The 127,897-nt window shown below is 37.8% G+C and overlaps 2 protein-coding genes across 11 annotated transcripts; both read right to left on the minus strand.

Annotated features, from left to right (window-relative positions):
- Positions 1 to 1,499: 1,499 nt before the first annotated feature.
- On the minus strand, positions 1,500 to 60,958 carry tjp2a (tight junction protein 2a (zona occludens 2)). Of its 7 annotated transcripts, none has more exons than XM_051938512.1 (26): positions 60,941 to 60,958; positions 43,916 to 44,045; positions 29,468 to 29,521; positions 25,111 to 25,235; positions 24,882 to 24,984; positions 22,256 to 22,997; positions 20,708 to 20,811; positions 20,469 to 20,622; positions 19,281 to 19,392; positions 16,294 to 16,436; positions 16,108 to 16,186; positions 15,834 to 15,984; positions 12,947 to 13,055; positions 12,486 to 12,705; positions 11,281 to 11,468; positions 11,100 to 11,195; positions 10,937 to 11,016; positions 10,646 to 10,856; positions 9,694 to 9,794; positions 9,313 to 9,537; positions 8,161 to 8,265; positions 6,314 to 6,520; positions 5,614 to 5,628; positions 5,338 to 5,415; positions 4,124 to 4,209; positions 1,500 to 3,755 (listed from the first exon to the last, which is right to left on the minus strand). In XM_051938512.1, the coding sequence occupies exons 2-26, from the start codon at positions 43,919 to 43,921 to the stop codon at positions 3,599 to 3,601; spliced, it is 3,651 nt and encodes a 1,216-aa protein (XP_051794472.1). In that variant the 5' UTR covers positions 43,922 to 44,045; positions 60,941 to 60,958; the 3' UTR covers positions 1,500 to 3,598. The 7 variants fall into 7 exon arrangements, with proteins under 7 accessions (XP_051794472.1, XP_022072781.2, XP_022072784.2 ...); XM_022217089.2 differs by lacking the exon at positions 60,941 to 60,958 and adding an exon at positions 51,173 to 51,824; XM_022217092.2 differs by lacking the exons at positions 5,614 to 5,628; positions 60,941 to 60,958 and adding an exon at positions 51,173 to 51,824.
- Positions 60,959 to 64,844: 3,886 nt separating this feature from the next.
- On the minus strand, positions 64,845 to 97,267 carry pip5k1ba (phosphatidylinositol-4-phosphate 5-kinase, type I, beta a). 4 transcript variants are annotated; one of them, XM_022217087.2, is made up of 15 exons: positions 96,674 to 97,264; positions 81,583 to 81,810; positions 80,415 to 80,545; positions 78,377 to 78,494; positions 78,121 to 78,273; positions 76,695 to 76,991; positions 72,343 to 72,527; positions 71,749 to 71,829; positions 71,121 to 71,169; positions 70,940 to 71,024; positions 70,706 to 70,843; positions 70,539 to 70,629; positions 69,184 to 69,280; positions 68,071 to 68,131; positions 64,845 to 66,533 (listed from the first exon to the last, which is right to left on the minus strand). In XM_022217087.2, the coding sequence occupies exons 2-14, from the start codon at positions 81,652 to 81,654 to the stop codon at positions 68,093 to 68,095; spliced, it is 1,536 nt and encodes a 511-aa protein (XP_022072779.1). In that variant the 5' UTR covers positions 81,655 to 81,810; positions 96,674 to 97,264; the 3' UTR covers positions 64,845 to 66,533; positions 68,071 to 68,092. The 4 variants fall into 4 exon arrangements, with proteins under 4 accessions (XP_022072779.1, XP_022072777.1, XP_051794648.1 ...); XM_022217085.2 differs by having other exon boundaries at positions 70,539 to 70,632; positions 96,674 to 97,262; XM_051938688.1 differs by having other exon boundaries at positions 70,539 to 70,632; positions 70,940 to 71,169; positions 96,674 to 97,267.
- Positions 97,268 to 127,897: the final 30,630 nt, after the last annotated feature.

Here is a 127,897-nt window from a genome sequence, read left to right on the forward strand (position 1 = left end):
TCTAAACACGTCATAAGCATGTCGCTCTAAACACGTCATAAGCATGTCACTCTAAACACGTCATAGTATAGCATGTCGCTCTAAACACGTCATAAGCATGTCACTCTAAACACGTCATAGTATAGCATGTCGCTCTAAACACGTCATAAGCATGTCGCTCTAAACACGTCATAGTATAGCATGTCGCTCTAAACACGTCATAAGCATGTCACTCTAAACACGTCATAGTATAGCATGTCGCTCTAAACACGTCATAGTATAGCATGTCGGTGGCCCCCCAATATATCTGTTGTACCCCCCTCTGTCCCCCCTAAAATTAATCTGGATCCGCCCCTGGTCAATAGGTTGTTTTAAGTTGGAAAGTTTGACAAAAAACTTCAGAAAAATTGAAATTGCACTTTCCAGACTCGCTGTCAGACATCAAAACGGCATTTTTTAAAAACTTTAAGGCGTCTGTTTACTTAAAAAGTAGTAGTGGATGTTAAAACAGGATCCATAACTGATCAACCTTCATCGTTCTGTTTTTAGAATTCACATGGCTTTTTTCCAGTAGTTTTTGCCCAAATTCACTGCAAGACGTAGGAATTATTTGGGCAAACTCACACTCAAAATGACTCCCACTTCAGAATGTATTGGTCAGATGTGTTGAGGTGAATATAAAGTGAATTTCAAGCTCACCATGAGCTCAATAACCAAAGTCCTCAAGGCATAATTACAAAGAATTTGAAAAATAATTAGTCTGAGCATTTAAATTAGCACCATAAAGCTCTGTATGATGAGTCACATCTGATCGGCATCTAAGAAACATGCTATTTGAGAGGACTTTGCTGGAGTTAAACCATATAAGAAAGGTTCCAAACTGATTTTTAAAAATGATTTTTTTATTTCTCGGCAAAAAGACTCCCCTGAAAAAGTCACTCCAGTCATTCTGGACCATTTCTTTAGAGTTATTCGAGCCATCTAGTGAAAGTTTGATACTTTTTCTGGCTGCAGAAACACAAAATATCCCATCAGATTATCGTTCAGCCTGGACTGAGTTCATGAGGAGTAAAATTATATAAAATTCGGGTTGGGACTCACCAGTAAAATGAAAAAAAGTCAATGTGACTCCATTTGACATGAAAGTGTTTCTGAATTTTATCAAACCACCAAAAGACAAATAACTCCATCAGTAAATTCTACAATTCACTAAAAATATAAACAACTCTACAAAACTGCAATAAAACCCTGACAGGTAAACTTCTAGTGGGTTTATTTCCTGCAACATCCAGGCTCGTTTTTGTGCTTTTTGTTTGGCAGGACAACCATGTTTATCCGTCAATTTCTTGAACAAATAACTCTTGAAAGTCTGCAGATGTGTGAATTAAGAAAGGAGATATTTAGTGTTTCTATCGCACCTCAAAGTTTGTCCAGTAACTCCCCTGTGGGAGCAGCTTTTTCCCCTGAAACACAACCATCATTTTTTACCTGAGAACACAAACGCAGCCTGACGCTTTGACCACAGTGTAAAAAAGAGATTTATTTCTTAGTTTTTTCCCAAGAGGCTGTGTAACACTCAGGAGAAGACAAACAAACAAAAAGAGAGAGACTCACAGCTAAAACAGATCTTCACACTGATAAGATGATTGTCACCACATTTCCCAGGACTCGTGTACAAAGACGTGAAGGAGTCGGGCGGAAGTTCGATATAAAAACAATAAAAAGGTGATCGTCTCCGTTAGCGAGCTGCTGCTGAACAAGACAAAAACATTTCACCGCTTCTGGATAAACTTTCTTTTACAGGTCGCTTTGTTCCAGCATTCACCAAAAACATGAAAAGAACTTTTTTGTGATCTTTTAACTTTTAAATATCAGATAAAGATGTTCTCGTCGTCGTGTTTCTTTCTAGTGAAGGCGAGGCTCGTCTGCATCAACAAAGAGACCAAAAAAAGGGAAAAAAAACAACAGCACAGTAGGAGGTTTCCAGTTTAAATCCACGGCTTGTATTCTTTAACTTTAGTCACAAAGTTCTCCTGTTTGGTCGATTTTACAAAAACACACCACGTTTTGCACTCGACTTCTAATGTTTTAACAGCTTCAGAAGGTTTTTATATTTATAGAAGCTACAAGGCACTTAAAGATCTGCTGCTGCTTCCCAGAATGCACCTGTCTGAAACACACAGACATGCTGTTCTACGTCATTCTGGACGCACAAAAAGCGACTTTTATAAAAACCTGTCAGTGCAGGTACTGTACAGAGGCTACAGTAGTGACTGGATTCAGTTTCTGCCTCATTTATTAAACATTACAGTCTGGAAACAGAGGAGAAAATCTGTTTTTTAGAAAATTGAAGACCTCCGGAGCTTTGAGAATCCGTGACGTTGAACCTGCACTGATTGCAGATAACAGCTGGACAGGATTTAGAGATTTCCTCCTTGATTATTATTGATTATGATTCTTTCAGACATGCACTGTTCTCTGTTAATCTGACTGCATCTAAACGTCTCAGCTTCGTATCTTAATGAGCTCCTCGGTTACTTTACTGCTAAAGTCACGAGTGCATCTCATTAAACTGGACCAAATGAATCAATCTTACAAATATAGCACCACAATAGACGTAAATCGGGCTGCATGAAGTGTTTTCACCACATTTTAGCTCCAATATTGGTCCAAAAACATCGCTCAAAGCAGAAGAAACTCACAAAACATCTTCTTCATTCACTTTCCCTACAATTTAACATCTATTATGAGCAGAAAAATATCGAGATTTTCAGTGTTTACGACAGAATCTGTAGCAGGTCTGATTAAATGAGACTCACCAATGATGAATTTTTGATAAAACGTTAACAGGAAGTGAAGGTTAAGACTAAATTATCCCTAAAATGGAGACGGCACTGATCAGGTTCTAACAGCAGGTCAGACGGTGCAGCTTTCTTTACATCATGCTGGTGAGCTTTATATTTGTGTTTAAGTAGTATTTAGATTAACGTCACATATAAAGTGAAGTTTCAGTGTTTATAAAATCACTATTGAACTGCTTTGTTACTGAACTGACAGTCTGAGAAGCTGCTATTAGTTCAGATTTAGTATTTTAGGTCATTTGTGCACTTAAGCATGAAGCTACGAGGATCAGTAACATAAATATGATCTTTGTCAGACTGTTAGAACACAGCTACACGTCTGAAAAATGCTTTAGATTTGTTTATATACAGAATTCTTCACATTTATTCTGTCTACAACCTCATTAAGTAAACATCCTGAGCTACCTGGAGAGGAAACAAACGACGTAAAACTAGTTATTTTTTATCCAAATGGTTAGAAAAGTCTGGAAATATCTCCAAAAATAAGTATTTCTCTTTACAAAAAAGGCTCTTTGACCGACTGTAATGTTGATATAAGAGGCAGAAGCTAAAGTCTGGTGGAACGGAGGAAAATCAAACTGAATATTTACAGTGAAACATCAGCTGTGTGAAGAAGAAGTTTTTTGTTCAGGACAGGTGGTTTTTGTGGCCCGGATCCACGGATGGGAACAGATAAGAGTTCTGAGAGTCAAGGTGAAGCTGCTGAAGCCGTTACCATGGCAACAGGTGGCGACAACGCTGCTTCCTGTTTCCCCGGCCTACAGCTCGGTGTCTTTGTACTTCTGGGGGTTGTAGTATCCTCTCTTGGTCTGGTCGGCCAGCTGCCTCCGGTACTCGGCCTCGTCGTCCTCGTGGCTCCTCGACTCCGAGTATGAAGGTCTGGACGGAGTCTGAGGCTCCGGGTTGGAGCTGGAACTGATGACAAAGAAACAAACAGCAGCTTAGAGACTTCCAGACATCCATCACCTATAGAAACACCACTTAATCCTCGTTACAGTCATGGGGGGCTGGAGTCTATCTGAGGTGACTTAAGGTGACAACAATCACTCAGTCACACCTACACACAGTTTAGAGTCACCACTGTAGGAGGAAGCAGGAGAACCAGGAGAAAACCCACACATGAAAGGACATGCAAACTCTATGCAGAAAGATCTCAGGACTGATGGGACATGAACCAGGGGTCTTCTAGCTGAGAGGCAACAGAGCAAACCACCGATCCACTGCCTGATGACAGACTTATCTCAATGAAAAGCAGCACATTTTCCTGAGTGATTCTCTCTCACCCTATTGGCTGAGGACGGTTCAGGTTGGGCTTTGGCATCTTCACTGGGACGGCGTAAATGTCAGGATGCTTCTGGGCGATTTCCAGCTGTGGAGAGAAAAGAAACACCCAGATCTGTCACAACTAATCCAAGAAGAACAAAACTCTACATGAATCCAAGAGGACAGAAGTGTTTTAGCAGCTTCTCTGCCTTTGTTTAATTAACCCTCCTGTTGTCCTCATTTACAGACACCAAAAAATATTCTTACTGGAAAAAATCCAAAAATTCAGCAAAGAAATGTCCCCAAATTTCTGAAAATTTATAAAACCTTCAAGAGGAAAATTCCAATAATTCCGTTTAGTTTTATTATAGTTTTATACACATACACACACACACACACACATATATAGATAGGTAGATATATGTGTGTGTGTGTATATATATATATATATATATATATATATATATACACACACACAAACTATATTTGGCAAAAAAGTCTTGTAAATATTTTTCAAAGAATGAGCAAAAATCTTCCAAAAAATTCTAAAAATATCTAAAGTGATTACAGACATATCAGAAAACCTTCTGATATTTTCTTTAAGAACATATGTTCTGGACGACATACTAAACTATGACATTTTGGCCAATATACTAAACAAGAAAAGCACTCAGAGCGCAGTGCTCCACCAAGGCTGCTCAGGTGACGGATCGTTTCAATAAAAAGACCTTGTGCTGAGTACAGGCATGTGTTATGCATGTGCACGTCATTTATTTATACCAGATTGTGTGTAAATTATTCTTTTAAAGGTCTGTTGATCAGTTCATCAATTTTGGCAAGCCTTCGTTTTGCTTCTTCCACGCTTTTATTTTGAAGGCGTATTTTGAATGCTACGAGCTTTTATTTTGTAACCATCTCAGCGGCACAGGACGCGTTTCTCTAAGATGAGGTTTCTTGACATGACGAAGACGCTGCCGAGAAGACGCTGTGCCAGCAGCTACATCTGACAATGGGAAACCCCAAACAAATCAGTGGATCCAGACTAGAAGCTGCATCACTGCCAAAGTCTAATCACTTGGTCCTTGTGTCATTTCTGACCTTCCCTCAAAGTTTCATCCAAACCCGTTTGTCCGTTTTTGAGTAATGTGTCGCACAGACAGACAGATTCACAGACAAACGTATGCTGGTCGTCACATAGCGGAGTAAAAACAATAATAATGACAGTAAGACTGACTCGAGCGTTTTCAGCCTCCTGCAGCTCCAGCAGCCTCTGAGCTCGGGCCAGATGGTCCATCTTCTCAAACGCTTTAATCTGGGGAAAAAAACAAGTTAATTAATGCTCTATTATTAATAAACAGAAAGAATAGATGCTGCACATCCACAGGGCAGGATTTTCATGAAAGTGACGATCAAATGAAACATTCATTGTGACGTTTATGAAGGACAACGAGCTGTTATGATTGGAGAGGAGGGCTGCAAACACACGGGGGGGATTCATGTCTGCAGTTACCTGGTCACCCGTTTTCTGTTTCATTTAAGAAGCAGAGGAAGTAAAAGAGGAAGAAGAAGTATTTAAAGATTCTAAACATAGGAAAGGAATCTAAAAAATACCAGATAATGTTTCTTAACCCTCCTGTTGTCCTCATTTACGGGCATCAAAAAATATTGTTTCCTTGTGTGAAAAAATCCCCAAAATCTGCAAAAAAATTCCCCACATTTCTGAAAATTGGCAAAATCTTCAGGAAGAAAATTCTAAGAATTCTTTAAAAGTTTCCCTTAAAAGTTTTATTTTAAAAAATCCCCCAAATTTGGCAAGAAAATTCTTGAAATATTTTCAAAAAATGAGCAAAAATCTTCCAAAAAAATCCTAAAAATATCTAAAGTGATTCTATATCAGTAAAACTTCAGATATTTTCTTAAGAACATTCACATAAAATCATCAAATTTCACTGGATTTTGGTTGATTTTTTGTGAATGTGCTTAAGAAACATTTTTAACTTTTCTTTTTTTTTACACCAAAAAATGTTCAAAAATTTCCCAAAAAGTTGAAAAATGTGGACATCAGAAGTTTCGCTGTGAACATGTTTTTTTTTTCTTTCACATTTTCAAACTTTAAAACGAGTCAATTTTGACCTTCAGGACGACACGAGGGTTAAAGAGTAGAAGTGAGCAGTAACATAAGAAGTGACGATACAGAAGAAGAGTCGGACCTTTCCCAGGAAGGACTTGTTGGACGGATCCTCCTCCTCCCTCCCTGGACTCTGCTCCTCTGACGACTGGTTCAGCCGGGCGATGTTTGGCTTCATGGCCACCGGTGGAGGTGGAGGTTTGTTTCCGGCTGCGTCGCTGCTGCTGATGGTGCTGCTGGAGTGCGACTCGTAGCTTCGTGTCGAGTCGGTCCGAGTCTGAGCGCGAACCTGGAACATGGAGGGACGGTTTAGCATAACCTGGAATATTTTAAACCTTTATTTAACATTTATTTAGCATTTTGTGAAGTTTCAGGAGCTTTAAAGGAAGTGGTTTATGAAGCTGAACGTTGCTGTCGAGTCAAAAACGTTTTAAAACCACAACTGTAAACACGTTTTATTTTTATTTCTGCTTTGACGCAACAACTTGGAGCTACAGAAAAACAGACGGACAAAAAATTCTAGCAACAATTTGGGATAAAAAATTAGGTCTATTTTATAATTTCTGCATTTTTACAAACAAATTTACGATAAAAATGTAAAAATCTAATGAAATTTATGATAAATTTCATGCTATAAAGGTTTTATATCCAGTAACATTGATAATTATTGATAGTTTTTAATTACAACCAGCAGAAAAAGGGTTTATAATTGAATTTAAACACATTACATTGAATTTATGATGCTATTGTCAAGACACACAGGTTTTAATTCCAACGGTAACTCAACACACAAATAAATTTATGACGTCACCTTGATCCATTGTTAAAGCAAATAAAAATCAGTTTTTAGGTAAACTGACAGAGGTTTCAAACTTTTGATTTCTTACCTCCATTTTTGAGGAACATAAATGGTTGTTCTGAGCCTTGGGTTTGTTTATGAAGCCAAACTTTGCATTTTCATGACATTCTTTCACTGCAGTTTGCTTCTCATGCTTTTCTATTAAACTGTCAAACTAATTTCTTGTTATATTAATCTGGTGTCAATTATTTCCTCATTGTTTTATCGCCTCAGCTTAAATTAAAGAACATCATTTGGCCATTTTTCTTTTTTCTTTGCATGTTTTTACATCACAATGAAAACGCACATAACAAACCTGAAGGAACCTTTAGCTTCGTGGAAAATTACCCAACATTCGTCCTCAAAATTAAAAGTTTCAGGGACTTTTGGGATATGTTCCAACATCCATACTTTACAGTACGCCAGAAAAAGAAGTCTCAGAATCCAGTATGGAGCCAATCGGGAGGGCAGAAATGTAGGACGGAACACTGACCAGTTGCGGTGCCTTTTTTGGCTGCCTGTAGAGCTACAGTAGTCAGATCTTTCTTTTCTCCTGATTCCCAAACAAATAAAACCAGCCATCCATTCAGGATTCCAGTTAGGAAAATCAGGATATCGTGCTTGGAAGATGGGGATGCTATTCCAAACAGTGTGGAGCTGGAACAGATCAGCTTAAACTGTGGAAAAGGACGCGACTTGTGGGGCGCAAAGGGGAATATTCTGTAAAGTCATGTGCAGTACGCTTGAAACACTCAGATGTCCTACGACATACGGTTGGATTTTGACGTATGCAGGTCAGCGTGTTTCTCAGGTCATTCTGACCCAAAATCCTCTGAAAAGTTCAAAACAAGCTGAGCTGCCGATAGCAAACAAACAGCTCATTTAACACAAAAGACTGAACGTTTAAAGCTTAATCTGCAATATTATGATAAAGTAATATGGATTAAATGGTCGTAGCTATACTTGAAGCAAAAAGTAAGAAGTTTGAAACCACCGATTGCCTTGGTTCCAGTGCTGCTTTAGAGGAACTATTATTGATTAGAGGTGAGTAAAGGTGGACTGATGTTAAGGTGGAGGTGGGAGATTCTCACCTTTGGGGGTTCAGGGACAAAGGAAGGGGGGGGACTGGGTTCTCTGTGCAGCATCTCTCTGCTGCCTGACCTCCTCATACGACCCCGAGGTTCAGGCTGAGGCCTCTACACAAACACAGGGTCAGAATCACAAACACACACACAGTGACAACAACAACAAAGGGTAAACAGTGGTGGCAATTAGTACATCAGAGCTCCAGACTGACTTTTCTCTCAGCTGGTCACACCAGCACATTAACTGGTCCCAGCTCAAATACTGAACGTAAAAATGTATTAATTCTGTCACCAGTCTTTCTCTGACATCATTCCTATAAACTGGACACAGACTGAACTCATCAATAGACGCAATAATTGTGTTTTATCTTGTAGCTCCTCCATTGTTTTCTCTTTGGCCCCTTCAAGAATAAATGTTTATCCATTTAGATCATCAATTCGTCGATTTTTATTTTCATTTTTATTATTAAGCACATTGTGTCATTATGGGGTATTTTTTCTGAGCAATATCTGGCACAGGAATTTCCTAAGTTTTATCTCATCTTATCTGAATTTACTGATGTTCTCTAAACGCCTCCTGTGCAGGCTAAGGTACATGCTAGCACCTGAAGTACAGCAGCTCAGACAGGTGAGGCCAAAAATGACTAGAAAAATAGAAAAATAGTAAAATAAGGTCTTCTGATGTTAAGCAAATTAAAGCAGAGTAATTTTCTACTGTTTACTATGAATAGAGCGCATTCTAAATGTCATGTATATTTAATGCTAGGAAGCCAAAATTGTGTCCTCTGTTAATATTCCAGTTTTTCTAGCATTGTGTTAGCCATCATGACTGAATGTAGTGGACGACTTTTTCCTTCTTAACAGACTCGGTCGTCCCTCTGCACCAGCCTTATCCTCTCTGTTCTTATTTTATTATTTAAAAAAACAAGTCGTAGATAATTTCATCATTGAATAAAACCAAAACGGATGGCTGCACTTGTCAGACTGAACCAGTTCAGAAGAAGAAGTACTATTTTTTAACCACGACAGCTAACACCTGCTAGCTGGAGAGCCAAATGTGACCGTTTTAGTTACAGTCTGGAGCCCTTGGGGTTGTTAAAAGGAAACACCTTCTATTCTAAACACATAAAGAGTATTAAATAAAAGTGTTCTGCTCACGTCGTCTGGTAGAACCGGCTCTGATGATCGGCTGATGGCTGAAACAGGCTGAGGTTCGTCCAGCGCCTCGTCCAGCTCGTTGTCGGTGTAAGCTCCGCCCTCGTCCGCCGTGTCGTCGTAGTCGCTGGTCAGACGGCTGTCCATGCTCAGGTAGTCAGCGCTCATCGCTGACAGGTAGGACATGCGGTCGTCATGGAGATCCAGGTCTTCCTCCGAACCATCCAACTGAAGACAGGAAGTGACAGAAAAACACCAAAATGTCCATTTAACTGATCTGAAAACAGCTTTTAAAGATGTTTGGCTGATAATAAACCTCCAGAATCCAGAGGAGTAAAATAACAAAAACTAAGAAGTGGGTTAAGGAGTGGATTTAAGCCTCACCTTGCCCTCACAGACCCACACAGCTCGGTCCTGCTGCTCCTGAATCGAATCTTTCACGCTGCCGTACCAGGCGTCATTGGCTGAGTTCAGGTCGATGGTCGCTAAAAAACAGACAACGCATCCTGAGGTCAACAATTCACACATTCCTGCATGCTGTTAATATTTCTACTGCTTTTTAATCGCTGTACTTGCTGTTTATTCACTTTGAAACCTTAAATCTTTTGATTCCTCCACTTAAAAGCATTTACTACTACTAAACACCATGTTGTCTGTTACAAAACCTAAAACATCCAGTGATGATATTGTCATGTTTCTGTACCATCTCAGCATAAAAAAATGTAGGCTATATACTGTAGTTAGTGCTGCAGAAAAACATGAAAAATACAATTTCTACCTCTTAGGTGACCTAGATTAAGAAACGGTGATTTTTTAAAAAAAAAAAAAGGTGACAAATTTGTGTCTCTAAAAAGGCATTTGATTGATTGACTTGACTTTCTGACATCTACTTTATTTTATGCATTTGTCTTCCTTGTAAAAACCTGTGAAGCCTAACAACATAGTAAAAGATTTATAATCTTAAATAACGTAAATGAGGTAAAATCCACAACTAAAAAAGCAAAAGTACAGTCATTAGATGCATGAATCAAACAGAAGGAGAAGTTTTCAGCCCATACTTCTTGTTGTTGATGAGTTGAGGCTCATCCAGCATAAACCGGGAGGTTAGTTCATGTCTGTGCTGCAGGAAAACAAAACACTACTCCTCCATGTTTAGTTCTAACTCTTGGGATGCAGCAGTAGTAGTAGTACTAATAGAAGTAAGATTTTGAATCAGTTGTTTATCAGAAGCAGCAGGAGTCAGGTCCAGTAAGTTCACTAAAGTCAGATTATTTCCAGTTTCTAACCTTCAGACCAGTTCCACCTCTACTCTGACTTCCTGCTGAGTGAAACCTACCAGTGAACAGATGTGAGCAGGTCTTCCTCAGCTTCACCGCCTGCTCGTACAGCTTCCTGGCGCTGCGGTTGGATCCCGGCATCAGGCGGCTCCTCATGGTCTTGACGCCCTGCTTGCTGTCAGGGTTGAGGAAGATGACGATGGGGTACCACTGGGTGTAGTTCAGGGTGTCCACGGCTTTAGGAGTCACGTCCAGCAGAGCGTGACGGTCCTGAGAAACATCAGGAGGTTAAATATCTGCAAACATAACAGCTTTTTCATACAGAGGCGTTATTTTGTACCGTAACCTACCTGTTCTATGATCTGCCGGATGGTGTTTAGTCTCACCACTCCAGAGGATTTCTCACTTCCTGCATCTTTGGGTTCAGTTTCTGGAAGAGGAAGGAGGTGAATCACAATCTAGAAGATCTGTTCTAGTTGCTAATGTTTCATTTTAAGTCTTGACGACACTTACTGGCGACGACGAAATCGTTGGGAATGTCGTTGGCCAGTTTGTCGTTCACTGCATCAGAAATGGGCCCAAATATCACCACAGGCCTCTTAAAACCAGCTGCAAAACAACAATAAACAGTGAATTCACTCAGATTTTCAACACAAACTACTCGATCTAGGTAGGTAACTTGTTTTTCAGCTACCTTCTCGTAACACCACCCTCTCGTAGGCGGGGAACCGAGTGGTGACCGGAGCGGCGCTCAGGTCCTCTCGGCTCTTTCGAAGGTCTTTTTTCTTTGCTGCTCTTTGACCTCGAAGCCTCCAGAAGTCTCCTCGGTCGTTGCCCGATGCGGCCCGAGCAGCGTTCTGGACGTTCGCCATTTGTTCTGCTCTGTAAGATAAAAATTAGAAAACAAATCAGTGGTTTCAAGAAGTTCTAAGTCCGGTTTGTGCATGTTTCTGATGATTATTGGTGTCTAGATTTGGACTGGAGGATTGCAAGCTATTATTATGCCACTAAATGAAGTAGAAACACACCAGAAAGACATTTTTGTCTGTTTTTAGCTTCATAAATTCCCAGAGGAGGCCTGTGTCCCAACTTCCTATTTTCAGTTTTCTCACATACATGGACATAGTTGGTTTTGCAGGATTCATGTCAAAAATACCATCAATTTCTTTTTATTTTTTGCATATTTCCTGTAAGAGCAGCCCAAACACAGACTATGCAAACTGATAGTGAGTACTGTAGATTAAATTTTGCAGCATTTAGATGACAAAAGTTGCAGGAAAACGACATTAAAAAGAAACTTTAAAAAAAAAAGATACATTTGAAAAAAATTAACTTTTTAAAGTGCAGCGTACGTTGTGTAAGAGTGCAGTTGTGTGTGTGCACATATACACAGACCGCATGTTATTGTTTACATATTTACATTAATCCAGTGTGCTGTAGTACACATGAAGATGCTATAAAACTAATAGTAAGCCAATTATATATACAGATATACTTTAGGTGGGCATAAATCTTTATTTTTTTACCAACTTTAAAGGCTAACTGCTCTGTTTCTGAATCATTTCCAGATTTTTAAGAGGTTTTCTTCCTGACAAAACTTAATTTATTCACCTAGTTAGAGACTTTGAGAAGCTACAGACATTTTAATTTGTCATTTTGGTGGTTTTTGCTCCAAATAAACCGGTAGACAAAAGTAGATAAGGTTGAGTCACTGTGGAGGATGTTTTTAAGCACTCGGAAACCTTAGCATCTGGAATTCCATCACAACTAGGTCACTGGATGTTGTGAAAAGCATCCGAATTATTAAATGTCACTGCTAAATGTTTTCTATTTCTTTGTTACAGATGCAGATAAACACACTTACGATCCGTTTGTTTGACTAGTCTTTAGCCCACATACCTGCTCTTGTTGGGGATGATTCCTTTCTCCAGCAGCTGGTTGTCTTTGTCGGTGCGGATCGCCAGCCAGTTGCCCAGTTTGCCGTCATAAAGTGTGTCGGTCACTTTGAAGATCTCCCCTCTGGCGAAAGGAAGACTCTGCGGAGCCTCTTTCTCAAACTCAAAGTGAGTTCTGATGAAGAAGGAGTCGCCTCGGCCGGACGCTAAAATGTCCTTGTACACTGAAATACATAAAATTAAGTGTTATTTTGGGTCCATCCAGTCAGAAAACATCACTAGTCCTGCTGCAAAATTACAAAAAAAGCTAAAAACTACAAACATGACTCATTCCAATCAGAGTTTTTATTGCATGAACGTTGTTTTTACGCTTTTATTCGCTTCTATATTTGTCATTAGTTTATTTATCTTTGGTTTTATCACTAACATTTGTAGTAGTTTTTTGTTATTTATCCAGTCCGGTACCTTCAGGTTTGCTTTGGGCCAGAATGGTCACATCTTCTCCTTTGGGGATCTCCAGCAGGTAGAGGACGGCATCTTCACGCACCATCCCTCTGAAGTCCATGTTGTTTACCTGAAACACACAATAACAGGTTTACACATTAAATACAACATTTTTTACAGGCAAAATCAGACACTATGCAACTGGAACTGCAGCAAATATAATTCTGATCACTTCTTGGTTTATCTCACACACATAGGAGCCAAAATGAAGTTAAGCTGATGTTTAAATGATTACAATAATTCAAATTATTAGTAAAACAACAATAATTTACATTGATTTGAGAGGATGAAAAGCAATATTTGCAGTATAGACAGTTGAATATGAACATACATTCATTTTACGGTGCTACAGTCAGCTAATAATTTGATTTATTGAACTTTAAAGTGTGTGGATGATTGAAAACATTAAAAAATATAATTTATATGACTTTTTAATACATAAATAGCAGTGTAAATTGCTTTCTTGTAACAATACCGTAAAGTCTGATTAAAATAGATAGTGGGTGAGCTACTAAGCAAATACACACGTGGACAAAATTGTTGGTACCCCTCAGTTAAAGAAGGAAAAACCCACAATTCTCACTGAAATCACTTGAAACTCACAAAAGTAACAATAAATAAAATTTATTGAAACTTAAATAATCAAAATCAGCCATCACTTTTGAATTGTTGATTAACATAATTATTTAAAAAACAAACTAATGAAATAGGGCTGGACAAAAATGATGGTACCCATAACTTAATATTTTGTTGCACAACCTTTTGAGGCAATCACTGCAATTAAACGATTTCTGTATGTGTCAATGAGCGTTCTGCAGCTGTCAACAGGTATTTTGGCCCACTCCTCATGAGCAAACAGCTCCAGTTGTCTCAGGTTTGATGGGTGTCTTCTCCAAATGGCATGTTTCAGCTCCTTCCACATATGTTCAATGGGATTCAGATCTGGGCTCATAGAAGGCCACTTTAGAATAGTCCAACGCTTTTCTCTCAGCCATTCTTGGGTGTTTTTGGCTGTGTGTTTTGGATGGTTGTCCTGTTGGAAGACCCATGACCTGCGACTGAGACCAAGCTTTCTGACACTAGGCAGCACATTTCTCTCCAGAATGCCTTGATAGTCTTCAGATTTCATCGTACCTTGCACACTTTCAAGACACCCTGTGCCAGATGCAGCAAAGCAGCCCCAAAACATTACTGAGCCTCCTCCATGTTTCACCGTAGGGACAGTGTTCTTTTCTTCGTATGCTTGGTTTTTGAGTCTATGAACATAGAGTTGATGTGCCTTACCAAAAAGCTCCAGTTTGGTCTCATCTGTCCAAAGGACATTCTCCCAGAAGCTTTGTGGCTTGTCAACATGCATTTTTGCAAATTCCAGTCTCGCTTTTTTATGAGTTTTTTTCAGCAGTGGTGTCCTCCTTGGTCGTCTCCCATGAAGTCCACTTTGGCTCAAACAACGACGAATGGTGCGATCTGACACTGATGTACCTTGGCCTTGGAGTTCACCTTTAATTTCTTTGGAGGTTGCTCTGGGCTCTTTAAATACAATTCCAACGATCCGTCTCTTCAATTTGTCATCAATTTTCCTCTTGCGGCCTCGTCCAGGGAGGTTGGCTACTGTCCCGTGGGTCTTGAACTTCTGAATAATATGAGCCACTGTTGTCACAGGAACTTCAAGCTGTTTAGAGATGGTCTTATAGCCTTTACCTTTAAGATGTTTGTCTATCATTTTTTTTCGGATGTCCTGGGACAATTCTCTCCTTCGCTTTCTGTTGTCCATGTTCAGTGTGGTACACACCTTTTCACCAAACAGCAGGGTGACTACTTGTCTCCCTTTAAATAGGCAGACTGACTGATTATGAGTTTGGAAACACCTGTGATGTCAATTAAATGACACACCTGAGTTAATCATGTCACTCTGGTCAAATAGTTTTCAATCTTTTATAGAGGTACCATCATTTTTGTCCAGGCCTGTTTCATTAGTTTGTTTTTTTAAATAATTATGTTAATCAACAATTCAAAAGTAATGGCTGTTTTTGATTATTTAATTTTCAATACATTTTTATTTATTGTTACTTTTGTGAGTTTCAAGTGATTTCAGTGAGAATTGTGGGTTTTTCCTTCTTTAACTGAGGGGTACCAACAATTTTGTCCACGTGTGTAGAACATGAAGCCACACAGTTGTTAGACTGCTGTTTTCGACTTATTATTGAAAATATGGAATGAGTTAAATGAGTTATTAAAGTCCTGTGAATTTTATTTGATGTGGATTACTAAGATAATGTGTCAGAGCGTCAATTAATGGGAATCTACACTGCTAAACCTTGGAAAAGAACTGTTTAAACCAGCTGATTTCAGGTTCTAATCCGACTTTTGATATGAATTAACATCATGGTCAGCACCTTTATTGGTTTTACAGGGTTTTGATTAAACTTTCATAATTTAATTTCATTTAAATGAAGCTCAGTTAAGCTAAATTAAGTTAAGCTAAGACAAACTATGTCAAATTAGTTAAAAACAAATTAATTCAAGTCAAGGTAAACTAAACTGAGTGTATTTAAATGAACTTTAGTTAAACTTTATTAATCCTGAAGCAAATTTTTGTGTGAGATATTACTCAGAAAACAAAATTACACGAGAAAATACAGTAACAAATAGAAAAGCTGTTAAAATATAGGGCCAAAAAAGTAAGACTAGAACAGAAAAATTGATACTGGCAAAGATTCTGATGAACTAAAGCAATATCTCACATGACAATAAAATATTACACATCATGTCTTTTGTGTCCATGTTGTGTTCTTCCATCATGTTGTCTGAATCTGCAGGCTTTAAGGTGGAATTACAATCGCCTCACCTTCATGATCTGGTCTCCGGTGTGCAGACCCTCCTGCTCAGCTGCACTGTCCTCCTGAACTCCGGCGATGAAGATGCCGACGTCGTTTCCTCCGGCCAGCCTCAGACCGACGCTGTCGCCTTTCTGGAAGCGAACCATCATCGTGTTCGGCCTGAAACACGCAAACATCCGTAAAGTACCAGAAAAGGAAGTACAAAAAGAAGAAGAACATCACGTATAAGCCTCATCAACGTCGTATCAATGAGTATAGCGTCACTGTTTCTTAAATACTGACCCGTATACTTCCTGGTCTTCTATGCTCGGCTTTAGAGGTACCTTCGGAGGAGCGTGAACCTTCGGCGCTACGGTGACGGCTGGTAAAGAACAGAAACTTTTATTTTACTCATTCACATTTCAATTTATTCACATAATCTGTTGTTTTAACACGGTTTTGGACTTTCAGAAGCAGAAATGTGTTCACCTGGTGGCGTCTCTGATCGTGGCTCCTCCCTCTCTGCCTGTGAAGGGGGCGTGTCCTCAACGCCTCTGTCAGCGCCTCTGTCAGCGCCTCTAAACGGTGTCGGCATGGCGCCCATTTTTGCCATTCTATTCGGCGGGTCCTCTCTGATAAGAACACAAATTTATGTTTTAGAACAATCCAGTCACAAATACGTGTATTATATTTGAATTCAAAGCAGGGGTGTCAAACTCTTTGTAGCTCAGAAGCCACATTCAAATCAATTTGATATCAAGTGACCAGTAAAATCACAGCATAATAATCTATAACTTATGACAACTCAAATTTTTCCTTTGTTTTAGTGCAAAAAAGGTACGTTCTGAAAATATTCACATTTAATGAACTATCTTTTAACAAAACATCACGAACTACCTAAATTTCTTATGAAAATAAGTTCAACTTCAACAATAAAATGCCTCAGTTTATCATTTACACATTTAAACTTCCAGATCATAGAGGTCTACAAAGGAACAAAACATTTAGTCACAGGTACCTGGAACTGAATGATATAGTATATTACTCTATGAGCAAAATGACAAGAGTCTGACAAAAAACACAAAAAAAATACAAAAACAAGACAAAATATTACAAAAACGAGACAAAAAAATGGAGCAACAACACAAGCGAGACAAAAAAAACAAAACGACAAAAATTAGAAAAAAACAATGAACAAAGTGAAACACAAAATGATAAAAACAAGACAAAAGAAACACAAAACGACAAAAACAAGAAACAAAATGGCAAAAACATGAGACAAACAAAAGTCAGACAAAAAACTGAACAAAATATTACAAAAACGAGACACAAAACAACAGAAGAACAATGAGCAATCTAGTATTTTACTTTTTGATCAAAACAATTTGTCATGGTCCAGAAATTATTACAAATTTATAGATTTATAATCTGCAGTTAATGTCTCCTCTGTAATTTTTACACTTTATAAAGGTGCCTCTCGGGCCAGATCGGACCCTCTGGAGGGCCGGTTTTGGCCCGCGGGCCGCATGTTTGACACCCCTGCTTTAAAGCATTCAGTTCTCTCATATCAAAATCCAACATGGTGGAAAATAATGCCTCATTACCGATGTTGGTAATTTTAATATTTAATGTGATGGAGCAGCTAAGCTTCATGAAGCATGAGTCAACATAATCCTGCATTATCCTGATTTATTTTTCTGCTGTATTTAACAACACAAATAACAAAACGCCGGGGATATTTTAATAAGTCTGGGCTCATGAAAATCAAATATGACAGCAACTTTGTTTAATGAGTTTACTTTTCCCTTTAAAAATCTGATTTCCACTAACGCATACAAACAGATGGAGTGTAATGACTTTAGGAAGCTCTAAATTAAGAAACTAAATCTTTAGTTGTGGGAAATAATTCTGTCCTGTGACAGAAGATGGAAGCCTGCAGTGAGTCTAAACGGCATTTTAGTTTTGGTTTAAATCATCACATTTACAGTGTTTTTTTAAGGCAACAAGCTGTAAAAACAGGAAAAATTCTCTTTCTGAGCGTCCTCTATCCGAGCTAAAAATGTAATATTCTTTGAAATTGGTTTATTCCGCATGTCTTACTTTAGATTGACCAAAACAAAACCATTTGCTTTATCCAGTACAGGTACATAAACTAAAAATTCTGTACTCCTCAGTGCAAATAAGAAATCATTAGTGACTCAGGTACCATCAACAGTCAAATTATAAAAATGTAGAGACTTTTTGGCTGAACTGCAGGCAGTGTTTATACAGAGTAAATAGGAGACAAGCGTAGAAATAAATCAAAAATGTAAATGGAAAAATATCTATAATATGTGGTGTCCGTATTTTTTTTCCAGCGTGAGAAACACCGGTGAGAAAAAGGAAAATTATGTACATGTTGATTCCAGATTTTGTCAATTTTTTATAATGAATCAAAGAAAATTCTACTTTTGCTTTATCCTGTATGACTTATGACATTCTAACGGTGCCATACTTCACTAGAGATTTGTTTAAATTCTCTTTACTTCTAGCCAGGGCTGTGCCGTTTCCATAAAGGTGCAGGACTTTTTATTGCAATGAAAGTTAATTATTCTACTCAAGTCACATCTAATACATGCATTTGTATACAATTTGTATTTTTTTATCAGCTGCTGAGGTTGTGCCTTGCAAATCTCAGAACACAAAAAAATAGAGAAAAATTCTGTCTCTCTTTCCAATCGGACTCAGGGAAACATTTGCATTAAAAATCAAGACTATTTTGAAAGCTGTAGGAAGTTAATACACAATGTGAATATAATGAACAATATTTCATTTTTTGGGTGTAAAATTTCAATTTTATGTGGATCAGTTCAACTTAATTTGCAGTATTTGTTTTCCAGGAGTGATGTTGCTTTACTACCGTATTATAACAGCCAGTATTACCAATTACCTTTTCATTTCTACTCTTATTTTATTTATTCTTATTCAATGATGTATTTATATCTTTTTTTATGAGGCAATGCTAATGTTATGTAGTTTTGTTTTCCTGAGTAGTATCTGGCAAAAGAATTTTCTTTGGGATTAATAAACTTTTAGCTTATCTCACAAATCCTCCTAAAATCTAGTATAAACGCCCCATTGAGCCACATCTATGTTAACTGTGCCGGTTTGAAATAAGCCTGAAAAGTCCTTCAACGACTACGAACTAAGAGTCAATTTAAATTCTAAGAAGCCATTTGCTTGAGTGAATGTTTATCAGTTTGTGAAGTAAATGAGTACAATTTAAGAAAAACCAAAACATTTTTGAAAAGTGTAATAACGTTTAACAGTAAACATGTTTTGGGTTTTTCGTATAAGGTTTAAAGCTAACAGGAACAAGCTAAAGGTCATTATACTTATTTTTGGGTTTTTTTGTTTTTTGAGATTTAGTTTTTCAATTTTTTTGGCTTTTATGGTAATGTGGCATGTCTCAAATAAATCAAATAACTCAAAAATACCTGGGTTTGTCTCTGAGCCTTTCATTGGAGGAGTGTGAGGAGAGGTCGGAGTGGTGTCCTCGTCTGTCGTCCTGTGGAGAGTAGGATCGATACGACTCGATCTCTGAGATATCTGCAAAAAAATACGACAAACATGTTGAAGCAACGCAACACTGAAGTCTCTTCTGTCTGCTAGATTTTTGTGTAAAGGCTAAAAACCTGTGAAATGCTAAACTTCTCCTTGATGCTCCTGCGTTTTGTTAATTACGTAAGGTGGCTTTTATGTAACTCAAATGGCCCACAGGTGATTAAAACAGAAAAACAGACAAACGAAGGTCATAAATCTACTCATAGCTGAGCACTAATTATATCCTAAGATCTTAAATGTGGCAAAGAAGCTCTGAAACTTTGACTTTTCTGTGTTGTTCACACGGCAGCAGTGATGAACTACAGAAATACCGTTATAGAGGATATTAGAAGTGGTGATTTGGAGTTTGCGGAGCTAAAAATCCACATTTTCTCACCATATTTTCACACACACCACATGCAGTGAAGCCACTATTGTTGTTAGGGCTGGACAGCAGAAAGCAGACGGCTGCTGCGGTGAGAAACCTTAACATAATGAAATTCTGTCATATCCGATAGCAGGATTATGATTGGGGATTAGATCACCCCGCTCGAGGCGAGTGAGGACGTTCACTCACACTCACACACACACACACAAACACACACACACACAGTCCCAAAAGCAGACAAACTGGGTCACGGGTCTTTGGGCGATTCCCCCTCCTCCCCGCTAACATTTGGTCAGTGAACAATCCACTCACACCACTTATCTAGATTGGTTCTGACCAATCGCAGCGTGCCGTCTGGTCATGTGACACCAAAAGCAGGTATAAAAGAGTGAGTAATCATGAGGGTGGAAGGATAATAATGATGATTGTTTGGGTGAGTGTCTGGTTAGCACATAGCGCTAGCACCGCTTCGTGTGTTTTCAAATAAAACTAAAAACTGATGTGAGTAAAACCTTTATTGTATATGAAGGGAAAACAGGTTTAGATCGACAGATACAGCAACAGCAACGTGAACAATGTTTTACACAGTTGATCAATGTGAAGTTCGTAGTGATTATATGATGGTGGTGGAGGTGGTGGTGATTCCTTTAAGCTGGATAGGAGCTGCTGCTTTTCATTTTCGAGATTCTCTCACCATCGAGCTCCGAGTCGCTGTCGACCATCGGCGGGACTCGTATCAGAACCTGCCGCCGGTCTCTCTGCACCACCAGCTGCAGCTTCCCGCGAGACTTCTCGATCAGCTTCCCGGCATCGGTCAGGGACAGGTTTTCTGTCGCCGTGCCGTTAATCTGATGGAGGGAGAGGACGGAGAGGTCAGACAAACTGCACAGAAACAGTCCAGCATGTCGTGTAAATGATAATTTGCAGCTCTACCTTCAGTATGATGTCTCCTTCCTGCAGGTTTCCATCTCTGCTGGCCAGTCCAGTGCTGGTCATCTCTTTGATGAAGAGCTGGCTGCCCAGACGAAGACCATACTCTGGAATAAAACATATTTTTATGTAGTTTGTGTAGCTTAACAATAGCAAAAACAGTTCACACAGATTACCTTTATTTTACTCTCTTTAGTTCCTCGTTAAATCAAGTCAAGATTTTATATTCCAGAGGTAATTTTCAAAACAGTGTGTACAATTTTGAGAAAATATCTGCCTGAAATCCCCACTCCAAATTCTCAATTTAGCTAAATGTCACCCAGCTACAGCTTGTTTTATTGGCCGTTTGTCCTTGCTTGAATCAGTATTTTGAATGTCAGCTGTGGAAGAATGTTTTCAAAGTGTTAACATGTGGGATGTGTTTTAAAAAGTCCTTGAACATCTGATCAGATTTTCAATGTTTATTTTCCACTGCAGGAACTTTTGAATCAACATATAAAGGAATGGCTTCTGCTTGAAGCACTTTAACCAAACTAGGCAAACTAGTAACTGGATATAAGTCTAATTCTACGACCACAGAAAAAGACAGGAAAAGAAAAATGTAGCGTATATTAGCAGGTATGATGACCTTGAACACGTCACATCTGTTTTAGCTCCTTACACTGACTCCCAGTAAGTTTTAAAATAGATTCTAAGGTTTTACTGAAAGCTCTAAAGGCCCTTCTAGTTATATTTCTGATCTTTTAGTAATCTATACAGCAGGATGCTCTTTAAGATCCTCAGGTAGAGGCTTGGCTCAAAGCTAAAGTTGACTGAGTGTCCCGAGGAAATCAACACTTTAAAACATGCTTTTATTGGAGAGCCTTTCATGATTATATCTGATTTTTATTTCCTTTGCACTGTATTTTATTTCTTCCAATAATACTTTTACTTTATACTGCAGCTTTTGATTTCATTTTATCTCATAAATCCCCTAGATTTTATTTTCTGTTATATGTTGCTGCTCTGGAAAGTTTTCTGTAACTTGGATTTTGAAAGGCGCTCTCAGAAAATAAAAGATTATTATGTTAGAGACGGCTGTTCAATATGGGCATCGAGAGGAGAGAAAAATTATTATGCTTCTTGTTGTCTCAGAGTTTAATCAGCATTGAGACCAATATAGCAGATTTTAAGGACTTTTTTCTCGCCGTAAAGAGGGTCTGTAGGGAAGTTCTTGTAGTAAAAACATTCACAAAAGGTTCAATTTGCCCTAAATTGGCTCAGGAGTTCCTGCTGGAAAATGGATTACTGTTTGAGCATACAGCTTATTAACTGAAAATGATAGGAACAAAATTGACATTTAAACATTTTTTTCTTACTGCTACTTCATACCAGCCCCATCCGGACGCCTGTTTACGTTAACTGTCTAAATGTGTTTGGCTACATGTTTTCTTCTTGTGTTTTCAGTCTTTTTTTTGTTTGTCACTAAACGTAACTTCACAGTACCTTTGCAGTTTATCAGAATAAAGTCTATTAGTGTAACACTGCTGTTAATGTCTGTCAGCTTCTCACCTTCGTTGGGTCGGTTCTTCAGCAGCAGCACATTCAGAGGTTTCTCCAGCGGCTCCAGGTCTCTGGCGGGTCGAGGAAGAGGAATCGGTGCGGCAGCAGGTGACGGCGTTCGGTCCAGTCGGTCCCTGCTGCCGCTTCTCTTCATCGGCTCCTCGTACTTCCTCGGGTCACTGTGGACTCGACCCCGTTCGAAGCTGTGGTCTCTACCGTAGCGCAGGTCGGGGCTGTTGGTCCGGTCCAGCATTCGCTCGCTGCGGTAGCGTCTGTCAGGGCTGTAGTCCCGGTCCAGGGCTCGCTCGCTGCGGTAGCGCCGATCCGGACTGTGGTCTCGGTCCAAGGCGCGCTCGCTGCGGTACCTCCTGTCCGGGCTATAGGCATGGGCCGGCATCTTGTAGTGGCGGTCAGGGCTTCGCTCTCGGTCCAGAGCGCGACCTCGGCTGTCGTCCCTGCGGTACTGCCGTTCCGGGCTCAGGTCTCGCTCCGTGCTCCGGCCACGTTCCCGCCGGTCATAGTCCCTATCATATTCGCGCTCACGTGTGTGGTAGCCAGAGTCCATGTAGCCGCCGCCGCCGCCGCCTCGCTCCAGGCTGTGGTCCCGGCCGCCACTCCGGCCGCTGTAGACGCTGCGGCGGTCCTGATCGTAGTTGTAGTCATCGTTGTAGTCGTTGTTGAAGACTCTGTCGTCGGGCGAAGCTGGGCGGTTCAGGAGATTGACTGGAACCTTCCTGGGCCTCTTCACTGTCTGTTGATGAACAGAGACACAGAATTCATCCATAAAAAAGGAAAAAGTCGGAGATTAAACTAAGAACAATCTAAATCCTGATGTTGTGCAGATTATTCTTTGGAGTTTGTAGCCTTTTTAGGAGCTCAACTCAGAGACATCCATGTGATTAAATTTCCTGCGCCGCTTTCAAATCAACAACGAATGGACTTTTCAGAACCAGAATCAGCTTTATTGGCCACATATGTGAGGATATTCAAAGATATTTACTTAGCTGTCAAACACTTTAACAAGATGTAACACGTGCATATAAAAAAATGGTTACGGAAGAAAAATGAGAGTTCAACTGCATAGATGTGTGAAATAACATGTTTAAAGTGAACCGAGTTTACAGATGGGATTTCTGGGATGAAATATTAACAGGTATGTGATATAGATAGTATGTACAGTGGGTCAGTGAACATGTTTTCACAACATAAAACACACATGCATTTAAACAAGGGGTAACGGAAAGAAAATGAATGTTTTACTGCTATGTACAGCTGCAGAAATGTGCAAAATATCCTGTTTAAAGTGAATCACAGTTACTGCAAATACACTCAGCAAAAAATAAATGAGTTTACATCTTAAATACAAGAAACAGGTTGATTAAAGTGCAATAGAACAGTGACTTTTTGGGTTAAAATATAAATAGATATTAGATATACAGTATGTAATGAGTCAGCACACGTGTGCTCACAAAATAAAACATGCATTTAAATAAGAGGGTACGGAAGGAAAATGAGTGTTTTACTACTTTGTACAGCTGCAGAAATGTGTGAAATAGTATGTTTAAAGTGAACCAGATGCTGCAAATACACTTCATAAAACATGAATGTTATTTACACCTTACACAAATCAGGTAGATTGATGGAAGTGCAAAGGAACAGAGATTTCTGGGATGAAATATAAACAGCTATGAGATATACAGTGTGTACAGTGGGTCTGTGCACATGTGAGTGTTTTACTTCTATGTAAACAACGGCAGAAATGTGTGAAACAGAATGTTGAAAGTGAAACAGAGTTACTGCAAATGCACTGATTCAACAATAAATGTTATTTAGACCTTATATAAGTGAGGTCTGTTGATTTTCTGTGATGAAATGCAAACAGGTATGAGATATTAAGTGTGTACAGTGGGTTTGTGCACGTGGTCACAAAATAAAACATACATGCATTAGAAAAAAGGGGTTATGGAAGGAAAATGAGTGGTCAACAACTATGCATAACTGGAAAAATGTGCAAAAGAGCATGTTTAAAGTAAACCACAGTTAGTGAAAATACATGTGAAAAACAATATATGGTATTTAGACCTTATGCACATGAGGTAGGTTGATTATAGTGCAATGGAAAAGAGTCTTCTGGGATGAAATACAAACAGATATGAGATACACAGCGTGCAGAGTGGGTCAGTTCACAAAATAATGTGCAATTATACACAGGACTATGGAAGGAAATTGAGTGTTTAACTAGTATGTATATCTGCAGAAATGCATAAATTAGGATGTTTAAAGTGAGCCAGAGTTACTGCTAATACACTTATTGTAACATAAATGTTATTTACACCTTAAATACATGAAGTAGGTTGACAAAATACAACGGAATAAAGTTTTCTGGGATGAAATATAATCACATATGAGATATATTTTGGGTCAGGGTTGGGATTAAGAGTGAGTTCAGTGGATAACCAAAGAAATGCAAAGTTTAAACAAAAAAATAACTCTTTTTGCCACAAGTATGCGATCTAAACTATATAGCGTGGGTCAGGGTTGGGTTTCAGAGTGGGCTGTTCCTGACTGATGAGGAAACTGTTTTTGCTTCTGCATTTTACAGCAGATAAACAAAAAAATCAAAACCTTTACTTACAATTTTTGCGACTTTGCCACATTTTCTGAGTGTGGAGACGGCGAAGGAGTGCATGGCTCCCTCCATGGGGATGGCGTTCACCTGGATCACTCGGTCATTCTCACTAAACACAAATTGATATAGACATTGATTAAACTAAAAAAAAAGTGTATTTTGATAGGTCAGTAAGTGCATTTTCTGATCTTTCTGAGGGATTAAGACCATAAATAATAATAAAAATGGTACCCACAACAACAACCCGTCAGCTGGACCTCCCTGCAGGACGTCGGACACCACGATGGACGTCTCTCCGCTGTCCTCGTTGGGGTTGTCCCGCCCTCCTGACACTGCAATGCCAAAGCCCATCTTTGGATCCTGAACGCAACAAGATCATATAAATCAATGTATTCCATGCGTGTGAGAGACGTCCTGTAATCCGTGTGGCGTGTGTCGGCCCACACTGTATAATCATGGCTGTATTGTACGTGTTGATCGAAGGGATTTTGATTTGTGATTACTGCAGAAACATGTATGACCGATCTGCACCTTCCTCTGCAGCTCTTCTGGCAAATAATCTCATAAAACTCTGAATCAAATGTGTGAGCATGTGAACATTTTTTCTGATTTTAATTCATATTTTAAAGGCTCCTTGCTTCCTGTCTTGGGGATGGTTTTTTTTCCTTCTTTTCTTTGGACTCTGATTCTACCTGCCACTGCTCTAGTTTGCCCAGATGAGATTAGGTCGGAGATTTGTTGACAACGTCTCTTTATCCCCTCCCTTCCATCTGTACTTAAAAAAAAAAGAAAAAAACCCCTACACACACAATTCACCACTTCCCCCTGTCTCTAGCAGATGGCCGTGGAGGCAAAGGGAGGGTGAAAGTGGGAGCAGGGAGACAAATGCTGGAGAAGATGACAAGAACAGTCTCTTTTTGCTCTGATCTTCAAAACAAATGGTTAAAAAAAAACGATTATTTCCTGTTTTTAAAATAGTGAACAAAGGCTTAAACAATTAGAAAAGCAATGAAAAACTAATTTTTTCTCTCAGATGATGCCAAAATGTCAATTTTTAAAACAAAAATAATAAGAAACAGGCAGCAAATGTGACAACAAGCTATTTCTACACTCTGCTATTAAAGAAACGACACTGCGTTGGTATTTTTAAGTGCACTGCTAAGCTGATGTCTGACATGTTTAGTGAAATTTATAAAAATATACTTCTTCCTGATTAATCAGATCAACCCTGTCCAGTGTTTGCTCCAAGTTAAAGCAACTGATTAACCAATTTCTCCTCCAGCTGTATCCACATGCTGCCTGTTTTAACCAGTAACTCCTTGATTTTTACCATTTTTTTTCACATAATGCATTCTTTGCCATTTAAATTGTGTAAACCAAAATAGGATTCCAATTATACTCTCAATTCTATCCTTCACATTGGTTATGCATCCAGGAATATGATCGTATTGTGCACGTATTCAAAAGGAAAATTTATCTTAATTATATTTTTTCAACACACAATCAGATTTTTACATATTTTGTATGCGTTACCTGCCTTACAGCACTTTTAATATGTTTAAATTACCTTAATAATTCAGTTTTGCTCATAATGTGGTGTGCTATACTTCAAATAAAGTCAACAGAAGATAAAAATTTTGCTAAATGTGATCATAATTACTATAATATTCTAATAGTGACTATTACTAACTATTAGAGCAGCAGCAGTTTGAAAACTTTGGAACAGACTTTCTCTTTTAATTGAATGTTCCTCCTGTCTTGATATTTTCAAGCAAAATTCCAACACATACAAGTTTTTAAAGGCTTATAGCGGCTCTTAATTGTCCCTAATATTTCATATATGCTATTATTATAGAAACTGATCTTACAACTTGCTATCCGCTAGTATTTTATACTATTTCAGTTTATTTTACTGACTGATTTTGCAAATTTTACAAGTTTTACTGCATATTTATATTGTATATTGGCGGTCCGTGCTTAATTTTGTTGCTGCCTGTTTAGAACAGAGTAAATACTTTATTAATCCTTGAGGGGAAATTTCTCTGCTACAGCAGGAAGAGTACAATTCCCAACACCATAAATATACATAAAAAAAGTAAAAAATGTGCAGTATATAAAAATAAACAAGAACAACACAAAAATCTAAATGTTTTATAGTGCAAATAGTATCTAAGAGTGCAAGACGATAAAAAAGTGTGCAATCTCAAATTACAGAAATGGAAAGAGATGCTACAAGGCAGACAACTGATAAAATGTGCAGCACTTTGGTTGCTTTTAAACTTGCTGTATAAACAAATTTGATTTAATAATTATAATTAAGCAAATTATATGTTCTATTATTGTTATTTGTAGTATCACATAAAGAATATTAACATGCATGTTGAGCTTGAGGTTCACAGACCCTAACAAACTCTTGCAGGATGTTTTTTCTTTAAACAAGGTGAGTCATTTTCTGCATTTAAAGCAACATATTGGTTTTTCTATTTTAAAAACAAGGGACTGTTTAGTGAATAAATGGAAGCAGAGAATGAAAAAGTCAATGTCCAAAGTGTGACAGCTGGCTGTGGTGGGGTTGAGATGTGGGGGTCACACGCCTGCAGCAGAGAACCTTTTTTTTTTTTTTTTTTTTTTTTTTAAACTAAATCTGCTTTTCTGGCTTCAGTGAGCCGCAGCACGGGACAATGAGCTCATCATGTTGATTACCTAAGCTCAACTGGTTTGCTCTGCTCACACAGTCGCACACGTGTTTCACATTAACGCCAGCGAAGAACCGGAATCTGGGCTGGTGTCGAGACAAAACTAACAGCAGAACCGTGAATAATTTCTATCACCAAATCAAACACTGGAACTAAAGCTTGAAGTGAATGTCTCGTCAGATTTCTTGCCCTTGATCAAATAGTTAACGATTTAACGTCAAACTGTGAAAACGAGCTGTGATTTCGCTCTGAATTGAGACAACAAATCTGAAAAAATTCAATATTTTAAAAGCAGAAATCTGTTAGATTTGGTCAATAAATAACTAAAACTATCAACTATCACAACATTTATTCAAAATTGCAGATTTCCAATTAACTTGCACAGATATTTATTGCTCAAAAAAGGCCCCAAAATTGTATATTTTTATATATTTAAACCTGTTGTAATTGTTTTTTTTTGGCTGCAACAAGCTAACAAGCTATACTCTCAATTTCATGCTTAACACAGTAATTATGGCTCTACACTAAATCTCAATTATTTATGTCACATTTATCAACGCAAGAAAATGTGGCATTCCAAAGTTCCATTTAAGCATCTTTGTGCTCAAAGTGTTTACGATTTTATCTTTTTAAATACTTAAACCTGCAGTAATTTATTATTACACCCACTGAGATGCGAGACAAACATCTGTATTTAACAATAAATCACTTTATATGGTTGACGTGACTTATTTGCACACTGAAAATACATGGAATGATGCTAGCATCAACTTTCCTGCAGTGTTTTTGTTTCTAGTCCTATATTTACTCTCCTAATCGCTCTGTTTTGGTCTCAACCAACTCCTTATAATTAAAACGTCTGTTTACTTGTTATATGTTGTTGCTTAATTCTACAGTTGGTTCTGAATAAGTAGCATTAGGCGACGTTGTTCATGCTTTTTCAATACTGTATTCATTTTGCTTTTATTTAGTCTTTGTCTAAAAAGGTTTAAATTTAGGAATAATCGGTCTAAAAATTAAGAAAACATGACTTCAGAGGTCCTGATGTGTCACAAATTTCAGGAAACAAACATTTTTTAACCCTTTAAGCTTCAGTCAATTCCAGCCGTTTTCAGTACAAAAAAATCGCTAATATTCTATTTTTAAATAAAAAAAATTACGAAAAATACGGGGAATATTGGACGGGCATCGCGAGGTGCATTTCCTTGAAAACGACCGATTCGGGGATTTTATACCGACTTCAGGACATGTTTTGGATAAAATAGTTTACTGGCTTGTGTCGTCTGGATGTAAAAGGTTGGATTATGGCCGTTTTTTGTGGAATATTTTTTTCTGTGTGTAATAATGAACCCGGAAATGTGAGTCGCGCTGTGTGCGTTGAAGCCGTGTATAGAGAACGGATGGATGGATATTCGTTTTTGTCGGACAAATGTGTTTTTCTCACCCGCTGTGCAAATCACATCTGAAAGTGGTTTATACCGGCGGATTCATGAGAATCTAAGCTTTCCATCGGCGTATAGTGTTTGTATAATCGGGTTTGCAGCCTTCGGACATTCTTGAAATTCCTATGCAAATTAGTAAGTGTACCGCCGGCGGTACACTGAAGTTTAAGGGGTTAATATATATATAGTATATCTGTGTCTATTACACACCATAAAGTGAGCTCTGAATCTAATTTATAATATATTAATTCCTAACTTTTTCTGCGATGGCATAACTTCACTCTGTCTGTTTCGTCTGCAGTCTGAGCTGCTTTCTGGTCTCTTAACCGCCGGCTGACGGCGAAGTATCAAACCAATCATTTAAATGCACTCTCTGACGAATCACTTGGGAACAACGGCTGAAAAAAGTGAGTATTCTAAATGCGATGATGTGTTCCGGTGCAGATGGACTCACCCTCTGCAGGGTCACGGTGTACTGCTCCCACACGGTCTCCTCCATGACCGGGTTCTGTGGAGGGGAAAGGAAAGATTACCACGGGTGGCTTCATTTCACTGGACAGATTAATAATGTACTACGTGATGTAACGACAAAGTCACTTCATTAGCCTACGCCTGTCATTACACAATCAGGAGCTCCCAGAAGAACAATGACAAACATTTACAGCATGTTTCAACAAGAAATTTCTGGCTTCTGTTGATTAGTAAACTTCAAGAACTCTGAAAAGCACTTTGAGGTGCAAACTTTCTTCTAGCAGATTGTTGCATGAAACCTACAGATTATAATATAATAAAACAACCAATTTAACCTGAATTAAGTGCTTTTAACACCAATTACACAATTGATCTTGATTTTTTTGACTAATTGGTAAGATAAATAAGTGAATTTAGAGCCTAAATCGATGTTGTGGGACTGTCAAAACAACTGATTTTTGCATTTGAGATGTCAGTATTTTATCTAAATGCAACGACTAATCTATAAAATGTGGATGTACTCCATTCACGGGTACAAACATTGTCAAAAATACCACCTCCTGTATCATCCAAAGTATAAAAACAGCTCAATTCTGTACAAAAACAAACCACAGAAAGTTGATTTACTTGTAAGACACGTAAATTTAGAGCCTAAATCGATGTTGTGTGACTGTAACAACAATCGATTTTCGCATTTGAAGGGTTGGCACTTTTTAAATTTTAACTTTGTTTAATTGTAAACATCAATCAATAATTCACTCCATCTACAGGTACAAGTTTCCTCAAATATCCTACCTCATTTACAAGTCAAAGAGGACTTCAACAGCACAAAATCAACTTAATGTCTTTACAAAAATAAACCACAGAAATTTTTTCTTTAAGATATATGAGTGAATTTAAAGCCTCAACGTCTTTAAAAAAAATCCCACAGAAGACTGATTAAACGATGAGATAAAGAAGAGAATTCAGAGCCTAAATCAATGTTGTGTGACTGCCAAAGATATCGATTTTTGCATTTGAAGATCTGTACTTTTTATATTTTAACTTTATTTAATTGCAACGACTAATCAATAACTCATTCCATCCACAGGTAGAAACATTGCCCAATACCCTCCCTCATTTACAACCAAGTCAAAGTGGACTTCCAAAGTATAAAACCACCTCAATTTCTTTACAAAAGCAGACCACAGAAAATTGATTTAGAGCCTAAATCCATGTTGTGTGACTGTCACAACAATCAATTTTTGTATTTGAGAAGCCAGTACTGTCAAGATTATATGCACTCCATTCACAAATAACAAACTTTGTCAAAAATACTACCCCATGTACAACTAAGCTAAAGAAGATTTCCAAAGTATAAAACCACCTCAATTTCTCCACAAAAATAAACCACAGAATAATGTCACGGATTTCGCTTTACATCATCCTTTACCTGTTAAAAAAAAACACCAGTTTTGACCCAAACAATCATTTTTACATCTGTTAGCGCCACTTTTCTGCAATTCTACATCCCTAATTTCAAAATAAAACTTATCACTGTCGGCTAAACCGTCACAGAAACGCTCAGGTCTGTTACAGAACCGGTCACCGCCCGATCGTGACACAGATCTGATCGAATCTGAGCCCCGGCAGCAGAATCGCACTCACGAGTCCCTGCAGGATGCGAATGGTCTTGACCGCGTGGGCCCATTTCCTGTGCAGGCTGAGGACGGTCTTCATCGTCGGTGCTCTCCGTCTCTTCCTATTTGCGTCTCTCCCCGTTCACCGCCAGCGGTGCTCTGGCAGACTGATGTGCGCCACAGCCTCCTCCATGGCCACAGCTGCACAACCACCAGCAGCTCTCTCCCGCATCTGCCCGCCTGCCTGCCTTTGACGTAAGAGGGATTCTGCTGGCCTACATTCAGCACAAATCCCACCGTCTGCAGAAAGTGTAAACATACAGACACACCAACTCCTGCGCAGGCACTCCGTGATTAAATGCCCGAGTGTTGATCCACAAACACAAACAACGAATTCGTGATCTGGCAGCTGCTCCAACCTCAAGACGCGTCGAGCGGTCTTCAAACTTCTGCAAACGGTTCACACGTTGGGAAAAACCAGAAAACGTGTGCAGAGTTCAAATTTGAGTTGAGCACAATGGCCAGGGTTTTGAGTTTTGGGGATTTTTTTGGGTAACTGAAGTGGAAATGAGTGTGCTGCTGACATCTCAGGCCCGGGCTTAGTGAAATGGGGGCATGACTCAGGCTGGCAGCACACCCATCATAACCCACTTTTTTGATCTTCTGGCCTACAAGGGGATACTTTAGGACCAGCAGCACAAGCAGAGAGACTGCAAAGAGTCCACATTGCTGAGAAATAAAAAGGGCACAACTCCACACAACAGAAAACAACACTGCACTTTCAAAACAAACTAGAACCACTCCTCTCAAGTCTTCCTGAGTTTATTTTACAAAGTAAGATGAGACGTTGATATCCGTCTTGCAACAGAGAGGTCAAATAACAGCAGAGGAAAACAAACATAGCAAGTATGTGTGAGCACAGGAAACGTACTAACTCACAAACATAAGATAAATTACTTGGAAGTGGTTGTTGAGACAGCTTCGGGCAAGGCCAGAGCCGTTTTAATCAGAGCGTCTTCTTGTACTATGAGATAGGATTGTTAGGGCCGCTGGCGGACAGGCCTGCTGGATAAGTCGTATTCTCCTGAGTGTGAAGCATTACGTAACAAAACACAAACGCATTTCCACTAATGAGGAGGGAGGTTGAAATACTGGGTCATATTTGTAGGACGTGACTTAGAATACATCTTTTTTTTCTTTTTTTACAGATGAGGTTGACTCTGCACAAACCAGAAATGCAGAATATGTGGATAGATTGCAGTCAGGTCAGAAAACTGCACCGAAATAAATCTGGTTCAGGTTATTCAGAGTCAAACTTAATACAAAATCATACTCTGAGTTTTGGACAGATAGTGTTTGGTAAAAAGGTCAGCCAAAGTGCAAACATTTGTTGACTATACAGACCAGGCCTGCATAATACAAGGAAAATCTGTAATGTGGGATAGCGTTTTTGAATATTGCACAATAAAATGACTTCTAACAACACTGGAGTATCCCTATTTGGTACACTGCTAACATAATATGTCTTCTAGCATATAAAAAACACTATATGTACGAGTTAACAAGGCCTAAATGACAGTCTCAAATCCATGCATTCACATTTCTGAGCAGCTACTTTATGGTTTTGTCCTACCAGCAGTTAATTAAAAACTCACAAATATTCCATTTACAATAACATAATAGCAGAATATACTTGCACAAAAGACGCTGGAATCTGAATATGTTGACATTTGTGCTTAAAAATTACAATTTTTTGCCCATTATTATTACTAAAATTAAGCTCATCGCCATTTTAAGCCTGCAGAGAATGAGAAGAAAGCCCTGGTACTGTTTAAAGGACTACAGCATTTAGAGGTTTGTTTGTTTGAGCACCACCCCAGTTCTTGTGCCGTGTTTTTACTGTTCAGCATGAGTGACTGAACTGCAGGCTGATGGCATGTGCTTTAAATTAGCTCCAACCTATGCCAGCTTCACTCTGACCCCTTTCTGCTCCCAACCGGACTGAACTTTGCAGAGCTGTGCTGCCAATAAACCACTGTTTGACTTGCATTTAATTGATTTTTGCTGTGAATTATATAGATATCTCTGTATATAGCAGTCCTGGTAGCTTTAGGGGCTTTTTAAAATAGAATTTTAGTCCAGTGTATGTCAGTGAGGCAGGTAAAAGAGCCTGCATTTTCTTTTGTGATCAGTATATTTAAATTTAAATTGTGTTGTGCTTCCTGTGCTAAACCAGTCCATTCTGCCCTGATTGATGAATAAATTAACTCTGTTTCAACTGCAAATTTATCATCTTTCCAAAAGAAGTATGAAAAAGAGGATTCATTTTTCATTTTATGTTCAAACTCCACCTTTCCCAGGCATTACACCAACCATGAAAATCACTCTACCCCTTTAATTCCTGCCTGTCACATGATAGATTATTAAACAAATGGCTTTAGCTCTCAGTCTCAAATTTCTTGCATTGCAAGTTTTATTAAACTTGATTTTTAGCACCATAACTGAGAAAGCTAGAAACAGAATTAAAAAGTTGTTCAATTGAAACAAAATCATTTTTTATTACCAAGTAAGATATCATACAAAAGGAATTTGATGCATTGCCAAAGCGCGTATTACCAAGAGACAAGAATTTACTTATGGGTAAACACTGACAAAAGAAAATAACTTTAACAGAAGGATAAAAACATGTACAAAGAATGAAAGTGTTGCAAGTTAGTACATAGAAAGCTAAGGAACAAATTAAAAAAAAACAGCAAGTGTAGTAAATTCAGGGAGCTTTAAGTGATTAAAACATAAAATACTTACGATGTGCAGGAATGTGCAAACCACTTATGTCCGAGTATGTATAACTGCACAAAACATATAATAAATAAAATCTGAAACCATATTAAAACTGTACTGCACAGAACAAGATACTAAAATGTACAGTATGTCCAGCACAGATGATAACATGACTCACTTTTTATCTGTTCTCCTCCCAAATACTTTCAGATTAGCCTCAGTATACTGATTAAGAAAATAACTTGCTGACAGTGAGGCTGAGGAACTCTGGTTTACAGATTAGACAGTCCTAAAATAATTCAGGGTCATTTCTGGTGTAATATCTATTTGTTTAAGAACTTTTTTAGAGGAAGAGAGCAGTGCAAATATATCTAATATATTAGACCAGTGTAATGACAGAAACTCTCAGCCTTATGTGTCATTTAGAGGTTATTCTGGTGCTTATTTTACACTAAAAAATGGGTGAAAAATCATATATTAAGCAGCCTGAGTGTGTCATTGTTTGTGTATTACTAGTTGATGTTGACAGAAATGTTGTGTTAGTCTGCCACCTAATGGAGACAGAGCTGCATTACAGGTGAGGCACAATAAACAACACAGTGCATTAGAATTAAAAACAAAGCTCTTAAAATGAGTTTTTAAGCCTTTCCGTGCTTGTAATTAAGCACTGTAACTTGTTGTGGCTAGAAAATATTAGCTAAATAAACGTATACACCTTTAAAAAAAAAATGCTGTTTTGGCTACTTTAGGACAAAAAGATGCGCTGTAAATAACCCCACACCCTCTAATAAACAAGCTCAGTAGACTATTTAGATACTGAATAAGATTTTAGACGGCTTTTTATGAACTTTTAGACGTGTTTATGCTAACAACGCAGCTAGCATGGATAGCATCGGTAACGGCAGGTGCAGCAGGATGCAACAGGCTTCAGCGGGGATTCACGGAAACTCCCAGTTAGAGTTTATCCCAAAACACCAAGTACTATCACAGGGGTACACCGAAGCTACTATACGTGGTTGTAGTCGTATTTTTGAGTACTTCAAATGCAGTACTTACGGTGAAAAACTGAGTAGCGTATCTGCTCAGGGACAGCAGCCCACCTCCGTTCACTGGCATCACGCACTTTGAACTGTCCGGGACTGGTACCGGAGATTTAACCAAACTATCACTAGTTTGGCGTTTTTAGTCGTTCGTCAGCCAAAGTTGGGGAGAAATAAGACTCTCGAAGTTTTAAAACTGTTAAAATCTCCTCGGCTTCACTTTAAATGGCGCACTTTGCCCGCAAAAAAAACCCTTAAGATTAAACATTGAGGGCAAAAAATTAGCGCCCACTACTCCTAGCTTGGTTGGGATTGTACCAAAAACAACGTGGGGGTGATTCCAATCCAACATCAACTTTCAGAGATTAAAAACTAACTCCACAAACGTTTTATAACTTCAGTCTCACTGAAATTAATACTTTTACTAGTAGATAATCTGTAATAACAAACTGTTAAATACGTTGTACATGAATTTATGTAGCGGGATTGGAATTCCAAAACCGCTAAAATGGATCCGTCCAGAATTCCCATTGATTTTTAGGCAGCCTGCTGTGAGGCTCCCAGACAGACAACAGACTTAATGCAGCATACTGAGGAATAGGAGGCCAAACAAGCATTTTAGCACATAAATGCAATTTAGAGCAGATAATACAAATGTTGCATGACCTATAAATAGTGTCACAGGGGTGTGGAAAACAATCAAAGCAATTTTAAATAAAGACAAAGTCCAGCAGACACATCAAAGCTGTAACTAAATCCTCTTTCTGGCATCTTAAAACACCAACTGAGGCCAAGTTTGTGAGTAAAGTAGAGTTTAGAAAAACTTGTTCCTGCTTTTATAAACTGCATACTGCAACTGAGGAATTTTGTGTGTGCAAGTATGAGTAAGAAAAAGTAATTTATGCTGTTATTACCTGCAGAATGGACTCTTCACTGACTTCCCAAAAAGGGCCATTAGACATTTGCAGTGAATTTAAAATGCTGCTGCTAGAAAAATCGCTAACACCAAAATAATGGGGCACATTATTCCAATGTTTAAGTCTCTGCACAAGCTCTCTGTTAATTATAGAACTGAATTCAAGGCTCCACTTAGTACACAAAAGACTACTATAAATGCAATTCAATGACAAAGAAAAGAGAGGCAGATTAAAGGAGCATTTAAGCACAAACACATTTTAGCTGTGATAAAATAAATGTTAAACAGCGTACAATAAATGTCTTGAGTGTGTGGAAACACTTTTAAGTATGGACAAAGTGCAGCAGAACTCTAAATCCTTTATCTGGCATTTTAAAAATAAACTGAGAAACTTTGTGTCCAAGCAGCAGTTAGAAAAACTGATTTGATTACCTAGAGAATGGATTATTGCAATAATCAAGATATAAAACTGTTCTCATACAGCTCTTCATGTGTAATAATATCATGCTAAACCATTGGTCTTTTCTACCAATAACTATTCTTACTGCAATAACAGAATTGTGGGTAAATTATCCTCCACATCAGACCTGTATATATGTAAATTCATCATGTTATATGTGTACATATCTATATGTACCTTCATCATACATGCTGTATTGTCTCTGTGAGAACTGATTTTTTATTATTACAACTTTTCTTTAGCCTGCTGTTGTGCTTTTTGTAATTCTTGAGATTCTTTCTGTATCTGTACCCAGCTGCTGTAGCATGTAAATTTCCCTGGTGAGGAATCAATTAAGTTTTTCTTATCTCATTGTAATGCATTTCTTACCGGCCTCCCTAATTTGCAACTCATTTAAAATGCAGCTGTTAGAAAAACAACAAAACGCCAAGAAGAGAAAACTCCAACTCTTAGGTCTCTACACAGAGAGTTGGAATTAAAACTAAAGCTCTACTTTTTGTCTCCAAGTCTCTGGATGGTCAAAAACCAGAATATATTACATAGATATGTTTACTTGGGACACAATAGACTTAATGTAGCAGAATTGAGTAATAATAGACTAAAGACACATTTAAGTATATAAATATATCATAGGGAAGAGTAAACAAATGTAAATAGAGGCAATTGTGTAGAGTTAGCCATTGTAAGACTCAAAGACATTTGCATGGAAAAATAGCTTCTAAATATGCAACTTTGACACACAGAGACTGTTTTAAATATTAAGTATTAAAAGCACTTTTAAGTAAAGACAACTCTTAAGTAACAACTAATACTGTAAAAGGGCAAAATATAAAATTTATATTTATCTTAAGGAGATATGCATTCCTATGTGGAAAAAATGAGAGTAGAAGGCCAAAAGTATGCGGACACCTCAACCAATTATATATTTTAAAGTAGAACTGTCTTCCAGTTCATCTGAATGGTTTTGAGGTCAAGGATCTGTGCAGACCAGCTGAGTTTCTCAGCATTAAACTGTGCAACACATTTCTTTAAAGGATATCGATTCATGCTTCAGGCTCTTCTGATGCTGGAACAGTAAAGTTTGAATTATTCCTGCATGCTAAACTACAATTTATCTCCACTGGAAGTTAAAAAAAATCCAAGAAATGAGAAACAGTCTCGGATCAAAATGGCCAAAAGGTATTTGGTCGGCCATGTGCAGCTCTGAGAAAAAATCTCCAGTACATGAGCAGCTAAAGCAAAGGTCACGATGACCATGTGCAGCTGTCTCACAATAACCCTTTGTTTTTTTTTGTTTTTTTCTCTTTATCCGTGTGTGTTGTGAGAGATTTACCATCCATTCAAGCCTGCCCTTATCTGGCATTTTATCAGCACGAGACAAATCACAGATAAGAACACTAGCTGAGCCCGAAAACATCCAAAATCCCTAATACCACACGAAATACTCCTCTTTTAACATCCACTATTTTTTTTCTTTTACGAATGACAGAACCTTTTCTACTCACAATAATAAAAAAAAACCCAGCATCTTCAAATTAGGTAATGACAGCACAATTTCAGAGACAATTAAGGCCAATCCAGTTAAATAACCACATTTTACCGCAACTGAAATATGCCAAACAGGCCTTAAAATAGGCCATCCTAATGCAAAACAGCTTCACTGGCCTGAATAATTTGTGGGACCAAGTCATTAAAACAATGAAGCTTCCAGGATGTGACATGTCTCTGCGGTTAATCATCATCCTGGACGCAGGAGGTCACTACACCATATTGTATTCAAATAAGGGAAGAGGAAACAAGTCTGGGAAACACGGCGGCCCTGAACTCCACATTTCAAATTCAAATCTGCAACAAGAGAAGCAGCCTAGTTGTGCAGCCAGGAAACTATTTTTGGACAAAAAAAAAAAAAAAAAAAGTGCATGCACGCATTTTTAGATCATCCAGTGACGGGATTATAAAAGTTTCATAAGAGCCAAAAATCATAAAATATTCATCAGAAGAGAAACAAACAATCACCCGAGTGAAGTTGCAGCATTAAAATCAACAAATCCAGACGGAGCTGAGAAGTTTTTTACATATTATTATGCAACAGAGACAAAAAAACAAAACACTGCAATCATTAAGTATGTAAAGGTCCTTGTAACCTGAGAAATAGTCTGCATGAATCTTAATCCATCATTAAACCTCTGACAGCTCACACTAAATTATACAAAACATGAATATTTCTAAAAATCTAGGAAATATTTAACTTCTAATAAATTATGATGCACAATTGCTTTTTTTGGTTTGGAAATTCCTAATGTACATTTATTCAACATATTGGTGTTTAGATTGGCGGAAATAGTTACTATTCATTCATGAACCAACCAGTGGTGAGAGTGTGTGTGCCTCTGTTTGTGTGTCTATGTGTGGGCGTGTGTGTGTGCATGTATAGTTGTGTGCATTTATGTTTAAATGCAAAGAGGGAGGGATGGGTTTTCTTGTTTTTAAGGGGGGAGTACACCTTATATGCCTTCAAAAAATCTAAAAAAATGTAAGTCCTTAAACTATTCATTAGGTATCAAAGAAATGTTTAGTGAGTGACATACGACAGCTTGGCAAGTACTTGTGCATGGTTCACAATCTTTATCTGCCATTTTCTCAAAATCTGCATTTTTTGGGACAGGTGTTACATAAAACCTAATAACTTTTAAATTATTTGAGCAATCATGCTGATTTTTTCACAGATTGTTCTTAAGACTGTACTTCTTAAAATAATGGATGCTTTTTTAAATACTTTATAATCTGATCACTAAAGACCATTTTCATTCTGGGGTAAAGAGTTATTAACCACGCCTGACGTACACGTCAGCGGGGTTACTGCATTCGCTTCGGTATCTGGCTGACTGGGTAAGTATGTATGTGTGTGTGTGTGTGTCTGCTCAGATATCTCTGCAAGTGCTGAAGTCAGGATAATCAAACTTGGCACTGAAGATTGGTCTAAGGTCCCCTGCTTAGTTGAGGAGTTAGAGGTCAGCAGATCAAGGTCAAGGTCACAGGGGTCACTTAGCACATTTCTTGCATATTGCATCATTAACCACGCCTGACGTGTACATCAGCGGAGCTACTGCATTTGCTTCGGTATCTGGCTGGCTGGGTAAGTATGTATGTGTGTGTGTGTGTGTGTATGTCCGTTCATGGGCGTGGTTCTGCCATCTACTGAGGGCTCGTCTTGTTTATATTGAAATGGTTGCTGTGGCAATAAGAAAAAGAGTTATCCCCAAAGCACCCATTATTTGTTTTACAGTAGGTTACTCTATCAAAAGGTATAATAGTCATTAACCCAAAATGTATGGACTCTGAGTAGATAGCATCTAAAGATGGGTCACCGGGAAATGTGTATTGGCATGTTTACGACAAGATTTTGTCCCCAGGGAGCACTGCATGTAACTTCCGTTAAAATGATAATTTGTAACTCATGAGCTTTAAAATGATGTATAGCATGTTAAATTGGGTCATATCAAACATGAGCCTATAAAATATAATGGCTTTGCGAACCTGTGAAATCAGGTGTACTCCCCCTTAATGTTTTTACATGTTGTAAAGCACTTTGTGTTGCAATTTAATTGTACGAAAAGTGCTATATAAATGAAGTTTGATTAATTGAAGAACGCTTCATAAACATTTAGCCTCCTAAGACCTGCGCTTTGGTTGGGGTTGCATTTTAGATTTCTTCTAGTTATTTAGGATAAGAAGTAACCAATAAATACAATAGTTGGATAATATCTAATTATTATATTTGACTATATTTATATGATGTTGTTGTGACTGTTGTTACTACTGTTGTGACTGTTGTTACTACTGCTGTTATCACTGTTGTTGCTGTTGCCATTACTACTGTTGCCGTTACTACTGTTATTACTGTTGTTATTGTTGTTGTTGTTGTTACTCCTGTTGCTGTTGTTGTTGTTATTGTTACTACTGTTGTTGTTACTAATACCGTTGCTGTTATTATTGATATTGTTATTATTACTGTTGTTGCTACTACTGTTGTTATTACTGTTGTTATTACTGTTGCTATTGTTGTTGTTGTTGTTACTCCTGTTGCTGTTGTTATTGTTACTACTGTTGTTGTTGTTGTTGTTTATATGAACAATACACTCCTTTGGAAAAAAAAAAAAAAAATGTCCACATATGTGGACTCCAGGTCTTAGGAGGTTAAAAGCTCCTTTTCGAGAGTGTCCTGGAGAACAAGGCTTGCAACAACAGTAATCTACAGGCTAATAACACACAACTGATGAAAGAATTTAACCTGAATTTAACAAAAATGCAATTCAGTAAAATGAAAAAGGAATATAATTGCTATTAAGAGGAGCTGTAATTGACTGAATACAATACCATAACGTCACATATTATATGCGACTAAATTCAAAACTAAAAATGATTCGGTAACACAAACATTAGTGTAAATCCTTTACTAGATCAACCGCTAAAGTGACAGTAAACGTCAATGAATCAAATCAAGAATAAATAAATAAATACACACACAGAAGCTTACAAACGAGCACAGCTATTACATTTTAACAAACAATTACAAATATGTACAATCATAAACATATTTGCAATAATGAGTCTGCATGTTCTTGGACTTAACTGATGAGAGAAGCTGAAACTGGAGGTGAAGTCTTTGTTTAACCATAAGTCTAAAGTATGGCAGCTTTTCAGATTCTTAAGGAGCAACCGTTAAAAAATTAAAGAACCCATATTACACTCCCCCCCCCCCATTCCTTTTAGTGTTTCATATAACTGCTTTTTTAATGCATTTAAAAGAATCCATGCCAACGGGGGTTATTCTCTCACACAGAAAACACTGCTCCTTACAAGCATGAAACTCTTTTTCCATTACTCATCTACATCACCACGTAACAAAGAATGAGGAGCTTCTTCACAGTCCATCATTCATTAACTAGAGCTGCTTCTGCTCGAGATACATCCTTATTCCTATACACACGTGGACAAAATTGTTGGTACCCCTCAGTTAAAGAAGGAAAAACCCACAATTCTCACTGAAATCACTTGAAACTCACAAAAGTAACAATAAATAAAAATTTATTGAAAATTAAATAATCAAAATCAGCCATCACTTTTGAATTGTTGATTAACATAATTATTTAAAAAAAAAAACTAATGAAATAGGGCTGGACAAAAATGATGGTACCCATAACTTAATATTTTGTTGCACAACCTTTTGAGGCAATCACTGCAATTAAACGATTTCTGTATTTGTCAATGAGCGTTCTGCAGCTGTCAACAGGTATTTTGGCCCACTCCTCATGAGCAAACAGCTCCAGTTGTCTCAGGTTTGATGGGTGTCTTCTCCAAATGGCATGTTTCAGCTCCTTCCACATATGTTCAATGGGATTCAGATCTGGGCTCATAGAAGGCCACTTTAGAATAGTCCAACGCTTTTCTCTCAGCCATTCTTGGGTGTTTTTGGCTGTGTGTTTTGGATCGTTGTCCTGTTGGAAGACCCATGACCTGCGACTGAGACCAAGCTTTCTGACACTAGGCAGCACATTTCTCTCCAGAATGCCTTGATAGTCTTCAGATTTCATCGTACCTTGCACACTTTCAAGACACCCTGTGCCAGATGCAGCAAAGCAGCCCCAAAACATTACTGAGCCTCCTCCATGTTTCACCGTAGGGACAGTGTTCTTTTCTTCGCATGCTTGGTTTTTGAGTCTATGAACATAGAGTTGATGTGCCTTACCAAAAAGCTCCAGTTTGGTCTCATCTGTCCAAAGGACATTCTCCCAGAAGCTTTGTGGCTTGTCAACATGCATTTTTGCAAATTCCAGTCTCGCTTTTTTATGAGTTTTTTTCAGCAGTGGTGTCCTCCTTGGTCGTCTCCCATGAAGTCCACTTTGGCTCAAACAACGACGAATGGTGCGATCTGACACTGATGTACCTTGGCCTTGGAGTTCACCTTTAATTTCTTTGGAGGTTGCTCTGGGCTCTTTGGATACAATTCCAACGATCCGTCTCTTCAATTTGTCATCAATTTTCCTCTTGCGGCCACGTCCAGGGAGGTTGGCTACTGTCCCGTGGGTCTTGAACTTCTGAATAATATGAGCCACTGTTGTCACAGGAACTTCAAGCTGTTTAGAGATGGTCTTATAGCCTTTACCTTTAAGATGTTTGTCTATCATTTTTTTTCGGATGTCCTGGGACAATTCTCTCCTTCGCTTTCTGTTGTCCATGTTCAGTGTGGTACACACCTTTTCACCAAACAGGAGGGTGACTACTTGTCTCCCTTTAAATAGGCAGACTGACTGATTATGAGTTTGGAAACACCTGTGATGTCAATTAAATGACACACCTGAGTTAATCATGTCACTCTGGTCAAATAGTTTTCAATCTTTTATAGAGGTACCATCATTTTTGTCCAGGCCTGTTTCATTAGTTTGTTTTTTTAAATAATTATGTTAATCAACAATTCAAAAGTAATGGCTGTTTTTGATTATTTAATTTTCAATAAATTTTTATTTATTGTTACTTTTGTGAGTTTCAAGTGATTTCAGTGAGAATTGTGGGTTTTTCCTTCTTTAACTGAGGGGTACCAACAATTTTGTCCACGTGTGTAGATACGGTGTCACAGTACGTAACCAACATTTCCTCGCTTTGTTGGGACGGCTGACCAACCAGAGAATGGGCCGTAAACAAGCTAAAACGGAGCATTTCAGACATAGAAGTACAGTGTGAGCAACATAATGTGATTTTTTAACATTAAATGGTGTAAACACATTCTCGTAAAACCGAAAAATAGAATTCTAAACTTGCAAATTTTAAAGATATGGACTCTTTAAACATTCTATATGCAATAATTCACATATTTAACATCTTAAAACATAGCAAAAGAACTTAAAATGGTCAATTTTTTTCATATATTTTAATGTTAAGAGCAAAATTTAAACTAGAAAAGCACTCAGAGAGGATAGAGAGGAAAACAGGAAACCCATGCAGTAAAGGATCATGAGCTGGAATCAAACCTGCGTCTCTGACACAGTTTTGTGTACAAATCACCTTCTTAACCAGTTGAGCTATCTGGACACCTTGCTCCAATTTGTTGGATGACATACTAACCTATGATGTTTTTGTCTTATTTTGGACCACATACTAAATAAAACATACTAAAAAATTCAAAGTGATCCAGAATCCAGGATCCTTTCCAGATTGCCACCAAAATTAAATCAGCTCTTCCTCTTACCATAGTCTACATCCCCTCAAAATTTCATGTGAATCTGCCCAGGCGTTTTTGAGTTATCTTGCTAACAGACAGACAGACAGACAGACAGACACACAAATGCCGGGTGTCATATAACCTCCTTGGCGGAGGTAAAAATTATGTGATACAAGCTGCCCATCTCATTATTCCAACAAATCCATATTATAGCCCAACATTATGCGTCTACATGTTCTTGTGATCGGACTATGTTTATTTGGTCAAAAACATCACTGAGACTCATGCAAATGGATTTCCTGAGTTAAAATCTACTTCAGCTGACAAAATTTAGAGTCAGGTGCAGCCCTACTAAATCTACGAGCATCGACATTTAGCATCATGTAAATTACGTACCATCATAATAGCCGAATAGCTCCGTGAAGAGAGGCGGCGCAGATACAAGTACTGGGCTTCTCTGGACCAGTAGAACTTGCGGCTGGACTTGAGCAGGTCAGTGCTGGTCTGGTCAGAGCCAGGCTGGTCCCTGTGGACAAGAAACACAGAATAAACCTTATTAAATCTATAAAAAAACAAATCAATCACATTCACAAGGTGGATGTACCGACAGGAGTGTTACTACCAACAGTTTGGTCTTTTCTACAACGCTTGGTTTGACCTTCAAAGAGCACATCTCAGACACCTCGTTTTTAAAGTGTCCAGTGATGCTTTCATGCAACAACTTCCTAAAACAAAGTCTGTCGGAGCGTGAAACACGTGGAAGCAGAGAGTCTATTTTTAAATGGTAAGAAAACCAATTAGCAGACTCGTCAAACTTGCATGAGTTGTGTAATCGCCGCTTGCTTCGAGTTTGCATCCTCTTTTTGTTTAAATTTGCAGCCACAGTTGTCTGTTGATGCATTTGTAGTTTTTATCTTCTATTTTTTGCCATTTTAATGTCTTGTTTGTTTTAAATTGTTTCTTTTAATTGCCTTACATGTTTTTATGCCTCAGGAGCACCGACTCAGTTGCATTATATTGTTATCTAACCTTAAAATAATGACTGTGAAGCTACTACTGCTGTCTTGTTTTGCACATTTCACAAAAAAGAAAGATTTTTCTTTTCTGCAACAGTCAGAGCAACTTAAACCATTTTTGTTCAGGAACTATTTCAAAGCAAAGTCATCAAGTTTCTAGTTGATTACATGACATACTGTGTTATCTTGCACATTCCCAGGCGATTAATGTTCTCATTCCTGCACACTGGAATTATTTCCACTACTTTTTATTGCTTAAAATCACTTGTATTTGCTACATTTGCTCCTTATTTGTCTTGTGACACTACAAGTTAGCATTTATGCACTAAAACACTGGGTTTTACAGTCCAAGTTCAACCAGATTCACCCGTAAATACCAAATTCAAACAGCTGCTACAGACTATTATACAACTTTAATCTGCAGCATCTCTGACCTGACTGTCACAACAAGTCCAAACAAGTGAGGAAAATGTCAAACTGAATTGCTTTTTTTTCATGGTAGTGAGTCAGAAAGGTATTGAAAAGGTTCACAGTGCAGAGAGAGAAGACAGCAGATTGTCTCTGCATGACTAAACCTGCTGCTTTATATCCACATGTATGATTCAGAGGAAGATTTTGGAACCTCCCGTAACACCTTAAGAGTCTGTGGGGTAAAAATGAAGTCCCTCTGTGCAATATTTATGACATTATCACCTCAGAGTTCCCATTAGAAGGGCGCTTCAGTGTCGGACAAGCAGCAATGGGTAGAATTATCCTGAAATTTAATCCTCACTATGAGCCAAGTTCCCAAAAAAATAGTGGATCCTATTTGTTTCATCCAGTCAGAGCAACTCAACAGTGTCCTTTGTATGATAGTAAATACACACTCATCTTTATAATTCCACCATCGGTTTGTAGAGCAGAGATTTTAGTATAAAATTTGAGCTACGATTCATAAGAGTTAAAAAAAATCAAACATTATTTAGGATATCTGTATAGAACAGGCACTAAATGTCATTGAATGCCTTTAAAATCTCCAATTATGTGACTATACTGCAGGTTTTAAAGTCCACCTTACTGGTTGGAATTCAGCTTTATATGCACAAATAAATAACTAAACGAACATCTCCTTCTGCAACTGCTTCAAATTCAAGACTTTAACTGGTAAAATATGGCTTTTAGTATGAAATATGCACAGGTAACATCATGCATTTGTCACTAGAATTAGCAGAAATTGTGCAAATAAACATGTCTACAAATCCATGCATGGGCATTTTCATGTGCAATAATTCTAAAGAGCACTTTATTCCATCCTTTAACTGCATTTTACCTTATTTTTAATGTGAGTCATTGTGCAGAATAAATGAAAAATTTTTGTCTTTTTCAAGAGACTTTAAATTTCTTTGGGTGTGTGCACATGCAATGACAAAGACATTTGAATTTTAATTATTTTTTGACAATGGATCTGAAATACACAGGATTATAACTTTAAAATCTCAAGAAAAAAAATCAGAAACAAAACTCAGGAATCATCAATATCAACACAAAACTGTCTCAGTCACACTGAGACGTTATAGATTAGATTTTATCAGCCGTCCAGGTGATGCAGGACACTAAAGAAACAACACTGAGATTCAGGCTTGAGTCAGAGTTGAGCAGTAATTTCAGGCTTACAGCCATTATATATATTCTTTGGTTTCTTTGACAAGAATGTAAAAACATGACAAACATTAGTCTTATTATTTAAATCTTTTTTTAGGTTGGGTCATCTGCAATTTGATTGTGATTGCACACAGATGTATATTAAAAAGAGTGATACACATGAAATTAAACCAATATAATACTGTGAAGTCAAAGGCAGAGCATCCCCAAACACCAACTGGTGGATGTAAGACACACTCCAGGCCTGAAGGCGCAACATCATCAGCAAAGGAGTGGAACCAAAAAATGACGACCAGTGCTTCCACAGGGACACAATTTACCTGGGCACCGTCTCATCCAGCATGCTATAAAATGTTTGGTGATCAGTTCAGTCAGTCTTCCTTTGATTGTGGTCATCATATGAAGCAAGACACAGCTGCTGTTTGGACTGTGAGGACGCAACTGGTAGGACTGAATACGAAGACTTAAATGTTTATTTTGTGTGAAGAACTTGAAATTTTATTTTTTATAAAGAAATTGAGGTTTAATTTAATGAATTTGGTTCACACTCAAGAAGATTAATTTGAAAGTCAATTTAAATTTATTTAGTAAACGTGTAAATTTCTTTGATTGAAAGAGCACATGATGTTAGAAAACACTAATGTGTGTCTTTTTTTATTCATATTGAAGGTTATCAACCTGTCACCTTTCATTCCACCTTTGAATCAAAATCAACAATAAAACAAAGGAAAGAAAGAAGACTGAGTTGTCCCTTTGTGACCCTCATGGCCAAACAGGCTTTTTTCAAGTTTGAGCAAAGCTGTGTTGAAACACTCACAGAACTTGACAAATATACAGTAACAGCAAAAGAAGTTAAGGTATGTACCAAATGAACAGAACAAATTTACAGTAAATATAGTAGCATGAATGTAGCCCGTGTTATATACAGTATAAACAACAATCCAATGTAATATGAGCGGTGTTAAAAGAAGCTGTTTCTTATTATGTACACAGACAAAAAGTCAATGATGTTTGACGGAGATGATTTACATTTGACACAAGTTCTTTAATTGATACATGAAAAAGCTTATTTTATATTTTGCAAATATTCTATTGAAAATGTTTCGTTCAAAAACAAACTATGAAGACTTTTGTAAACTGCAGCTGAAGGAAGTTTGGTGATTCAGCCTTCAGAGCCCGTCGGGCACACTTTCACACGTCCCTTGTTCTCGGCTGAATTGCTCTCCAGCCATTTATGGCACCGAGGTGTTGCAAATGTCAAATAAAACCGCACGACTTGAACTTCTCGACAATCTCAGGTGCTTATGAGCGAGACGAAGCGTCAATGATGAAATATTACTTTGAATCTGCATCAGATTTAAAACCAGTTTCAACATCACAGCAACTGAATGTATAGCCTCCAACACTGAGCTGTTATTGCATGCCACTTTGTATGAAAATAAACACCAAATAATAGATTTACTTTTCAGTGCAACAACTCAAAAGTTGCAGTAAAAAACACGAGTGCTGTAGCCTAGCCGCGCTAGGCAACCCACGGCAACGAATTTAATTCTCTGCCAGGGTGGGTCTAGTTCCCCTCCATAAGGCTCGAGGTTGGATGCTCCTAAAACTGGCCGGACGAATCACCATGAAGTGTAGAGTCAGAAGGCGGGCGTAACTAAGTGACGACAGAGGCGATTCTGACAGAAACAACCGGCGCACAATAAACAGTTATCTTTCGACTCGGCTTTGGCCACAGCCCTTCAAGATTTGAAGCTAAAATTCAACTTGAAAGATAAACAAAGGACGGCACTGAAGTGTTTCATTGAGAAGAAAGACGTATTTGGACTTATGCCGACGGGATATGGCAAATCCTTAATATACCAGTTGGCTCCGCTGGTTGGGAAGCTAATGGGACTTAGCCACAATCCGCCGGTGCTCTAGGAACTACATCAGCCTATTCGTTGCACTGATTGGTTGTATACCTACCCAATTGCTGCAGAGTGATTTGAAAGACAACCTTTTAGCCCGCCTCCCTCCCTGTCAAGCGGTCCTAGACCCTTGCGTCTTCAGAACATGGGTCTAGCGCGGCTAGGCTACGAGTGCTGTTCTCTATGGTGAAAAAGACAGTAGAGGTCCTAGACTCTGGGGGGTTTGAGGGCAAAGTGGCCCAAATGGGGCTCCGATTTGAGGGTCAATGGGAAACATTTGAAAGCAGGCAACCATGTTGTGAAGAAGTCAGAATAAAATATTGGCGTTTGTTTTTAATAAGCAGTTTCCCACAGTTCTGATATTGCCAGATTCCAGACAATCCCTGCTACATAACTATGAAAAAACATCTTTTTCTCCATTCATTTTATGGTGAGATGTATGTAAAAACATGACAATTTCATCATATATAGGCAGCTAATATAAAAAAATTTGCAAGTATAATCATAATAAGTGGTGGAAGACGTGAATCTCTTTTATTGTGCTCAACAAAACAAGACGCAGCATGTATACCTAAGAGTTATGACCAAGATAAGAGCTTTAAAGTACAGGTAGTGACATTTTCCTGATAATTCACAGCAGAAGGTGAAACTAAATTAACTTTAAAGATTGTGAAACCTACACAAAACTGTAAGTATGCCAGTTTTGATCAGAAAAAATAATGTTTCAGTGACTTTTTAACATTTCACCGCCCACCCACAACATACAATCAATGTGTTCAACTCTGTCAAACTGCTAGTAGTACAAAGAGTTACATTAGATTTTTGCTTTTTCTTGCTTTTTGGTTCCTTTCAGTTCCTTTTACACCTCAGAATACCCAGACTTCACCTGAAAACTCCAGTTTCCCTGCAGTCAAAGCAGCACAACGATCATTTGATTAAGGAGGACCACACCCACATGAAGGTTTAGAAACACATTGTTCACTTTCTCCTTGTGGTGTTAAGTCGCTCAGACAGCTTTGTTTTTATTTGATCTCGTGCTCTGACAGATATTCATCCTGCCGATTACAAAAGTTTCAACCAACTCAGATTCCTCAAGCTATATTTTGAATCTTCCTTTGTGTCACTATTAAGTCAAATTTCCTTTACAAGAAAACCAATAAATTATAATTAAAGCCCGTTATCGATTTTCTGCCTTCATTTCTCTGATTGGTTGCAGGTCTATCTAACTCCTGTAAAACCTCACCAGATCTTCCAGACTAATTGGCATTTGCACATTTGTCTGGTAATGCCGTCCTGGATTTTAATAGTGATTTTTATATTTATAGTATTTGTCTGAGAGCTTTCTGCCTCCACTACTCTGTGGATTATCCAGAGTAAATGGAACCACGTTACTCTAGAGTCACTGTGATGCTGTTTTCACTTTCAGTCCTGTGAGGAACCAAATTCCATTCATTTCTGCTGTACTAGACAGACAGACACCTAAAAAACACAACAAATAAAAAGAAAACTAGCTGCATGACGACATACCATTCAATGAAAGCGTGTTTTTTTGTCGTTTTAGTGTACTGACTTGCTACCGGTACGTTTTAAAGTTCTTAAAATCATTCCATTGCTTCCTTAAATTAGACAGAAAAAGGCAGCCACATTTCTAAAACTATACACTTATTAGAAGTAGATTTATTTCTTTTTTAGAAATAAATTTGAACTGATATGTTACGAGTTTAAAGTTTCTGCATTCTTGAAAAGTCAACCCATTACGTCCTTGAATTAGTCACTAAAAAGGAAACATTGCTGAATATTTACATTTACTTAGAAATAGATTTGTTACTGAAAGAGATTTGATCTAGACATGTTATTGCTAAATTTTAAAGCTTCTGCATTCTCAAAAAGTCTATCCATTGTTTCCTAGAATTAGACACTAAAAGGTAAACATGTTGCTGAACTATTATGCCTATTTAGAAAAATAGATTTGAACTAACATGATACAGACACATTTTAACGTTTCTATGGTCTTGCAAAATCCCTCTATTGCTTCTCTGAATTAGACACTAAAATGTCAATATATAACTGAAATATTATGATCATTTAGAAATAATTTGTTACTGAAATGGATTTAAACAGACATGTTACAGGTATATTTTAAAGTTTCTGCATTCTCAAAAAATCTATCCTTTGCGTCTCTACATTAGACACTAAAAAGTAAACATATTTCTGAAACATTTTACCCATTTAGAAATACATTTCTTTTTTTAGAAAGTAGATTTGCTACTAAAAATAGATTTAAACTGGCATGATACAGGTATGTTGAAAGGTGTCTATAGTATTCCAAAATCCCGCTATTGCTTCTTTGAATTAGACACTAAAAGGTAAATATATAACTGAAATGTTCAGATTATTTAGAAATAGATTGGTTACCGAAATAAATCTGAGCCGACATGTTACAAGTAAGTCTTAAAGTTTCTGCAGCCTCAAAATAGTCGATCCATTGCTTCCTTGAATTACTTGTACTTTTTTTTTTTTTTTTATTTCACCAGGTAAAAATGTTTGGGAACCAGTTCTCATTTACAAACAGCACCTGGCCAAGAGGCACCAGAAGGAACAAATACCATGTAAACTACAGACACAAATGGACATAAAAACATAACCTAGAACAAAAGGCAGGGAAAAAGGGCATCTCCCTGAGTCCTGAGCAACGGAACCAACTGAAGGACCAGATTTCAGAAACTGACGATGCCATTAAGAGACTATATGCATTCATTTCAGTGTTATCTGTTGAACCAGCTGAACAAGTTGGCTGATTAGTTTTGTTTAATTACACACTAAAGGTACCAGGATTTCTAAAATATTAGGATTATCCTGATTTGTTACTGAAACAAATTTAAATTAACATGTTCCAGGTACATTTTAAAGTTTGCATTCTTGAAAAATCCTTCCATCGCTTCTTTGAACTAATCACTAAGAAGTATCCTAAAACATTCTGATTATTTAAGAGTAGATTTAATAGAAATCAACAGAAGTAGCAGCTGTAACATCCAACTGCAGATCTCTCTGTACGTTATCAGAAACAACCCAGCGATGAAACTCACCCCGGGGGTCTCCACAGCTTCCTGCCGGGGGGCAGAAGCTCCCGTTTGTTCAGGGGTACGATCCCCATCGCTGCCTGCATGATTGTGATAAACTTCTTAAACTTCATCTTCTTGCTCTCCTTAAATAGCGTCACACAGAGCTGGACTGTCTCACGACAAACACCAGGAGCAGATTCAGCATCTCCGAATCATCTCCTTCTGCTTCACCGACGTCCACAAACTTGTTCGCTCTTTTTGCCTCAGCGCTTCTCCATGACAACGGAGCATGGACCAAACTCCCGGAGCGGCAAGGTTCCCGATGGCGTGGCTACTACAAGTCTCCCGACCGCCGCTGCTGACTCTGACAGATGTCCTTTTGGCTTTTCTGAGAGGAGGGAGGATAAAAGGAAAACAAACGACCACGTTCCTGCCAGGCGGTGGGCTGGCCGAGAGGGGATGACAGCACGTCACTCTTACATAATTCTGGAGCTTCTCTGGACATTACACTAATGAAAATGCAGCCTCTGCCACCACCACCACCATTGCTGCTGCTTCTGTCGCTGCTGCTGCAGCCGCTGGGATAATTGTGGTACTGAGCTCTGACAGATCATGGATGCTCCCCACCCCCTTCTTCTATAATCCCCCATCCAGGCTTAGTTTTCTCACCATTTACACCCGGACGGACCCATCTAACTTCACTCTCGCATCCTCACACATCCCTTAATGGAAGATTACTAAGGACAAGACAAGCTGCTCTGCAATTAAAGATTCGAGTGTGCGCGGGACACATTTGATTGCAAAAACAAAAAAAACGTTTTAGGAGCAGGATGTTGTTTCGATTTTTAAAAATAACTCAGTGAAACTCATCTGAGGCTTTGAATGTTCACAATATTAAATTTAATGCTGATTTTTGCTGTTCTCTATAAGAAAAACATGCTTTAACAGTCAGCTAATGCAAGCATCCATGCTGCTTGTTATGGAAGAAGTAGTTGTACTGTTCATTTTTATCTCTTACTTATGTTTTGGTTCATTTTTGGACGACACTCCTGAAATTTCTTCACTCTTTGTAGCAAAATTCCCTCCTATATGGGATTAATAAAGGCCTATTTTAGCTAAAAAAAAATGCCACCAAAATATGATTTATACTCCTCCTACATGCTGATATGTGCAGACTTCCCACATTGCTTCAATACAACAAGCTGCCACAGGTCAAATTTCACAACCTGCAAGTCAAGAATCGCATTTTCAGTTTGCACTCAGATGACGCCTCGACTTGCAGCTTGAGGTGCATTTATGGCACAAACATCTGCATGTAGCTTCACTTTCCCTGCCTGCCCTGTGACCTTGCATGATCTTAACCTGTAGATTTTTTTTTAACATATGTGCATTGATTGTGCTATTAATAAACTTCCATGATGCATCCCTCCGCATTCCTTCGCTCCCGTAAAACCCCCGGTGTGCACGCCATGGATTAAATGTCTGTATCTTGTCGTCCGCGAGTCACCAGATAACAGCAGGGCCGCCGTGCCCTGAGAGGTTAGAAATAAATAAATAATCTTCCACGGCCTCTTGATGAGTTGCCAGCCAATGCAAACTCCGGACGGGATTTATATTCAAGCAGCTTGGACGTCTGGATTACGGCTCTGGACGGTCGTGCCATTAGAGCTGCTGCAGATTTCACTGAGCGGGAGAAATCCCTCAGCGCTCGGAGGGGAGGGCCTGAAAATGCCAGGAGTAAAAATAACAAGTGTCTATTTAAAAAAAAAAAAAAAAAAAAACTGTGGGTAGCAACCACAAAACAAGAGAGAGGAGAGAGTTCTTACGAGGTCGGACGAAACCCGATTTAGAGCAGCAGACAGCAAACTATTAATCTATGCAAAACTCACACCGCAGCATGATATTCACAAGAGGTTTTATCATAATCCAGCACTTTACAGTAATCTCATCCAACACTTCCTGGATCCGGACAACAGAGTGTTGGGAAGTGGAGAGTTAGAACATCTGCACAAAGCTACACAATCACACCTGTCCACACCTGATCCTTCGTAAGTCAACAAGAGAAAGAAAGACTTTTTATTTATGAATCAGGTTATGCACCAGATTTTTTTCTTGGCCAGTTATTTCTTACAGTCTTGGCCAGTTGCTTGGCAACCTGACGGTGACGGGAAAGACTCAAGGCAACGGTAAAAAGGCATTTTTGCATTTCTATTTTTGTATGGAATAAATAAACCAGCTGTATTAATTAGTGAAGTGAAGGTTGCAGTAGTTACTGCACTTGGACACAACTGGGCTAACCGTCTCTCTATGCTACACTAAGCTAAGCTAACTGCTGGCTTCAGATCTGTCATAAACATTTATTATTCTGAAAAAGATTTGCTACTGAAATATATTTAAACTGACAGGTACATTTTGAAATTTCTGCATTCTCAAAAAATCCCTCCATCCATCGCTTCTTTGAATTAGACAATAAAAAGGCAAACAGCTTGGTTAACTGTTTCTTTATGCTATGCTAAGCTACATGCTAGCTTAATATTTATCACACACATGGGTCACTTCATCTCAAGTCATCCAATTTTTAGAATAATTTCTGTTCAACCGTCCCTGATTGACTTTTAAATGAATTTTTGTAACATTTATAACATACTCTCTTTTCGCTGGAGATTTTTTCCTTTATTAAAAGTAAACAGTAATGTCCTTCAGCATGCAATCTCGAGAACATCAAACTAGACCAAATAAGAATAAAAAATAATATTAAAGATATCATTGTGTGGTCTAGGAAACTAAAATGGGCTTATTTTACTATTCAATTATCGATTATTCATAGAATAATCAACAGATCGGTCGATGGTCAGAGATGCAAATTTAGAAACGTTTTTTCATCAATCAACTGATAACACAAAGTACTGCAAACACTATTCCTTATGCTGATACAGCCATTTTTCACATTAGACACAACATTTGCTCTTTTCAACATGACTTACTGTCTTCAATCACACAAGTAGCCATTAACCGGCACAGAAGTCTTTGTCATGGTGCCCCCTGCTAGCTAAAATGTCACAACGCTCTCTGCTTGTCAACACAGAACTACCTGCAGTCCAAGTAACTGGCTCTTCAGGTCTCTGCATCCATTATCTCAAATGCATGTCCTTCGTTTTCTGCTTTATCGATTAATATGTATCAAATGAATTAATGGAAATAAATTGGTTAACATCCCTATTGATAATGAAAATAATTGTTAGCTGCAGCCTCAATGCCCCTTTACAATCACAGCATGTGCTTGGATTTCCATAGATGGTTGCACAACAGCTACCTGAAGCCACTTCCTCGCTAAGATCTGATGTTTTACACACCAAAAACACCCCAGTTTTTTAACCATCATGGCTGTTTTTGTTGCTGCATTTCACTACTACAACATAAAACACCTAATCCAACCCACAATCATCTGGAACAGTTTGAAGTTTTGCTCAACCAGAAGCACACTAGAAAGTCCTGGGACCAAACCAACCCAAGCCTTTCTTCATATTTACACTGCAAATATATTAAAATACAGATTTAAAAATGTGCTTTCTTTGAGCTTTAATAGCTAAATTCAGGCCAATTTTGAAACAGTAGCTGCAAACATGCATTATTCATTAATAATATAAACTTGATATTAAATTAATCAGCTGTTTCAATATATTTTTAAATCAAATCCAGTCTCATAACGAATCAGTAACACATCTGAGTCGAAGCGAGGGCTTGAGCTTCATCAAAGATGCAGGTCAAGGCTTTTACTTTTTAAAAAGCCTCAGATAATTAATTATGAAAGAAGCGGGAGGCTGATTCACTCTTCCAGCTAATCCCTTTGTCACTGCATGTTTTCACTTTTTAATGAACTCAGAGAATGCGTGCTATTTTTTCCCTCCTCTCACTTCTTTTTTTTCCCCCTTCTCCCCCCACAGGGTGAGCAAATGTGGCTGGAGTTGTTTGGTCGTCTTAATGCTTTTACATAAGCAGTTTGTTTCTGTGCCCCTTGTCACTTCCCCACGTGTCGGAGTGTTGCTGCAGCGCTGCATTACCGAGGCTCCAGGCCATTATGCAATGTCCATATGCAATGCATGCGCCAGCCAGATGGAGGGACACATGCCACTCACAAATCTGTCATCAGAGTTTGTAGAGAGAAAAGGCAAAGAGATTGACGGGGAATCAGCGTGCACATGCTCCACAGGTATAATCTGGATCAAATATGTGTGGTGACCTGAAGGGGCAAACTACAAAACGCATACAGCTGGACACAAAAAAAGACAATATATCTCGAGATGAACGCTTTTCAAGAGATGCTACAGTGAAAAATGCTATTAGAGGATTGAGCTGGGCCTCCAGAGCAGCAAAGTTGCAGACTTTCAGTTCAATTGTCTTAATAAAAACACCAAAAAAACGCCCTAAAAATCCAAATGTTATTGATCTTTTCTTACAGCATTCCATTGCAGGAAAGGAAAAGGTCAGTTAAATGCTACTGGAACACTTAACAGAACTAAGCTCTTGTTATTAAAAAGTTTAGTTCACGCTACCAACACAAAAAATGACTTTGCAAGAGATGCTACAGTGAAAAATGCTATTAGAGGATTGAGCTGAGTCTCTTGAGTATAAAGTTGCAGATTTTTAGTTGAATTTTTGTCATAAAAGCACCAAAAATGTAACAATATTGATATTTCCTGGCAGTATTCCATTACAGGAGAGGAAAAACTCTGCTAGTTCCTGGCTCCTGCTACTATAAATGCTAACCCACCTACTAGAACACTTGCTATTGGAGGATTGAGCCGAGTCTCCTGAGCATAAAGCTGCAGAGTTTTAGTTTAATTTTTGTCAGAAAAACACCCAAAAATGTCCAAATATGGTATTCAAATATTAACCTTTTCTTGCAGCATTCCCATGCAGGAATAGAAAAGGTGAGCTAAATGTTACTAGAACACTTAACAGAACTAAGCTCTTGTTACTAAAATGTCCTTAATCTGTGTTATCAAAACAAAAAATGACAACTTGTCTGGAGCCTTTTCAAAAGACGCTACAGTGAAAAATGCTATTAGATGATTGAGCTGAGTCTTCTGAACACAAACTTGCAGACTTTTAGTTTCATTTATGTCATAAAAACACCAACAACAAAAAAACTTTAAAAATAATCAAATAATATTAACCTTTTCTTTCAGAACTCCACTGCAGGAAAGGAAAAGAAAAGGCCAGCTAAATGCTACTGGAACACTTAACAGAACTGAGCTCTTGTTACTAGTATTAATTTGATAGGTGATGCCAACACAAGAAATGACTTTCCAAGAGAAGCTACAGTGAAAAATGCTATTAGAGGATTGAGCTGAGCCTCCTGAGCAGCAAAGTTGCAGACTTTCAGTTGAATTTTTGTCATATAAACAACAAAAAATGTTCCAATATTCAAATATTATTGGGCTTTTATTGCAGGATTCTATTGCACGGAAGGAAAAAGGTCAGCTAAATGTCACTGGAACATTTAACAGAACTAAGCTCTTGTTACTAAAATTTGCTTAATCCGTGCTACCAACACAAAAAATGACTACAGTGAAAAATGCCATTACAGGATTGAGCTGAGCCTCCTCCTGTACACTTTTACTTTAATTTTCTTCATAAAAATACCACAAAAAAAGTCCAAAAATTCAACAAATATTAATCTTTTCTTGCAGGACTCCATTGCAGGAAAAGATAAGGTCACCTAAATGTTAATCCACCTACTGGAACATTTAATAGAACTAAACTCTTGTTACTAATATTAGTTTTATCTGTGTTACCAACACCAAAAAATACTTTTCAAGAGATGCTACTGGGAAAAATGCTATTAAAAGATGGAGCTGAGCCTCCAGAGCATAAAGTCCCAGATTTTCAGTTTAATTTTTATCATAAAAACACCAAAAAATGTCCTAAAATTGAAAAATTATTGACCTTTTCTTGCAACATTCCATTACAGGAAAGGAAAAGGTCAGTCAAATGCTAAGCCACCTGCTGGTAAACTTAATGGAACTAAGCTCTTCTTACTAAAATGTGTTTAATCTGTGTTACCAAAACAAAAAAATGGCAATTTATATGGAGATTTCTCAAGAAATGCTACAGTGAAAAGTGGTATTAGAGAACTGAGCCTTCTGCACAGCAAATTATCAGACTTTGAGTTTAATTTTCATCATAAAAACACCAAAAAATGTCCTAAAATTCAAATATTACCATTTCTTGCAGCAGTCCATTGCGGGACAGGAAAATGTCAGGCAGATGCTACTGGAACACTTAATAGAATTAAGCTCTTGTTACTAAAATGAGTTTTATCTGTGTTATAAACACAAAAAATGACTTTGCAAGAGATGCTACAGTGAAAAATGCTATTACAGGATTGAGCTGAGCCTCCTGAGCAGCAAAGTTACAGGCTTTTAGTTCAATTTTTGTCATAAAAATCCCCAAAAACATCCAAAAATCAAAAAAAGATTGACCTTTTCTTACAGCATTCAATGGCAGGACAAGAAAATGTCAGCCACATGTCACTAGAATAGTTAATAGAATGAAACTCTTCCTACTACAACATGTTTAATGTTTGTTATCAACACAAAAAAACACTCAAAAACACAATTTATCTCAGACTAACACTTTTCAAGAGACGCTACAGTGAAAAATGCTATTAGAGGATTGAGCTGAGCCTCCAAAGCATAAAGCTGCAACGTTTAAGCTTAATTTTCATTATAAAAACACCAAAAAATGTCCAAATATTCAGATAATATTAACCTTTTCTTGCAGCATTCCATTGCAGGAAAGGAAAAGGTCAGCTAAATGCTAACCCACCTGCTGGTAAACCCAATGGAACAAAGCTCTTGGTACTAAAATGTGTTTAATCTGTGTTACCCAAAACAAAAAATGACAATTAATCTGGAGATTTTTCAAGAGACACTACAGTGGAAATACGGTACCAGAGGATTGAGCTGAGCCTGCTGAGGAGCAAAGTTGCAGACTTTGTTACATTTTTGTCAAAAAAAAACCCAACAAAAAACATCCAAATATTCAAATAATCTTGCAGCATTCCATTGCAGGACAGGAAAAGGTCACCTCGTTGCTACCTTAAATGCTGCCCCACCTGCTGCCGTTACTAAAATGTGTTTAATCTGTGCTGTAGCTGTTCAAACAAACCAACAATTTCCTTTGAAACCTGCACAGAACCGGCGATCGTCACCGCGGTGCGTGTTGGATTTGTGTCGCTCCGACATCACGTGAACGCAACAATCGGTAAGCTCATGAGATCAGGTCGGCAGCAGTTTTTTGGGGCCGGGCGTCACAGCTGCTCTCTGCTGAATGTGCCGTCTCGGGGCATGATGGGAAATGCATGACTCCCGCCTGAACTGACAGCTGATGTGGGCTCGATAATAAAACGTCTGATTGAAACGCTTCTTTTATTGTTGATTTTAGTTGTTGATGGTGAGGTTTATCACTGCACAAATACATAGTTCTGGTCAATTATATGTTCAATATTTACTGACTTATTGAGTATTGAGCATTCTTAAAAGCTTTGACAGTCAAAATATTTTGCCAATTACTTATTACTTAGCTTATAGTCTTGTACCTCTTTGTACTGTTTTGAACTGTTAATGTTTTCAGTTGTTTTCATACAGCTTGAGACCTGATTATGGCACAAGTTGAAGCCAGTTTGCCTGAGAATTCATATAAAATGAAGGTTGAACCACAAACAGAGATCAGTAGAATGTGTACAACCTGATTTATGGCTCTGATAACATTCTATCAATTATGAATCAGCTCTAACAGGATGTAAGTTTCTACAACTTCCTATAAAGGCTGAAAATTCACAGACTTTACTGCTATAATTTAACTGTCCTCAGCTGTCTGATCCACTTTCCAGTTAAGGAGTGGTTCATCTCAAACAAATGTAATGTGTTTGCTGTAATAAAAAAAGCCTAAAAGGAGTACTAATGATCAGAAACAGAGTTTAGATTAATTCTACAGTTATTAAGAGTAAGTATCAGCCAATAAAACAGCAGCGCATTCATTTATGCCCCAGAAAAAGACACTTTTTGACATGTTAGAGTGGGAAATTTTAAATTAAAAGATGCCAGTTGCTTGTTTATCAGGAAAATTTAGCAAAAACTGACACAGTCTAATGCATAAATCCTGTGTATTTAGGATTATGTTGGGTGATACATCTCAAAGTAAACATGTCTTTTTTGAATATCAATACATATAAATCATATAAGAGCTTCACATTTAGTTATGCATGAGATTAACTTCTCAAATTTTGTTGTTGCTCCGACTTTAACTTCAAAACATTTTAGAACATTTTTTTCCTTTTAAAACGGTTTGATTATTGCCAAATTTACAATTGAGGAGCAAAAGCTGTAACTTCAATTTATATTTAAATTAATCACATAAAAAATTAATAAAACTAAATAAACATGTTTAACTCCAGCAACGATTTTTTTTTATTTTTAAACAGTTTGATAATTGCCAAATAATTTACAATTTAGGAACTCAACTGTAACTTCAATTTGTCATAATTTATATTTAAGTTCATGAGATAAAATAAGGTAATAAAATAAATAAAAATGAAGTGTTACAGCAAGCCAATATAGCAGAATTCTTCAATTATCTTAGATTTGTATTTATTGCATTATTTATTTATTTGTTTTTATGCAATAGATCTTAGTGAATAAAATGTATCAGAAATCCAACATTAGTCTTAGTCTTGGCAAGAATTTTGAAATTTAATGACATTTATGGGGCTTTTTCTCCATCAAAAGTCCTACATAATTAATAAAAATAACAATCTTATATAATTCATCATATTATATACATTAAATTCATATATACATTAAATTCTTGGCCATACAAAGTGTAATTTAATTTAATTGTTTTAATGACTTTAAAGCACTTTAAGCGCTGTAAACTGCATTTTGTTGTTGCTTAACAATGAAAATAAACATCTATTCTATTATAATATACTCTCATATCTTTACAAATTTCAAATTTTTAAGGATTTTTTTGCTCAAATGAATGGATAGCCCTCCATATGATTCTCATGTTAAAAGCAAAGTAAAGTTTATTTATATTTGCGTACTGTACCTGCAAAAATAAACAACAAAATAAAGAAAAATGCAATGCCCAAATTATATTATAGAGTTTTTTTCCCCAAAACTTTTTTTCTCAAGTTAATGGATAACTCTCAATATAATGCTCATGTTAACATGAAAGTAACGTTTATTTATGTATATTGTCATGGGAAAAAAAACATTAAATCTTGTTTTATACAGTTAGAATATTACATTAACACACCTTAAAACCACTTTTTGTGATTTCCTCAGACCAATAATTTGATTTTAATACAAAGAAAACACCTAAAATTAACATTGGCTGCATTCAGTGGTAATTTTGGCAATTCTAAATAAGCTATGAACCATTTTATATCAATAAAAAAGGATTTTTGCTGCTTAAACTGCCGTTTTCTAGCTGGTGAAACCGCCTTAACAGTGTTTCCACAGTGGTCAGTATCAGTACAAAGCAGCAGCAGCAACAGCAACAACAAAGAGGCCTGAAACACAATCACATTTACTGCCCATTCCGACGACAAACTACCAGATAACATCTAAAAAACAACATCCCGTCGCCTTAAAGTGCGAGATAAAACCGTGGTTTATTATTAAAACCGTCAAACGGAAACCGGAGCCTCTGCAGGCGGCGGCACGAAGCCCAGAAACACAGAAAACACGTCGAAGCTCAGGTAGAAAAACAGCATTTACTCACCAGGTGAAGCTGTTTCCTGCTCTTATGAGGCCTCAGGTGTGGATTAATCCCCCAAAAACGGACCAGGAGGAGAAAAACAAGCGGAGTTTGACGGGAGAAATGTTTAGCGAGCTACAAATGTGGGATTTCCTGGTTGTCGCAGGTATGTGGGCGGGGCTTAGCGGCTGCAGGTGTGCTGCTGCAGTTTCCCTCCGGAGGCCTGAAGGGTGGGACATGAGTCAGCCTCCACATGAATCAGTTTACCGAGCTAAGATACAAATCGGTGACCAAAAAAGGTAAAAGACGACATGAGAGCTCATAAAAAGGTCACAATGATTCACAACCATTGAAATTTAGATTTTTAGTCACTTTATAGTTTTATTTTTGGCTGATAAAACAGTGAAAGATGTTGTTTTAGAGCTGGTAATGATGGTCTTGAACGGTTTCTATTGATCTGGCACAATATCAAAAGGGCCACATCAATAGAAATGGAAATATTATTACCAAATATTGATTTATAATGGCTTTTTAGTTCTATTCTGCCCAATAAATGACAGAAAGACACTGTGTTAGAGCTGATAATGATAACTTTAAACCATTTGGTTTGCTAACAAATTGATCAAACCAGTCAAAATGGCAATAGCACTAACAATATATTGATTTACAGTGACTTTTTAGGTTTATTCTGGTTGATAAAAGACAGAAAGACACTAGAGGCATTAATGATAATTTGGAACTATTTCTATGTCTTTAAAACATTTTTGCTTAAAATGTTGTTCATCTATTGCGTCACACTGACAGAATTTCAAGTTTTGCATTATTTTGGGATAGTTTTTTGTGGTTATCCAGCACATATGAAGCCCTAAGTTTTTCATACATATGTAAAATTCTGATTTACAGTGACTTTTTGGGTCTATTTTGGCGGATAAAATAGGGAAAGACGTTGCTTTGGAGGTGTTAATAATCATTTCGAACCGTTTCCGTTGATTTGGTTAATAGCAAAGTTACCACATCAATAGAAATGGCAATATCACTAACAAATATTGATTTATAGGGACTTTTTCATTTTATTCTGGCTGATTTATGAGGTGTTAATTACATTTTTTTGTAACTATTTCTATGTCTTTTAAACATTTTTGCTAAAAATATTCTTTATCTATTTTTTCACACTGACAGAATTTTAAGTTTTGCAGGGAAAGACATTGTTTTGAGGTGTTAATAATAATTTTGAACTATTATCTCACGCTGACAGAATTTTAAGTCTTGCATTGTTCTATGTAATGTACAGTATATATATATATTTTTAATGTGTTCCTGCCCATGGAAAATGATACTATATGATATGATGAGCCTTTATTAATCCCACAACTGGAAAATTAGCATTCTCACAGTAGCAAAGGCAAATTAGCTACTAACTAGCTTTTGTCCTTGCAAAAATAATAAATAAAATACCAATAAAAATGTCATGCCCAAAATTATTTTTGCGGTGTACCGATTATTTAAGAAAATGCAGCTACTCTCCAAATCGTTCTGATCGTTAACTGCATCGATTTGTTGATTTTTTTTCTGCTAATCCTGGGTCAGGTCATAGCAGCAGCAGGCTAAGGAGGTCATTTCTCTCCAGCATTGATTTCCACTTCCTCCTTGCACTCCTGAAACATTCCCACCTTGGATGAGGTATGAAATTCCTCTATCAAGTACTGGGTCTCCTCCCAGTTGTGCCTGGAAAACCTCCAAAGGAAATCCTGATCAGATGCTGGAACCACCTCAACTAGCTCCTTTTAACATGAAACAGCAACAACAGTGGTTGAGGAGAACTTAACTTCAATAAGACAAGCACATAAATGATTTAGTAGCTTTTCAGCCAAAAGCTCACCTGGACAAAAAAGAAAGTTTTTGGTGGCCAGTTCTGTTTTCAGATGAGATGGAAATGAAGTAGTTTGGACAGAGACGTGGCTTTTATTTGATGAAATAAAGGAGAAGCATTAAACACCAAGAACACCATCTTCAGGTCAAGCATGGCTGGAATGTGATGTTTTGGAGGCTTTTTTTTTCAAACCAATGGTCCAGGAAACCTTTCTAGATCTTGAGAAAGGAGGACGCCATTAAGATTCTGGAATAAAACAGCAATCTGCAGAAAAACTTGTCCTTAAGCAGGATTGGAAAGACGGCGATCTAACGCCTGCAACCAACGTGGTGAATAATGATGAACAGAAAACAAATGAACACCAGCCAGAGTCCAGACCTAAATCTAAGGAAGACTAGAGTGATGGCAAGGAAGCCTTCAACTTCAAAGAGCTGCTGATCATCACAAAGAAGAGAGGAAGAAAATCCCAGTGGAGACATGCAGAAAGACTATTAGCAAATATAAAAACAATCAGGTTGTTTTAGTAGAAAATAAAGGCTTGTTACAAACATGGAAATTTGCCCACACTGTGATTCAAAGTTTGGTATTTGTATGAATAAATGGAGGGTTTCACTGTAGTTTTACTAATATTAAATGTCTGTTATAAATCCTAGCAATGACCAAAACTAATGCATTCTAACTAAACGTAATCAGTCATTGTTTGTTTTTACTTCAATTATTTCGTGCAAAAATTCAATTAATGAGAAAATAAAATGATTGATAAATGTTTTTATCACAGCATGTATTGCTTATGTTTTCATGTGAGTTGCATTGCATACATGGCGGAACACAAACATCATGGAAACAGTTACAATGTTTCATATATAAAAACAAAAAATATTTATTATGATTTTTTTCATCAGTTGATGTTGAATCAGGCAAAAAGTGAAAGAAAATTAATAAAAAAAACAACATAAACCAATTAGTGATGAATGTGATAAGAGACTATAAATATTTTTAAATGGCTTTGCAATCAACTACATGATAATTTCTCTTAATTTATCAAACTTAAACTGTATTTAATGTGCAGTTTCTGCTTCATCATGCATTCAAATGTCTCTAATCTACTGTCTCTTTTTGTGATTTTTTTCACATAAACACACTATTGTTCAAGAGTTTGGGCTCACTTAGAAATGTCCTTATTTTTGAAAGAAAAACTGTTTTTTTTCAATGAAGATAACATTAAATTTAATATAAATCCAGCCTAGAAACTGTTAATGTGGTAAATGACTATTCTAGCTGGAAACAGCTGATTTTTAATGTAATATCTCCATAGGGGTACAGAGGAACATTTCCAGCAACCATCACTCCTGTGTTCTAATGCTACATTGTGTTAGCTAATGGTGTTGAAAGGCTCATGTAGGATTAGAAAACCCTTGTATAGTTATGTTAGCACATGAATAAAAGTGTGAGTTTTCATGGAAAACATGAAATTGTCTGTGTGACACCAAACTTGAGTGGTAGTGTATATAAAATATTAATTTTACATGATAAAAATCGAATAAATGTAATACAACGCTCAGCTATTGTCATGGCAACTTGTGATGTTTAACACTAAAAACCACCACTGACCTGACAGTGACATCATGATCCAGTGGTGCCACCTGTGCACACACTTCATTGTTACTCCTCGTGCAGCATTCAGTGCATTTATGAGGAACAAAAGCAGCCGGTGTGACCAGTTTAACCTGTTCATATTAGGACCCTCTGGCAAATCTGCTAGAAAAACACAGCAACCTCCTCGTAAACAGCCTTAAAAAGCCATAAACACTCTGTAATCAGTCATTGTTTGAATGAAACTTGACTCTGAGCTGAACAGTAAATAAGCACCTGCTGGTATTTACACTGAAAGATCTGTTTCCACTTTGTACTACTACTGTTGTACTCAATTATTTATTAATGGAGGTTTTTTAATAGAAGTCGCTAAACAGCATTGTTGTCCTAATTTATTTCCTAATAAAACTGCATTATGCATAAATTCCTCACATGAATCGGCAAAAATGAAAACAAAGATCGATATAAATGCATTAAATATTAATTTATTTCCCAGATACAAGTTCAAAGTATTGCTATATTACAACTGTAGGCCTATGAATCACATGAAAGGACAGATTTTAAAACTTTTTAAGGCATATGGACAAAAAGCAGACAGAAAAACACACACTATGGTTATTTCTTTAAACCTCCAACCTTCCAGTTTGTAACCGTCATTAATTTAATTCAATCCAATTAAAGATAAAAAATTTAAATGCAGTGACTTTACATCCTGCAGCGTCTTATTCCAAGTGCATAATAAAACTCATTCAGACCACTTAAACCAGCCAAATTAGCCAAGACAGTCCTCTCATTTTCTTGTTTTAACAACACTAGTATTAATATCATCAGGTTATAACCACAATGATTATTGTGTTAATGAGATACACAGATTTTGTACAACCTAACTGCATGTGTTGGCACAAGAAAAAGGCAAATTTTAATAATATTAATTGCAAGAAAAATGTGTAATTGAAACAAGAAAATGTTGAAAATGTTCTGCAGCAGCTCTGTGACTCTGTATAGTGGTTTGAGCTCGATGCTAATTTTAGCATGCTAGCATGCAGATTTATCAAATCCAGCTTAGTTTAACACATTAGCATGCTAACATTTGCTAGCTACCAACAAACAGAGTACAGATGAACTACTTGGAATCTCGTTTTGTGGGTACTTTGTCCGAAAAATGAAAATTTGACATGACAGTCGCAAAAAAATGCAATTAATATAATCTGAATTACATTTTTTTTTCTTTCTCTTGAACCATTTGTCTTGTCTGTCCAGAATGTCGACATTGTTCTCCTAAATGAGTGTTTCTTATTCTTTTGGATGCATTTGAGGTGTTGAGTCTTGTCCAGATGAACTGGTTCTCTGGTTCGACTGTGCTGTTAAGTCTCTCTACAGATAGTCCTGGATGTCTTGGACTGCAGATACAACATTACATAGATTGTGTTTGGGTGTTTTATCCTTGAAGACCCAGTTCTGTGTTGAGATTGTTATTAAAAAGTGCATCAAATTGCCATATCATTCTAAATTTGTTATGAAAATATGGTGTTGTGTTGTTTATTACAGATCTTTTTGCTCACTTAACTGACAAAATCCTCTTGGATGAAACTGAAACGTCTTCAAGAACCAAAGAAAAGTCTACTTCCCTTCTATAGTAGTGGGATTTTTAGACATGTTGTCCAAATGAGTACAGCACGGTATCATGAAAACATGTTTTTCATACTTTTAGTTTCAACCAGAATGATCACCAAACACAGCTCGGTATAAATACACGATTCGAAAATTACAGCCAACAAAAACCTGGTAAGACAGTTTGCATCCTCAGGGATCCAGCCGCTGAGAAGTTCATGGAAAATCCAAAAGTAAAAGCAAAAGAGAAGAGAACAAAGTGCACAACAACAGGAAAGGAAGCAGCTTCATAGTGTTTTGCTGTATATCAGCACAGCAGTTCAGTGATTTTAAAACAAACTAATTTGTTAATAATAATAAAGGGATTTACAGTGATTTTGCACGTTGGTGTTGACTTTAAAATTAAAGTCAAAGAGGCACAGAGTGAAGAAACAGAGTTTTTTATGTGTTGTGTTTATGCTGTTGCGAAGTCCTGATGTCTCTTTTCTGTGGAAGTGAGAAGTCGTTTGTGGCTGGAAAGGATCCATCACTAGTTTTTCCTCACTGGAAAACAATAAAAATGAAGATTTTTCACCTTTAGATATCAAAAGACAACAGTGTATTTTTACATTTCTGTGCGCAGAGATCAGTTATCTCATCGATAATTCAACATTATTTTTGTCTTTAATACACATTAAGACTAATTTCTCTTTTGGAAATTCCAGATAACAGTATAGACTGTTAACTGGAATTAATAAATATGTTATAACAATAAATATAATCCAATTATAGAAACAATAAATGCACATTTTGGTGAACTGTCTGTCCCCCTAGTGTCCAAAACTGTATTTTTTGCATTAATACACAGTATACTATATTATAATATGTAGTGTATATCCTGAAAACACATATTTTTCCTACTTTAGTACCCTTTATTCCATAGTGGATTACTTTTGGGGCAGTAAATATATTCTGTATGATGCAAACTCTTAATTTTAGGTGGTGCTGTCTTGTTTTAAAGTTACTGTTTACGCCGTGAAGCCATTTTTTTCCTTCACATGAAAGTTTAGGTTGTTTGTTCCACATTAACGCTGACCAGCTTCCAAAACATCCTGCAGTGTTTCACATTTTCTGATATATTTTATTCCACCCTTAGGGCAGCAAATGTTTTCCTGCAGATTATTCGGTCGTCCGTCAGAGCGAGCATCACGCTGCATTTATTTTTGTCATGTTGAGAGTCCAGATTGAACTTGCAAATTCTTTTCTGCATTAGCACATAACAGAAAGTGTAATCCTCAAGCAGGTCGTATGTATTTCACTCGCTGGTTTTCATACATCTTAGTGAAATGAGATTGAAACAGTGAAGACATTTTGAATTTAATCAGCTTTAAACTTAAAACTGAAACAGAAACTGGTCAGCAGTGATGTAAAATGATTGTAAATTGTAAGAAGTTGGGTAAAGCGTGGTTATGAAACTGTAAAGGTCTAAAAAAAAAAAAGGTTTATTTCGGGGTTAAAAACAGCATTCATCGTCTCCCTGAGTCAAGACACTCATTTTCCTTAAGGAGATGGATAAGTTCAGGGCCTAGATTGTCTTTTCACCTATAGTTTTTGAATCCCACTGCGCTCCATCAGAGGCTTTTAGATGAGATTAAGTCAGACGTCTGCAGGCTTCCCACAGAGCCTGAGCGGGACTGCTTAATGTGGGCTGAAGAACAGCTTCATATAAGCCTGAATGAGGATTTGGTGGTTATGTAAGAGAAGCGCTGCAGAAATGGGAATTCGTGGAGGTTTCTCAGGCTGACGCAGACGTCAGGACTGAGGGGAAAAAAGGGACTGAGCTGAGTCATAAACTGTGGACGTCACTGGATGCCAGTGGGGCCTTCTGGGAACGTCGGGGTTCCACCACCAAGGATGGCAAAAAGATGAGGTAAACAAGCAGGAAGATGTAAGCGTGTAATCCAGAGCGATGCTTTTTAGATAAAGAGCAGTTTCTTGTGCTCATAATCCACTCATACAGTGGATAAGAACCTCTGTCTTTTTTCTACAAAAGATCAATGCAAGCCAATAAAATAGGTTATGGATGATATTTGCTGCTTACAGTTTATGGATGCTTGGACTGATCAACTCCAGCTGGGTCGCCTGGGTGACACTGTGTGATGCTGAAAATGCAGAGACACCCAGTGACCCACGAGTTCATGGAGAACAATGTTCCCCAAACATAACAAAGTATTGATGTAGGGTCCTTTAAAATTCTTAAGGAGAAAACGCTGCAATGTTTCAACAACATAGATGTAAAGTTACCAAAATAAAATTTCATAATAGTTTAGAAAGAAGTCTTAATATGGTAAGAAAAATCTAACTGTTCTAAAATTATAGCAGGTGAGAGCAGTCAGTAAGCTCACATGTCAAAACTAAGGAAAAATCTGAAATTGAATCCTCATTATCATAAGTTGCAGCACATTGAAATGTTTGAACCTGTTCTTCCCCAATACTTTTTCCCAAATACCTGACAAGGGCATGTAAATAAAATCTGAGCAGTCAATCTGAGCTGTAGGATCCTTAATTTTAGGACATATTCTTATTAGCTTAGCTTAACATAAAGACAGGAAGTCCAAAAAATGCTAGCCCAACTCTGTCTAACTCTGTGGCTAAATGCAGCGAGAAACACAGGTTTGCACAAATTTTATCAGGAACTGTTTACAGTCAGGTCAGCTGTTTCAGGCTGCCTCCAGTTTTTATGCTAGCATGCTAAGCTAGCTAACTGCCAGTTGTAGCTTCACATTCATTACATAGGTTGAAGGACAAATTATTCCTTCAGGAATACACTACTAATCTGCAGTCATATTACAAAATAAAATCGCAAAAACCTTTAAGTCTGCGATGTTAGCAGAGTCAAATATCAGCATGCTTCTGTTTATACCAGGACTGAATTGTCAAAATAATATCTCTGATACTGTAATGGATATTGTACCTGACTGAAATAAAATCTGAATTTAGATTTACTTGTGCTGTTATGATAGCAATCTTAAAACTAAGAGTAGTATGTGATATTGTGATAGTTTATATTTTTGTTGGAGCTGATCGTGAAAGGTGGGATGGGCAAGAAGTATTTAGAGATGGCCTTGGAGGTTTTGGTATTTTCATATAACAAATGTATACATAATAGAAGCATGTTTGCCATGCAAGCAATACTAAATATAATCTGTCATACCAAGTAGACGTCCAGTTCGGTGTCTGAAAGGCTCCGGCTGAGGGATGGCAGAGGTTCATCCAGAGCGATTGTTGAACTGGAGGCTCGCCGGTCTTCACTGCAACATACGATATACAACAGTTAGTATAATTTAAAGACATCTTTTATCTATAACTTTATGACTATCCATATTTTATGCTGTAAAAAGAAATTATTCTAAAAATGTAATGATTTGAATGGAAATGACAAAGTAGAAAGTTCTAAATTCTCCAGATATCCTGTGCTATGTCCGCCCACTGTTCTCTACAACACCATAGGTACATGTTTACGTTCACACAATGCTACAGCACAATCTGTAACCAGGTAATATATTTTTCTGTGTTTAGTATGAAGTGCATCGCAACTGTCCACGTAGCAGACTGATGCATACATACTGTAGTATGAAATAAACCATGTGCAGACCACTTTCTGCTTGAAAAGCCCACAATAATCTCAACATTTGGACGTGGAAAACGTGAATTATAAAGTTGCTGCATTGAACCAAGTGTGGTTTCTTTGTGTGTCTGTTGTATCTCCACCAACCAGTCAAACTGCAGTTATTGTCCAAGACTGATCTTCCACCTCTTGGATATAAAAAGTTTTCACTTCATCATTTTATCCTAAGAGACATTTGTATTAAATTTTGCCATAATTAGCTGACCTCTGAACCCCAAAATCCAGTCAGCTGACTTTGAGTCCAAGTGAACATTTGTACCAAATTTCCAAAAAAATTCCTTGAGGTGTTGTAAAGATTTAGTGTTTATGAACACTGAATGGATGGATGGATGAACTTGGGTTAGCCCAGACTGCAGTATGTCAACAACCATGGGATGGATTGCCATGCCATTGCCAATATGTTGCACATTTTCATGCTATTTTAAGGATGAATCTGGTCACCTTGGTTTAGAAGAAAATAACTGCAAAACTAATAACATTCCTTTTGTCCTTAGCTGTACTTTGCTTTTACTGCTAACTAGCAAATGCTAACATATGCTAAACTAAGACAGCAAACATTGTTTCTGTTAGCATCACCATGTTGGCATTGTCATTGTGAGCATGTTAGCATGCTTATGTTAGTATTTAGCTTAAGACTGTGCTATGAGCATATAGCAAAAAACTATACACTCTTGCAATTTGCATTTTAGGTACATGTTGCACACATTTTTTTCAAATAATCTTGTATATACATATTTTTCCCACTTATTTCTATATTCTTCTGGGTCTGTTCAATACCTTCAATTTTCAAGAATGTGAACAAACTTTTCTAGATTATTTGAAGATTGGTTCAGAGATTCAAGATTCACGACTTAAATTTGGGAGGTGCACAAGAAAATTACCTGTTTTCAATGTCTTCCTCCTCATTCTGGGCCGACTCAAAGGTAACAGCAGATTGTGGAAGAAGGTCTGGTTGTTTGAAGGAAGTGTAGCCTGCTGTAAAAATGACACCATTAGTCTTCAATGAAAAATTACACGAATATCTGCTGAAATATCAACTTGAGCTTACGGTTTCCGTCCAGGTTCTCCATGCTTTGGGCCTTCTTCTCGTCCTTCTTGTCTGTCTGTGGCGACAGAATCTCCTGAGAGGCCGACTTTGATGCATGGAGGGAATTCCTCTTCCTCTTTGAAGATGTTCCTCTTAAAGCTTGAATGCACAAACAAAGAGTATATTACAAATCATAATATTGGACTGTTTGTGTAGGATACAGAATGCAGGGTTTACATTGGCGGCTCGACTTACGATGAATCTTTTTGAAAACAGTTGAGCCCATGAATTTCAGAAATCTGTCTGCATAAAAACTGGGTCTATGAACTGACACTGTGTCCTGAAATACAAAGAAATCCATCAGATGTACACAAATATTCACATGTATATTGGCAGTAAAAAGCAGCAGATAAAGAAAAAAGTGACATTTACTCACCCCATCGTGTACGAGAGCCTTCCAGGAATGCTCCACCTTCTTAATGAACCTGAAAATAATTAAAAGCCAAAAATCATTCATTCAGTCAGATCTGTTTAATTACAATAATCACAGATGATGAAGACTATGAAGCCTGCAGTGAATCTACAGTATAATTTTGATGTTTTCAGTGTTGCTCTGTGGCTCTAAACTGTGAAAATAAAAAAGTAAGCAAGTGAGTAAATCAAACAATCAATAAATTAATAAAATAAAATAAAACTAAATTAAATTAAATACAAGTGAGCTGGAATATTGTAGAGAAACAAAAATAAAGTGATAAAGTGAAAAAAGTAATTCAACTCATTTTGAGAATATAGATTTTATTAATTAGTTAAAAATTATTTTTTTGAGAACAGAATAAACAAATCAAAGAAAAATTTATAAAATACTTCATTTCACAAAGTTCTTAATATAATTTCTTTGTTTTTTAAAAATCTACTACATTTGAAAAATTAATTTATTATTTATCTTGAATTAAATCCTAAAAAGTCTAATAGGTGTTTCTGTATACATTTAAAAAAAATCAAGACAAAAACTCCATAAGTTCCAGTTCATGTGTCTTAATGTGAGAAAAATGCCGTGAACTCACCTGTAAGACTGAAGGATGTCGATAATTCCTAAGAAGATGAGCAGACTCTCATCTTTATGTTTGGCAGGAATTCCACCCAATCTGAAAAAAAACATTAATGTAACAGTTTATAATTAAATTAGACTGATGGATTTCATAATGTTGGGCATTTTGGCGTAACTTCATTGCTGTTGTACATAAAATATAATTTATTTTTGATCATATTTTCAAAGTTTTATAGTGTTGCATGAGTAAAATAGTCGTATTTGTCATTTGGATCAGATTGAACACTCAAGAAGCCACAACAATAAAAGCAGCCAAAGAGACTTTAAGACCTCAAAGGACTTTTTACAAACTTAACAATTAAATTCTTTGGGAATTTAGCATATTAAGGCCAGTTTACTCTTTATAAAACACTTTGCATTTCCCAGTAGTCCATCAGGTTTGCCTGTAAGAAATCCGTCTTCACATCAGCGCTGAAATCTTTTGCACGCTGAAACTACTGCACAGTGAGAAAAGAACTCTAATATGAAACCAAGCGATAAAACGAGATATCAAAACTGTAATTGTTCTATATTTTTCGCCCTACAACGTTAAATAAACATGCTTTCTCACGTATCATCGTCGGCCACTGGTTCTGGGTCCTTCACGCTGCCCTGGATGGACTCGAGGGCCGTGGAGTAAAGAACTTTCTGTCCTTTCCTGCTGTCACACCGGTTTCCTCTGACCAGTGGCTTCCGATCCAGAATATGAATCCCCAGCAGGAGGCTGTAGTCCATGATCTTGAAGCTCTCCAGCACCTGATGGAACACAGAAATGAACATAAAGAAGCGAATATAAGAAGGAACTAACCCCAGTCTCATTTCAAAGGTTCATCTACTTGTAGTTGAGACATGCAGCTTCAGTTTTGAAGGACAAAACCTCTGTCTCCTTGCTGTCATGTTGTATTAACTAGGAAAGGTTTATCCATGCTGGTGGCTAAGAAGCATGCAGGCAAAGCAGGAAAACATCTTGGAGACCCAGAACACTACAAAGGACCCCTGAAGCCACTGATTCACAGTTTGTCTATTGGTTTAAGGTAATTTATGTGACTGTAGAATAACTTGAGCCACTTAATCATAGTATTTACAAAGATATACCCTGCAATGTTAGCTCATTTAAGGCTTTTTAACATGTTCAAACAGTACATATTCCTAAATAAACTGGCATTTTAGCAAGTAACCACAATAGGAGCAGGAAATTTGTCCCAACAAATACTGGATGGATGTTTGATGTTCATGTCACCTCAGAGTGAACAAATTCCTCTGGCTTTTTTTCTATCAAGTCACCATTTTATTTTGTTTTGATACCTTGGTTTATCATCCAAAACCTGCACAACAACCAACATTCCCCTCAGCCTCAGGGTAGCTTTGTCTAGACCGTATTTCTGATTAATTTAATGTTATCTTCATTGAATAGAAACATCTTTCCTTTCAAGAACAAGGACATTTCAAAGTGACTTCAAACGTTTGAACGGTATTGTACATAAGAATATTAAAAATGTAGTACAGCAGAACACACTGTTACTGCGGCATGCAAGAGAGAAATGCTGGCAGAAAAACTGTTAATCATATAAGCTGATATATTTGTTTTACCACTTAGAGCACTCTCATCGCAGCTGTTTATTTAATTGAGGACGCGATACTCAAGAATTGCATTTAGGTCCGATCCTGTCCCATCATAAAGGATACGTAGAAATGAGTTTAGTTCTGTTCTCTAGTATCTATCCTGAGCTTACTTATTTTATTTCAGTATTGTATTGCACTTATATCTTTTTGCTTTTTACTTTTAGGCACTGCATTTCTGGTGTCGTTACATTTTTCTGAGCAATGTCTGGTACAAGAATTTCCTTCAGGATTAATAAAGTTTTATCCTCTATTAGTTTCTGATCAAATCAATGTGAAATTTATGTCATTGACTGAATGTTCTCTGTGACAAATACATTTTATAATCTGTGTGCTATTGGCTGCCATATTTCCTGTGTAAAACGGATTTGGCAGCAAATCATAAAAGCATATTTCTGCATCACCAACTCAATACATGTAGGTTCCCATGGCAACACACTGCATACAGTTTGCTGTACTATAACTGCAGGGCTTTATTCAGTGACATTTCTGACAAATGACTCAACAGGTTTATAGTATAGCAGATTTCCTCAGCTGAGAATCTGTATTACTCATGGAGAATATCGACAGAAAAGCACAGATGAAGGGAGATGCTTCTTTGAGCCGATTTAATCCCGAACTCTGAACAGAAGCTGTGCAGCATCTGTACTATATTTAGGACTCAAACTGACTGACATGTATTGAAGATAAATGTCCCTGCTCATGCTAGGAGCTCAAATCATGGAATGGGCTGCAGGTATTTACCACTCTGACGACTACTTGAGGGCAGCTTCCTGGTGTTACTGTTCACAGATTGCATTTGTACTACATCCTATTTCAATGCCGTATCCAGAAAGAAAATGGTAAATACAATTTTGAAGATTTAATGCCCTTTTTTGGTGCTCTGGGATCAGCTGTCTAACTACTGCAGTAATAAGCACATTTAGTCAACATACTGATAGTTTTTACTGAGAAAATAACACATAAATTGTAAGAATGATTAAAATTAATAAGTAGCATGGAAGTAAGGGACAAAATATGCTACCAGACCTTCTAATTTGCTCAAAACATGTCCTTTGAAGGATCTTGCTTTTAAATTAGGACACCTTTTATGCACAAACTCTGCCCTCCAGACAAAAGAGATCTTTCCTGGTCGTTGTTTTGGGATATTATGCCACCTTTTGGTCTTTGCACAGCTTTGTAACCAAGATATGTAATCATTTTAATGAAGATAATCTGAGGAATGCAACTAACTCTCCTGTTATGTTGTGAGTCAAACTGGCCCTATTTAAAGTAAAAAATCTAAAAAAAAAAAAAGTGCATAGTGTCACTTATGTCAGTTTGATCTCATATGAATTTATCAATCCATAAAAAGAATGAAACTCCCAAAAAATAAAGAAAAAATCATTATTCAACTCTTGCATCTTATCTGTAGGTCTTCCCAGTGTACATTAAAAAAAAATTGCTTGAACAAGCATTTTTTATGACAAAAGAGTGAATTATGCTCATTTGTCTCCCACCATGATCTGTGGGAGCTAAAGAACACCATTACACTAAATATTGACTGAAATGGTTTGTAATGGAGTTGATAATGAGATATAAACAATGTCTACTGAGGATTTTTGGTTTCTGACACTGTTGGATCATTAAACATGCTCCTTGTCAAACATCATTGCTGTTCCTACATAACAGGAGGGTTAAACAAGACTGGTAAAGCAGCACATGAACATACAGTGCTTTTAAAACCACCCAAATGCACAATCAGTTCCCACCCAAGGAGGTTAAAACTGGATCTGCAGACCAAAAGTACAGTGCGATGTAAGCCCAAATCTGCCTGACCAAACACTGATGAAGTAACTCCTGTGAACAAAGAGGTCCTTGATATGCGCTGTGTTACCTAATGTACTAACCAAGGTCGTGCTCTACGGCCTAAACACAGCGTTTCCCACCCAGACGGACCAGTTTGTTCTCCAGCTGTTCAGCCTGACCATGAATCAGTGTTAATCCTGTTGTTTCTCACCGATGAATTAACAGGCAATAATCATTATGGTCGTTAAAATAGCTGGAGAGAGCAGCTCAACATACCGGTCGGCTGGTTGCATAACAAACTCAAAGTGCAGGAGTTGTACAGCGATCATCGACTGGATTCAATCCGTCAAAGAGGAGCAGAGTTAAACCCACTGTGAGCGGTCTTAGTTTGGAAATGATAACTTGTTTGAAGCGATTTCGATGGAAATAGATTATCTTCAGGTTTTAAACTGTTCAAACATTTCAATACATCACGTTGGGGTGCATGTGGTTGGTGCTTTTCCTGTTAAAAAACTAACTGAAAAGCCATTTGATAATGAAAATGAGTCTCATTTGTAGACCTTCTTCTAAATAACATAAGGATATCAATGGAAACTTCACGTTTATTGATATTGCCTCTATATTGAACGTGTTATCTGACACGTAGCCCGCGTTTAGTAATTAGAATTCAAAGAAAGTTATCCAGACAAATGTTTTTCAATTGTTATTCAGTTTTTTGTGGATAATTGTGGTCCAAAGGGATGAATCCTCATGATTTTTGCCACAGTGTATGTTTAATTTTTTTCTTAGACCAACACTTTAGCCCATAATAGCCAATCTCAAAATCCCAGTACTGGTGTTTGAACAACTTCATTTGATTAATTTTGTAGTTATGATGTCCAATGGCTAATGGTGGCCAGTGGTGGTAGGGTAACATTTTATTGCCATATTTGCCACCAATTTGCTGCATGTTCTTAGATGCAGTTTGAATCAAAAAACTACAATAAATCCAATGCATGGACATCAAATAGTCACCAGTTGAGTGGATGAGGGCTAATAACAGCTAACCAGTGGTTTACTTGGAATTAATTAAATTTCCATTGCATATTCATGGTCTCTAAAGGATGAGCTACACCCTTACAGACCTCCTCAGGTCACAGCGTCAGGTCTTGCCAAAGGTATTTCATAACCAAGTGGATTTTGATGAGTTTTCTGTATCATAATCCTGCTCCCCAGAAGATGAACCCTTCTGAGTTTGAAAAGCCTATGACCATACCTCTAGCAACACTCTGGCTTGTAACACATCCAGATTAGCACCTATGAGGCCATGTTGTTGGTCTGTCCAATATATGTTTCAAAACGTCAGAAAAATGTTTGTTTTTCTGAATGAATTTCAAAAATTCGAGACTTTGCTTGTGGAAAAAAGCAATAAACCTAGTATATAATGTTCCACTGTCCCATTCATTTTGATTTGATACCAAGAATGCAAACATAGTCCACTGTGCTAATAGATGTCAGATCTTTCTTTGAGCGTACCCGACAGTCCCTCTGCAGGGTCTTCATCAAGGCGTTGTAGGTGTCCAGGTCGAAGTGCAGCCCCTCATGCATCTCCTGGAAGTCCAGGTCTTTAAATGTTGGACAGGGTTTGACTCGTTCTTTACGTGAAGCGCGGCGTTTGTACGAAGAACCCTTCAGGTCGTACTTGTAGTGCATCTTCATGGCTCGTGGCAGAACGTTGTTCATCACCACCACTCGGATGGTGACGCCGCCACACTGGATGCAGTAGAGGCCGTAGAACTTGGGCAGCAACGTCCTCGGGTTCTGATTCAGATTCTACAACAACAGATGTTAAAGTTCATGATAAAGACTTCAGACGGGGAAAATTATTAAACCAAAGGGCTGACAAAAACCGAAACTGTAACTTGAAGAAAAAAGTCCAGACATGTCATGTTCCAGGTCATGTTTCTAAAATTTCAAATATGTGCCCACACAGGAAAAAAAAAGAGTGGCCTTTCACTGCATAACCTGTTCAACAGTAAGGTGGTTTTAGAGAAGATATCTGATAACCAACCAGCTACAAGTAAACACATGCTGTGGGGCAAGTAGGTTATTTCATGAAATGTACATCATAGTTCCACATCCTGGTGTTTATCAAAGCGAAGAATGCAGGAGATTTTAAAAAAGATTTGCTTCTATTTTAAGATAAATGTAAAAGGAACCTTTAAGAACTTGTTACATGTGTATATATTAATGTAGAGCAAAAATTGTCAGACCCTACCCTAAAATATGCTTATATTTGTTTTTCAAAAGCTTTTTGATACTTAGAAATGTGCAAAAATAACTAAAATCCTTGATGAACTACATAGATACAGTAGGGATAATGTAATGATTTAGCACCACCTTGGTAATTTAGACAAAGAAATCCAACCTCTTGTTATGAAATCACACTGTACAGGATTATAACAAGGAAAATTATGACTGGGCATGTTTGCCAAAAGACACGTTGATGTGGTATGCAAGGCTACCTTAAAAAGATCTCAGCCTCACTCAGAAACAACAGTCACAACTCCCATTTGAGAACCTAATTGTATACTATAAAGCCTCACAAGAACTCAGGTGTTTGAGGCAATCAAAGAATAAAGGGGAGGAAAGGTTCTTGAAATCCTGCTTGCATGGTTGCCATTTTCAGAGTGATGATGAGGTCATGAATTAAATGAAGATATCATGTATGCTGGTGAAAACAATCTGGAGACTTGAGATGTGACCTTCATCCATGAAGGAATGGTGGAGCTTGAACATTGGTAGACCAATTGCTCTGAAGTTAAAGATGCAAGAACAGTCTTTCTCCTGGGACATTTCTTGGTGAGGCTAAGAACTTTTTGCAGGACCCTTGAATCAATGATACCAGCTGGTATTTGTCTTTGTCTCTGCTTTGTATGTAATGCTTATTTGAGTTGCTCACCATGTAGTAACCAGGAAGCAGCTTCTGCAGGAACTCGGCCTCTTTATGCTGCACCGTCTTGATGATGAACTCATCGTCGCTGGTGAGGTAGAACCAGGAACTGCTGGCTCCGGGGTTGGACAGCTCGATCAGGGGCTCGTTACAGATGGAGTACTGAAATTCAAAATGAGGCAACAGTGTCAGCGCAACCACGTTTTGCAAGCCAAACTTACACCACATTGTGCTGAATCAGAATGACGATGTGAAACTGTCTCACCAGATAGTCGTCTGGTTTGATGCCAAAGAGCTCCCTGAAGTAACGAAAAGCCAGCGGGGCGTAAGTTTTCAGACGGAAATCAGGGAAGTGATGTGCAGGAGTCAGGTTGCTTCCCTCACTGGAACACATACAAAATACCTATTAGTTGGTATATATGAGGAGATATTTGTCACATGGAACAGACCTTTTCTTACATAACATACACTACCGTTCAAAAGTTTGGGATCACCCAGACAATTTCATGTTTCCCATGACTTTTATTCATGGACTAACATATCTCACAAGGGTTTTCTAATCATCAATGAGCCTTTCAACACCATTAGCTGACACAATGTAGCATTAGAACACAGGAGCGATGGTTGCTGGAAATGTTCCTCTGTACCCCATGGAGATATTCCATTAAAAATCAGCCGTTTCAAGCTAAAATAGTCATTTACTAAGAAAAGACATGCGTGGTAGGTTGACTGATGATTCTAAATTAGTTGTGAGAGTTGTTGTGGAGATTTTAAGCGTGGGTTTCACCTTTGAATAAGAAAACAAATACACTGCTGAGTTGTCTGTAAACATCAAACACAACCTCATTTCCTGTTGGCTCGTTGTAAATAGGTTAAAAGTCTAAACCCTATAGTACCATGTTTATACCACGTTAGACATATTGAGCAATTGTTTCCTAAAAGAAAAGCCTTTAAAAGGTGTAAACATACACTACAGGCCGAAGGTTTGGAAGCAACGTCATGTTTCTGTTCACAATGTCTTTCTTAAAAACCAGCATGAAGTCTTTGGATTCTGGGATGTATTTATTGCATGATCAGACTTTGCTTTCATTCATATTGATATGCACCATTTTCTTCAATTTATCTTTGTTATACGCTATTGTTCAAAAGTTTGGGATCACCTAATTTCACACTTTTATTCATGTACGTGTTATGTATTCATAACATAACTGCACAAGGGTTTTCTAATCATCAATGAGCCTTTCAACACCATTAGCTAACACAATGTAGCATTAGAACACAGGAGTGATGGTTGCTGGAAATGTTCCTCTGTACCACTATGGAGATATTCCATTAAAAATCAGCCGTTTCCAGCTAGAATAGTCATTTAGCACATTAACAATGTCTAGACTGTATTTCTGATTCATTTAATGTTATCTTCATTGCAAAAAAAATGTTTTTCTTAAAAAAAATAAGAACATTTCTAAGTGATCCCAAACTTTTGAACAGTAGTATACTGGGTAAGAAATAATAAAATTAGTCATGGCTGAATTTCATTTCCCATAATGATGTCAAACGGATGTCAAAATGTCTGCCGAGAAAAGAGCGATTGCTGAATGATGTGGTTTCTACTAAAGTACTAAGTAATCAGGAAGCAGCTTCTGCAGGAACCTGAGCATGTTTTCCTTTGTCAGAACACAGGTTGTGTCCTAAAAAAGAGACTTTTCTATAAACAAATCTGTATTTAGCCACGTAAATATATATTTTTTTACTTCTATATATTTGATCATGTTCTATTTTACGACCTCCTTTTTTGAGCTTTAAAGTTGTGCTCATGGTCATGCCAAGTCCGTTCCTTTTCATACATATTCAATAATGCACAACATTTATAATTTGCTGTTTCTAGCTAGACAAGACTGAGCAACTGCATGAAACCAAGCTGACTCACTTGGGCTTGCATTTTATTTTTTGGACAACATAGACCAAATACTTGGATCACGGAACAAGATTTGCCGTGTAATGAGGCCAATCTTGGATTTATGAGTCATCTCACTCTCTAATATCTATTCTGAATTATATATTTACCAAAAACATGTTGCTTTTTCAAAAGAATTTTATCAATCCTGAAGCAGGACAAACCAAAAGACATTTCTTCTACATTTTGGAGTGAACACAGACAGATAGTACATCAAAACATCCCTAGAAAAGGTGTGTATGAGTGTTTATGACTGGAGGTAAATGGAAAAACACACGACTTTTGTAATTTGTGCACGACATTATCCAGGAGGAAGTCAAACTGGTGCAATAAATAAACGAGTGCATACCTGGGCAGGAAGACGGTCTCTACCACAGAGAAGTCCTGCATGAGAACATCTCTGTCTGGTTTGGAGCTCAGGTTTCCCACGGCGTAACCGATGCCCAGCTGGATGGCTCCTTTCAGAGCAGCTGCTGTGGGCTGCAGAAAGGAAACGCACTTAGTTCCCATTTGACTCACTTTTGTTTTATGGATTTATTTGGTCAATACTTAATACCATTTTGGTCCAGTCCTAAATATCACTCCAATTTGGACCTTAATATGTTTATATCAAATAAATATCTTAAGTAAAATAAATTAATTATATTTTGCATTGAGCTTATTTCGGAATTTTCCTCCAACAAACTAAATCACTGTGGAATTTCTGTGGAAGCCAAAAACTGCAGCTAATCAACATAATCACCTTTTTAACTACCAAACAGCTGTTACATAACACAACTTAGTAGGAAAAAAATGTCTCTGCATCAAAAATGTGTCTTTATATTCAAATTCATTATTACTATTATCATTATTGTCAACATTAAGAATTATTCTTATCTTATTATTATATAAAATAACACCAACAATAAAAATAGAATATGAAATAACAGATTTATTAATAATAATAATAATAATAATAATAATAATGACAGCAACAACAATAATGATAATAAAAATAATCATCATCATCAACGGCAGCAGCAGCAGCAGTAGTAGCAATATTAATCTAAATTGATTAAGCAAAATTTCCTATTAAATTTCATATGTTTGGGGATTTTTTTGACCTAATGGCTCTAAGAAATCTTAAATTACATCCAAAAAACTTCAGAATTATTCTTTTTCTATATTCCTGTGCAAAAAAGCAGAAATATATTAATTTATTGTTAAATAAATAAATAAAATACCCTGGAAAGGATAAAAATAATAAAAATAAATTACAGCTTTTAAGCTCATTGATCATAGAACAAACAATTTAAAATTCAGCTTGTTTGTTAAATTATTAGGACAACTGATGCATCACCTAAGGCAGTTGTAAGTCACCACTTTGGATTTTAGTTTTACATTTTAACACCGTTATTTTCAGTTTTGATATCAGCAACGACTGCATTGCACTGAAAGTCAGTGTAACTTTCCTCCAAACAAAGGATGTTTAGGTCTTTCCCTGTTTGTATCGATGATGAATAATGACGTCCGCCTACCTTTTTATGATCCTTTGATGCTTTAGAGGCTTTGGTTCCTCTTCCTACACTGTCGACAGTGGCTGTTGACATCTTTTGGGCAGAGAGAAGTTGATTAGAGGGAAGCTCGGCTGTCCTTCCTCCTGAGGCTGATTAGGTTCCTTTTTTCCCCTCAGTGATGAACGGGCAGACGCAGTGATTGACCCTGAATGGGCTTCAGAGGAACTGCATTTTCCAGGTTTGCTGCTCCTGTTGATCAGGTAAAGAGAAGAGGAGTTACACAGTGGGTTGGATTTGCATGAATATCAATGCAAATCACACGTCAGCTGGTGAAAAACCGCACGGCTATGATGGATTACTCAAGTTGTTTTAACAGCTCTGGCTCTTACGACAGTCTCAGAAAGTTAAAAAACAATCTGTCGGTCCTTCTGCTTCAACGTTTCTACTCCATGTGAGACTTAGCAGTCGAGCCTGGACATGTACAGACCTTTCATTCAGGGGTTCTGCAAAGTTCTGAGGGTCTGTTGGTGTTTGTTTGAGTCTTTAACTCCAGAATCCTTCACAACAACGCTTGATCCCAATTAAGAAGGATCAGAAAACCATTACGTACCAAATCCTTCTGTTTTATAACAGTACATGAAGCATTCCCACTTATGTGAGCCTCAGTTTCCCAAAAAAGAAAAAGTGAAAGCTCATTTATTCCACTGAAAACATTTACTCCTCTCATGCATTTGCAGCTAGGCTCATTACGACACATAGGAATTAAGCTAAACAGGGGTTTCCTAATGACCCATGGCTGTAAATTAAGGTATTTTAGAAGCATGGAAGCAGGTCCGGAAAGGTTTAGAAGTAAACTGAAAACCTGTTAGCCTGTTTTTATGAAAATATATATCAAAAGAATTTCAACATATGTTACAAACTCTTGTCTCGTCTGAGAGTACATTACACCCCATTGGACTCAAAGGCAGAATGTAAGTTTTTAAATCTACCTCAGCGCAATTAGTTATTGCCAGATATGGATGTAATTAGGGTCCGAGCACCGAGGGTGCGAAGGACAGGCGGTGCCAGGGCACCGACTGTCCAAGGCACCAGCGGTGCCAAGGACCCTATTGAAACCCTAGGGTTTATTATTATTATTATTATTATTATTATTTTTTTTTTTTTTCTCCCGTAAAGTAAATTGGCTTTTTGGCGGCCTTATCATACTCCAAAACGCGTGAAATTTGGCATGCACATCAGGACTGGCGAAAAATTTGATATTTTATGGGAGTTGCGCATGTGCGTGGCAAAATGGCTCTATAGCGCCACCTGCAAACTTGAAAAAGTAGTCATTAGGCCAACTGCCACAATGTTTCATGTACAGCTACAATATTTGGTGGGCATATGCAGAACATCTGGACACACCAAAAAGTCAATTACAGCCACGCCCTAAACCCAACAGGAAGTCGGCCATCTTGAATTTGCTGTAAATTTTTCAAACTTAATCGCTCCTCGGGAAATGACTTGCCTTTTTGGCGGCCTTATCATGAACCAAAACGCGTGAAATTTGGCGTGCACATCAGGACTGGCGAAAAATTTGATATTTTATGGGAGTTGCGCATATGTGTGGAAAAATGGCTCTATAGCGCCACCTGCAAAATTGAAAAAGTGGTCATTAGGCCAACTTCCACAATGTTTTATTTACAGCTACAATATTTGGTGGGCATATGCACCACATCAGGACACACCAAAAAGTCAATGACAGCCACACCCTAAACCCAACAGGAAGTTGGCCATCTTGAATTTGCTGTACATTTGTCAAAATTTATAGCTCCTAGTGGATAAGTCTGAGAGAACTGAAATTTGGCCAGTACATGCACCAGACCTTTCTGATGAAAAGTTATCAAAAACTCAACCAGAAGCCAAAAGGTGTGGCCATGGCGGAGCCTCAAACAACTGATCCTTCGCCATGAAACAGGAATTGGTGTCTAATTCTTCTCAACATGCTCCAATCTGCCTGAAACTTTACATGTATGATGACAGTCCTGTCCTGATGTCATCCACATAGGGATATTCATTGACAGTCATAGCGCCACCTTGTGGTTTCAGGAAATAGACATCTTTTACACTTTCATGCCCTATTGTTACCCGGTTGATCATATTCACTTCAAATGCAGTGACAACAGCCTAAACACATTGATGATGCATCCCAGTGAAAATGGTGACTTGTCATCAAAGGGCGTGTCTGTGGCGGCCAAACCAATTTTGATGTTTCGCCATGAAAATTTAACGATTCATATCTCAGCTGAACAACATCCTATCTGCCTCAGACTTCACATGCTGGATACCAGGTCCAGTCTGAACACATCCACACTCATAAATTTTGAAAAAGTCATAGCGCCACCTGTTGGTAATAGTAAGTTTAAGGCCTTATATTTTCAGGTACAATGGCCCCAAACTTGGTGATATCATGCTGGAAATTGGTCAGTCGAGTCTTCACCTCTTGACAATCACACACTGTGAAGGGTGTGACAATTCATGCAACGCTGTTGCCGTAGCAACCAAATATCGCCATGAAAAACAAAGCCCTTTCTGACAGGTTAGGAATACTCCAATGCTCACTAAAATTACCACACACATCACCATTGACCCAAGGAACAACACTGTATGCATCTCGGCACTGCACATGCTATAGCGCCCCCTACAGTATTTTTAACAAACAGCCCCCCCAGCACGTTTCACCTACATCCATGAAATTTGGGAGGCTTATAGAGCACATCAGGACGCACAAAAAGCCTCTTGGAGCCATGTCCTAAACCCAACAGGAAGTCGGCCATCTTGGATTAATTGTGAGATTTTTGATGATTTTTCTCATTTTTGAGAGTTAATACCTCCTTGGGGATAATTCCAGGAGACCTGAAATTTTGTCAGTCCACACAGCAGGACTTGGTTTGGAAAAGTTATCAAAAGTTTAACCAGAAGCCAAATGGCGTGGCCATGGCGACCATTAGAGTTTTGATGCTTCGCCATGAAACAACAACTGCTGTATAACTCTCCTCTGCATGATCCAATCTGCCTCAAACTTTCCATGTGTGATCACAATCCAATCCTGATCACATCTACAGGTCAACAGACACTCTCAGTTGCAGCGCCACCTGTTGGAGGGACAATAAATGCTGTATAACTGGCCTCTACATGATCAAATCAGCCTGAAACTTTTCATGAGTGATCAGAGTCCAGCCCTCATCACATCCACTGTTTGAAATACACTCTGAGTTACAGCGCCACCTGGTGGTGGATGGGCAGGAAATGCTGTATAACTAGTCTGAACATGCTCCAATCTGGCTGAAATTTTACGTGTGATTAAACTCTGGTCCAGATGTGATTCAGAGGCCGACACACACTCTCAGTCACAGTGCCACCTGGTGAACGTGCATGGATTCGCCGACCAGCGTGGATGCGAGGACCCGTCCATCGCTGCTTGCAGCTTTAATTATTATTTTTTTTTTTTTTCTCCCGTAAAGTAAATTGGCTTTTTGGCGGCCTTATCATACTCCAAAACGCGTGAAATTTGGCATGCACATCAGGACTGGCGAAAAATTTGATATTTTATGGGAGTTGCGCATGTGTGTGGCAAAATGGCTCTATAGCGCCACCTGCAAAATTGAAAAGTGGTCATTAGGCTAACTTCCACAATGTTTCATTTACAGCTACAATATTTGGTGGGCATATGCAGAACATCAGGACACACCAAAAAGTCAATCACAGCCACGCCCTAAACCCAACAGGAAGTCGGCCATCTTCAATTTGCTGTAAATTTGTCAAAATTAATTTCTCCCGGTAAATGAGTTGCCTTTTTGGGGGCCTTATCATGAACCAAAACGCGTGAAATTTGGCGTGCACATCCGGACTGGTGAAAAATTTGATATTTTATGGGAGTTGCGCATATGTGTGAAAAAATGGCTCTATCGCGCCACCTGCAAAATTGAAAAAGTGGTCATTAGGCCAACTTCCACAATGTTTTATTTACAGCTACAATATTTGGTGGGCATATGCACCACATCAGGACACACCAAAAAGTCAATCACAGCCACACCCTAAACCCAACAGGAAGTCGGCCATCTTGAATTTGCTGTAAATTTGTCAAAATTTATAGCTCCTAGTGGATAAGTCTGAGAGAACTGAAATTTGGCCAGTACATTCACCAGACCTTTCTGATGAAAAGTTATCAAAAACTCAACCAGAAGCCAAAAGGTGTGGCCATGGCGGAGCCTCAAACAACTGATCCTTCGCCATGAAACAGGAATTGGTGTCTAATTCTTCTCAACATGCTCCAATCTGCCTGAAACTTTACATGTATGATGACAGTCCTGTCCTGATGTCATCCACATAGGGATATTCATTGACAGTCATAGCGCCACCTTGTGGTTTCAGGAAATAGACATCTTTTACACTTTCATGCCCTATTGTTACCCGGTTGATCATATTCACTTCAAATGCAGTGACAACAGCCTAAACACATTGATGATGCATCCCAGTGAAAATGGTGACTTGTCATCAAAGGGCGTGTCTGTGGCGGCCAAACCAATTTCGATGTTTCGCCATGAAAATTTAACGATTCATATCTCAGCTGAACAAGATCCTATCTGCCCCAAACTTCACATGCTGGATACCAGGTCCAGTCTGACCACATCCACACTCATAAATTTTGAAAAAGTCATAGCGCCACCTGTTGGTAATAGTAAGTTTAAGGCCTTATATTTTCAGGTACAATGGCCCCAAACTTGGTGATATCATGCTGGAAATTGGTCAGTCGAGTCTTCACCTCTTGACAATCACACACTGTGAAGGGTGTGACAATTCATGCAACGCTGTTGCCGTAGCAACCAAATATCGCCATGCAAAACAAAGTGCTATTTGACAGGTTAGAAATACTCCAATGCTCACTAAAATTACCACACACATCACCATCGACCCAAGGAACGACATCGTATGCATCTCGGCACTGCACATGCTATAGCGCCCCCTACAGTATTTTTAACAAACAGCCCCCCCAGCACATTTCACCTACATCCATGAAATTTGGGAGGCTTATAGAGCACATCAGGACGCACAAAAAAGCCTCTTGGAGCCATGTCCTAAACTCAACAGGAAGTCGGCCATCTTGGATTAATTGTGAGATTTTTGATGATTTTTCTCATTTTTGAGAGTTAATACCTCCAAGGGGATAATTCCAGGAGACCTGAAATTTTGTCAGTCCACACAGCAGGACTTGGTTTGGAAAAGTTATCAAAAGTTTAACCAGAAGCCAAATGGCGTGGCCATGGCGACCATCAGCGTTTTGATGCTTCGCCATGAAACATCAACTGCTGTATAACTCTCCTCTGCATGCTCCAATCTGCCTCAAACTTTCCATGTGTGATCACAATCCAATCCTGATCACATCTACAGGCCAACAGACACTCTCAGTTGCAGCGCCACCTGTTGGAGGGACAGTAAATGCTGTATAACTGGCCTCTACATGATCAAATCAGCCTGAAACTTTTCATGAGTGATCAGAGTCCAACCCTCATCACATCCACTGTGTGAAATACACTCTGAGTTACAGCGCCACCTGGTGGATAGACAGGAAATGCTCTATAACTGCTCTGAACATGCTACAGTCTGGCTGAAATTTTACATGTATGATTGGACTCTGGTCCAGATGCGATTCAGAGGCCGACATACACTCTCAGTCACAGCGCCACCTGGTGGACGTGCGTGGATTCACCGACCAGCGTGGATGCGAGGACCCGTCCATCGCTGCTTGCAGCTTTAATTTAAAAATGAAATTTGCACAGCTACTGCATCATAATTAAATGGCATTTACTGCAGACCCATTTTATGTACCTTTAATTGAAAAACACCAGCAAGTAGCATTATTAATCAGAATAATGACCCAGAGGGGTTGAAACTAACATAAAGCAGGGTTATTTATTCAAAATCAACAGATATGCAAATCCAAACTGCAAAGTTTTAAATCCAAATCTAATCAAGCTTTGAAACAAGCCAGATCCACGAAGATGTGACACTGCAATCCACAAGACCCATAGCATTCACAGCCGATGTTCTGGTGCCAGACACTTACAAATGTCCCGTCAAAGCTCTTACAAACAACTCTTTCTTCTTGTTGTCATCTTGGTAACACCCCTGATGCAACTGTTTTGGACTAACAAAAACAAACCACGATCTATATGAAGACAGAGCTATAATTGCAATTTCACTGGTAATTGAGAAATTACATGTACATAATACTAAATGTGATAAAACCATTGAAAAAGTTGAATGACTTCACCGAAAATTAAGGTTTAAAAATAGGGTGACCATATTCTGTTTCTCTGAAAAGAGGACACACTTCCAGCTCGCGCGCGAAAAATTTTCAGTCCCCCCCCCCCCCTCCATTTTTAGGGGTTTTCCATGGGTCAGGGGGCTTTGTGCTTCAAACTCAGTTAAACAGATATTCTGAATTCCCCAGAAAAGAACACTATACCTGGATATACAGAAAATAGCCCAAAACACTCACAAACAGTTGCTTTATAAATAATATATTTATTAATTTAAAGCAATTCTCCTTAACAATATAATCAGTCACATACAAATATGGCATGCTCTTGTCTTTAATAGTTATTGACTCAAGTTGTGTAGGAACACATGTATTCAGATGTTTAACAAAATAAGAAATAATCATCTCTCTTAAGTCTGACACTTACACCTTATTTAGGAAAAGTGAGGTAGAGTACCATTCTTCAAAATAACCTCCCAATTATCAATTATGTAAAAATAGAAATAATGCCTCAAAATATTAAACAAAAAGAAAAAAGAGAGGTAGCCTATTCTTCAATGTTCAGTTAGCCCATTCTTCAAAATAATGTGTCTAATGGCAAATGAAAAAATATAGAAATAATGCCTCAAGTGAACAGTCCTTTTTTTTCCTTCTTTTTCCTTCTCTTATTAGCTACAGAGAAGTCCCAGCTTTGCAGACTGTACATTCTGCCTCCCATTTGACACGACTCGGACGAAAACAGGGGTACTTTTTTTCGCATTTCATCAGTGAAATGACATTTGCGTTTCGGTATTTTCTTTCGGTTCGAGTGTTCTCTCGCAGTGTGCCTACCTGCCTGTCAGCCTGCGAGGAGTGAGTGAGTGTGGAGCGTTCCGGGGTTCGGCTCAAACTCTATGGAATAAGATTACTGTCAAAAGTATTCATCCACGATTCTAACCATTCGTATTCGTAATGTTAAACATTTGTATGTTAATAAAAAATGTGTACACAAAATTCTGCTGTCATATGCATGAGTTTGATAAATTAAGGGTTAGGATTGTTTTTACGAGTATGAACCTAAAAGTTGTGAGTGCAACTCTAATTTCTACGACTACGAAGTCTTCCCTGTGAGGACGAATTCAAGTTTATGGGTACGAGTAGAAAAATACTGGAATGACGTCACATAGGTCACAGGGGAAGGTAATCGAACACAGATTGCTCCAAACGCGCATGCGCCATTTATAAAGAGTAGACGCCGGGTGGACCCGGTGGACCTACCGGGGCAGGTGACGCCTCACAGGTCAAGTAAATAACACATCCAACTTCTTGTAATTTATTTATTTCATGAAACTGTACTGTTTTAATTGATATACAGTTTATGGACGAAAGACGGTACTGCTTAGCTTGCACGCTAACGAGCCGGGCCGGTGACACATTAGCCTTCTAATGCAAGGAGGCTAATGAGGAGGCTAAGGAGGCTTAATAACAAAACAAACATAATTTGAGATTATGAATCGTGGCAATTGGCGTATGAATCAGCCCATTGTACAGCCTAAATTGCTGTAAATTAAGTCCAGTTTTAGTTCTTTGCAAACTCAGGCACGTGCATTAGTTTAGTTTACAATGAATCTGGCGGAGTTCGGTAAAGTTGGAAAGATATTCACAGATTCGGACTTCCGGCATCAATAACTCATGAGATATATGTTGTCAAAACATGAACGATGCCTCTTTCAAATCGTTGTAAGGTAGACAATGTGCTACAAGGCCAATTTTATCAAAAGTCGCTGTATTTCAAGCTACAGAAATAACATTGGCGTCTATGAGCAGCCGGCGGTGCAACGAGTGAACAGGGACCGTCTGCAAATAGCAAAACCGCTGCAACAGCGAAAAGAGACACTACACATATATTCAATAACTTCACTGTAGAGCCACCAAAATCACTGGAGCCATGAATGGGCTCTTGCTGGTCAAACTACAACTATTGCTTTGGCGCTAAATTAAAAATCTGAATTTTAAGGAATTTTTATGTTTTGTATGATTATTTTATGAGTATTAAAATGGCACTTTTCTTCATGTATGTGGTATATTTTATATAACACACAGGAAAAATGGCATAAGGGCATAGTGTACTTGCTGTGACCTGTGCTGGTCAGACCGTCAGGTTTATTACCTCCAAGTATTGTCTGTACAGTCCTTAACTAGAAAAATATTACTCTCAATTTAACATTATGGTATAAATGAATCAATTGACACTGAAACTTTGCAATAAAGTGTCTTATCGTCTTTCTTCTCAATCATCAGTACTTGAGGTGACAGTCTAAACAGTTTGTTTGGTATATTGGCGTTATCTGATACTCTTCTTTGGTAAGGATTGTAAATTCCATTACTATACAGAATTATGTGTTTGGACAAACAAGTACACTATGCCCTTATGCCATTTTTCCTGTGTGTTATATAAAATATACCACATACATGAAGAAAAGTGCCATTTTAATACTCATAAAATAATCATACAAAACATAAAAAATCCTTAAAATTCAATTTTTCATTTAGCACCAAACAAAGAGTTGTAGTTTGACCAGCCGCAGCCGATTCATGGCTCCAGTGATTTTAGTGGCTCTACAGGGTACAAGAGTAAAGTTATTGAATAAATGTGCAGTGTCTCTTTTCGCTGTTGCAGCGGTTTTGCTATTTGCAGACGGTCCCTGTTCACTCGTTGCACCGCCGGCTGCTCATAGACGCCAATGTTATTTCTGTAGCTTGAAATACAGCGACTTTTGATAAAATTGGCCTTGTAGCACATTGTCTACCTTACAACGATTTGAAAGAGGCATCGTTCATGTTTTGACAACATATATCTCATGGGTTATTGATGCCGGAAGTCCGAATCTGTGAATATCTTTCCAACTTTACCGAACTCCGCCAGATTCATTGTAAACTAAACTAATGCACGTGCCTGAGTTTGCAAAGAACTAAAACTGGACTTAATTTACAGCAATTTAGGCTGTACAATGGGCTGATTCATACGCCAATTGCCACGATTCATAATCTCAAATTATGTTTGTTTTGTTATTAAGCCTCCTTAGCCTCCTCATTAGCCTCCTTGCATTAGAAGGCTAATGTGTCACCGGCCCGGCTCGTTAGCGTGCAAGCTAAGCAGTACCGTCTTTCGTCCATAAACTGTATATCAATTAAAACAGTACAGTTTCATGAAATAAATAAATTACAAGAAGTTGGATGTGTTATTTACTTGACCTGTGAGGCGTCACCTGCCCCGGTAGGTCCACCGGGTCCACCCGGCGTCTACTCTTTATAAATGGCGCATGCGCCTTTGGAGCAATCTGTGTTCGATTACCTTCCCCTGTGACCTATGTGACGTCATTCCAGTATTTTTCTACTCGTACCCATAAACTTGAATTCGTCCTCACAGGGAAGACTTCGTAGTCGTAGAAATTAGAGTTGCACTCACAACTTTTAGGTTCATACTCGTAAAAACAATCCTAACCCTTAATTTATCAAACTCATGCATATGACAGCAGAATTTTGTGTACACATTTTTTATTAACATACAAATGTTTAACATTACGAATACGAATGGTTAGAATCGTGGATGAATACTTTTGACAGTAATCTTACTCCATAAAACTCCGCCTCTCAGAGCGTGTTTCCAAAAGAACCATTCAACGTGAATGGTAACCGGCTCATTAATATTTATGTCCGTCGGATTACCAGCCAATCACGAAGCGCGTTCATCAGCCGGCTCATTAATATTTATGTCCGGCTCATTAATATTTATGGTAAGGGAAGGTGCCGTATCCGTAGGCCACGGGCTGCGGGTACGGTCCGTATCTGTAGACACTACCATGATGATAAATACACTGGTCTGTGACGCGCTCAAGCTAGGCAAGATCAAAAACCCGGACATTTGAAGGACTTTATAAACCCCGGCCGGACAGCCCGGACAGCCTCTCAAAAGAGGACATGTCCGGGCAAAAGAGGACGTATGGTCACCCTATTTAAAAAGCTTCTTATGGGGTTATCAGTGACAATACCAATGCCGATTATCAGTAATCAAGACAGAAGACCAGGAACCAATATTTGGAACGAATATACATCAAATGTTATATATTAACAGCATGTGATAGCAGAAAACCTGTTTGTCATAACTGTCCTACCTCAATAAGGATTACTATAGCTGAATATGTAAGCTAGCAATAAGAAAGATGTCAGAGAGTGCTAGCATGCTATCCTTTGTTTACTGTAGTTACATCTGCTGTTCTTCTGTTTTGTTGATCTATCACTGTTCTATCACTCTTATTATAGACTACAGCACACATTTTATGAATTATTAGGTTATTTTTTTCAGTTTCCGTTTCAGGTTAATCTGTGGCTGCCTCCTAACTTAGCCGCTAGCCGTTAGCATAGCTTCAGCCAGTGTAAAAGTAGCAAATTTCCTGGTTTGTGGCAACAGCTGGTGTTTCTGGTTCAGTTTTTCAGCTTGTAGTGCATTTACTTTAATTGTTTAATAAAAGTTACAATACTAATAATTGGAAAAATGCCAAAAACAGGCCAATAATTGGTCTGTCCCTACTTTTCCCCCACAAATTAAGTTTCACAACATCATTCTTGCAGTTCCAGAGCAACAATGTCATCGGCTGGATGTTTCCTGGTGAGGCTGTTACAATGCAGACAACTGTTTTTTTTTATTAGACACTGATTATATAACCACCATCTTCAGTTCTATGGAATTTTCTGATCGTTTTCTATTCAAGTTGTATCAAATGATGAGTCTCTACCTTATATCCAGGCCTTACTTTGTCAGAGCTGATTTGGTGGCACTAGAAGGTTCCACACAATATTATGCAGCTGGTTTTAATGTAGTGGCTGATCAGTGTAAAAAGATTTTTCCAACTTAGACATCTTCTATGAATAGCTTGTTAATTTACACTCCCTCCAGTGTTTGAAACACAACAAGTTACGTTTCTTCCAAAAAAAACCAAAACATCTTTTCGTGTCATGAGCCATCTTGCAAAATCCAGCACAGATCCTAACAGACAGGCTGCTGTTTATTTTAAGTACTGCTTCAGGATGTGGTATTGTGGTCTGACAGGGGGAGAATGAAACTGTTTCATGAGGGGTCATGACGAGAATGTTTGCTTTTCAAAGATCTGCCTCACAGTTTTCCATGTTGTTTGCATGTTTGAATTAGCCTCTGAGGAGATCAAGAGACTTTCTGAAGATTAGCTCTTTTGAAAGAATGACCCAAGGGTTGGAGCGGTGAACGGCATTAATTACATGTACATAAAATGTTTGCCGGATCATTTCAGGTTGCCTCTGCAACACTTTGCATATTGAAAACACACCGAGTGATGTAACAGCACAGCGTGGGTAAAACATGAATTTATTTGCATGTATTTGTTCTGCCTAGTTTGAGAGATTAGATGTGTTGCTTTCCATTCAAAGCAAGGACCAAAATAAATTCAGATGTCTGTTTAATTGCTGATTAAAAGCACAAAAAAAACCCTGATTATTAATCATTAATAAACACAATTTCAAATAATATAAATAAGCTGACTGTTGTGTAGTTTGGCATACATGAGTTAGTAATGGAGACTATTCAATCACTCACAACTACTTCTATTTATTTAGTTGTATCTGAACAACACAGACTGCATATTCTGATGACTATTATGGAAATTCATACCCATAGTTTCCTAAACCAACCTCCAGCTTTCACATGTCTAACACAGCAAATCTTTGTTTACAGCTGAAATGTAGAACATGTGAACTTTAGACCTGATGTTGGTGTTACGTGAAGAATCATGGGATTTAACCTGATGGGGAGATTTTTTTAAGATGCCAAGATATTTCACTTAAATCCACAAATGTCAACATGACACTGATCAGCCGCATTAAATCTCAAAACCTCCTGTCAGTTGTTGAGTAGGTTCCCCTCTTGCTGGTAAAAGAGTGTTTATCTGTTGGGTCATGAACACTGGACCTCTGGGGGTGTCCTGGTGTGTCACTGGCAGTAGATCTTTTGGGTTGAACTTTTATGAATTCAGAATTTCTCCAATGCACCTTGCAGAGGCTCAATCATATCGGAATCTGGGGAGTTTGGTGGCCATTTGAATGTCTTGGATTCTTGTTCGTGTTCCTGGGAAGTTTTTTCATTGTAAATTATGCTTCTGGTGGAGGTTGCTGGAGTTGGGGAGGTGTGCTTCATCTGAAACACTCTTTAAAGAGGTGGTTTGTGTCAAAGTAACATCCACATGAATTCCAGGTCCCAAAGTTACCCAGTAGAACATTGAATTGTAATGAGATAATCAACGTTATTCATTTCAACTGTCAGGAGTTTCAACATTTTAATCACAGAAGTCAGTAGGATACATCCTCCGTGATCAGTGAAATTTTATGTCACTTCTTAGTGGCAATCCACCTATTTGATTTTGAGATGCATGGGAACCATGAATATGTGTTTCAAGTCAAGTCAACATTATTCACATAACATATTTAAAACAGCAGATGTTGACCCAAAGTGTTTCCCTATAGAAAAACAACATAAACGTTATACCTAAACAATGAAAATCTCAACCTTATGGCGGTCCAACAGGAAAAATCTGCAAATTCCTAACATCAGTAGGATATTTCCTCTGGGAACCATGCATGCTTGTGCTAATTTGTTGACAATCCATTGATTTGATTTTAAGAATTCTGTAATTAACTCTTTGACTTGTAGTGGAGCTTTGAGGAAAAATTAAGGGATTACCAAAGAAATTCTGGTACCTCCTCTGGGAACTAGGAATATCTGTACCAAATTTTGTGACAAATTGCTGTACAGTAAAAGAGATAAATGATGTTACACCAGAGTCCCAAAAATGTCAATCATGGTGGCAATACAGAAAACTCCACAGATTGCTTAAGTCAGTAGAATTAATCCTCTGGGAACCACAAATGTTTGAGTCATGATCGCCATAACCATGAATGTTAATGCCACTCCTGGATGTACTGTAAGTGAAAACTTTGATTTGTAGTGGAGCTTTGAAGAAAGGTTAGGGAAATACCAAAGCAAGTTTTGGTACTTCCTCTGGGAATGAGGAATATCTGTACCAAATTTCATGACACATTACATTAGTCAGCTTAAGTCAACGTTATCTATATACCTGTAGCACAATATGCTGACCAAAAGTGCTTTCCAAAAGAGAAATTAGACTAATGTCACAACTAATAAAAAGCACTAAAAATGTCAACTTCATGGTAGCGCTACAGAAAAGTCTAGAGATTGCTGGTCAGTAGGATACATCCTCTGGTGACTATGTGTATTCGTGTAACTCTTGGTGGAGATATATCAATTTGACTTTCGGATGCACTGTAAATGAAATCGTTGATTGGTTCTGGCGCTTAACAAAAAGTTCACAAAAAATCAATTTGGATACTTCCTCTGGGAACCACGAATGTCTGTACCAAATTGTGTGGTGCATTGTTGTACAGTACCGTCCAATAGAGAAATAAAACGTTACCCTCATGATGGCACTACAGGAAAGGCCCAGAGGTTGCTACAGTCAGTAGGATGCATCCTCTGGAGACCACGAATGTTCGTTTCCCTCTTGGTGCCAATCCACCAATTTGACTTGAGGATGTACTTTAAGTGAAAACTTGAACTTATGGTGGAGCTTGAGTAAAGGTTAAGGCATCCTGAAGCAATTTGGACATCTCCTCTGGGAACCACGAATATCTGTACCAAATTTTGTGGCACATTACACAAGTCACGTCAGTGTTATTTATAGATTAGTGGGACATGTAAAACAACAGAGAACTCTTTACTTCCAATAGAAAAATAAGATTAACATTACAACTAAGCACCAAAAAATGTCAACCGTACAGTGGTAATACAGGAAAAGTCTGGAGATTGCTATAATCAGGAGGATTCGTCATGTGTGGGCCACAAATGTTGGCTCATCTAGCAGTTGTTGAGACATTTTAGTCTGGACCAAACTGGTGGATCTACCAGTACACCAACATTGTCATTCCTTAAAAGGTGTTCACGGTTGCCAACATGTGTAATTTGATCTATGTAATTAAATACACAAGTATCTGTAGCAACAATTCAATTTAAATGGAATTTCTACACCATTTACAGCAGTTATGGTGGTAATATAAGAATAAATACTTGTACAGTCCATGAAAGTTGAGAGAAGTTTGTATATTTCATCTTGTGTCATTTTAATAAAGTCTATATGAAAAGGAGATCACAAATTATAAACACGTCAGTATGATGCAATGCAGTTCACCAGAAACACTAACTACATCCTCCACACTCACTACACAGTTGACTCAACAGCTTTTTAAAATAGAAACTCAACATTGTAATTTTAATTTACACCACGACCACTGAATAACCCTAAATTAGCGGTAGCTGGTTGTATACTGTATATTCTGTGGTTCTATGTTAAACTCAGGTGAAGGCAGGTGAATATTTAAACCTTCACACTCTCCACTCGACACGCACACCTCAGCTCTTTTGCATGCATGTAAACGACGACAACCCCCGTCCCGGCTTATTACGGACATTCTTTACTTTCTTTCTCTCAGCGTGAAGGGAAGTGGAGCTGGTTTCCTCTTGTGATACCATCATCCGCTCATGTTCCCCCTTTAGCGACACTTTAACTACCTTTAAATGCCGTTTGACACTAAATAATATTTAAAATACGAAGTTAAGCAGTAACACACTGAGAGAGAGGTGAGAGTTTAACATGTAGACACAGAAATGATGTTGGATCCATCTGGAAGTCATGACAAAGTGAGCAGAAAGACAGAAGAACTGATTCTTACCTGAATAAACATGCTGATCACTGGTCAGTGCAGGTCAGTAAAACATCACCAATCCACTCTGCGATATAAACTCTGTGGCAGACTGACGGTGGTTAAATGAGAAGCAAAGTGCTGCAGCGACTGTAGAGCATCTTCACCACTTCCTCCCTCCGTCTGACTCTCCGCCTACCTGTTGTATTCATCTCCAGCACCTACATGACTCACTCTGAGTTGTACGTGTTAGTATTACATAAAACAGTGTGGGAAAAATCCTGTCAATGCCAAAGTCTGTAAACCATATCCTACCCTTTACTACAAGATATTTTTCACACACTTCTACCAGCTAAATAACATTTTATGTACACCTTTATCTATGTCCTCTAAACATCTCAACATGTGACGGTTAAATATTTGGAGAACAACAATGAATACATTGTACAGCAGTGAATTTGGTCTTATGGTGCATTCTAAAGCTTTACGCAGACGATGTTATAGTTTATTTGTCTCGGAAGGCGAATGGAATTATTTCATTTTACACTCCTTATGCTGTGTACTGCACTGTATTTATCTGACAGCTACAATCACACCACAGAGTAAGATTACACACTTACACACGTGGACAAAATTGTTGGTACCCCTCAGTTAAAGAAGGAAAAACCCACAATTCTCACTGAAATCACTTGAAACTCACAAAAGTAACAATAAATAAAAATTTATTGAAAATTAAATAATCAAAATCAGCCATCACTTTTGAATTGTTGATTAACATAATTATTTAAAAAAACAAACTAATGAAATAGGGCTGGACAAAAATGATGGTACCCATAACTTAATATTTTGTTGCACAACCTTTTGAGGCAATCACTGCAATTAAACGATTTCTGTATTTGTCAATGAGCGTTCTGCAGCTGTCAACAGGTATTTTGGCCCACTCCTCATGAGCAAACAGCTCCAGTTGTCTCAGGTTTGATGGGTGTCTTCTCCAAATGGCATGTTTCAGCTCCTTCCACATATGTTCAATGGGATTCAGATCTGGGCTCATAGAAGGCCACTTTAGAATAGTCCAACGCTTTTCTCTCAGCCATTCTTGGGTGTTTTTGGCTGTGTGTTTTGGATGGTTGTCCTGTTGGAAGACCCATGACCTGCGACTGAGACCAAGCTTTCTGACACTAGGCAGCACATTTCTCTCCAGAATGCCTTGATAGTCTTCAGATTTCATCGTACCTTGCACACTTTCAAGACACCCTGTGCCAGATGCAGCAAAGCAGCCCCAAAACATTACTGAGCCTCCTCCATGTTTCACCGTAGGGACAGTGTTCTTTTCTTCGTATGCTTGGTTTTTGAGTCTATGAACACAGAGTTGATGTGCCTTACCAAAAAGCTCCAGTTTGGTCTCATCTGTCCAAAGGACATTCTCCCAGAAGCTTTGTGGCTTGTCAACATGCATTTTTGCAAATTCCAGTCTGGCTTTTTTATGAGTTTTTTTCAGCAGTGGTGTCCTCCTTGGTCGTCTCCCATGAAGTCCACTTTGGCTCAAACAACGACGAATGGTGCGATCTGACACTGATGTACCTTGGCCTTGGAGTTCACCTTTAATTTCTTTGGAGGTTGCTCTGGGCTCTTTGGATACAATTCCAACGATCCGTCTCTTCAATTTGTCATCAATTTTCCTCTTGCGGCCACGTCCAGGGAGGTTGGCTACTGTCCCGTGGGTCTTGAACTTCTGAATAATATGAGCCACTGTTGTCACAGGAACTTCAAGCTGTTTAGAGATGGTCTTATAGCCTTTACCTTTAAGATGTTTGTCTATCATTTTTTTTCGGATGTCCTGGGACAATTCTCTCCTTCGCTTTCTGTTGTCCATGTTCAGTGTGGTACACACCTTTTCACCAAACAGCAGGGTGACTACTTGTCTCCCTTTAAATAGGCAGACTGACTGATTATGAGTTTGGAAACACCTGTGATGTCAATTAAATGACACACCTGAGTTAATCATGTCACTCTGGTCAAATAGTTTTCAATCTTTTATAGAGGTACCATCATTTTTGTCCAGGCCTGTTTCATGAGTTTGTTTTTTTAAATAATTATGTTAATCAACAATTCAAAAGTAATGGCTGTTTTTGATTATTTAATTTTCAATACATTTTTATTTATTGTTACTTTTGTGAGTTTCAAGTGATTTCAGTGAGAATTGTGGGTTTTTCCTTCTTTAACTGAGGGGTACCAACAATTTTGTCCACGTGTGTAGCTTATACTTTTACAAAGTGTATTATTATTAATAAAATGTATTATTTAAGAGACCCTGCTGTTAAAATCAAGCTAATTCACATGTCCATGTATGATAATTCAGCCATCTCTCATTTGCATGGAGTTTTTACAGCATAAAATATGGACATTTATAAAGATATTTCTTGAAATTTTAGCTTGATGTGAAGTACGTTCCATCAATAAAATTTTGTAAAAATTGTACGTCAACCCATTTTTTTTTAATCACACATTGAAATTTGAAGTTGTCAAGCTTGAGTTATATCTCAGGAATTATTAAAGATAAAAGCCTGAAATTTTCAACGTTATTTCTCATCATGTCATGGATTCAGAATGTGGAAAGTAAACAAGTAAATTGGATTGAACTACTGACATAAACTAACCTCACGTTAACCAGTAACAACAGTAAAATACAGCTTGATGCATTCAATTATGTCATATATAGTATTTTTTCAGTCATAGTGGAAATTATTTCTTTTTAACAAAACTTTCGATCCTTTAAGTTGATTCCACTGCAGATTTAAGTGGGATTTTGGGACTTTTACTTGTAACATATGTTGTTGTATTGATAGAACATGGTCATCGGCCTTATTATTTACTTATTTTTAGATTTTATTTGACCCATCAGGAAAGAAATAATTAACGTTTCAGTTCAGTGAAGTCTAGAAGCTTTAATTCAGGATGCAGATGCTTTCTCTTAACTGAATTTATGCGTTGGGCCTTAATGTAAGATGTGATGCGTGAAGAACTACCTGCATTTCTACTTTCTAACTTATACTGATTGGTTTATGGTCAATATGTCCCTCCTCATCATCATCTCTTCAATCGGTCTCCCAGTACACCTCTCTTTGACTGCTGTGCCTTTCTTTCTCCATCTGTCTTTGACTTGTACTCAGTTTAAGGCTGAATATATCATCAGTTCAGGCAGAGCAGCACTGTAACCGACCAGTATGAGCTATTTCATCCATGCATCACCATCAGTGGCTCATTCAAAAGCACTGACTGACCGTATTCATGCATCGGAGCCTTTTCCATTTGCCTTAAAAGGTCAACTCCTGGTTCAGCTTTCTCAGACTGACATGACCTCTGCTTGCTGTGTCAATTTGCTGCTTACTGCAAAAGCATGAAGGCGCGAAATGAAATAAATGCAAAGACGCCAGACCTCGAGCCACATGAAAAGAGCCTCGGTCTGCAGCTTTCATGCCACAACTAGTCAGACATTAAAGTGCAACCGTCATGTTTTCAATGCAACTGTCAGCTCAGACGGGTTACAAAGATGACTCTGGACTGTATTCTGATGTTTTCTTTTCATTAAATATTGCACAACTTTACCTCTTTTTGTTTGAAACTGTAATTTAAATTAAACAATCCGAGAAACTGCAGAAATGTGACACTGGACCCCAACTCAGGGCCAAAAACTAATAAGATCATCATTTCCTGTTCAGTCTTTTACAGCATGTTCCATTTTTATAAAATTAAATCTGCTTGCTTGTTGCGTTCACAAAGTAGCAGCCAAGAAATCACAGATTTTAAGCTAATAATGGATTCTATAAGCTTTTTAAGTGTTTTAAATGTAAAATCTCAACACGAATAAAGATCTAGTATACCTATTATTTAAGAATTTCAGTAAATGTACATAATCCCCATTACTGTTTGACCTGAGTGAGCAGATAAGAGGAAGAAACAAACACTTCTGCAGGATATATTCAGTTATTCAGCAGCCTGACTGACATTTCAGACACTTGATTTTTTAAAATAAAGAGTCAGTGTCTCTATGTGACCTCTAGGGGGCGTAGTTGCAGCTCTGGGATACCTCACAACTATTCAACTTCACTTAATTATCTCTCATATGCAGCAACACTGATTTTTAGTTATAATCTTTAAAAAATGAGCTGATGTGCACAATATTTCAGCCCCTTTTCACACTTTTACATTTTAAATTTTATCTCCCTATCCTCATTTTCTTACTCCTTCTTACATCTTTACACTTATTTTTACCGCCCGGCAAAACTGCGTTTGCCGGAAGGTATTGTTTTCAGCTGCATGGTCTTGCTTGCTTGCTTGTTTGTCTGTAACAATTTGGTTTCCGCGCGATAACTCCATAAAATATTGATGTCGCCTCACCATATTTGGTTCACAGGTGTACCATAATAAGACACAGGTCAAGTTCGCATTTGGTGACCGTGACCTCATTTTCAAGGTCACAGGGGTCATCTTTGTCGCCGGGCGGTCCAAGTTTGGTAAAACTTCTTGTTTTGTATTATTTTATTTACTGCTGAGAGTAATCCTTTATTCCTCTTTGCCTGTTGCTGTTCGTCTTCCTATTTTTTCCCCTCCGTTGTCCTTTAAGTAGGCCAGAGGTCGGCACGTGGGAGGTTTGCTTGGGAACACCAGAGGAGACGAAGATGGTGACTAAAGGCCACCAGATATCAGCTCAGTCCTCCAAGATTGGACACAAAACCTTTGTCTTATTTGGCTCAGAGTCAACTAAAAGGCTGCTGGTTTGGATTTGATTTGTACAAACTGAAGCTGTCATTCGATTGCACATATAAATCAGCAATAAGTTAGAATTTTCTAGTTGGATCCTGATATAAAAATGCTTCTCGCACATGAATGTATGAGTAACAATGAATATTCCTGCATTTGTTTACAGCACTTTTACTTGTAAAAGAATATTTAAATATGCTTTTGCGTACGTAAAAGATCTGAACACTTTTTCGAAGCACCGACTCTGGATTGGGCTGCTAAAGATTGCATTTCTTATCAAAAACGTAAGATTTAAATGTGAAGATTTTATCCTCACATTTTCTTTTTCTGTTGATTTCTTCAATACTGAATCTGTAATCTGCTGCTCAAAAAAAGAAAGCATTAATTCATATACTTTACTTCCCAAAGAAGGCAATTCATCACATTATTTTTGCAGATGCATTGTCAGTTAATACAACATTAAATCTTACATTTTCCCCTCATAAATCAGAACATAATTAGGACATACACAGGATCGGTCTTTTATGCTCTTTAAATAAAAATTTAAAAAACCCACAAAACCAGCAACAAAGTTGATATAAATCTACCTAAAGAACACGAACATGTTGACAAGACTTAACTGCATGTTAACCAAATCATAGTGACACCGTTTTATCAGAATAAAAGTAGCAACTGAAACCTGCACTGATGCATTACTGTTCCTAAAATGATGCATCACCTTAGGAACTGTTAACTGCTATGGTCCGCTGGGTGTAACAAAAACGACCAGTTGTTGTTGCTTTAGGTAAAGCAATTTATAGCTCAGTGTCAAATTTAACATAAAAGTGATCAAACAAAGAAAAACAAGACTGGTGGATGCTGCTAAATCAAAGAACAAAATAAAACCGAACAAAGGCTAACAGAGTTTTTAAACTAGCTAAACATAAGCAACATGACTAAACTCCTGACCCAAATTTAAGCACTAACAAGACACAACATGCAAAGATTTAAGTCAGGAGTAGCTTCTCACCAAATTAGCAACCTGCTAATCTAGTCTTCACCAAGACTGTTAGCTCCCCACCAAAATAGCAGCCGCTAACAGAAGCTCTAACCCCAGCCACCCTGACTGAGACTTTGGTTGGAGGATTTATCCTTTCCAGGTGTGCTGATGGCTGCAACTGATTGGTTGATGGTGGAGGGACCTGGTTGGTGGTCCAATTAGACAGGTTGGGAGGCGGAGAGAACAAAGGCTGAAGTGGAGGTTTTCTACTCCAGACCCATTAGCTGACATAACTGTTAGCTGGGGTTGGAGAGGCTCTCAAACCAGCCACAGCTGGACCGACACATGCCAGCTCCCCATAGAAAGGCCCAAAATAAATCCACCCCAGAAACAAGACGATACACAATTACCTGTGGCCGTAATGGGAACAGTAATTCATGACTTTACAATGAGCAATTCGATTTTTTGTTCAGATTGTCATATAATACAGAAACACAGAGCAGGCTATGGTAAGATTTCTGCCATAAAACAACATCAAGAAGGCGACACAATCTGAACACTCATATAGTAAAACAGCATTTAGTGTGTCAATAAAAATGCAAAAAAAAATCTGCAAAATATAATCATGAGTAGCAACTACAAGGTTGTCGAATCCTGTTAGTTTTGCTGGTATTATGTCGTAAAACCAAAATTTTAGGCAAATTAAAAATGTACTCATGATGGTGTGACAAGAAAAGTCAGAAAATCATAAAAGTTATTAGAGAGCTGCATATTTTCTCTTTTTAGTTTCTCCCAACATCGTTTACCAACCATACATTTGCATTGTTTAATATTCTGAGCTGCCTTTGCTTTTATTTTCACGTGTTGTGCACCGTCTTTCTACATATAATCCACTTTTGTTTCTTTGTCTGATAGTAAAATAGTATCAGACAGATGTTGTGAAACTCCTGCACAATCTGCACCAATCTGGTGTCACTTCATGATTTCTGTAATATTTTTATCGTATCATGCAGCATTTGAATGAAATACGAAGAAAAACAAAATCACATGTTTTTATCAGTGAACCTGAGAGAAGAGGAGTAATTTTATCTCTACAGGCAGGTTTTTTTCCTGCTATATTTCTGAAATAAAATATTATTTCAAAGGTTAATGAAAGAGGGAATTGCAGAAATGTCCTTTTCTTGCAGTTTATCTAATAAGAGAATCTGGAGGCTAAGATCCACTGACCCATAAGAGTATTTAAATAAAGTCATCTACAAATGTCAAGGTTATGTAAGAGTTGTGCCATGTTGTGTCACGTCACAGTTTAATAATAATATATAAGGCAGCATAACCTCATTATACACTGCCTGTCCAAAAAAAGGTCTTCACTTGGATTTAACTAATGCAGTGAGGAGCTTCTCATTTCTTAAACAACCATGTTGGAAGACATATCCTGTGGTCATGGAAAGGATGTTCATCTGTCTCAGAAGGGTCAAATTATTGGCCTGCGTAAAGCAAAAAAACAAACAAACAACTAAGGAGATTTCTGAAACTAAAATCAGGTTAAGAACCGTCCAATGCATTATTAAAACCTGAAGGATAGTGGAGAACCATCATCTTTGAAAAACAAATGTGGTCGGAACAAATTCTTAGATGATCGTAGGAAATCAACAGTAGAACTCACGGCTATGTTTAATAGTGAAAGTAAGAACATTTCCACACCCACAATGCAAAGTGAGCTCAAAGGATTGGGACTCAACAGCTGTAGCTCTAAGAAAACCACTGATCACTGAGGCTAATCATAAAATAAAGGCTTCAGTTTGCCAAATTCCCAAGGGATGGGGGCATCAGGGTAAGAAGAGAGGTGGGTGAAGTGATGCACTCATCATGGCTAGTGTCTACCAGCCTGTGAGAGTTAGGGTTATGATCTGGGGTTGGTCAGGTTCAGCAACGTTATGTTCCCAAAGAATGAGGTCAGCTGACTACCTGAATATACTGAATGGTCTTTACATCAGTGGAATTTTTCTTCCCTGATGGCACAGAGATGTTCCAAGCTGATGTTTCCAGGATTCATGGGGCTCACATTGTGAATGAATGGTTCAGATAGCATGAGACGTCATTTTCACACATGGATTGTCCTCCACAGAGTCCAGACCTCAGCCTCACTGAGAATCTATGTGATGTTCTGGAGAAGACTTTGTGCAGTGGTCTGACTCTCCCATCATCAATATAAAAACGCTTTTCCGCTAGCACCTACTCGACTCGGCTCTACCGGACTAGACTGGACTCGGTTTAGGTCGTTTTCCGTTACAATTGAGTACCACCTCATCATGGGTGGAGTCGTCTACTGAGGGTGAAGTCTCTTAATGTCAATTGTGTGTGTGACACAGATGCAACACAACAATGGAGGATATCGAGGTGACGGTGTACCTGCTGCTGCTCGGTCTATGGCTTTTTGTCAGATTCAAAGTAAAAGTGCTGTTGCCAGTTTTTATTTCAAAAAAAGGAGGGTTTGGTTTTTGTTTGGTTTACATCACACCGTTGGACTTTGTTTTACGTCACATCATCGGCTCAACTCAGGTCACTTGGAACCCCGGCCGAGTAGGTACTAAAATAATACCTGATACTAGGTACTACATCCTCATAGAAAACCTCACAAACTGAGTAGAAACGAGCCGAGTCGAGCCGAGTAAGTGCTAGTGGAAAGCGGCATAAGGTCTTAGTAGAAAATGAATGCATCTCTGGAATGAAATAAACACTGTGACTTTGCAGAAACGATGCCACAGTGAATGTGTGTCACACGCAAAGCTAAAGGCAGTCCAATGAAATATCAGAGTGTGCGACTTTGTTTTGGACTGACAGTGTATTCTTAATGTTATTAAGCTCATCTGTTAAAAAATGATTCTACTGCCTCAATGGATTTAGATTTTTCTGCTCTTTTATGGCACATTAACATGGCCAAGCTCAGATTTTCTAGATTGTACCCTCCAGTCTTTGGATTATTTTGCATTCAGGCTAAAAATAATGTGAATTCATCATAATGTGATATTTTTAGGTTATGACAGCTGCGTGTGTTTTTCGTATCTGACTTCACTTTTCTGTTTATTTGGGTGCGGCTTATCTTCACAAGGCGTTTCGTTGCATCCTTGACAGCAATAATGTGGAAGTCAGAGTCACAACACAATGACTCAGGAGGAGGGAAGTTGTATTTTTAACCTTCATGAACACAACTCACTGAGGGAACGTTCACTGCAGCTGTTAACACAAACCTCTGGTGTGTTTTTGTGGCCAGTTTGCAGAAGTGAAACAAGTATTCAGACATTTTATTTAAGTAAAAGTACCAAAAACACCATGTCAAAATACTACATCATAGTAAAAGTACTTGTTGCACAGTGAAATGGGGAAATTATTAGATGCATTATGACCTTTTTTGTAGGATGTAAATAGAGATGCAGCATGTATTTTCTCTAAAAGGAGCTCAAACTTAGTATTGGTAAATTATTAAATATTCTGTTTACTGCTAAAGTTATGGTTTTAATGTACAAACATAATCTCAAAAGGAAGTTTAGCTCATTTTATTACTAAAATTACTATTATTTTGCTCACTTTCACCTTCATTATTGTTATTACTGCTTATATTAGCTTTCTTTTCTGCAGTACTTTGGAGCTAGTACTGGTATAATGAAGTACTGCAACTGACGACAAATATTTCAGCTGTTTGGGATGATGTGTTATTTGTTTAAATACAAAGTTTTTTGTCAAATAAATGCTGCAGATTAGAACTACAAAGTGGTGTTACATGAAATATGGCTGATTTAAGTACTCTTTAAAGTACTGTACTTCAGTTTATTTTGGGATCCTTGTACTTCATTTGAATATTTTCCATTTTATGCTGCTTTTTAATTCAGATTTCCAGCATTTCACTGAAAATTTTGGGCTTTCTGCACCACTTTGTTTGAGATTCACTTTGGATAATAAACCAAGTATTTAAAACAGAAAACATCGTTGAAGATTAAAGAATTGCTTTCAGACTTGTGTGATCTCACATTTTGGAGCTCTATGACCATTTTTCCATTTACATTTTTAAACTTAAATATGATTTTTCATGTAGAACTTTTACCTTTCTTTATTGCTGTATAAGCACTTTAGCTCAGGATCTGAGTACTTTCCCACCATCTCATTGCTCTACATGATGTTGTCAGATCGTTCTCAGCTGGTGAGCGTATTTGTGAGTGGGTCTGTTGATGCAGCTGTGATACATTCTGGAGAGAATCTGCCCTCAGAGCTGCTGGAGGCTCTCAGCCACCTGAAACACATAAAGACAGATCAGAGATGAAGAGAAGCTTTAATGAACAACACGTCCTGCTTCCAAACCATTCAGTGTTCAACCTGAAGACAGCTGTTTCTCCAGATGTTCGATGTGCTGCAGGCGTCTGTCGATCATCTTCTCTCGGGCTGAAACCTCCGAGGTCAGAGTGGTGAGGAGTCGGGTCCGTTTGTCTATAAGAACCTGCGACACATTCAAAATATCAGAAGGTTTAAAGAGAAAAATCAGTACAGACTCCAGTATGAAAGAAACAGAACGTGATATGTCCAAAAGTATGTGGACACCAGTGGACCCATGGGCTGGTTTTAGCTCAGATAAAGAGGAATTTTAACATTTTAACAACAGGAAAATTAAAAGCAAATGAAGGCTTCCAGCTCTGTGATTGTACAGTTCAAACATTTCCCAAACATTTTGAAACATACTAGTTTTATTTACTCATACTTCAGTCTGGCTTAAATGTGTATCTTCTGTAGAAGTGGAATTTTTCTTGGTCTGCAACCTGACTCTCACGTCTTCTTCAAGTCTTCAATTCAAGACTTGGCTAAATCATTGTTGTCAGGGTTTTAAAACACATCTCTCACTAATTTTTTCTCCAGAGTCTGGTTTGGTTTCTGCTACGGCTCAACCAAAAGGTCCATTCTTAAGAGGCTAATGATGTTGTGACTGGTAGTTTTTCAGTTGGAGGGAAATTATTCTGTTATGGGCTTCTAATTAGAGATTGAACTCAACTGTTTGAATGGATTCTAAATAAAGTGATCCAATAAGATGCACGTTTACAAGCTCCAAAGCATTCAATCAAAAATATACACTACCATTCAAAGGTTTGGGGTCACTTAGAAATGTTCTTATTTTTGAAAGAAAAGCAGTTTTTTCAACGAATCAGACATCCAGTCTAGACATTGTTCATGTGGTAAATGACTATTCTAGCTGTAAACAGCTGATTTTTAATGGAATATCTCCATAGGGGTACAGAGGAACATTTCCAGCAACCATCACTCCTGTGTTCTAATGCTACATTGTGTTAGCTAATGGTGTTGAAAGGCTAACTGATGATTAGAAAACCCTTGTGCAATTATTTTAGCACATGAATAAAGGTGTGATTTTTCACAGAAAACGTGAAATTGTCTGGATGAGTCCAAAGGTTTGAACAGTAGTGCAGCTTTCTTGACATGGTTTAAGTGGTTCTACCAGCTGTGAAGCCTCCAAACTGTAGAAATATGACAGAAGAAGGATATACGCTCAGAAAGAATAGATCTGTTCCAACACTAATTCTCTTAATCCAATTGAAACTTCCTATCAATTACACCAGTTTGGTCTGACTGAGGCATTTTTATTCTACCTGGACTCAAATCCAGATTTTCAGTGCTCTGTTGGGATTCATGTGAGTCGCTGAGTCAGTTTCTAACCTTCAAGGATCTGACGTCCAGCTGACTCCGACCCCTCGTCCTCGGCTCGGTCAGACTCTTCACGCTGTGGAGGATCCGGTTGATCCGGTGCTTCATAGTTTCCTGTTCAGCCTCCAGTTCCTGCAGATCTCTGACTGTTCTCCACGTCTGATCCTTCCTGGCGCTCAGGATCTGCTGCTCCTTCCTCACCTGCGGAGCACGTCATTACATCTGCAGCAATCAGGGACTAATGCACCAAAGAAATACACTAAAATGTGAATAAAAGTGATTTTTGCATGAGATTTCTGAAGATATAAAGTAAAAAGGGCATCTTTTAAGGTTTCCTTTAAATATATCCACACTTAAAGAATGAAAACATAAACTTTATAAGTTGCCAAACCAATAGTTGTGGTAGATTTTACTAATAGAAAGACAATGGAGCTTAAACAGGAACACACATGCCAAAGTCTGTTAAATTATTGCATGGAAGAATCTATTCTTATGATTTCAAAGTGAAAATTATGCTTCAGAAACAGCCATTTTTTCCAGAAAATGTTGCTAACTTCAACATATTACTTTTATTAATCGGCATGTAGATTAACAGGACAATATTCAGCAAATGTTACAATAATCTTTCAAGCAAAAAAAGACTAAATTCTTGTCAGTTATGTCTCCTAAATTCTCAAAAATGTTCAGATTTCTTTATAGCATGTGGCCATAACTGAGTATGACTCAGACAAAACAAGCAGTACGACAACACCACTTTGGAATTCAGGTGTTGTTTTTTTGCTTTGCTATTTTCTGACATGTACTGAATTAAATGAATGATTATCTAAGTCCGAAAATTAATAACAAAAGTATGTCGTTGGATTAAAATGTGATTAAAATAATAAATGACATAAGAAAAAAAGATTTCAGGATATATAAAGTAAAATTCAGGGAAAAAGGCTTCCTTCCAGGTTAAATATATCCACACTTACAGCATAGAAATAGTAATTCTATTCAAGTTAATTCAAAAGGCATTCACGCCAAAAGTTGTATTAATTTATTTTTTACTAATATAAAACAGACAGAGCTTAAACAAGGTCAAAAGTCAAAGTCAAAGTCAGCTTTATCGTCAATTCTTCATGACATACCAAGAATCAAAATTACGTTACTCTCTCTTCATGCAACAGTAGACATTAAAACAACACTTAGAAGGTTCTGAGATAAAAGAAATAGTAAAAATTTAGAAATGTAAAGTGCAAAATACGATATAAAAAACTACGTAAATTAATAACTAGAGAGCAAAAAACAGGTAAACATAACAAAATAAGATGGACTATTTTTTTGAAAAATCTGATGTAACTTTGAGACTTTTGATTTAAAGTGAAAATTCGGCTTCAAATACAACAAAATTTTGGAGAAAAAATTGTGAGTTTCAAACTATTATTTGATTAATCAGGCTGTGGTTTAGGAGAACAATATTCACCGACTTTCTTTATAGGATGGCTTTGATGTGATGTTGTTTACTTCTACGTCTCTTTTTATTTTGATTTCTATTTTTTATTGTCTAACTGATTTTCTTAAACTTCATATTAGTTTATTATATATATATTATATTTCATATAATATTCTTCCTATGGATTTATTTTATTGTTCATTTCATTCTCTTATTCATTTTTTCTTTGATGTATTTACTACTATTAGCTTTATCAGCCTTGTGTTTGTGGTTTTATCTGCTGTTTTCTTTTCTTTTACTTGTTCTTTCTTTTATTTGGATGTGGATTTTTATTACATGTGGTGGTGTACAAATTTTCAATCTTTATCATTTTTTGTGCCATGTTTGGACTGACCAGCCGTCTGTTGTTCAAAGTTCATCCCGAGTTTCTTCCTTTCCTTTTTCATCCCGTCTGTAAAGCGGTTTGTAAACTATTTCTAGAATCTGCTACATACATAAAATTAATTAACGTTGGCAAGTTCTCAAATATGAGGATTGCCTGGATTTCTTTGTATTATATGACCACAAGCAAGTGTGAGTCAGACAAAACAAGCAATTTCATAACACCACCTTGGTATTTTTCACAATTTTCTGACATTTTATGGATTAAATGAACAGTTTTTAATCAGGAAAATAACTGTTAGTTGCAGCCCAACCAACTGTTAGTGTAAAAACTGGTCAAAATCTGGACTTTTTCTGTCTGATCTGCTTTAAAAACTGTAAAACTGTTCCATCCTCACCTGTTTGTGAGTCCGTCTTGTCTGTAGGTTCTGCTTCTGAATATTTTCCAGGCTTTTTGTGGCTCTGTCCAGCTCTGTCGCCACCATCCCTCCCTGCTGCTCCACCCGATCCACGTTCTCCTGCACCCCCTGCAGCAGGTGAGCCAGTCCCAGTGAGAGCATCCTCAGCTGGGACGCCGGGACCTCACCGGCCCCCTGAGACGCCCGGAAGAGTCCCACCAGCAGAGCGAGCAGCTGCAGCGTCCGGTGCACCCTCATGCTCCAGGATCTCGTTGTTTCTGCAGGTTTAAGGCCTGCAGTGTCCTGATGTTCCCTGAGGAGGTGTGGAGCTCTGAGTGGGGAAGGATAGAGTGAGGAGAGCCAGAAGGAGACGTTAGGGGTGTTTCCAGACTGACGTAGGATCAAAAAATAGAAAAGGGAACCAGAAATTTCAAATTTCACTCCAGAATAACAATCCTGCTGCATTGTAACTCATTTTATGTCCTCAACATTCTTAAAATCAGCTTCTTTTTTCCACATTTTCCCTCCACATGCTGTTTGCACAAAAACATTACTAAAAATTCCTGCAAGAAACATAATCCCACTTCTTTCTGCTAAAAATATGAATAAAATGCACAACATAAGCTGAAATCTGCAGCTACAAATCTGCAACTTTGCCCACTTTCCTCCTAAAGCTCGTATGTTGGATTTACACAGGAAAGTACAGCAGCAGCGACCTCTGCTGGCTGTTTGTGAAGCTGCACTTCTTATTCTGGGACGCAAACCGAGTGCACAAAGTTCATTCGTCCCTCCGAGCAAAATCACTGTTGCCTATGCTGGCATTACGTCAGAATAAACAGGCTGCTCAGGACGTATTTCATGGTTGAACGTATTGTTTAAATTCTTTGGCATCAGACTTGACACCAGTCATTAAGCAGCCTTCTTAATCATAAAATCTGTCACTTGGCTGCCAGTTTTCTCTACAATTTTCCTCCTAGATAAATACGTCAGGGAGTTTTAATCCGAGAGATATTTGAGCGTCAATGCGGCTCCAATTATTGTATTTATACAACCACCGGATCACATGAATGTTTGCATGTGAAAAGGGTTAATTACAGTAATAAACCTACACTCTGCTTCATAGCATGTTGCAGCTCGTTGGTTTTGGTTTGTGGCCAGCAGCTTTGAAGAACGATTCAGATCAAGTTTTTGATCACGCTGACATGTCCATGCGGTGATTTTATGCGTTCATGATTGAAAAAAGGACTCATGGGTGAACATTTCTACCTTAAAAACTCATATTTTAAAAATAACAGTCTCAAAAACATGAATTCAGACTCGTAGAGTTTGGAAACAATCATGTCAACTTGCAAGAATAATGATACTTTATCATTTTTCTCCAGAATCAGGTTTGGACTCCAGGTTTTACTGTAATGTTCCAACTTGCGTAGCTCAGAGTAGTTACAGGCGAGCTAGTATGCTGAGGTGGGTTCTTCATAGTTCTGCACAATGTAGACAAAGCAACAGGGTGGGGTTACATCTAAGCCATGTTAAGGCATAAAAGGACTATTGTAATGGAAAAACAAAGAAAATATACAACTTTGAAGCACAGAGATAAGTTTTTAGGGGCTAATTGGATTAAAGGAGGACTTTTTAAACGTTATTTGTTGAAATAGGTTACAAACAGCTGCAAATTTATCAACTTGTAGGGAGAATATGTTGCTCTTTGAATGCTAAATGCTTCATTATGTTCATCAGCTAGTTTCTACTTTGTTTTTATGTTGACTGATGCTACAGATGTGCTGTTTTTCCACCCGATTCAGACTGTTATTGCAGATTATTGTCATGCAAACAATAGAAATAGGTAACTTTGGTGCACCAAGATGACTTTTTAGAGAGTTGATTAATGACTGAAGAGGGACTTCGAGTGTTTTATGAACGGTAAATAACCTATTATCAGCACATATCATCTCCATGCATGTAAGTAGGGACCACCTCCACCTTCTAGTAGACTCAATAAGTGAGTTAATGATGGTGTAGCTGTGTGATTTCACCTCCAAGCTGTAATTAAAGTCTCTATTTGGACACCTGACGTGATGGAAAAGGAGATGCAAGTCAGTTGACTTTGTCTACTGCCACTTTAATAGTATTAAATTACAACTTAAGTCTCATTTTAACCAAAGCTCACTGTTTTTCAGTCATGTTTGGTTCAGCTTAGATACCTAAACAACCTGGATGACTTAACTTCACTTGGAAACAGATGATGGCTTGGGCTACAATGCACTCTGGAGCTTGTTTTTGTACGCTGGGTTATGACTCCAGAAGAGATTTTGTATGAATTAATTCACGGAGGTCAGCATAACCCCAAGGTTATCAGTGTTCTTTATGGAAAACATGCCTACTGAGACAAAAGACATCCCTACTGGTCCATATGATATTCTCTGGTCACGGGCTGTTTACTGGGTTGATAATGTCGGAACGTGGTGGTTTTGGTGGTTTTAGCTTCAAGTATTGATGAGAGCTGAAAGAATGAACCAAAAATTTTTTTACGGCCATCGATTAACCTCCCAAAAACCTCATCTTTGTCTATTAAAGAGACATATTTCTGTAGTTTTTCCATAAAAATGTATCTGTAATGTTTGTCTGAAACTGGTGGCAAAACAGACATTGTTAAAGGGGCAAAGCCAAAGCTTTAAGCCGCTGAGAGCGCCCAACCAGGAATCATAAAAACGTAATTGGCGCCCTTAATAACCGTACTAATAAATGAATGTCCAACTCGTTTTAACTTGCCTTCCACACAGGGTCTTTATTGGCTTTCCAAAAAACTCCAAAGTGCACAAGCTCCCATTCATAGGTTGTCTTTCACGGTTCGGCATTCCGTGTACAGCATTCCACGTACAGCATTCCGCGGTCAAAAACTGATTTGTCCCTTCCGGCTGGAAACTCTACCTAGCTACAAAGGTTCTACCTTATATAGACAAAATTGACAATCATTTGCGAGTACTGACACCAATATAATTACAGTAATTCCAAATATGCTCCGCCAGACATCATCAAGTTTGGAGTCCCTTAGAAATGTCCATTTTTTTTTAAACTGTCATTTTTCAATGAAGATAACATGAAATGAATCAGAAATCCAGTCTAGACATTGTTAATGTGGTAAATGACTATTCTAGCTGTAAACAGCTGATTTTTATTGGAATATCTCAGCCCGATCTCACGAGGATTCGTGAAACTGTCACGTAAATTTTTGTTTCGGTTTCGTGCGCACCAACACGATTTCGTCATGTTTTTCGTGCCGCTCACAACGAAATGCACACCAATGTATCTTAAACGCCGGACTTTTCGTGCCACTCAGAACGTATTTCAAACGAATGGGTATATTATATTTTTAATGTGAAACTGTTGCGAATCCAACGCTATATTTTGCATTACATCATCCCTAACCATAACCCTAACCATAACCCGGCGGTACACTTACCAATTTGCATAGGAATTTAAAGAATGTCCAAAGGGCGCAAACCCGATTCTAAGAATGTCCGACGGCTGCAAACGCGATTACACAAACAGTATACGCCGATGGACAGCTTAGATTGTCACGAATCCGCCGGTATAAACCACTTTCAGATGTGATTACCACAGCGGGTTTCGTTTTGAGTAACACGAAAAACATTTCGTTGTGAGCGGCACGAAAAACATGACGAAATCGTGTTGGTGCGCACGAAACCGAAACAAAAATTTACGTGACAGTTTCACGAATCCTCGTGAGACCGGGTTGAATATCTCCATAGGGGTACAGAGGAACATTTCCATCAGCCATCACTCCTGTGTTCTAATGCTACATTGTGTTAGCTAATGGTGTTGAAAGACTCATTGATGATTAGAAAACCCTTGTGCAGATATGTTAGCACATGGATAAAAGTGTGAGTTTTCATGGAAAACATGAAATTGTCTGGGTGAGTCCAAACTTTTGAATGATAGTGTAGATGGTACTCGACCTGCAGCATTGGTCAATGTACAAAGTTAGCAACTAGAAAATGAACATAATGGAGCATTTAGCATCCAAATAGCAACATATTGCACCTAGAAGTTGGTAAATGGGCAACTATTTCATCAACTGATCTTTAAAACATACGGAAACTTGTGGTTTCTGCTGCCCCATGTGGTCAAAACATCAATTACACTTGACTGAAAAACACTTGACAAAAACTAAAGTAAAATATTGAACGTCCTATGACTGAAAACTGAACAAAAAGTAGATTGATGCGTAGAATAATCATGGATTTGATGGCAGAAAATGTAGTCATTATTTCATCTAGAAACACCACACCAATTAAGGTTTGTTGAAGTGAGCTGAATAGAGAGATTCGGGCTACAAATCCTGACTTCCTACACTCAGACTGCAGCTGAAAGAAGAGCTTTGTGCCAGCAAGCGACAGACCAACAAACTGCTCTTTGAATTGTTCTGGGTTCAGGGCAGGCCTAATGCACAAACGACACTATGTCAACTCATAAAGCCTGATTTATAAAAGCAGAGAGAAAGGCGTCAGTCTCTGCCCACTGCTTCCTCCTGACATTCTGGATGCAGAAGAAAGCAGCAGGAAGATGGTGTCACTGGGTCACAGGATGACTGGGAGGACAAACCACATCATACAGTAAGGAAACACTTTTCTTCTGCATTTTAAGGGACATCTGAATCATTTCTGTCGCAGACATAAAGGAAGAAAAGCCATAGAAAAACTTTTAAAGATAATAAAGTCATTATTGTCAGAATAAAACCTCATGTGGATTGTTATTTGTAAAAAACAAACAAAATTCACATTTTAAATACTCAGAATATGCTAGAAAGTAGTGTGGTACACATAAAATCTGTCATGATGTAAAATGCAAAACTAAACCAAAAGTCTAATGAAACAAAAAAAAACAAAACAGTAAGTCGATGCTTTTTTCTTCTTTTTATGAGACATCTGACTAATTTCCCAATACCGATATTAAAGATGGAAATGACACAAAATCTTTAAAAACGATAAATTCATTGTTCCTAGAAGAAAACTTTACATTTTCAATTTTTTTAAAATACCAAGAAATACTACTCTTTGAAGTCCAGAGAATATGCTGAAGTGTAATGTGATGGCTAACAGTAAACTAAAATATAATAAAACTTAATTCATCTTTAGATCTGCCCATGATCTGTCAACTTAATTATGTTAAATGTAAAACTAAACTAAAAAGGCTAATTAAACATAAATACAGTAAGATCAAAACGCTCTGCTAAACTAATAAATATTTACATGCACCAAAAGAAGAAAAGGTTGAAATATTCAAATATACAGTATAGCAAACTTGACATCCTCAAAGAGAAAAGAGGAACTCGACAACAAATTTAGTAATTTCAACTTGTTTAAATTCACTTTTCATTTATATAACAGGGCTGTTTTAGCTTGGTAAGTTAAGGACTCAAATGTAAACACTAACAGTAGACATCTAAGGAAGCAAAAGCAAACTTTCATTGAAAAGCTGTCCAAATAAAATTAAAAACAGGGGAAGAATTTAATCAAAATCCAAAGTAAAAGCATGGCATAAACAAACAAGAAACAAAGAAACGGGCTGGAAAAACTAAATGTACAAACCAGAGGAAGGTGAACAGGAAGTCTGACATGAAGAAGGTTTTACCATGGTTCAATCTGGTCAGAAGTTAGACACACAGACTGATAGACTGACTTTAGCTGCCACTACCACTTTTGGTACTACATGTCTTAAAACTCACAACATCTGGTCCCTTTTCTGTAAGTCATGTCAGCAATCTTAAAAAGTCGGACCCAGTAGCATTTATGCACCGCTTTCATGTGGCTGAAGTGGCTAGAAGGTCCTAGGTGTGAATATTCTCCAAATTTGATCTTGTTTCCAAACTTTTGGCCTGTAGTGTATCATCTCTGGTGAACCTTTTGGCGCCTTTGGTAACTCTTCCACAGTTGTGCTGATCTACATGAAAGTTACTTTCCTAGTGTGAAAATAGTTCCCCAATGACAAAGATACTTGTACGTAAAGGGTGACTTTCACAGAGTGAGTATGCATGGTTGTCTTGGTCTTTGTGTCAGCTCTGTGATGGACTGGTGACCTTTGTCAGCTGGAACAGACTCCAGACCCCTATACAACCATGTCCAGGATAAAGCGGCTTTAGAAAATGAATGGATAGATGGATGGATGGAAGTATGAATTATATGCGGCTACATTAATAGATGGCATGCATGGAATTATGAAGTTATGACGTAGGATTGTCTGGACTATGTCGCTTTCTGTCACGAGTTTATGTCTGCATGAAGCTCTGAGGAACTTTAGGATGTCCAAACCAGCTAAAAAACAAACTCAAATGACAGAACCAAACAAAAGGAAACAAACAAGTGTGAAACCACTGAAAACTGAGCAGGCATAAGAGATGCATAAGAACAAAGAGCTGCAAAATAACCACATAAAGACGCAAAAAAACTGTAGAGTCAAAATGACCAAAAGGATCTGCAAACCAACATGAAAAAGACAAAAAAGGACAAATCCATGATGAAAATACTGCAAACTGAGGCTAAATGACAATAAGGACTCAAAACAACTACAAGGGATCCTTGGTTTACAACATCCTTGACCTACGGTGTTTCGTTGTCATGTCGAAATCAGTTATGGGCGGGTTCTCGGTTTACAACATATGGTGTTTCATCATTACGTTGGAACTGGGTGCGTGAAACTAGTTTGAGAGTGGAGTGGATGAACACGTCGTCAGGCGCAGCTATAAGACAGGTTTGTTTATATTTACAGGTTGTACACCACCTTGGATTGTGCTACATTCGCTAACTTTTTGCCCTTCATTCTGGCTCCCAAGCGTAAGTCAGACTTTTCTGATGGCAGTGCTTTGAAGAAAAGGAAAGCCATCTCCATGGAAGTGAAATTAGATATAAGAAAATGCTCAAGTTGTAAAAGCAGTGCAACATATTCTGTTTTGTTCTTAAAAAATGGTTCATACATGCATGCAAGTCGATGGTATTCTTGACTTTTTTGAAGAGCTGATCAATATCGTGATGCATGTAATGCCTTTGTTTACATTTTCACTGAATTTCCGACTTACGGCGAAAATCGACTTATGTCAATCCACGGGGACAGAACTCTGACCTAAGTCGAGGACCCGTGTACAAATCAGCTGAAATGAGATGCAAAATGAGCACAAGTACATGCAAAATGCCTTTAAAGAGACACAAATGCATCACAGCGACATGTAAAATGCAAGTAACATATGTCTGTCAGATTTAGGAAGGCAGCAATGTCACCTATTACATGTCAGTAAAGAGCTTAAGTGAGTTCAAACCCGCCGACCTCTACATACAGTAACTGATCAATCATTCTGAAAGCATCCTGTCACTGCAATACGACTCCACTTCCATCTCTGGTTATTAACTACTCCTCTGTAATGCTTTCTGAATAAAGCGCTGATGGACATGGTTGTGAGAAGAGTTTTGTACGTAGGCGTGAGCGTTTGAGGGGGTTGGACCCAGACTTTCATAGCTTCTCAGTGAGTCTGCAGGGAGGGAACAGTTCAGACTATGAAGAACAACATCTGGAGACTGTAACCGACCTGCTGCAGTAAGTGAACAAGACTTTTTTTTTCCTTCTCTTTGTTGTTTCCTTTTGCATGTTTTCTGACTCATGCCATCTTCACAAACAAAACAGCTCAGCTAAAAGATTAAGACCAAAGCTTCACAATCACACGGGACAGAATTAGAAAAGTGATTGGAGCTGCTTGGAGAGATACTGTAATGTCAGTGCATTTATGAGCTAAAACACACGAGGGAAAGCTGCTTCACATTCAGTAACAGTTTCAGTGCATGTCACAGTTTTTCTGATATATAAAATTATGACATGAATGGAATCCGATTGAGGCTTTCTTCTATAAATTTTCTTCTACTTTTCAAACTGCCTGACAGACTGTTTTGATGGAGACCTTCAGCTTATGTTAAATATAGGCCTGTTGCCAAAAAAGTCTTGCTCATGGTTTGCGGCACGGAAACGGCTTATAGCTCAGACGTCCGCAATGTGTGACTGAGACGTGAAGAGACTGTACAGATAAGCCAGTCTGACAGGAATTTGGCAAAGAGGAATAGCTAGACTGTGAATACTGAGAACTTCTGCACCACAATCTTTTTTCTTTTTACAATTTCACTTGTCCAAGCAGCACAGGTGTTACCAATAACACTAACAATGACTCGGTTGTGTCCCGGCGTCCCTGTAAACTGCGACGCCGGGACACAAAGCAGCTAAGCAGAATTCAACCGTTGTTTTTTTAAAAATTATTTACACCTGTGATTTTCTCACTGGGGCATGTCAGAATATCTCCCACAGGTTTTCGCCTTTGGCAGATTGTGAGATGACACAAGATGTTAGCGACTGGCAGAGTGACAACAGGGTGTGTGCGAGTGTTATTTCATTTTCTGCTGGAACTGCACAAAGACAGCAGCTCGTTCTTTCCTTAGTGTCTGTGATTTATTGGCCAGTTTAGAAAGAATGCTAATTGTTCTCTTTTTCCATGAGTTATATGAAATAAAATAATAAATCATACCTGCATGCTAAAGCTAGAGCCAGCAAGTGTAGCTTAGCTTAGCATAAAAACTGGAACCAGATAGGAACAACTAGCCTGGTTCTAAAGGTGCAATATATGAGATTCTGAACATAAATATGGAATTATTATAGCAGCAAATGACTATTCAATGTGCAAATGATGATAATAATAGAAATAATCTATATAACACTTTTTGTAGCATTGTTACAAAGTCTACACAAAAGGATTAAAAACAACAAGATAAAGGCATAAGAGAATATTGACGTCCTTAGCAGAGAATGAAATCCCACCACCTCTGTATGTGTCAATCTGAATTACTCTTTTCTATGTTTAGGTCATTGGTCCAGGTATGTATAAATGCTAGTGCATGTGAGTCCCTCCCACTGAAACCACTGGCCATTTACAAAGAGATCAAAATTGATTTCCATCCTGCAGTGTAAAAGTGCAGTCCAGCATCTAGCCAGTGCCCCAAAATACCAAAGAATTACCCTAAAAATGTATTTGATTTATGTTGTTTCTCTAAGTTGTGAGCACTCATAGTTTTTATTATTCTGCCAATTAGCGTAGTGGAGTTATGTGACGATTGCCGTACTTTTGCATGTCTGTCTGTTAGCAGCATTACTCAAAAATGGACCAACGGATTTGGATGAAATTTTCAGGGAAGGTCAGAAATGACAAGGACCAAGTGATTAGATTTTGGCAGTGATGCGGCTTATAGTCTGGATCCACGGATTTGTTAAAAATTTATGTATTATTGCGCAATAGCGGCACTTCGTCACTGTAACTATGACAAAGACAAGTGAACACTACGTCAGGTGCCTGCTGACGATCACATGATTGTGATCCTACAGCAAATATACCACTGTAGACTTTACAGGACTTATCCATCAGAAATGATACAAGGAACAATTGATTATATTGTGGAGGCATTTTGAGTCCCATCAATTCCCCCCGCCCATTTAGGTCACGCAATTTGGTATCCGTACATAACGTACACATATATAACATACGCCTGTGCTCAGCGCCAGGTCATTTTGTATTAAAGATTTCATCCATCAGAAATGATACGACTGAGCAGCCTTCACGGAGTACTGCGCTGAGTGTTTTTCTTGTTGCTTTTGCTCCACTCCGGTCCATTTGTTTCTGTTTCCACACCTGAACTGAAGCAGAACAGACATAAAAGAGCTGAGGAGAGACTGCTACAGTAAAGATAACATTACTTGAGTTGACAACAGCTTGTTCAGGTCATTCAGTGTGTTTTACAATGCTAGAATCAGGTTAATGGCTATGACTGGATTCTACTGCTGTTGACGCCTGAGTAAACACCCTTTTTGGTAGTAAATGAAAGTGAATCAAAGCAGGTGGTTTGACTGATGTATCCATTTTCATTTGTCTGAGATGCTGGTGCTCTAGTAGCATCCAGTTCTGAATCTCATCAGCCGATTCAGACACTATCAGCCCAATAAATAGCCGTTATCACTGCAGATCATAACTGCACTATCAGCAAATCAGGACCTTCTTACTCCTTTGGTAGTAGGTGAGCTGTCATCCATTCTGATTACTGATAAACAGAAAATAACTCAGATTATGTAGAAGACCTCTTGCAATTGTGTAAGTAAGTACATATAAAACCTACAATGGAATCGTTACGCTGGAAATGTGGTGAATACAAGTGTGATAATATAAGTAAACACAGTGAACGAAAGTCAAAATGGGACTTCAGTCAAATGTAAGACTATAATTATCATCTAAGATGGGATATTACCTAAAGTTTCCATTGAGTTACACCTTCATTATCCCCTGCAACATTTAAATGTGGACTTTTGTTCCAATTTGTCCATGCAGAATCACAGGTCCATCATAATATAGGGTGATAAAAAGTCTATGGAAGCAACTAGAAGCTGAAAGATGCCCCTACTGGTCCATTTGTAAGTGGACGATCAGTTATTAGATGAAAATGACGATTTATCAAGCTAACAGCAGGCAAAACAGGTGAAATTTAAATGCTTTTACACATGGCCTCCAATAAATAAATGCTGTTTAGTGGATAATCTGTGAGAAACTATAAAAAACAGTCTTGAATATTGACCGACATACCTTTAGATTAAAAAATTTCAAAAAGCATCTAAAAAAACCCAACAGAGTTTACTACAAGAACAGTAGATTCTGTGGTTCTATCACTCTAATGCTTCAGAAACGTAGTCTTTTCTATCTGTATGAGGTACGTTGCCCATGAATTTACTGGTATCGATGGTGTGTGCCTCTGAAATTCTGGAATTTCAACCTCTTCTGCTTCTGATACAATCTTTGAGCCTTCAGGTCCCCACCTTTCACGAAGGCCCCAGCGAGTCGAGCGTGATTCGACTCCCGGGGGTTTGCAGGTCAGAGGTAGGCTGGCTGAACAGCTGGCGGGGTCACATGCCAAGATTACGCTTGGTATGTCATGTCTGCACGGGTCAAACATGTTAAAACTGAAACCCCAGCAAGCAGGATCGAGCGTGTTGTTGTAGTGTGATTCCCATTAAGTCAGCTCCGGCAGTCACATGCACTGCCAACCCCTCAGCATACACTTCGCTCCTGTCATAGTCTGGCATGAACCTGAGCACACTGTGTTCGCTTCAACACACGCTGCTGCGATTGAGCAACAGCAGAGGGGTTGTAATGAAAATCGTTAATGTGACATGAGAACGTGGGATGAGTGACGGGTTTAGGAGGCAGCTGTGAAGTGCAGCTATGAACATAAATCACTGCTGACTGGCTGAGGAGGCTCTTTATTTACTGTTGGCATAGTTGAAGTTTCTACTACTTTTACAGACACTGCTCATCGATCCGACACTTTAATGGTACTCTTATTGGTTCTTTTTGTTGATTTTTAAGAGAAAAAAACTAAGAAAATAAGATTACAAACAGAATTGGCAATATTTTCTCCTTCTCTGTCACTCCTGACGAGGTTGAATGCAGGAATTTTTCTTCAACTGTAGCAGTTAGAGAAACAATGGGGATAAAGCAAGATAGAGTTTTCCTGAAAATAACTAGTTTTGCTTCTGAAACAGAAACTAAAACTGATGATGCTCGGACCACTTCACACTGAAAGTATAGTTAGTTTTAATCACTAGTTGATTCCATGTGCGGGCTGCTGGAGTTTACAGCGCACCTGAGGCGACAAGAGATGAACTATGACCTCAGCAGTCGAAAATTATACATTTTTCCACCTGTACGTGGTGAAGTTTTTCGCTGGATCATGTTTCTGGCTTTACATGCAAATGACTTCTTGCACATGTGGCAACAAACGCTGTCAGCATCAAGTCTAGAGAGGTTAAATATGAATGTATAGAGGTAATTTCATCTCAAATCGTCACATTTTAAGTAGAATGTCTGCTCGATCATCTCAGATTTACCTGAAATTAAACCAAAGTAGGGGCAAATTATAAAAATAGAGCCATTTTATAAAAGGTTTTCCAAAAAATCGATCAAAGAACCATTTTGAAACTCCACAACTCTACTTATTATTTTAGTTTTTATGATACAACTTGTTACACCTGCTCAATCAGTTCTCAAAATTTAACAAAAAGTAAAGTATTTCATATTTAAAACTATTCCATATGTCTAGTTTTGTATTATTGTGACATGCAGCTACATGTGGTTCAGAAAACATCACTTCTAAATTACTGTTTTTTGTTAACATGAGCACAAAGATGGGACTTAGTTTTCCACGAAAGCTTCATTTTTTTCACCCATAATCAGAGATTACTTAATCTACTTGTCCAATTTTGCAGATTATGAATCAATGACATGCTGAGAAATAACAGTGAAAATTTCAGATTTTTATCTTTAACAGTTCTCGAGATATTGTCGTTAACGCGTAACTTCAAATTTCAATGTGGAACTTTAAATATCCACAGTATGGTTCAACTCAATCCAACGGGACTGAGAATCGTAAAAACGGATCATTCACAAATTTCTCGATGTTTTTGCAGGTTATAAACAAGACTATGACAGATACCATGTGCAAGATAACATTTATGTTATAATAAGTATAAAAACAAAAATTTTCCCCCAATTTTTTCATCACCAAAAGCAAAACTGTCAGCATCAATCCCTCTCGATGCCTCGGGGTCTGCTTAATTCTGGGTTTTAGTGTTCTTTCCTATGTTTGCACATCTATCATGCTAACATGCATGAACTTAGATTTATGCTGCATATTAGTAAAACACCTCAATAAAAACCCCAACATTCACCCAAAGATCTGATCATGTATGTTAAATGTCTGATTTTTACCTTCAGACTAAGTCCTAAACTATGATTACTGCAGGATCACGTCTTCACTTGCAAACCTGCAGTTCATCAATTCTGACACGCAATGTAAATACACAACCTAGGGCTAACCGCAAATGTATGTTTGCATTGGAATGATTTAGACATCAGGTGAGTTGTCTGTAAAGTCCACTGTTATACTATATTTTTATTTACAAATGTAGTAATCAGCACATAAAGCATTCTGGACTGCAGTTATATTGATTTTGGTTCTGGCTTTGATGTTCTTGGTAGCTTCTACTCCAGAAAACAGGAAGCTAGAGACTGGCTGGTCACCACTGCAGATTATTTGGTGGCTAACACTGAGACATTTCAAATCCATGAAAGGACAGTGAATGGTTTCTTAAGGCAGACGCAAAAATGATGTCATGATTTTTTCGGGAAATGTTTTGTGAATGATAAAAACAGACCACTGAGTTTCTTCATATGCAGGTGCAAAACAGATGAAGGTTTTGGAAGCAGATTGGTCTAGCCCACTTTCTGTAGTTTATGAGAAAAATGGGTTCAGAATTTTGCGTTTTCACAAATGGTCTAACATTCCACTGTCACTTTACATTTGGGTTGTGGGCTAGACCACTTTGCCACTAAAATCTAGACCATAAAATATTACAGAAATTATATAAGACTCATATAAGTTCACATCACCTGCAGTGTTTTTAATGCTGTCACCTGCATTTTTAAACAGGTGCCATGATGTCAACCATCTTAAGGTGAGTAACACACTTTTACCTTACTGTTTTTTAGTTTTAAAGTCTAAATTCTACACATTTATCTAACTCCAGTTGATTTCCACATCTAAATCTGCTCCTACATTAACAGTTAATGAAGCAACAGGAAGATTTTTCCACATTTCGAGCCTCACACCTGCCCTCAGATCCGCCCGGCCGGCCGTTGCAGCGAGGGGCTGATTATCGTCAGTTCCAATCAGAGGAGCACCCTGTCGTTTCACTCCAGACTTCCTCGGGCCTCTCTGGAGTCCCTGATACAGGCGTAACAGTTAATGAGGGAAATACCCAAAGTTAAACCGAGCATGGGAGCCTGAAAGAGTGGGAGAGAGTGGGGGGAGGGAAGACCGGAGAGGGAAAGAGTAGCAGCAGAAAGAGGCTTCTCGTTTCCCCCGGAGGACCGAGGCGTTCGCTGTGGCTGTGTGGGTCTCTGGCATGATGATTTGGGACAGAAAGTGAAAAATCACATTGCCAGGGATTACTACACTGCTGCTGCTGCTGCTGCTGCTGCTTGGGGAGGAAACACTGATACCGTCATGCTTCTGAGGTAGGAGTTCTTCAAATCTGTGGATGCACCTGAAAGGAGAAACTCCTCTGAGGCAAGATGAGTGGATTTCTGTTGGTTTCCGTGTCGTCTGATCAGGTGCAGAGCTTAGTCGACTGCTGAACAGGGAGTCTTAGATATTTGTTCACAGTGGCTAAGTTCTGCTCTTGTGCAGAGCTGATGAGGATGTGTTTGACTTATCAGCTTGGATGCTGTAGTCGTGAAGCTGTGCATCATTTGTCAGACAGCAGGTTTAAAATAGCATCAAAGCTTTTTACTTTTAACACAGAATTAGAAGATTTGTTTTTTGCTCGAGGAAGTCAGAATCCTAGAAATCTTGTGTGATAATCCACATTTTCTTGTTGTTAACAAATGAAAAAATATTGAAAGTATCGTCTGCACCTGAAAAATCTCATTCCTGTGTGTCACAATGTATTTGTTCAAAAACTACAAACACACCACAGTGTTGAATTATTACCACTCTATAGTTTATTTTACACCATTTTGCAGCCAGAAATATCGATTAATCTGCAGGTGGAAACATCAAATAGTAAATGCATGAACTCATGTTGGAGAAAAGTTTGACATTTTAGGAAATTGCTTAACTTTTTAAGATTTAAAAAGTAGATCAAATATTCTCTGGTAATGGGGGAGTTGAAATATGAAAAACATTGACACCATCACAAAAAGACCCATCTTTGAGCTCATGTTAATAAAAAAGTTAATGCTACAGAAGTGAACTAATGATATTTTCTGAATCATTTGTAGCTGCATGTCACAATAATACAAACATATGGAATACTTTTCCTATAAAATATAAATAAGTTCTGAATATGAGCTGGCTGCACAGTGGCATAGTGGTTAGCACTTTTGCCTTGCAGCAAGAAGATCCCCGGTTCAAATCCCAGGGTGGGCCTGGGATCTTTCTGCATGGAGTTTGCATGTTCTCCCTGTGCATGCGTGGGTTTTCTCCGGGTACTCCGACTTCCTCCCACAGTCCAAAAACATGCTGAGGTTAATTGATTACTCTAAATTGTCCGTAGGTGTGAATGTGAGTGTGATTGTGTGTCTGTATATGTAGCCCTGTGACAAACTGGTGACCTGTCCAGGGTGTCCACTGCCTTCGCCCGAGTCAGCTGGGATAGACTCCAGCACCCCCATGACCCTAGTGAGGATAAAGCAGTGTATAGAGAATGGATGGATGGATGGATGAATATGAGCTCAAAGATGGGACTTTTCATGACTTTTCATTATTCAAAATATTTAAACTCATCCATGAGCAAAGAATATTTGATCTACTTGTCCAGTGCTACAGATTCTGAATCAACGATATGATGAGAAATAACAGAGAAAATTTCAGGTTTTTGTCTCTAATAGTTTCTCTGATACTGTTGTTCAAACTGCCTCAAATTTCAGTGTGAGGAAAAAACCTGCTGAAAGTGTGTTGATGGGTGATTAAACTTCATATTGGAAAGTCACTGACTATGCAGAGCAGATGACTGTCTTGTGTTTTGTTTTGTAGTAAAATGCTTCAACAAACAAACCCTGTAAAGATGTAAAGAGGCCTTTTGTTGAGAAAGTGTATTGGAAATACGAAAATTGCTTCATTAAAAAGCCACAACATTTTTATACTTTCAACTGTTCACCATCTCACTAAACTTTATTTTGTTTCACAACTTAGAAATCATGGATGTTTATTATTACTATTAAAAATTAAAATTTAGTAAAGCATACAGTAGACCTTTTTACTGCAGACATTTTTTGACTTCTGTCGGTTAATTTGCTTTTCCTGGAGGCCAATTTAGCAAAAGGATTTAAGGGATCAGTTAATTAAGAAAGAACAGCATTTGTCAGGAGAAATGAATAAACATTAAAAGGTTAATCTGTCTTTAAAAGTTATTTATTTTCACAGTAGCTCAGCACCAGTTAGGGAACATATTGAACATTATAGTAATTTAGAAAACATTCGTCTGGACAACAGACAGCATATTGTAGGATCTGGACGCCTTCTAAGCAGAACATAGTCATTAAAAGGGTGTTTTTAATCGCTGGATTTCCTTAAAGTTTTAATATAGTTGAACTGATTCTTATTTTATGTTGTTTTTCTCTGTTAGTAAGGAACATTTTTCATACATCAGGCCGTTTGCAGGATCTGTAGGTTGTTTTTTAGGGGTAACAAGTAAGTACACAGTAAAGAAAGATGTTGGCAAGGGTGCCAAAAAAAAAAAACACAAGAAGTAACAGTTAAGAACGGCAATGTTCAAAAACACCTACATCTTTGCTTTTTTTTTTTTTTTTTTTTATGGTCAACATATTATATATTTCTTTCAAAGATTCCTGTCCACTCACTTTCAGCAGGTTTTTTTCTCACATTGAAATTTGAGGCTGTTTGAACAACAATTTCTCAGAAATTATTACAAATAAAAAGCTGAATTTTTTGTGATTTTTCTACATATACAAGCTATTTTTTCTGTCAAATAAGTGGATGCAATTATATTCTTTAGCTGATTTGAATACCTGAAAACAGCAAAAATTAATCGTCACATGTTTTAAAAGAACAAATTACTATTGGTAAAAATATTAATATTTTTTCTTTCTAACCACCAATGTGTAAATTAATCATTTTTTTGTTGTGTTGTTTTTTCAGTATTTTATTTGTTTTTTATTTATTCATTTTTAAAATATTTTTTCAAATTTTTCAGTCATTTAACCAAACAGGGAACATATTGTTGTTTTTAAAAAAGTAAATAAGTAGTTTAAAAAAAAAGCACAATTAAAGACTGTTAAAAACCCAAAACCTTAAATGTTTTACTTTTTACTTGGAAAAGATATTGGTGACGGGTTAGTTTACCGATTATTTTACTTCGGCATGTTTTGTGCCAGAAAAAAACAGCAAGAATTTATGGTCACGCATAATAAAAGAACAAATTACTATCGGTAAAAATATGAATTATTGATGTACAGTTGATTGATCAGTTTTGACCTGTTTTTTCTTCTTTCTAACAACCAACATGTAAATTTATCATTTTGGGTTGTGTTGCTTTTCTCACTATTTTATTTTGTTTTATTATTAATTTTTTAAAAAGAATTTTATTATAGGTTTTCTGTAATTCCACCAAACAGGGAACATGTGTAAGAGAACAGTACATTTAAAAAAAAAGCACAAATAAAGACTGTTAAAAACCAAAACATTGTTTGTTTGTTTTTTTGTTTAATTTTTACTTGGAAAAGATATCGCTGATTGGTAAGTTTACTGATTATTTTTTCTTTGCCATGTTTTGTGTCAGAAACCCCATCCAAAAACATAAAACAGCAAAGTCTCATTTCCCTTACAATCTGAGTCGGTTCTGACACTTTTACAAATGCAAAATTACGGGGGGGATAAAAGGAAAAAAAAAAGACTGGTAAAGCCCAGATATCTGTCTTATTTTACAAAATA

The sequence above is a fragment of the Acanthochromis polyacanthus genome, chromosome 18 (assembly GCF_021347895.1).
Source record: "Acanthochromis polyacanthus isolate Apoly-LR-REF ecotype Palm Island chromosome 18, KAUST_Apoly_ChrSc, whole genome shotgun sequence".
NCBI lineage: Eukaryota > Metazoa > Chordata > Actinopteri > Pomacentridae > Acanthochromis > Acanthochromis polyacanthus.

Excerpts from the sequence above, each read along its gene's own strand:
- pip5k1ba (XM_051938688.1), bottom strand. The coding sequence starts at position 81,654 with ATGTCAACAGCCACTGTCGACAGTGTAGGAAGAGGAACCAAAGCCTCT. Across the intron at positions 70,844-70,939 it reads TGTTTTCAAAAAGATTCATC|CTTTAAGAGGAACATCTTCA; the intron begins GTAAGTCGAGCC and ends TGTGCATTCAAG. Across the intron at positions 68,132-69,183 it reads CCGAACTGGACGTCTACTTG|CATCACACAGTGTCACCCAG; the intron begins GTATGACAGATT and ends CTGCATTTTCAG.
- tjp2a (XM_022217089.2), bottom strand. The coding sequence starts at position 51,279 with ATGAAGTTTAAGAAGTTTATCACAATCATGCAGGCAGCGATGGGGATC. Across the intron at positions 12,706-12,946 it reads GGCCCAAAGCAAACCTGAAG|TGTACAAGGACATTTTAGCG; the intron begins GTACCGGACTGG and ends TATGTATTTCAG. Across the intron at positions 11,469-12,485 it reads ATCATCCCCAACAAGAGCAG|AGCAGAACAAATGGCGAACG; the intron begins GTATGTGGGCTA and ends TTTATCTTACAG.